Raw genomic sequence first — 144179 nt, forward strand, 5'->3', positions numbered from 1 at the left:
GAAGACATGGATTGCAACCATTTTTCGATATATTTTCCTGTTTTTGAACAGTCCCATAGAATATTTTCAGCTACCTGAAATTTTTACAAGTTTTTGCCAGAAAGAATAGTTTCAGATCGCCCTAGAGACCAAAATGACAATTTTGTACAATTAACCTGCTATTTCCGCCAATGAATAAGTGCTATTTGAAGGGTTTTGACAATCGACGGTCTCTAGAGAATTGAAAGACAGAAGACTACCCGAATTTCAATTTTGAATCTCGATGTTTTCAAGTTCACTTAATCACGGCCTTAAATGGACTTATCCCCATTTGAACATACAGTTGTTCGTCATAGAATGGCAGTGTTGTCTGTGGAAAAATGTCTAATTTAAGGTTTTACGTCGAAGGTCAACCTTTTCCAAAGTATCTGAAAGAAAATTGCAAACCTAAACTGGATGGAGAATTTCAGACAGGGGAATTTCTATACTTGGAAGTTTCTGATAGGGGAAACTATATATGTCTTGAACAGTCTTGGAAAGTATTAACAAAGTCAAATTGAATATCTGATGTATAATAATATTAATCAAACAGTTCGTAGTAACGAACTGTAGTAAGGAGCGACTCGGCTCAATAGTAACCAAAACTCTAAAAAACGGAATTTTGACACTTATAGATACATCAAAAGAACCGAATTTTTATGTTGATTTTAAATATATTAGTTTCATAAAATTTAGTCCTACTCGTCAAAAGTTAAGAACCTGAGAAAATTGGCCTTATTTTGGAAAATAGGTAAAAACACCCTTAAACGCCATAGTATATCAACAAAAATCACACCATTACATTCAGCGTATCAGATAACCCTACTGTAGAAGTTTCAAGCACCTATCTACAGAAATGTGGAATTGCGTATTTTTTGCCAGAAGTGAAAACGGACAGATATTACTCACTGTATGAAAGGAGCTGTTCCCTCCTAAACGCCCCGCTCTTTATACTAAAGTTTTTTTTATTGTTTTAAAAAGTATAATTGTGACAAAGGGTCAAAATTTAGCGTAAAGAGCGGGACGTTTAGGAGGGAACAGCCCCTTTCATATACGGAGTAACTTCTGCTCGTTTTAAATTTTAATGTCGCTCTTTATTTTCAATTGAAAAAACTTATTTTTTTAAATTAATTTTTGAAAGATCCATCAGTTCAAAATTTCACTTTAATTTTATTTTCATTTTCAAAGCTGTAAGAACTGGAAAGAAAATATTTATAATATAGTTTGTTTTCAGGGAAGCGCCAATGACACAGTAGGCTTTAGGTTTTTAAAGTTAAGGAAGGGGGCAGTATCAAACTCAAATCTTGTTTGTAGTATAACTGTATTTGTCTTGAACAGTTTTAGAAATAACTAATAAGTTAAACTAAATATTTGAAGTATAACGATATTAATTGCTGAAATTTTATTTTCCTTTTAATGTGATTTTAATGTTTATTTTCAATATTAAGTACAAAGAAAAATATTTGTAACATAATTCGTTTTCAGTAAAGCGCCAATGACGCAGTAGGTTTTAGACTTTTACAGTCAGAGAAAGAGGCAAAACCCAAACTCTTCTTTGTGGTGTTTTTTGTTCGTTTCAAGCTTGATTTGCACATTAGATTTACGTTTCACTTGTTTTAACATTTGTTTGTTCGTATTAATTAGTATCTTTTGTGTGTTTGTTTGCATTGATTCTTTATTTAATTTCTGTTTGTTTTGCGTTTAATTTATACTTCTATAGCAAAATATCTCTTTTCGTTTCAAGCTTGATTTGTATATTCAATTTAAGCCCTACTCGCTCTATGGTTTGTTTATTCATTTATGTTATTACTTGTTGTAATTTACATTATTTATATTACTATATTATTACAAAACCCCCCAGGGCCCGTGACAGGTGTAATAATTTATACCCTGGTGGCCAATATATTTTTTTTTATAGAAGGGATGCTAGGATAAACTTCAGAGAGGGCTCTGAAGAGGCATTTCAGAGAGGCATTTGATTGGAAATTAAAAGTTCTTGTTCACTTTTTCAGAGCCAAAAGCGATCGGAAGGCACCTTCCCGCCCCCACGCCTTTTTTCAACAGATGCATCAATTAAAAGTTTAAAGATATATATTTTGTTAAGAAAAGGTTAAAGGTCAGATAACAAAACTCCAATGTCAACAAAACCACCCAGGGCCCAGGGGTAAGCGTTGCTAGTTATGCCCCGGGGGCACATAAGGTTCTTATGGAAGGGATGCTCGTATAAACTTCAGAGAGGGTTCATTTGATCGGAACTTGAAATTTCTAGTTCAATTTTTAAGAGTCAAAAGTAATAAGAGGGCAGCTAGCCCCCCATGCCCTTTTTATACAAGTACATCCGATAAAAATTTTCAGGTAGCCATTTTGCTAACAATGGTTCAATGATTGAATAACAAAAACTCTAGAGTCAACACAACCCTCCAGGGTCCAGGGGAAGGCGTTGTAAGTTATGACCTTGGGGCAAATGTGGTTCTTACAGAAGGGATTTTCGTATAAACTTTAGAACTTGATTGAAAATTAAAAGTTCTAGTTAATAATTACAGGGTCAACAAAGATCAGATGCTTTTACGCTGACTGAGATGTAAATAGTACCCCTGAATTCCACTAGATTTTTGATTATTATATAAATGTTCCTCTGTTTCTTAAAGCCCAATTTCTTTAATCGTCTTTCAGCAATTTCTTTAACAATTTCTTTTATCGTTTTACAATTAAACAATTCTTTTTTCTTTAACAATTCTTTTTCTTTAACAATTCTTAACAATTCTTTAACAATTTCTTTAAAAAAAAATTATAAAAAAATTTAACAATTCTTAACAATTCTTTAACAATTTCTTTAAACATTTTTTTTTTAAATTTAAAAAAAATGTGAAAGAAAAAATTCTTTAACAATTTCTTTTTTCTTTTACAATTTCCTTAATCGTCTTTCAGCTGTAAACATTTCTACAAACTTATTTGGCACCACTTGGTTTGCCTCACAGATCCTGTGCCCTTCTTTTTCCGTCTCTACCCAATTCAAATTATACAATATTTTCTCGAATAATTGAGAACTACTAGTTTGTTTATTCATTTTTATTATTACTTGTTGAATGTTTTTTTGCTATGATTCTTTATTTAGTTTCTGTTCTTTTTGGGTTTCATTTATTCTTTAATAGTAATTTCTGGTCGTTTTGATTTGGATTTTAATAAGTATTTGTATCTGCTGATCTTAAATTTAAAATGGCCTTTATTTTTCTTTGGAAAACTTCGCTTTCGGAAAGTTTTTTCTTAAGTAATTTTTGTAGTTTTTGATTGCAAACGGTTTCAAGTTCTTAAAAATTCCTTTTTTCAAAATAAAATTTTTATTTCCAACAACAAATGTTCGTCAAAGTATCAAAACTAGTATCAAAGTAATTTAGGTTAGGTTAGAAATTAGTTAGGTTAAAAATTAGGTTAAAAAAATCAGTTAGGTTAAAAATTCCTTATTTCAAAATCAAACTTTTTTGTTTAACATTGGGGATTGGGGGTTCAACCCCGGAAGTCTAATTATTTGGCCTTTGAAATTTTTGAACAAAATGGAAATCTTAAAATTTTGACCGGATGCCCTTTGAAAATTTGGTCGGGTTCATTTGAGGGAAATATGTGTAAGAAAGCTTGGGGAGGGGGTAGTGGTGGCTGCCCTCTCATAACTTATGACTCTTAAAAGTAAACGAGATTACTAGTCAAATAGGTGTTTTTAGAAAATGAAGACTTTTTAGAATAGACTCAATAAAACATGAAAGCCTTATTGTCTTTATGACCTTTAGTTTTCTGTTGTCTAAACCTTGGTTTAGAAAAAAATTAATTTAAAAAACTGGAACAACTTTGCACAAGAGAAAACAATTTACAAGCAGTATATGGAGCTATCCTTCCAATTGCGTTGCGAATGGGAGGATATCAGGAGGTTGGATTTAATGCTAAGGGGTGGGCGTATTGGCTCTGCACAACCTTCCCGTGGCTGCCCTGTTTTCACTAATCTTGGCGCACAATTAAAAACAAAACAAAAAAACATTGAAATCTTATTGCCTTTATCACCTTTAGTTTTCTGTTGGCTAAAACTTGGTAACAGAAAACAAAAAAAAAAAACTAAAATAACTTTCCACAAGAGATAACCATTCACAATCAGTATACAGAGCTATCCTTCCATTTGCGCTGCAAATGGGAGGATATTTGGGGGTTGGGTTTAATGCTAGGGAGCGGGAAAGGCTGGTTGCCCACAGCTTTTCTGTGGTGGCCCTGTTTTCACTAATCTTAGTGCACAACTAAACAAACAATAAAACATCAAAACCTTATTCCGTTTATGACCTTTAGTTTTCTATCGTCTAAAACTTGGTAACAGAAAAATTTAATAAAAAAAACTTTACATAAGAGACATCCGCTCGCAAGCAGTAGACTATATAGAGCTATCCTCCAATTCGTGCTGTAAATTTGAGGATATGTGAGGCTCGGATCTAATGCTAGGGGTAGTGTCATTTGAGTCCCCTCCAAAGTTCTATGACCACCTCTTCCATAATAACCTTGATTTCTCCGCAGCATAAGTTACAGCCCTTCCTCTGGGCCCTGGGGGGTATGTTGACCCAAAGTTTTCGTTATCTGATTGTTGGACTATTTTAAAGAAACTAGCAATCTCAAAATTTTGATCGAATGTATTTGGAAAAAAGTGTGCGTGTGTGTGGGATGGGGAAGGGGGGAGCTAGATGCCCTACGGTACCTTTTGACTATATTACTAGAACTTTCAATTTAAAATCGAATGGAACACTTCTGATATTTATACGACCTCTCCTTACATAAAAACCTTATATGCCCCGGGGATAGCTTAAAACACTTGCCCCCGGGCTCTGAGAGTTTGTGTCAACTTTGGAGTTTTTATTATCTGATGGTGGAAATATTTTGGACAAAATGGCTATCTAAAAATTTTGTTCAGATGGGTTTGGGAAAAAAGTGTGGGGGCTAATTACCCTTCGATCTCTTTTCACTGTTTAAAAGCAAACTAGAACTTTCAATTTTCAATCAAATGAGTCCTCTGAATTTTCTACGAGCATCCCTTCTATTACATCGGTGGCATAATCTACACTTAATTATAATCATCAACAATAGTAAAATACTCACGTGACGACCAGCTGCCCAGTGTATACAAACATAATGGGTATATATTTAGCATTTTTCAATGTTGACTATCTCACAACCAAAAAGAAACCGACTCGCGATCAATGAAATGAATCTTCTAGGAGGAGGAGTAATTGAGTGATGTCACAAAACTTGTTTAGACAGGATCTTTTGACTTATTTCTTGTTGCCATGCAATATGTTCGTCTTAAACTATTTTCTAGGTAGTGCTCAAAAGTAAATATAAAATATCATTCGGTTTTGTTTCAGTTAATATGTCACTAAATTGAGTAAATGCATGTGGACCACGACGTAAAAGTCTCATGCAATAGACCAAAGATAGGGAATCATTTTTCCTTATCTCATTAAACATTCTTTGAGAAAATATTTTCCTTTGAAGAGATAACTCTTGAAAATCATCATGTAGAATCAAACAATTTTCCAAAGTGACTAGATTCCCTATGATTGTTTTTTTTTCTCAAATCCAAACATATTTAACATATTTGCTGCAAAGCATAAATGTGTTTCCAAGTTGAATTTGCCAATCATATTACATATCGTGCAAACATTTCGTCGTATTTTAGGATTAGCCGACATCCTCTTGTAATTTTTGACACTCTAGGTTTCATTTCACCATTGCCAACACTTTCAGTATCCAATAGAATATATATATCCATCACTAAACAATAATATCCTCGATGTTGCAACACTGAACTCTTTTTCAGTACTGAGGTGAGTGAGCCCTAGGATCTAACAAGTTACGTTCAAATATGACCTTCAAATCCCGTTGATGGACTATTAAAAGTTCACCAGAACCAAAACAAGTCACGTAAGACTACATCATTTCATCCGTAAATATTCGACCATGATCATTTGTTTTTTACAACTAGGGCTTCCCAACTTGACCAGTACACTTGAAGAAGTCATATTGCGGAACAACCAAAGACGGTGTTGGCATAAGTAAACAAAATTTATTATATTACAACTAAAGAAATCATTTGCATAAGTAAACATTCCGTATTACGTAACATTCAAAGAAATCATGATTTGTTGGGGGTGAATGTTTCTCCTGGCCCCCTGGGTTTTTAAACAATCAAAGGAAAAACAGTCTCTATTATATAACAGAAACAAGCATCTTTTACAAGACATTCCCTGTTACGGAATAGCCAAAGTAAGCATTTGCAGAAGTAAACAAACCCAATTACAAAACAACCTGCATCTTGAAGTAAAAAAACCCTAATACGTAACATACAGATGTACTATACCATTACAGATGCAATATAGTATTGAATAAGACCCAGGTGCACGAAATTACATCTTGAGGGGTTAGTAGTTCCAATGGTATACCCCTATGGAAGCGCTTGAAACCGAAAAGGGAATATTATGCTGCTCTTCACTACAAACAAGAGTTTGGATACTGGCCCTTGCCTTAAAAGTAAATTCTAAACCCCATTACGTCATTAGTGCTTCACTGAAAACGAATTGTTTTGCAAATATTTTCTTTCACAGTTACTACAGCATTGAAAATGAAAACTAAATTACAAGAAATAAAATCTTGAAGTAATGATCTTTCAACAATTAATAGCATTATATATCAAAAATTTAGCTTGATTTTATTTGTTATTTGTTATAAAGCTCCAATGACGCAGTAGGTTCTAGACGTTTGCAGTGAGAGAAGGAGGCAAAAGCCAAGTTCTTGTCTGTAAAGATTAATGTTCGTTTTAAGCTTGCTTTGTATATTTAATTTAAGTTTCACTCATTTCAAGATTTATTTAAAGATTTATGTTAGTAACTACTGTATGTTAAGTAACTTGTTTTGGGTTTCATTTATTCTTTAATAGTATTTTTGGTCGTTTTGAGTTTGAGTTATTGTATGTTTCTATTTCTTCTGATTAAGTCTAATATGGCCTTTACTTTTCTTTAGTATACTCCTTTTTCGGAAAGGTCTATTTTAATCAATACATATCAAAATAGGCCCCTGAATCGCTGCTATTTTGGTTATTACAAAAAATATTAAAACAATGATTATAAAAACTCATAATTAGGTTGAAACCAAATCTTTATTTTTTCAATGGATCTTGATAGCACTTTTAGAGGACAATTCATTTGTATATACCTAAAAAACTACTACTAGGAAGATCAATTTCCTAATTTGCACTTTTATAAGAAAAAACAGACCTCTTGGGCTCTTTTGGAATGGTCTAAATCATCAAAATTTGCAGAATCCTCCAAAACAAAACAGAAGAAAACAAGTGAAATGACAATTTTCGTCAAATTTTCGTGACACATTTTCGTTTTCTGACAGGGTTTGTCCCTTAGTTCTGGGATAATGCACAATGCTTATATTTATTTTACTCATAATCTGCATTATCGTCCCTCAAAAATGAAACTGAAATAAAAAATTGAATTGCCAATTTCTATTCGACAGGAGGTTAGTCCAGGGCCAGTACTGATAATCCAAGTTATCCCAAGATTCACTTGAAAAAAAATTCACAAGTTTGGACAAAATTGCTAGATAACCAATGTGCATAACATATATACAGAGTAGATTTTTTGAAATGATTGTATAATATTTACAGTTTTCACAAAATTCCAACCTCAGAACTGAAATCCTTATATTTTTCGAGAAAAGAGTGTCAGCCCTAGATAGAGTCTTTTGTCTATTGATAAGTCTTTACCACAAAATTTTACTGTGCTATTAGATATTCTCTTATCGAAGATCTCCAAGTTGAACAAAAGCCATGCCTTATGAAGAGAGGAAACACTCACAGTAGAATATAAGTTTCCTCGGAATTACGCTTTTGGAATTTAGAATTTTGTTGAATTTGGAATTTTGGAATTTTGAATTTTGTCCATCAAGCATCAACCCAAAATCAATCCAATCTTTCATCCCCTTATTTCTATGACTATCTACCTTGTTTTTGCCCTAGGAACGATGGTTGGATGATTGATAAATCTATCAACAAATGAAAAGACGTTATTTTATACAATCCTAAAAAGTGCTTCTGCCAGATTTGCCTCTCACTCACTTTGACTGTCTGTTTTGGCTTTTCTATAATTAGTTATGACTTGATATACACAACTAATTGATTTTAATTAAAAATCAACGGTTTTCACTCAAATAATGATAGGGGTTTGTCAGGTGATGAACATACTCTGCTCAGGTTTCTGTATCACTGCGCTCCTCTGTCTGTCTCTTCATCTCCACAAATTATAAGGGGATTTAAATTTCAAAAGAGACGTTTAAGAATATAGCAACGAAATTAAAAATAAAAAAGGTCTAGTAATATTTATTTAACAGCTAAAAAAAATCAAACTAAAACTTAAAACCCGGTTATGAGACCTTGACCTTGTAAGACAACCATTGCGATGTAGAACAGCCATAAAAAAGTGAACAGCAAAAAGGTTGGTAATTTCAGTAGCATTCTTCCGCCGAATTCTCCACCGAAGAATTTAGAACGCCTTATGATGAGTAGAACGACACAGAATATTGCCAATATACAATACAGGGTCACGGGAAATGCAAGGCTAAATAGGAAATAAAATCAAGTTAATTTCGAAACAGTAGTAGAGAGGGATTTCCAGTTATAAAAGTATATAACTTGCTAAAGCGCCCAAAATTTCAACTCGTGTAAGACTATGACAAACGTTATAGATTAGTTTGTTGTTGTTATATACTAACTTTTGACTCCCAAATCAATATTCTTATTTTTTATGTTTGGTTTTTTTGTTTCCAGTAAAGCGCTAGTTTTTTGTAATCCCAGAAACATAGGGTAATATCACCAGCTGATTTATTTGTACCAGTTTTGTCAAAATTAGTTAGATAGGCTGTGAGGTAATAATTTTGTTCATTTTAAGTTTCAACTTTGCTCTTTACTTCCTTCAGAAAAACTTTGTTTTTTTTTAAAATTAATCTGTGTCTGTTTTTATTTAAGTTTTAATATAAAAGCAACACAGCAATCATCAGCTTTTCCAGAAGGAGGCAGCCCCGTCATATACGGAACAATTATTTCTGTTCGTAATAAGTTTTAATGTTACTACTGACTTTCAGCTAAAAAACTTGTTGAAAAAAAACTATTTTCTGATCGTTTTTCAGGTAATTCTAAGAAAGATTTCTTACTAATCGTGTATATTTCTGGTATTTGGCCAAAACAGTTTATGTTTGAAGATAACGGCCCCTAGAGAACACGGTGGTGAACAGCTGCAAACGCCGCATATGACAAAATGTTCACACTACTTGGAGGGATTTCTGGCTCTTTTTCAAGATCACCATAATTTTTTTTTGCAATAACCTTAGAAGTAAAAGGTAAAGTAGACAGACTATTTATGAAACTTACTACGAGGGTTGGGAGGGGAGTATACATGAGGGGCTCATATAAACCTCAAGTTAAGGGTTTGGACCATAATTGTTACAATGGTGCTGTTTTACGCTTCCAAGTTTTTCCACTTAAGAAGTGGCACCAAAAGTGACGTTTTGTGTGCTATATGGCGCTTATGAATGGCAATTATGGAGGACCATAATTGTTACAATGGTGCTGTTTTACGCTTCCAAGTTTTTCCACTTAAGAAGTGGCACCAAAAGTGACGTTTTGTGTGCTATATGGCGCTTATGAATGGCAATTATGGAGGACCATAATTGTTACAATGGTGCTGTTTTACGCTTCCAAGTTTTTCCACTTAAGAAGTGGCACCAAAAGTGACGTTTTGTGTGCTATATGGCGCTTATGAATGGCAATTATGGAGGACCATAATTGTTACAATGGTGCTGTTTTACGCTTCCAAGTTTTTCCACTTAAGAAGTGGCACCAAAAGTGACGTTTTGTGTGCTATATGGCGCTTATGAATGGCAATTATGGAGGACCATAATTGTTACAATGGTGCTGTTTTACGCTTCCAAGTTTTTCCACTTAAGAAGTGGCACCAAAAGTGACGTTTTTTGTGCTATATGGCACTTATGGATGGCAATTATGGAGGACCATAATTGTTACAATGGTGCTGTTTTACGCTTCCAAGTTTTTCCACTTAAGAAGTGGCACCAAAAGTGACGTTTTGTGTGCTATATGGCGCTTATGAATGGCAATTATGGAGGACCATAATTGTTACAATGGTGCTGTTTTACGCTTCCAAGTTTTTCCACTTAAGAAGTGGCACCAAAAGTGACGTTTTGTGTGCTATATGGCGCTTATGAATGGCAATTATGGAGGACCATAATTGTTACAATGGTGCTGTTTTACGCTTCCAAGTTTTTCCACTTAAGAAGTGGCACCAAAAGTGACGTTTTTTGTGCTATATGGCACTTATGGATGGCAATTATGGAGGACCATAATTGTTACAATGGTGCTGTTTTACGCTTCCAAGTTTTTCCACTTAAGAAGTGGCACCAAAAGTGACGTTTTTATGGCACTTATGGATGGCAGAGTTGATAAAATAAGGTAGATACGAGTGATATGTAAAAAAGAACCATTAAAGACCTCTCTAAATAGCTCTCATAGCAAACTAGCCCCAGCTTTTCCACTTTAGACATGCCATAAAAAGTGCCATTTTTTTGCCGTCTGGCACTTGCAGACGGCAAAATTTGTAAAGAAGCATCTGGGTATGATAAATAGCTTTTAAATGATCTATTAAACATCTATACGATGTTTTGAAAATCCGCTAGGCCTAAAAAAAAACGGAAAAAAAAACAGGAAACAGATCAGTGGTACCCATGCGAAAAAGTGATTTTCCTTGTTGTTCAAGGAGGGGGAAAAGCCGAGTTTACTTTTAAAGTTTTATTCAAACTTTATTATACAAAATAGAATGCAGTATATAGAATCTTACAATCGTCACAAAAACAAACCTATGGGAAAGAGGAATAAAATTGCAATAAGTTAAAAGGACCACTGGAAATTACTACTGTCTACTGTCTACTGTCTACTACTACTGTCTACTGTCTACTGGAAAGGACTACTGTCTACTGGAAATTTAGCAGTTCAGTTAATTCTGTGGATCTGAGGTATTTTCGCCTATATTGGGCTATTGGCTTATATTGGTTATATTGACTTCTTAATTCAAGTATAAAAAGCCCAAATCTAATTTAAAATGTCCAAAGTGGTTTTTAAACTATTTAATCTTTAAAACCTCCCTCTTTTTCATTATAAACGGCATTATGTATTTAGATGTATAATGCTACAAATACGAGGAAGTATTAGTAGATAATCAAAATATCCGCGAGGGAGATGTTAGTTTGCACTTATATTTAGTTGAATCTGTTAAACGAGAAAAAAAAATCTTGGCAGCCACCCTTCTCTCTCCTCACCATTTTCGAAATACTGCGTCCACCACTGGAATGAACCATTGTTCTGCCTGTAACAATTGTTTAGTTTGAAACTATTAACGTTTCAAATCAAGCTAGTTCATTGATAGGATCAGTTAAACGCTGGCTTATGAATATTTGTTTAAGAAAACAGCTTTAGATCACCATGTGGCCTTTTCTTTATTTTTATTTCGCAAGATTAAGCTGATCTATATAAATTCTACATAATTAATTACAGAAAATGCTGTATTGTCATCAATTTGTGGCCAAAGATTAAACGTTTAATCTTAAACTGAATTTTCATATCTTAGCGTATTTAGCCTCCCAGGTAAGGTTTTGTTTAAAATCAACTGCTCTATGTGAGATAAGAGAATATCTAATTAAAAAAGACTATCATAAGCCTTAATACAGGCCAGATTTCATATTTGAACTCATTTCTAGTTCGAAAATACCTTAGAATACTTGATTACACAAAACATTTCTTGATTTAAAAGTCAAAGCAAATTTATTTGCTAATTTGTTTTACCTTTCTTACCTTCTCCTTTATATAGTATTGAAAATGGTATAGGATATGCCAGGTATATTTGGTAGTGTTATTTAAACTACCGTAGTTTCTGCATACTAGTCTAGCCTCATTTATTTATTGACCAATAAAAATCGTCTAAAATAAGAATTGGCAACGCTTAGAAAATTCTAAGTTGTGTCTTAAAGAACATCCAATTCTAAATAGAAGTATAAGTTTATGTCTGTCATGAATTTATACAATTCTTAAGGAACGCTGCACTGCCGGAGGCCTTAAGGCCATAAAACACCTTAAAAAGTCACCCTGTCTTGTTCGTTTTTAAGCTTTTTTTTAGTTTGTGTGGGCACACTATTTATAATTTGTTGAGTGGTCTCACCACAAATTGAAGAGCTTGGATAAGAGATCCGAATAAAAGATAAAAAACAGAAATTCCACATATACTTCCTAGGAAATTTCGGAAAAACTAATCTAAATTCCCCCGTTTTTGTGTCGAAGAATTTTAGATAAGAATATTTAATTTTAATAAAATTTGCATCATCAGAAAGTGGGAATTTTGTTTCTTCGATCAAATAGAGCAGTTTTTCAGGAAATCCAGTCTCTAAGAATTTTCAAGCACACCTACTCGTGACAGGCTAAGAATCAGTTCAAAAGAAATTATCATTTGAGTAATTTTGCCACTTTAAGGGTTTTCTGTTATGCCGTCCGCTTTGACTTATCAACTTGCCGAGACATGAGAGATAAAATTTCACTCTCTTTTCAGCAAAACGTCACAGTCAAGCCCCACATTTTTGATAGCTTTCTATATCAGCTACTCCCCTGGAAAAATTCTCTAATGGGCACTTTGCCTTTGAGATGGTCAGCCGACGCTGATGTTCTCGAGGTAATTTTTAAGGTATCGTATCACCTCACTATTTTTAATTCTTAAATCTGTGTTAAAATGCTAGTGTTCCCTCTCCTATTTTCTTCAAACTTACCTTCCAGGATTCACTAGAAATGGAACTCCATGATAGGAATGGTAAGAAGATCCAATAAGCCAAGCAGTACCAATTCCAAGAAAAACATTAATAGCATTTCCACCTGTAACGCTTGTAATCGAAGCATCTGCGTATGAATTCTGAACTGCAGCTATTTTACTTGCAAGCAACTCTGTTAAAAAAAAAGATGAAATCAGCCAAGGTAAAGCTAAATATTCTAAAGATAAAGAATCTACTTAGATAATAAAGCAAAAAAGGAGAAAATAATAGAGCCAGTAAACGAAAGAAAAAAGAGCAGGTGTCTTGGCAAAAACCCCCACTAAGCCGTCTTCAGTGGAATAAGCAGGTCTAAAAAGAGTAAAAAAAAAACAACAAAAAATTGAGACAAAGTGGAATCATTGATTTATATATATATATATATATATATATATATATATATATATATATATATATATATATATATATATATATATATATATATATATATATATATATATATATATATGTATATATAAATATATATATATATATGTATATATATATATGTATATATATATATATATATATATATATATATATATATATATATATATAAAAATATATATATATATATATATATATATATATATATATATATATGTATATATATATATATATATATATATATATATATATATATATATATATATATATATATATATATATATATATATATATATATATATATATATATATATATATATATATATAGATATATATATATATAAGTTAGCGATATATATATATCGTTACGCGCCATATAACTTAGGCGCCATTGTAGTTGTGTCCCTGTGTCCCACCTGTGAACATAGATATATATATATATATATATATATATATATATATATATATATATATATATATATATATATATATATATATATATATATAAGAAAAAAGGAAAAAACTGAAAAATAAAGGAGAAAAAGAAAATTAAAAACCGGGACGCAGGGAATACAAATGACGACCAGGACACTCAAAGAGAAATTACAGACTGGGACACTGGGACACAAATAACGACCGGGAGATATAAATAACGACCGGGAAATTCAAAGATAAATTACAGACCGGGACACAAATGACGACCGGGACACCGGGACACAGGGAATAAAATGACGACCGGGACACTCAAAGAGAAATTACAGACTGGGACACTGGGACATAAATGACGACCGGGATACTGGGAATATAAATGACGACCGGGACACAGGGACACAACTACAAGGGGGATGCTGGGGGCACAGGGGGATATATAAATGACGACGGGGACACAGGGAACGTTCGATTAGCAATCACCATCAACAAAGCTCAAGGGTAATCATTAGAATAATCAGGTATAGATCTGAATACGGATTGTTTTTCCCATGGACAATTTTATGTTGAATGTTCAAGAGTCGGTTAACCTGACAATCTTTATATAGGCACAGACAATAGGACATCAAAGAATGTTGTATATTCACAAGTTATACGTAGTTAAAAACATATACATATAGATCTATATATATAAAAATAAGTTGTCTGTCTGTGGATCGTGTGTCTGTCAGGTGACGTCATGTTTCTGTGTCGACTGAAGTCATGAAGTTAGTTGTCGTCATTTTTGCTATGACGGTGACGTCATTAAAGATATTTAAGACATATATGTTCACGTAGAAATCTATTAATGTTTAAGTTTAAAATGACTGATGAACTTACAATGGCAAAAGCCGATGAAGATGCTCAAAGAGTCTATGCCAAAAAACTTGCTGCTGATAGAGAAAGTCAGAAAAGAAAGCGTGCCGAGGAATCAAAAGAACAGCAAGGAAACAGGCTTGAGGCTGATAGAGAAAGAAAGAATAGAAAGCGTGCCGAGGAACTACCAGAGCAACGCGAAAGCAGACTTGCTGCTAAAAGAGAAAGTGAAAAAAGAAGGCGTGCCGAGGAATCACAAAAACAGCAAGAAATCAGGCTTGCTGCTGATAGAGAAAGTAAGAAAAGAAAGCGGCCCGTGTCTTCCGGCAAAAGTTGAAATCACTGATAAACTACATAGTAAAACTTGAAGTGTTTGGGTCAGTGCGATGCTGGATGTACTCAGTGGAATGGCAAAAACGAGGTTTGCCACACGCACATATACTAATCTGGCTACATAAAAAATAATTACTTCGAACGAAATTGATGATGTGATTTCCGCTGAAATACCTGATAAAAATGTCGATAAGGGGTTACATGATATTATTGTAAAAAATATGATACATGGACCTTGCGGTGCACTGAACGAAAATTCACCATGCATGGCCAAAGGAAGGTGCACAAAGCAATATCCTCGACTTTTAGTATCAAATACAATTACTGGCAATGATGGTTACCCACAATATAGAAGAAGATCTACTGAAGATGGCGGTAAAACAGCAATAATAAAGAAGCGTAACGGTACCACCATCGAAGTAGATAACCAGTGGGTTGTTCCATATTCCCCATTATTATCAAAAACATTTAATGCACACATAAACGTTGAATACTGTAACTCCGTAAAGGCAATCAAATACATATGTAAATACGTCAACAAAGGCAGTGACATGGCAGTTTTTGGCTTGCAGCCCGAAATCAAAGATTTCGACGAAATCGTACAATATCAGGCTGGAAGATACATAAGCAGTAATGAAGCTGTTTGGCGAATTCTTTCATTTCCGATACATGAACGTAGTCCAGCTGTTGTTCACTTAGCGGTAAAATTACAGAATGGTCAACGTGTTTATTTCACAGAAACCAACGTGCAACAAAGAGCCCTGAATCCACCGGATACAACATTAACAGCTTTTTTTTCGCTTTGCAAAAATGACTCTTTTGCAAAAAAACTGCTGTATACTGAAGTGCCTTCGTATTACACGTGGAATACTAAAAATAAAGTATTTGAACGTCGAAAACAGGGTAAGTCAGTCGAGGGCCAACCTACCATCTTCAAAGATACCACGATAGGAAGACTCTACACCGTTCACCCCAATCAACATGAATGCTTCTTTCTACGCCTGCTTTTGGTGAATGTACCCGGTCCGACATCCTTTGAGTATTTGAGGACTGTAAATGGTACTATACATGACACTTACCGTAGTGCATGCCAAGCTCTGAATTTATTGGAGAATGACCAACACTGGGATAACTGTATTAATGACGCGTGCGAAACGTCAACACCAAGTCAAATTCGTGCATTGTTTGGCATCATTTTAACAACTTGCTCTCCATCAGCTCCTACAGAGCTATGGGAAAAATAAAAGTCAAAAATGTCCGAAGATATACTCCATCGAAAACAGTTAGAGACGTCAGATATGACTTTTGATTTTACATCAGAAATTTATAACTACACTTTAGTTATTATAGAAGATTTGTGCGTACGTATGGCAAACAAACCTCTTCAGGATTTGGGAATGTCTTCACCTAACCGTATCGCTGCTGTTTCGACATGTGTAGAATTGGATCGTGAACAAAGTTACAGTACGAGTGATCTATTGTCGTATGTACAAAATAACATTTCCAAGTTAACGTCGGAACAAAAAGACATTTATGATACGATAATGCATTGTGTCGATAACAACGTTGGAGAAATTTTCTTTTTGGATGCGCCAGGAGGTACTGGTAAAACGTTTGTGATAAAACTGATTCTGGCATCAATTCGATCAAAAAATGATATAGCGTTGGCAATTGCGTCGTCCGGAATAGCCGCAACATTGCTGCCTGGTGGAAGAACTGCTCATTCCGCTTTGAAATTGCCTCTGAATTTGCATTCTACAGAAACTCCCACGTGAAATATTTCCAAATCATCTGGGATGGGTAAAGTATTGCAGCAATGCAAACTTATTATATATATATATATATAAACTTATATGTAATAAGTTTATATATAAGTTTATTTATATATATAATATAAACTATATATATATATATATATATATATATATATATATATACTAGCTGTTGGGGTGGCGCTTCGCGCCACCCCAACACCTAGTTGGTGGGGCACTTCGCGCCCCCCCCCAAGCCCCCCCACGCGCGTAAGTCGTTACGCGCCATATTAGTTACGCGCCATTGTAGTTGTGTCCCTGTGTCCCACCTATTGCAAATGCTAATCGAATTAGGAATTGCAATCTTTTAAATTGAAAAGGCAGATCCGTTGGAATCATGGGAATGCGAGGAATAAGAACAGCCTCACCCTCAAAAGGCCCTGTCAAGATTGTGGCCTCTATTAGGTTTTCCATTGTTTTTTTTACGGCAAGTCGCGTGCCATTGCAAAGCTTTGGTGGGTTGATATTTCTTAAAAGTATTATTGGTACACCTATTTTTAGTTGTAGCACGTGTGGTGGAAACCCTGAAAGATCTATGGAATTTAAAAATTCAGATGGATAATTAACCGCTTCATTTGGTTCCAAAACTGTGTCGACTGACTTGTAAAGGACTGCCTGGTCTCGAATCTTGGTCAAAACAATATTGTTGATTTCGTGGACGTCTATATTTTTGGGTGCGACAATCGCTCTTTCACTTAGCCATTTATTATTTTTATAATTTTTTAGAGTATTCGGAAATACTTTTTCAATCAATTCATTTTTGGACGTCACTAAATTACAGAAATCAGCAGGTAGTTGTATACGTCCTGAAATTGAGTCTACTGGGAGCTTTCCGTTTCCAATTGCCAGCAATTGATCTGAAAATGTTTGACCAGAGTCATCGTTTTGCAATCGGACACGCATATTTGTTGCTGTTTTTGTGATTCCTCGGCACGCCTTCTTTTTTCACTTTCTCTTTTAGCAGCAAGTCTGCTTTCGCGTTGCTCTGGTAGTTCCTCGGCACGCTTTCTGTTCTTTCTTTCTCTATCAGCCTCAAGCCTGTTTCCTTGCTGTTCTTTTGATTCCTCGGCACGCTTTCTTTTCTGACTTTCTCTATCAGCAGCAAGTTTTTTGGCATAGACTCTTTGAGCACCTTCATCGGCTTTTGCCATTGTAAGCTCATCAGTCATTTTAAACTTAAACATTAATAGGTTTCTTCGTGAACATATATGTCTTAAATATCTTTAATGACGTCACCGTCATAGCAAAAATGACGACAACTAACTTCATGACTTCAGTCGACACAGAAACATGACGTCACCTGACAGACCCACAGACAGTATTAATGCTAAAGCCAAGGTTCAAACCTGGAGCCTCTCGGACCTAGAACCTGAAACATAACGCTTTACCAACTCAGCTACTTCAGCTTGAATACATTCGTTTTGAGCAGCTTCCTCGGGTGTTGCCATTGTAGGTTCTTCAGTCATTTTACAATTAGAAATTTCTCTTTCATCGGTCTTCTTACAATTAAAAATTTGTCTTTGAACGATATTCTTAAATACCTGTGTCCTGGTCGTCATTTATATTCCCTGTGTCCCGGTCGTCATTTGTGTCTTGGTATCCCAGTCTGTCATTTCTCTTTGAGTGTCCCGGTCGTTATTTATATTCCCTCTGTCCCAGTCATCATTTATATTCCCTGTGTCCTGGTTGTTATTTGTGTCTTGGTATCCCAGTCTGTAATTTCTCTTTGAGTGTCCCGGTCGTTATTTATATTCCCTGTGTCCCGGTTGTCATTTGTGTCCCGGTCTGTAATTTCTCTTTGAGTGTTTTTTCTTTTTAGTATTTTTTAGTTTTTTACATTTTTTCTTTTTTCAGTTTTCTTTTTCTTCTTTATTTTTCAGCTTCACTATGAAATACATATCGCCAAACCTTTGTTTTTTTAACTAAAATCTGGTAGGCATTGATGACCTTATCCAAGTCAAAATCCCAAACCCAATCATCATCGATATCATTTTCAGTTTTGATATGTTTTGACTCTCGCTGTCCAGGTGGATCTTCATCTAACTGCGCGGTTTTGCGTTCTTTAGCCTCAAGCCTGTTTCCTTGCTGTTCTTTTGATTCCTCGGCAAGCTTTCTTTTCTGACTTTCTCTATCAGCAGCAAGTTTTTTGGCATAGACTCTTTGAGCATCTTCATCGGCTTTTGCCATTGTAAGTTCATCAGTCATTTTAAACTTAAACATTAATAGATTTCTACGTGAACATATATGTCTTAAATATCTTTAATGACGTCACCGTCATAGCGAAAATGACGACAACTAGCTTCATAACGTCAGTCGACACAGAAACATGACGTCACCTGACAGACAGACACACAGACAGACAACTTATTTTTATAGATATAGATATATATATATATATATATATATATATATATATATATATATATATATATATATATATATATATATATATATATATTATATATAAAAGAAAAAAAAAACAAAAGAAAGGAAAAACTAAAAAAAAAGAGTATAAAAAAACTAAAAAATTAAAGAACCAAAAAGAGAATTGACTAAAAAAAAAATAAAAAAATAAAGAAAAAAATTAAAGAAGTGAAAAAAGTGAAAAAACTAAAAAATTAAAAAAAAAAAAAAAATAATAAAAAAAAACTAAAAAAGAAAAAAATTAAAAAAGAAAAACTAAAAAAGAAAAACTAAAAAAGAAAATAAAATTAAAAGAAAGAAATGAAAAAGAAATTAAAAAAATTAGAAAACGAAAAAAATAATAAAAAAAACTAAAAAAGAAAAAAACTAAAAAAGAAAAATTAAAAAAACAAAATAAGAAAAAACTAAAAAAGAAAAAATTAAAAAAAGAAAAATTAAAAAAGAAAATAAAATAAAACAGAAAAAAACGAAAAAGAAAAACTAAAAAAAAGAAAAAACTAAAAAGTACTAAAAATTTTATAAGAGCTCTGAGACATGATATCCTTCCAAACATCAAATTTCATTAAGATCCGATCACTCCTTCGTAAGTTAAAAATACCCCATTTTTCAATTCTTTCAGAAGATCGAATCATGCTACAGGAATGCACTGCAGGACCGACGCAGGGACCTTAGTAGTCAAGAAGCATCGTTAATCCGATACAATTAACCCTCCCCCTAACTCCCCCAAAGAGAGCAGATCCGTCTCGGTTATGTCAATCACGTATCTAGGACTTGTGCTGATTTTTCCCACCCAATTCCTGCACAAGTTTGCGGGATGAATACCCACAAGTTTCATCCCAATCCCTCCATTCTAAGCATTTTTCGAGAAATTGGGTTCACCCCTCAATTCCCCCCAATGTCACCAGATCCAGTCGGAATTTAAAATAAGAGCTTTGAGACACGATATCCTTCCAAAATTCAAATTTCATTAAGATCCGATCACTCCTTCGTAAGTTAAAAATACCTCATTTTTCTAATTTTTCAGAATTAACCCTCCCCCCACTCCCCCAAATAGAGCGGATCCGTCCAAGTTATGTCAATCATGTATCTAGGACTTGTGCTTATTTTCATCCCGATCCCTCCACTCTAAGCGTTTTCCAAGATTTTAGGTTGCCCCCCTAAATTCCCTACCAATGTCACCGGATCCAGTAGGAATTTAAAATAATTGCACTGAGGCATGATATCCTTCCAAACTTCAAATTTAATTAAGATCCGATCACTCCTTCGTAAGTTAAAAATATCTCTTTTTTCTAATTTGTTCAGAATTAAGTTAAATTGAATACCTCAATTTTTCTAACTTTTCCAAATTAACCCTTTATAATATTTTTTTTGGAATAATAATTGTATAATAGGGGGGGGGGGACTTTTGGGATAAAACATCGCTGATAAGCTGTTTTTTTAAGCGGGGAGGGGGCAGAGAGGTTCATGGAGGTCCCATGTTGTTTGGAAAACCGAATCAAAAATAAGTTATTTTGGAGAGGGGGAGGTTGGGCCATGGAGGGAAAGCCAGGGGTCAGTTCCAATATTGTTGAAATAAAATATCGCTAATAATATTTTTGGGGGGTGGGGGTCTAGCCACGGAGGGAGGGCCAGGGGTTAGCTTCCACAATTTTTCATTGATCTTTTTTCGGGGGGAGGGATCTGGACATAGAGAGTCAAGGATGAGTTCCTAGAATTTTTTTAATAAAATAATGTCAATAAAATTTTTTGTGGTGGGAGATAGGGCCACAAAGGGATGGCCAGGGGTCAGCTCCCATGATTTGTTATTGGTAAGTTTCTTAAGGAGAAAGTAGGAGGATCGGGCTATGAAAGGACAGGGATAAGCTCCCATAAGCTTTGAACTAATGAATTATTAATAAGTTTTTTTTTAGTGAGGTTGATGGTCGGGCTTATCTGATCTTTGAACTATTTCAAAACCACCGCATAAAAACTTTGTAAGCCCCCAGGGAATAAGTTACCACACTTGCCGGAGTTGCGACCCCGGAGTTTTGTTGTCTGATTTTTGAACTTTTTTTTTTTAATGACTATCTCAAAAATTCAATCGGATAGACTTAGGGAAAAGAGAGCAGAGATAAGGGGCTAGTTGCGTTTCAGTCCATTTTGACTCTTAAAAAGAGAATAAGAACTGCCAATTCCTTCTCTTACTTGCCCCCGGGGCATATCTATCTATCTATATATATAAAAATAAGTTGCCTGTCTGTGGATCAGGTGACGTCATGTTTCTGTGTCGACTGACGTCATGAAGTTAGTCGTCGTCATTTTTATTATGACGGTGACGTCATTAAAGATATTTAAGACATACATGTTCACGTAGAAATCTATTAATGTTTAAGTTTACAATGACTGATGAACTTACAATGGCAAAAGCCGATGAAGATGCTCAAAGAGTCTATGCCAAAAAACTTGCTGCTGATAAAGAAAGTCAGAAAAGAAAGCGTGCCGAGGAACTACCGAAGCAACGCAAAAGCAGACTTGCTGCTAAAAGAGAAAGTGAAAAAAGAAGGCGTGCCGAGGAATCACAAGAACAGCAAGAAATCAGGCTTGCTGCTGATAGAGAAAGTAAGAAAAGAAAGCGTGCCGAGGAATCACAAGAACAGTAAGAAATCAGGCTTGCTGCTGATAGAGAAAGTAAGAAAAGAAAGCGTGCCGAGGAATCAGAGCAACCTGAAAGTTATCGCCTGGCATTCTAAAATTGAATCAGAACGTTTGCTATATATCCGCCTGAATCAGACCAAGCTCCTCTCTGAACAATACATTCATTTGCGAGATGCAGTTATAAATGACGGTAATACCAGAAACGTTGGAAGATTAACAATTTTACCTTCGTCATATGCTGGCAGTCCCCGTCATATGCATGAATATGCTCAAGATGATATTGCGTATGTTCGTCTCTATGGTCGTCCAGATTTATTTATTACGAGATACTGCAGCTTTTACTTCAAGGCCAATCGGCGGTTCATAGGCATGACATTACGGCCCGTGTCTTCCGGCAAAAGTTGAAATCACTGATAAACTACATAGTAAAACTTGAAGTGTTTGGGTCAGTGCGATGCTGGATGTACTCAGTGGAATGGCAAAAACGAGGTTTGCCACACGCACATATACTAATCTGGCTACATAAAAAAATTACTTCGAACGAAATTGATGATGTGATTTCCGCTGAAATACCTGATAAAAATGTCGATAAGGGGTTACATGATATTATTGTAAAAAATATGATACATGGACCTTGCGGTGCACTGAACGAAAATTCACCATGCATGGCCAAAGGAAGGTGCACAAAGCAATATCCTCGACTTTTAGTATCAAAGACAATTACTGGCAATGATGGTTACCCACAATATAGAAGAAGATCTACTGAAGATGGCGGTAAAACAGCAATAATAAAGAAGTTTAACGGTACCACCATCGAAGTAGATAACCAGTGGGTTGTTCCATATTCCCCATTATTGTCAAAAACATTTAATGCACACATAAACGTTGAATACTGTAACTCCGTAAAGGCAATCAAATACATATGTAAATACGTCAACAAAGGCAGTAACATGGCAGTTTTTGGCTTGCAGCCCGAAATCAAAGATTCCGACGAAATTGTACAATATCAGGCTGGAAGATACATAAGCAGTAATGAAGCTGTTTGGCGAATTCTTTCATTTCCGATACATGAACGTAGTCCAGCTGCTGTTCACTTAGCGGTACATTTACAGAATGGTCAATGTGTTTATTTCACGGAAACCAACGTGCAACAAAGAGCCCTGAATCCACCGGATACAACATTAACAGCTTTTTTTTCGCTTTGCAAAAATGATTCTTTTGCAAAAAAACTGCTGTATACTTAAGTGCCTTCGTATTACACCTGGAATACTAAAAAAAAAGTATTTGAACGTCGAAAACAGGGTAAGACAGTCGACGGCCAACCTACCATCTTCAAAGATACCACGATAGGAAGACTCTACACCGTTCACCCCAATAAACATGAATGCTTCTTTCTACGCCTGCTTTTGGTGAATGTACCCGGTCCGACATCCTTTGAGTATTTGAGAACTGTAAACGGTACTATACATGACACTTACCGTAGTGCATGCCAAGCTCTGAATTTATTGGAGAATGACCAACACTGGGATAACTGCATCAATGACGCGTGCGAAACGTCAACCCCAAGTCAAATTCGTGCATTGTTTGGGATCATTTTAACAACTTGCTCTCCATCAGCTCCTACAGAGTTATGGGAAAAATATAAGTCAAAAATGTCCGAAGATATACTCCATCGAAAACAGTTAGAGACGTCAGATATGAATTTTGATTTTACATCAGAAATTTATAACTACACATTAATTAATATAGAAGATTTGTGCGTACGTATGGCAAACAAACCTTTTCAGGATTTGGGAATGCCTTCACCTAACCGTATCGCTGCTGTTTCGACATGTGTAGAATTGGATCGTGAACAAAGTTACAGTACGAGTGATCTATTGTCGTATGTACAAAATAACATTTCCAAGTTAACGTCGGAACAAAAAGACATTTATGATACGATAATGCATTGTGTCGATAACAACGTTGGAGAAATTTTCTTTTTGGATGCGCCAGGAGGTACTGGTGAAACGTTTGTGATAAAACCGATTCTGGCATCAATTCGATCAAAAAATGATATAGTGTTGGCAATTGCGTCGTCCGGAATAGCCGCAACATTGCTGCCTGGTGGAAGAACTGCTCATTCCGCTTTGAAATTGGCTCTGAATTTGCATTCTACAGAAAATCCCACGTGCAATATTTCCAAATCATCTGGGATGGGTAAAGTATTGCAGCAATGCAAACTTATTATTTGGGATGAGTGCACAATGGCACACAAAAAATCGCTCGAGGCTCTGGATCAATGCTTGAAAGATTTGAGAGGCAAGTCGAAACCCTTTGGCAGCACATTAATATCGCTTGCGGGAGATTTCAGGCAAACATTACCTATAATACCTAGATCAACTCCTGCAGACGAAATGAATGCTTGCCTGAAAAATTCTAATTTATGGGCACACGTAAAAATATTAAAATTAACTACAAATATGCGTGTCCGATTGCAAAACGATGACTCTGGTCAAACATTTTCAGATCAATTGCTGGCAATTGGAAACGGAAAGCTCCCAGTAGACTCAATTTCAGGACGTATACAACTACCTGCTGATTTCTGTAATTTAGTGACGTCCAAAAATGAATTGATTGAAAAAGTATTTCCGAATATTCTAAAAAATTATAAAAATAATAAATGGCTAAGTGAAAGAGCGATTCTCGCACCCAAAAATATAGACGTCCACGAAATCAACAATATTGTTTTGACCAAGATTCGAGACCAGGCAGTCCTTTACAAGTCAGTCGACACAGTTTTGGAACCAAATGAAGCGGTTAATTATCCATCTGAATTTTTAAATTCCATAGATCTTTCAGGGTTTCCACCACACGTGCTACAACTAAAAATAGGCGTACCAATAATACTTTTAAGAAATATCAACCCACCAAAGCTTTGCAATGGCACGCGACTTGCCGTAAAAAAAACAATGGAAAACCTAATAGAGGCCACAATCTTGACAGGGCCTTTTGAGGGTGAGGCTGTTCTTATTCCTCGCATTCCCATGATTCCAACGGATCTGCCTTTTCAATTTAAAAGATTGCAATTCCCAATTCGATTAGCATTTGCAATCACCATTAACAAAGCTCATGGTCAATCATTAGAAAAATGTGGTATAGATCTTAATACTGATTGTTTTTCCCATGGACAATTGTACGTTGCATGTTCGAGGGTCGGTAAACCTGACAATCTATTTATATGTAGCGACAATTTGACAGCGAAGAATGTTGTATATTCGCAAGTTTTACGCAGTTAATTTGTATTGTATCTATCTATCTATCTATCTATATAAAAACGAGTTGTGTGTATGCATGTTTGTTTGTTTGTAAAAAGAGCGTTTGCATATGACGTCATTATTAGTACATAAGGCTTTGTATATGCACAGACAATGGGAAAGCCAAGAATGTTGTATATTCGCAAGTTTTACGTAGTTTGAAACACATATATAAATCTATCTATATTCACAGGTGGGACACAGGGACACAACTACAATGGCACGTAACTAATAATGCACGTAACGACTTACGCGCGCGGGGGGCTTGGGGGGGGCGCGAAGCACCCCACCAACTAGGTGTTGGGGTGGCGCGAAGCGCCACCCCAACAGCTAGTTTTATAATAATTGCCCCGGATTATTTGGGGTTATGCAAACCTCAGAGCTTTTGTTATATGATCTTTGGTATATTTTAAACAAAATGACAATCTCAAAATTCTTATCAGATGGATTTGGGGAAAAGGGCGTGAGGGGAGGATAGTTGACATCCGATCATTTTTGACTCTTAGAAATGGAACTAAAACTTTCAATTTCTAATCATTAGAGTTCCCTCCGAAGCTTATACGGCCACCTTTTCTATAAGAACTTTATGTGCCCCCGGGGCATGTTACAACCCTTCCCCTGGGCTCTGGGACTCGAAAAGTGCATCAAAATCTTCAGGATTCCAACCTCCATTTTCAGGAATTATATTTTCAATTTCTAGCTTTAACTTCTTTGTATCTATTCCTAGCTTCTTCTTTGGAATTTTTTCACAGAGATAAATAATATCGGAGAGTGAAATAATGCCGTCGCGATCAAAGTCAAAAACCTGAAAAACATAATTAGCTTCTTGGGATAAAATCGTACCATAAAGATCCTTAAATTCATTTAAGTCAAAGATATTATTCTTATCCTTATCAAATATGGACAATATATATCTCATAAGAGGAGTATCTTCAAGTTTTAGTCCTTTTATGACCTCTTCCATTGTTAATTTTCCTTCTTTTGACACATCCATTTGGTTAAACGCATCTTCCGATTCATCTGATTCTTGACTATCGTATAATTTATCTAAAGCCTTCTTTACCTCCTCTGTGTCCGAGTTTTTTGCAGTTTCTAAATTTTTTACATCCTCAATTTTAAATATATCAGGTAAAAAGCCTGAGTACTTCAGACAGTATTTATTCTTCTCAATAATTGCGTCATAATAGTGCTTTTTATGAAGCATCCCGTTAACAGCTATAACTGTCAGGCAATCTTGTACTACTTGTACAACTTTTTTTAGTAGATCCATTTAAATTAATTATGTAAGACTCCATTTACTTTGTCTACTAATAACGGCTACCAAATGGGATTACAAAAAGTAAACATGGTAGATAATTGTCTTAGGCTCTGCGGTTGTATAAAACAAGAGCATTAGTTACTAATTGAGAGTGAGTTATTTTTGAATCTAGGCATTTTTTTTTTTACGTGAAGTACAAATGAATATTTTTGAGTGTTTGATACACAACTGAATGCTTTGTATTCTTTTGGAGATGAATCTTGGGAAGCAAATAGCAAAGACTGTTTTTTAGCCTATAGTAAAAGAATAAAATAAAAATGTAGTATAAGAAGAGATATAAATCATCGGTTATATAATAGACACTCAGGAAGTGAAGTTCGATTAATGCTAATCAAATGAAACAAAATATGATGAATTTATAAAAGTTTAGAAAAAAAATTGGGCTATATACTTCCACATTAGGGGGGAGGGGGTAAAGCATAGCATATATTAAATCCATAAACTAACCATTGCTGAACGTAATATATGCAATGCTTTACCCCACCCCTAATGTGCAAATATATAGCCCAAAGTTGTTTGCATAAACCAAACCAAAACAAAATACAAACTAAATACTTAAACAATATATAGCTACAATTTATTTTGCAACCAAACCAAAGCTAATTGTGTGATATAAAGAAGCTGCTTGACCAGTTTCTTGTGTCATGCTCATTCACGATCAAAATTGTATAATGTCTATTATACAACCAACAAGTACGGAAAATAAACTCAATCGTGACTACAGAGGTAGCTGCAACCAAGTAAAAGCCGAAAACGTCCCATACTAACAAAACTAGTAGCCCCAAACTCCATAAGAATGGTGTCGAACAAAATAATAAGTACACCATCAGAAACGCCTCGCTAATAAAATCCAATATAAAAACTCACAAACCCTAGGCTTGAAAAGGAAAGTGGCTGGAACTACGGAATACCATATGAGTATGTGTTTTTCTTTTCTTTTTTTCCCACAGTTATCTGGTCACTAGAACATCCCATAGAGCTGTTTATTAAAAAATAGGTTCAATATCTAGCGCCTTATATAATTAACATAAAACGATATTTTCTAAAAAAAATCTTTTTTTTTTAAACTGAATTTTCGTGTAAAAGATGGTGAATGATATTATGGTCGATTTGTAAAAAAAGGTAAAAGATACGACCCCCATCCTTGGGTTGATAGCGTCATTATGTTACGTTTTCAAGCCAATGGGTATTCCTTGTTTCCAAGCCAAGAAATCTAAGTTTACTTTATGGGGTCTCGGCCACAACATTTCAATATTTTATTTTATATTTCGATCTAACATACTTTTTTAGAGTTTTGGGCTATTGTTTTTGTCTCTTACTACATTGCTGCTACTGCAGCAGCCCTGATAAAAAAAAAAAAAAATACAAAGAGAAAAAAGCCTATGGTTTTTTTTTGCTGGAATAGTAAAAGTATATCCTCAGAGATTCATGCAGTTAGGTAATATTAAATTTATTGTTATTAACTTGTAGACGCCGTTGTTTGGCGTATATAAGTTAGTAAAACTTTTTTGAAATGTATTAGAAAGTAAATTTAGATGTTTTGCTTTTATGACTCCAATAAATCAAATATTATTAACATTTTAAGGAATAAAGTCAACATGTGTATATTCAACTAACAATGCACATTCATTGTTATTTTTTCAGATGAGTGCAAATTATGCTCTGGCCTTGAAAGGGTATAGGGGTTGTGAGCCCTAATGATGGTAGTTTCTGCTCGTTTTGAGTTTGATTCGGTTATTTATTGTAATTTCAGTTCGTTTTGAGATTCATTTATTTATCGGTGCTGATTCGTGGCAGTTTTACGCAAGGAAGATTATTTGATTTCGGTTTTGCTCATTTTTGGTCAATTGAGTTCTTTAATTTTCTTTGAAAAACTTATTTTGCGGAAAAGGCTTTTTTTTTATTAATCCGGGTTGCAGCGGAAGCTAGCAACCTAATAATGGCATCGTGGTTGAAGAAATATCTGGAACCCACTAAAGAACAAACAGCGCTGCATACAAGTTAATCATAATAAAGTTAATATTACCTTACTGCCTGAATCTCTAAAGATATACTCTTACTATTCAGCAAAAAAAGCCATAGGTATTTTCTGTTTATATTTCTTTTTTTTTCAGGACTGCTGCAGCAGTGACAATCTAGTAAGAGACAAAGGCGATCCATAGTAGTAGTAGTAGTAGTAGAAGAAGAAGAAGAAGAAGAAGAAGAAGAAGAAGAAGTTTACTCAATACAATGCAATACAAAATACAATTCAAAATGGAAATACAATACACTTATTCCCCTTAAAAGGCTCCATGGCCAGGGATACTAGGGTGATTAAAAAAATACAATAGAAGCCATATATAGAAGTAACAAAAATAATAGCCCAAAACTCTAAAAAATGATGTTAGATAAAAACATAAAATACACTATTGGAAACACTGTGGCCGAAATCCTAACGGCATGCTTTACAAGAAGGACTATTATGACGCAATTATTGAGAAGAATAAAAACATATCAGTAATAAAAAATATCTGTAAAAACCCAGGCTTTTTACCTGATATATTCAATATTGAGGATGTAAACAACTTAGAAACATGAAAAAAACTCAGACACTAAAGAAGGCTTTAGATAAAATGCGCGATAGTCAAGAATCGGATGAAACTAAAGATGCATTTAAGCAATTAAATTTGTCAAAAGAAGGAAATTTAACAATGGAAGGGGTCATAAAGGAGACAAAACTTGAAGACACTCCTCTTTTGGGATTTGCATTGTCCATATTTGACAAGGATAAGAATAATATTTTTGATTTAAATGAATTTAAGGTTTTGTACGGTACAATTTTGTCCCGAGCTGCTTATTATGTTTACCAGGTATTCGGTTTTGATCGTGACGACATTATTTCATTTTTGGATACATTCCATCTTTGTGAAAAGATTCCAAAGAAGAAGGTAGGGATAGACATAAAGGAGAAGTTAAAGCTAGAAATTGGAGAAATAATTGCTTAAAAGGGAAGTTGTAATCCCAAAGATTTTGAGGTATTATTCGAGGAAAAGAAAAGGAGAACACAGTTTGGACACAAGGAGAACACAGGAGAAGATATAGAACCCATCTTGTTTGAAAATGTAAATAAAAATAAAGATGAAGACGTTGAAAGAAACTATACAAAAATAAAGAATAGAAATATGGTAGAGTTAGTCTTAGCTGAAGTAGCTTTACAATGACTATATGGTTTTTTATTTGAGCATTAAAACCACATTTGTAACCAACAACCTGAGAGTTCTAAAATACTAATTCTGAAGTGTTAAAACGTTTTGTCAAATGAATTTTCATTTTGTTCCTATTTTTCATTATTACTCCATTTTCTGTTTTTTTTTTAACAGATTTTCAAATAAATAAAATAGTTAAGCCGACTTCTAGCAAATAGTATCGGAAAGAAGAAACATGTTAGCGCTAGTCGTGGCTGGAGTAGGAGTACACTGATTTTTTCCTTCTCTGCTTCAACATTGAGCCAATATCTGCAACCGACCCCCTCCGAGCACTTGAGCATTGATGTTGATGTAGTTAAAATACCTTAAGGGAATATTAAACAACTAAATTGTCAATTTAGAATTCCAGAATGGAATATTAGCATTAAATTCCTAATCAACATCCTCAAAATCCCTAAATATCAGCTTGGGTAGAAATTCAATATCTTTAGAAATCAGCTTTGATTTTGGACAATGATTAGTTGTTAGCACATTTTACCCTTTCGGGTTGTTACTCAAGAATTCTGTTAGCTTTCAATAGCAGAGAGTTTGTTCATTCGCGAATTTAGTGGTTGCATGAGAGTTATAGCCTACACAGTGACTTGATTTTCAACAAATATAAAAGTTAGCTTTCAATAGTAGAGTAGAGAGTTTGTCCATTCGTGAATTTAGTGGTTGCATGAGAGTTATACACAGAAACTTGCTTTTCAACAGATATAAAAGGGTCAGCTATCCTAAATTTTCTAACATGGTAAGAATTACATGTAGGGAAAGTAGAAGATATGTACAAAAGGAAATAAAACTGTATTTAATTCCGACTTATCCATTTTAGTGAACACTTTCCAAAACAGCGCTGTGAATAAACAATACGGTTGAGCAACTGCGTTAACAAGATTTAAAAGAAGACTTTGGCTGATGCTTAGCGTATTTATTACAAAAGAAACCCCGCACTCGGTGTTTGGTGTGTGCTATAAGGATTTGCCGTTTGTGCTGTATTGACAAAACAATGGGGAGATCGAGGTAAGTAATGTGATAAATAGCTTAATCGTCCTCTTCCCGAGAGGAATATCTGTTGGCAGCGTGTGCTTCCTGTTGAAGAACGCAACTTGCTGCTTATCAGCATTGAATTCAATACTAAGTTACGCACACTCAGATTTTAGCGATTTAAAAACGTCGTTAATGCGCTGGATAGTACAGTTTAAGTTCAAAATGTTTCCTGCCTAACCTAAAACAACGCTTTGTGTAAAAACCATATTTATCCCAATGGTATAATTTACTATCCTTGTCCCGAGGCTTCAGGGGAGGGTAGTCATCCTAAAAGACATAATTTTCAGACCCTTCAACTACGTTGAACAAAATGACTTTATAAAGATTTTGATCCGAAGGATTTGGGGAAATGATGGGCGTAGGGTCACCCTCCGATAACTTTCGACTATTAAAAAGAGCACTAGCCCTCTCAATTTCCAATCAAATGAGTCCTTTTTGAAGTTTGTATGACAACACTTTCTTTAAAAACGCTATACGCACCCAGGGCATAACTTACAACCTTTGCCCTGAAGGCTGGGGGGGGGGTTAAATAAATAAATAATACATTTTGTGAACATGGTTCTTTACTTAGGCAACGCTATTGCGATACCTATGATATTACCTATATCTATTACCTATACCTGCGATATCAATACGATATTAATATGATGCGATATCAATATGATATTACCTGCGATATCTATTGTGTTGTTCAGGCTTTTTCTATAAAATACTTGTGGAAATCACTTAAGTAGATCGTTAATGCTTTGCTGTTCAAATTCAAATATACAGGGCCTACCTACAAGACCAATTTGGTTTTTTCACTCAGATTAAGAAGATGTTCACTTCGAAGCTTTACTCAGGAAACAGCATGTACTCGTGTTTGCATATAAACTTTCAAATAAATAAAAATAAGTTAAAACCAGCGGTAGACATGAAAACAATTACAATGGTATGAGGATATTATAAGGAAAAGGAAATTCTTACTGACGCTGTTAAAGGTTTTGGAGAAGATTTTTTTTTTCAAATTTTGTTTCCAAGTAGCTTTACCAGTTGACAACAGCTGTGCTATAACTTCAAAATAGCAAAATTGGTACTTGTATGATAAAGCGCCCTACCGCTCAAGTTGGCCATTCATTGAAGCTTTATAAAACTGGTTTGTTTTCGTTAGTTTCTTTCAGCTTAGTGTGAGACAAGACAAAGAGAAGTGACAGAATAAGTGGAAAATATATAATCTGAGGATATATTTGCCCGTTAGCGGAAGTGGGGGTAAAGTAAGAGGACATTGCGAAGTTAGAAAATAATTCTTACTTCATAATATGCAGAATAAATGTAACTAGCTATTAGGCATGCAAACTCGCTATACTTTACCTTCCCTCTCCCTAGTGTACAAATAAATAGCCCATATTTGTTTCTAAAGTATTTTATTTTTATCTTACTTTGGTATATTTTACTAGGACTGAGTGTCAGAGAAACATATTAGAAAAAAATTAGGTAGGGCGTTTATTATACAAATACCGCAAAATTTTATATTCTAGGAAAGAGCAATGGTAAATTCAATATTTTCCTAAACGGTTCAAAATTTTAGTTTCAGTTTATTAATAACGGTTTCAAGCAACAACCCTGTTATTGAAGTTCATAAACATTATTGAAGTTATAAACATTAGTTATGTTTGCTTTAAAAGAGTTTGATTGGTTTTCAATCATAATAAAATACTATTTCTTCTTAATCCCTGTTTTGGCTAAACCTAGTCAGTACATCTTGCAGTGAAGACATAATATATTGTATTTTTTTCAATATTTTATTCATATGATTTGCTCTTTGATTGATTTTACCTGGTTTCGGTAAGTTTTCAAAGAAAGTAAAGAGCTTCATTTAGCCATACTACTATTACTAACAGCTCACTGCGGCACCAACCCGCCTAAGGCCGAAACGGCTAGGCACGCTCCTCTTCCACACCAATCTATTTAAAGACTCCTTCTTTAGACCCTCCCAGGAAGTTCCCATTTCCTTTAAATTTTTCTTTATGGCATCCTCCCACCCCAGATGATGACAAACTGCTTTCCGCAGAACCTTTCCTAGCTATCTCAATATTTCTTTCATTATAGTCTTAAAAAGCAGGATTGAACCCCATTTTTCGTATAGCCTAATTTTTGAAATACGGTCAGTCATCCGCATATTCAGAAAAATCCGAACTTTGAAAAAAACAGCCTGAGCGTCGGCTCAATAGTAACCAAAACTCTAAAAAACTTTAGATGCATGCATTTTTATGCTGATTTTAAATGTATAAGCTTCATCAAGTTTAGTCCAGCCAATCCATAGTTACGAGCCTGACAAAATTTAGTTTATTTTAGAAAATAGGAAGAGACACCCCCTAAAAGTCATAGAATCTTAACAAAAATCACACCATTAGATTCAATGGTTCATAAAACCCTACTGTAGAAGTTTCAAACTCCTACAAACAAAATGTGGAATTTTGCAATTTTTACCAGAAGACCGATCACGGATGCGTGTTTATTTGTTGTTGTTTTCTTTTTCCAGGGGTGATCCTATCAACCAGTAGTCCCAGAATGTTGCGAGAGGGCTCATTCTAATGGAAATCAAAAGTTATAGTGCCCTTTTCATGTGGCCAAAGAAATTGGAGAGCACTTAGGCCCTTTCCATCGCTTTTTTTTTTCGCTGAGTAACCGGATCAAAATTTTGAAATAGCGATTTTGCTCAACATGGTCGATAAACCTAATAATTATGTCTTTCGGGTCGACTTAGTCCCCCACAGTGCTCAGTAGAGGGGTTTCAAGTTACAAACTTTGACCATTGTTTACATATAGTGATGGTTATTGGGAAGTGTACAGACGTTTTCAGGGGGCTTTTTTGGGTTGAGGGGGAGGATGGGTTGGGCAGAAGGGATTACGTGGGAGGATCTTTCCCTGAAGGAATTTATCACGAGGGAAGAGAATTTCCCTGAAAGGGGTGCGGTATTTTCTATCATTATTTAAAAACAATGAGAAAAAATGAAAGTGTCTTTAGCTGGAAGTAAGGAACAGCATTAGAACCTAAAACAAACAGAAATTCTTACGTATATAAGGGAGTTCGTCACTTCCACAATATCTCGCTCTTTACGCTAAAGTTTTTATAGTACTTTCAACTATCAGCCGAAATCAAAACATGGATTAACTCAAAACGTCCAGAAATTATATAAAAAAAACATTTTTTTTTAATTGAAAGTAAGGAGCGACATTAAAACTTAAAACGAACAGAAACTACCCCGTATATGAATGGGGCTGTTCCCTCTTCAACGCTCTGCTCTTTACGCTAAAGTTTTTACTGTTTTAAAAAGTAAAGCTGAGAGAAAGAATCAAACTTTAGCACAAAGAATGAGGCGTTAAAGAGGGAACAGCCCCTTTCATATACGGGCTATTTTCTGTTCGTTTTAAGTTTTAATGTTACTACTTACTGTCAGTTAAAAAAATTGTTTTTTTTTATATTTAATTTGATAAAAGGTTGAACTTACTTCACACTTTGTTTGCAATTTTTACTTTCTGTTACCCATTTTTGTAACGCTAAATATCTTCTAAATTAAAGAATGGTTGACCTATGGCCAAAATTATGGCCCGATTGAGCGTTTGTTTGGTTTTATTGAAAGCTATCAGCTTTTCAATTAGGACTTTGGTAAATATTTGCGACGGGTAAATAAAAACATGCATTTTACAACCAGTTATCAAAGGTCATTTAGTTCCATTTTCAAACTTAAGTAAAAGCATTTTATTGTGTCTGTATCATTCTGCTATATGTGTATGTTATAATTAAATCTCAACATGGTAGAAATGTTCTAACCTTGGACAGCGTCGAGTATATTTCCAATAATAGTTTGAATGGCTCCATCTTATGGAGAACTTAAACTATTTTATAATCAAAATATATGCTTTTGAGCACGTATTTAACAAATTTCTAGTCCAGACAGTAAGAAATTAAGTATCACTTTTGGATCTATTTAAGGGCCTTAAATTAGATTTTTAAGCAAAATGAGAAAGAGTATAAAAAAACATGAAGTATTGTGTTCACCTTGTCAATAAGCTAGTAAAGGAAGCATCTCCGAGGTTTTTTTCTAAAGAATTTCTAGTTTGGGAATTAGTCACTATCTTGAGTTTTAGCTGAGCTAGGTTAACAGAACTCTCAAGAATGCCTCAAGAGGCTCCTCCTGGACTGATACTTTGAAGCATCTGTATTCAGGCAACCTCATCTCCATTCAGGCGGCACTGACATTAGTTAAGATTTATCATACTTTTTGTTATAAAATTGAAACATTGCAAAGCAAATCTTAAGCTCTAATGAGACACAAGGAAAGCAATTAGAGCCTCATATATTTCCTCAATTCCAACTTACAAGATATTAAAGATGTACCTTAAATAACAATCACCAGGAAGATAATTGGGTGATGACCCAATTATTTAATGTTTTTACCGGTGGTGGTGTGTGTAAACTTTATTTCCTGTTTGAGTCTCAATTCAGCTTCCAGTCAACACGGGTCAAATCTTTGTTGACCCCAACTTTTAAAAAATCTGGAGCGGGTACCTGTACTGTCTTTTCTTTCAACCCGCTCCACAGTGGAAAAAGTCTCACACAAAATTTTTTTGCTGCTCTCTCTGAGACCAGAACAGATAGCGCTTATGACTGTGGCCTCTAGTACAGCTCATGAGAAGAATGGTAAAAAATTTTTCACTACCCTGGAGTTAAGCATCTTTTGAGGGGTTTTACATCACCCCTCTTCCATTGATACAAGGTAAAACTCAGAGGTAATAAGACGAAAAACATTTGTATATATTCGCTTCGGTCCTTATTTTCACTTTTCAACGAGAATCAGAAACAAGAATTGGCTGCGTTCGTCTTTTACTAGGTTGCAGCTGTCGCTGCAACGTCGATCTTACACACGAACGCTTTTTGTAAAAAATAGGCTTTATTTTACAAATAGTTGTTTTTACTTACAAAAGTGACTAGATGTGGTAATCTTCTTTAAAACGAACCACTAATCTCTCTATGATGTTCTGATAGCCCACTAGCCCGTGTGAAAAAATAAAAGAAAAAAAGAGAGACACATCAGTACTGCAAGAAACAAAAATAATTTTACTGGTAGCTCAAGGTGTAAGCCTTAAGACACTAGCTTCGTTGCCTGGTTAGCATTATTGTTCTTTCATAAGGCTCCAGACACAAATTCGGCTTAACCTAACTGCAAGTAGCTTTGTTAGAACTGAGAAAAAAAACCCAACTAACTATTGATAGTACAAACTCTTCCTAATCAAGTTGTTTTCATTAAAGTTCATTTTCTTATTCTATTTTATTCCGAAAATTGTGCGAAAGCACAGGATGTTTGGCCCCCAGTCCCCCATTGCACTTCATGGCTGAAGGGCCAAGAAACGGAGATCAGCACCGCTCGTAGGGACTGTAAAGTCCCTACCTTTTAGGTCTGGGGGCTTTTTAGGTCCTGATCCTTTTTAGGTCTGTTGCAAAGTAGAGTCCTATATAATATTAATTTAACTATCTAGAATATAGATAAATAAGTTGGGGGGGGGGGGAGGTAATTAAAGAACGAAGAAAAAAACATAATTCCGAGGAATTCATCAGAATTGCTAAAACCCCGCGCCAAATTAATCATACTAATGTCCAATCGCCAAAACTAACCAGTGGCTTCCAACGCCACAAGTATTTTGTGTGGTGATTCGTAAGCTACTTACCTGGGAAGCTGGTTCCTAAGGAAACAAGGCATATAGCTGTAATGCTGTCTTGAAGGCCAATGCAGCATCCAAAATGACGGGCAATGTCACCTATTATGGTAGTTATTACACCAACAGCTATGATGGAAACCAAGAAACAAAGGTAACCGCCATCTATTTCTGCAAGGAAAACAACTTGGTAGCTTTAGAAATACATCTAAAGATATCTGACTGATTCAGAAGGATTCGTTAGTATTTTAAAAGTACGTTGGTAGTTTTAATATCCCTTGTCTGGAAATCTGTGAATACAAAACCTCCACAATACATAATTTTTGTCATGCATTGTAATCTGGGTCAACCGAAAGAAGGACATTCTTGTTTTGGATTAACGTAAAAAAAAATCAACTAAAGAAACTTTTCAAAGAAACGAACAGAGCTACAATAAACCAAGTGACGGACAATCATTTAATAAATAGCTTTTCAGTCGTAAAAATAGCAAAAACCATCATCAATAAATAAATGGAATCCAAAATGAACAAAAAATTACAATAAATAACCGGGTCAAATTCAAAACGACCAGTAACTAAGTGGAGTAGGGATAAGGAATCCCGTGCTTTATGAGGACCAGAAAATAACTTTTACTTTACTGAAACCAATCCTTATGTCACGCTATGTGTTTTCATTTCTGATATTGAAAAATACACCAATATTATTAAGATTAATGAAAAAATAAATGAATGTGAACTCGCAGTTTAATATATAGATACTTGCAAACAACAGTTCAATATGTTGGAGCAAATCCTTTTTGTGACAGTGAAACAACAACGAAATTTCTGAATATTTCGATCACATATACAGTGACTATCTTCAGCAGATAAATTGTAAAATATCTCTGAAGACAGCCACTGTATGTGTGACCGACATATCCAGAGATACTTTGTTGTTTCTATGTCAAATAAAAGATTTGTCTCGCTTGAACTGTTATTTGTGCGTCATGCAAAGGCAGTGTTTTCTTCAAAAGTACCTATATAATATAGCCTACATACTGATATTTGTTTCTGAAAGTATTAATAAGCATAGATTTTGAAAATTAAAAAAAGGAACTAAATTTAACAATGAGATTTGTTTCAATTAAAGCGCAATTTTATGTTCTGGCACTTTAGGGGAAGTGCCAGGTCCTCTCAGTTTCTGCTTGTTTTGAGTTTAGCCTAGTTGTATTTTAATTATTCACTGATGATGGTTTATGCTTTTTTAGTTCTGAAAAATGATTTGACTGTGCTTTGGCTTATCTTTGGTTTAATGTAATTCGTTACTTTTTTAAGACTAGTGTTAGTTGTGGTAGCTATTTTGAATCTTTGGTTTAAACCATAATGACCCCATGAAAGGTTCAAGTTAGGAATGTTAATATTTCTCGTTTCACAGAATGAAATCCTGAGAAAACCTGGAGAAAACGGTTTTCTCCCTGGAAGAAGTCCTAGAGAAAACTAAGATGCTGTGAAAATAAATAAGAAAGAAAAGAACGTGCAGAATAAGTCATACAATTTTATTTTTTTAGAAATATGAGGGAGGGGTTCTGGAGTAATATTTTACAGTAGCCAACAGAATGTCTATAGTTCTTAAGCGTAAACCGACCTCTTATATCTGTACATACAAGAAAACATCACTCAAACAGTCCTAAGAAATTTCATTTTATTATGCATTATTAGCAGATAAATAAAAATTTTTATTAAAGATACCTAATACAATGAATAAAATGAATAAATACAATGATGGAAAACGCTCGGATTGGTCAGCAGTTCAGTTCTATTTTATTGATAAATTATCAAATAACCAAAAGAAAATACAAAAACTCTGATCTTTTTACTTTATCATAAATCATATTGGGATTAGGAAATTTAAGAAAAACTATAAGTTGGGAAATAGTTACTTCCAATGGTTGTTAAGAGGGAATTGTCTTTTTGTAGATAGTATCAAGCAGTTGGTTTAAAAGGATTTCAAGGTTGGAAAAGTTTTCAGTCACTTTAACTGACAGATCTTTTCGTTTACTTTCCTTGGTACTAGCTACGTTTTTCTTTAAAATAATAGGAATATAATAGAAATATGAAGAGGCCAATTTCACAAAATTAATATATAAATCCATGGCCTACCTTCAGGTGGTACAAAAGCAGCAAATATTTTCCAAGGAACATTGAGAATTCTCAGTACTGCTTTACCCATGTTCAGCTTTTCGTTTTCTTCTTTTAATATGAAAGAATCCTTGAACTGATTAAACCATAATTCAGTTCCGTATTTCAGGGAATGATTTGTCCTTTTCAAGATTGCGTCAACATGGTTCTTAAAAAAAATAAAACTCAATTACAAAGCAGTATTGGCATTTTTAATTAGTAAAAAAAGAACGATCAACTTGCAGTTAATTGATTTCTTTGAGACTAGGTTTCAATCAACAGCTTATCAATAAGAGGTTTACTGAATCCTGCCACACCCTCCACCAATAAATTCAAAAAATTAGTCATCGTTATTCTATTTTAAAAAGTGGTAGCAGTATTTTTTTGCCTACTCAAAATTTTGACCCCCCTCCTATCAAAGGCGGATCCAGGATTATTTTAGCGGGGGTGCAAAATATTTTACTCCGATGAACTTGCGAACAAAGAAATACCAGCAATTTAAAGAGAACTTCAACGATTATACGCCGTAGTTAGGTTGTGGAAATGGTCGTAAATGTAATCTAAAATCTGCTGAGGGTTTAAGTTCTAGTAAAACTGTTGAAATTAAAATGATGTAAAAATATTAATACAAAAAAAGTAAGTTATAGAAACCACCCCGCCATAAAAAATGAAAAGCTGCTTACCCTCTACGAAAAATATGATGTTTAATATGGCAACATGATATTACCCCAAAATCCACCACTACGTTACGGGGGCGTGTGCCCCCCATGCCCCCACCTGGATCCGGCACTACCTCCTATACAAAGCAGCATCAAGCTAAACTGTATGCCACATTTTACTGTTGTTTTCTCTTTTGGCAGAGAGGAAGTGTTGTCAGACGCAGTTAATTCGTATTTTAGTAGCAAAGAATACTGTCAGCAAGCTTTATTCAATGTTTATCAAAGTTAAGCTTTGTTAGTCTTGTTTAGTCTTGAACTAGCTCTCAAAGAGAATACACCTGTTTTAACTTTTGAATTGTTTGAACTTGATTCTTTAACCTTGAATTAATTCAGTGATTACAAAAGTTGTAGAATCTGACACTTTAAATTTTTGTGCACTCAGATTTATAAATTTGGATACGGTAGCCAAGTGTGATGTGTGGAGAAAATTGGATTGTATTTGTGGATGGCGTTCTGGATATCTGAGTACGATGGTTAAAAATCAGCAGGTCTCCGTGGTCCATCAGGCCACCGACAAATAAGATGATTGCCACTGCCATCCGTGGGCTTGCCCACATAAAGATGAGTTTCTTTTTGTCTCTGTCTGATGTTAATCAAATTCTAATTTTATTGATTTTTTATGTTTATTCTTGCTTTCATGGATTCGGCTAACATTAAAGTCGAAGATCTGTTCGTTGCCAAATTTACGGGTTATCTCCTATGGCCGGTTCAAATCCGAGCAGGAATGAAGACAAATACCAGAGACAGCGAATTGTTTTTTCTTTGCTATGGCAAAAACCACAACCGTCATGTTCTATCCGTCAAGGGTTTACTTAAATTTTATGGCAATGAGAAGAAAGCATTAACAAAGAAAATTAAGGGAGTTAATCATGGGTTTGCAGAGCTTAAGAATCATCCTGATGTCTACCAACAGTTTCTAAAACAAGGGAAAGATTCGGTAGCGAATAGCCTACCCTCAGGTCCCACTCCTAATCTCCGTATACTAGTAGTGGTTACAGAGAATGAACTTGGTTCTACAAAACAAAATCTAGTGGCTACAAAGAAATCGAGACAAAAATTAAAGAAAAGCTGAAAAAATCAACTTTGAAGAATGTAGCTAATTTTCATGCCAAGTTTCTAGTTGAAATAATTGTTTCAGACATCTATGATACAGTACGTTTCGAGTTTTGTCCTAAATTTGAACTGAATGGAAAATATCCAAAAACATGCATGAATATGTATGTTTTTAGATGTCGCCGAAAAATACGGGCCATGAAGCGCGTATTGTTCGTCAAAATGGGTCTAACTAATAGCAAACAGTTCGTGGTAACGAACTGTAGTAAGGAGCGACCCGGCTCAATAGTAACCTAAGACATAGTTCGTGTTCTGCGATTTAGAGTTGGGTCAAATAATTCTCAAAGACCAGATAAAGTTGCTCCTTTTTTTGTCCAGTTTCGATCAAAAGAATTTGCTCGCCATGTGTTCAAACAGTTCGTGTTAACGAACTGTAGTGAGGAGTGACACGGCGCAATAGTAACCGAAACTCTAAAAAACAGAATTTTGATACCAATAGTTGCATCAAAAGAACTGCATTTTAATGCTGATTTTAAGTATACAAGTTTCATCAAGTTTAGTCTTATCCATCAAAAGTTACGAGCCTGAGAAAATTTGCCTTATTTTAGAAAATAGAGGGGAACTCCCTCTAAAAGTAATAGAATCTTAACAAAAATCACACCATCAGATTCAACATATCAGAGATCCCTACTGTAGAAGATTAAAGCTCCTATCTAGAAATATGTGGAATCTTGTATATTCTGCCAGAAGACAAATCACAGATGCGTGTTCATTTGTTTGTTTGTTTTTTGTTGTTGTTTTTTTCAGGGGTGATTGTATCAATCCAGTGGTCCTAGAATATCACGAGAGGGATCATACTAGCGGAAACTAAAATTTCTAGTGCCCTTTTTAAGTATCCAAACAACAAGAGTGCACTTAGGCCCCCCTCCCAAGCCCATTTTTCCCAAAGTCACCGGATCAAAATTCTGAGATAGACATTGTATTCAATATAGTCAAAAAACGTAATAACTATATTTGTGGGGACAATTTACTCCCCCACAGTTCCCGTGAGAGGGGCAGCAAGTTGCAAACTTTGACCAGTGTTTACATATAGTAATGGTTATTGGGAAGTGTACAGACATTTTCAGGGGAAATTTTTTAGTTTTGGGGGGTTGAGGGGAGGAAGTTATGTGGGAGGATCTTTTTATGGAGGAATTTGTCATGAGGGAAGATAATTTCCATGAAGGGGGAGCAGGATTCTCTAGCATTATTTAAAAGAACTATGAAAAAATTAACATGAAAATGTTTTTTCAACTGAAAGTAAGGAGCAGCATTAAAACTCAAAACGAACAGAAATTATTACGCATATGAGGGGCTCACCTCTTCCTAATACATTGCTCTTTAAGCTAGAGTATTTTTAGTAATTACAACTATTTATTCTATGGCCTTTGTGACTCAGGGGTGATTCTTAAGGAATTGGGACAAAAGTTAAGCTTTAGTGTAAGAAACGAGGTACTGACGAGGGAGCAAACCCTCTCATATATCTAATACAAACATACAAATATATAAGTTCGTTACGTTAGTTAATTCGCAAGCTACATATATTTTTTACTAATAAAAATGTTCGTAAAAAATTAAAACTTCCAGTAGCCTTTTAAGTAAGCAAAAACTTCGAGGAGAACTAGGCATCCTCCAACGTTCCTCTTTTTTTCAAAATCGTCCGATCAAAACTAAGAGAAGGCCATTTAGCCCAAAAAATTTAATCAGCAATTATCGTTTTAATTATTTATGTGCAGAAAGCCAAAATCAAAGCACGCATTAATTCAAAAACGTTTAGAAATTAAATAAAAAAAACAAGCTTTTTTGACTGAAAGAACGGAGCCACATTAAAACTTAAAACGAGCAGAAATTACTTCGTATATGGAAGGGGCTGTTCCCTCTTCAACGCCCCGCTCTTTACGCTAAAGTTTGACTTTCTCTCAACTCTAATTTTTAAAACAATAAAAAACTTTTAAACCGACCAGATCCGGGGACATTAAAGGGAGCTGGAGGGGGAAGCCGGAATTCTCGGAAAACGTGAAAATCGAGGTACCTTAACAATGGGTGATAGGATCTCAATGAAACTTGATATATAGAAGAATCTTATGTCTCAGATGCTCCATTTTCAATTTGAATCGGATCCGGGGACATAGAGGGTTGGAGGGGGAAACAGAAATCTTGGAAACCGGAAATCTTGGAAAACGCTTTGAGTGGAGATATTGGGAAGAAACTTGACGGGAAGAATAAGCACAAGATATAGATACGAAATTGACATAATTGGTACGGATCCGTTCCCCTTGGGAGAGCTGGGAGTTATTAATTTGTAAAAATTAGAAATATCGAGGTATTTTTAACTTAAGAACGGGTGACCAGATCTTAATAAAATTTGATATTTGGAAGGAACTCATGTCTTGGTGCTCTTATTTCAAATCCCGATCAGATCTGTTGACATTGGGGGGAGCTGGAGGGGGAAACCAGAAATCTTGGAAAATGCTTATAAATGTCGTAGATACGTGACTGGCGTAACCGGACTGGGTCTGCTCTCTTTGAGGGAGTTAGGTGGTGGGGTTCAGTGCTTTGGCGAGTTTTGTGCTTCTGGACGTGCTAGAGCGATGGAAATTGGTAGGTGTGTCAGGGAGCTGTACAAATTGACTTGATAAAGTCGTTTTCACCGATTCAAATATCTGGGGGGCTGAAGGGAGAAGAAAATTTAGAAAAATTGAGGTGTTTGTTAACTTGTGAGTGGGTGATCGGATATTAATGAATTTTGATATTTAGAAGGACGTCGTGACTAAGAGCTCTTATTTCAAATCCCGACCAGCATTAAGCCTCTGATTTTCCTTTTCAAGCAAACTATAGATTCGACAAAAACAGACACAAACACACAGAGTTGGGCACACAAAGCTCACAAAGATAGGCAAAAACACGGCCAGACAAACAGGCGCGTTTAGAGAGGGAGCAAAACCCAGAGAGTCAGTCACACAAACACATAAAAACAGACAAAGAGACAGGTGAACGCACAGACAGACACACACAGGAACACAGCAAACATACAGTCACATACAGCAGCATAATGAGAGAGAGAGAGATATTAAAATACAGTCAGAAACGCAAACACACAAAGACAGAGGCAGAGACAGGCAAGCACCGAGTTTGATACACAGGCATGGTGTAAGAGAGAGAGAAGAGAGAGAGAGAGAGAGAGAGAGAGAGAGAGAGAGAGAGAGAGAGAGAGGGAGAGAGAGAGAGAGAGGGACGGAGAGGGAGAAAGAGAGAGGAGAGAGAGAGAGAGGAGAGAGAGAGAGAGAGAGAGGAGAGAGAGAGAGAGAGTGAGAGAGAGAGAGAGAGAGAGAGAGAGAGAGAGAGACAGAGAGAGAGAGAGAGAGAGAGAGAGAGGGAGGGAGAGGGAGAGAGGGAGAGACAGAGAGAGAGGGAGAGAGAGAGAGAGAGGGAGAGAGAGAGAGAGAGAGAGAGAGAGAGAGGAGAGAGAGAGAGAGAGAGAGAACTTGCAGCAGTCCAGATAGGCAAACAGTTTTAGGTAGAAAAAGGTCTTCTTTTAGATTAGAATTATATTAAATTAGAATGCCATTACTTCTTTTTTCTCTGTATTTAATTTATTTTGAAGTGTAAGTAAAATATTATAAATTAACTACGTGTTTTCTTTTGTAGGAGTATCCCATGGAGATGACCTTGTTTATCTATTCCAATTTACATCGATATTTAATGAAACAGAAGAACATATGACAGAGAGGGATGGAGAGACAAAACATACACAAACACACAACGTCAGACACAAAAAAAAAGAAAGACACAGAGACAGACAAAGACACAAGGAAGGTGATAGAGCCAAAAAACAAACACTAATGCACAGAGTCAGACAAACACAAATTCAGATACAAAAGAACAGTGAGAGAGAGAGAGAGAGTCCAAAACACCCACAAACACACAGAGACGGACAAAAACAAAGGCACGGTTAGAGAGAGAGAGAGAGAGAGAGAGAGAGAGAGAGAGAGAGAGAGAGAGAGAGAGAGAGAGAGAGAGAGAGAGAGAGAGACAAAAAACACACAAAAAATAAAGATTCAGACACACAATTGGTGACAAAGAGACTAACAAACGCACTCAGACACACAGGCACTATGTAAGGGAGACAAAAACACACTCAAACACACAGAATCCCACGGAAAATCACAGAAAGATAGACACAGGGACAGGCAAACACAAAGGCATGCTGAGAGAGAGAAACAAAACACACACAAAAATAAAGAGTCAGACACACAAAGACACAAAGACTGACAAAGAGACCGACAAACGCAGTCAGACACACAGGCAGCGTAAAAGAAAGACAAAAACACACACAAAGACAGGCACAAAGAAAGTTGAACATACACTTACTCACAGAGGCATGGTGACAGAAAGACAAAAACACAAGCAAACACACAGATTCAAACGCACAAGGACAGACACAGTAACAGGCAAACACAATGTCACACACACATGCATAGTGAGAGAGAGAGGCAATATGAGAGAGAGAGAGAAAGAGAAAGAGAGACACAAAAACACGCAGAGTTAGACAAAAAACGACTAAGTTGGACACAGAGACAGGCAAACACACAGTCAAATGTAGAGGCAAAATGAGAGAGAGAAAGAGAGAGAGAAAAGACACACTCACACACACAGAATCAGACACACAAACGCGCAAAAGCAGAAATAGAGACATGCACACACAGATTTATTCTAAAAACTGACAAAGGCAGAGATAAAGAAAAGCTTAAACACAGTCACTTACATGCACGTTGAGAGAGAGAGAGAGAGTGAGAGAGAGAGAGAGAGAGAGAGAGAGAGAGAGAGAGAGAGAAATAAAGAGAAATACACAGAGTCTGAAACAAAAACACTTCATTGAAACTAACCTAACCTAGCCTAATCTACCGTGTGTAGGTTATGTCGGTTAGGTTAACCTAACCTAGTAGCGTGTATTTAAAAGGATTAATCCACTAAACATATATATTTATGCAAGTTTTTATCTCTCTTTCACTCTGCCTGTGTGTCTGACTGTGTGTTTGCCTGTCTCTGTGTTTGTCTTTGTGCGTTTTCGTGTCTGAATTTTTGTGTTTGTGTGTTTTTGTTTCTCTCTCTTTCTTTCTCTCACCGTGCCTGCGTGTCTGAATCTGTGTTTGCCTGTCTCCGTGTCTGTCTTTCAATGTTTGTCTGTCTGACTGTGTGTTGCCTGTCTCTGTGTCTGTTTTTTTTTGTTTGGTGTCAGAATTTGTGTGTTTTTGTGTTTTTACCTCTCTCTCTAACCGTATTTGATCGTCTGATAGTGACTTTAACTGTCTCTGAGCCTGTCTTTGTGTGTTTCTGTATGTTTTGTCTCTCTCTCACTGTCCCTATGTGTCTGAATGTGTGTTTGCATGTCTTTGTGTCTATCTTTGCTTGTTTATGTGTCTGACTCTGTGTATTTGTGTATGTTTTTCTCAGTCTTTCACCTGCGCGTGTCTTACTATGCGTTTGCCTCTCTCTGTGTTCGTCTTTGAGTGTTTGGTTGTCTGAGTTCATATAATTTTCTCTTACTGTCCTTTATTTTTTGTATGTTTTTCTCACTCTCTCACCGTACCTTCGTGTGTCTTACTTTACATTTGCATGTCTCTGTGTCCGTCTTTGAGTGTTTGGTTGTCTAACTCTGTGCATTTTTTCTCTCACTGTCTCAACGTATCTGTGTGTCTGACTGTGTGTTTACCTGTCTCTATGTCAGTCTTTGTGTGTTTGTTCGTCTGACTTTGTTTTCTGTGCATGTTTTTGCTTCTCTTTCACTGCACCTATGTTTCTGACTGTGCGTTTTTCTGTCTCCATATCTGTCCTTCTATTTATGTTTGTCTGACTTTGTGTGTTTGTTTCTTCGTGTTTATGTGTTTTTGTTTCTTTTTCATCTTGTTTGTTTGTCTTATTGTATGTTTGCCTGTCTCTGTGTCTCTCTTTGTATGTCTGACTCTAAGTTTGTGTGTGGCTCTCTCTCTCTCTCTCTCTCTCTCTCTCTCTCTCTCTCTCTCTCTCTCTCTCTCTCTCTGTCTTTCTCTTTGTCTCACCGTACCTGTGTGTCTGAATATGTTTTTATATGTATATTTGTCTATCTTTGTGTGTTTTTGTGTGAGACGCTGTGTTGTATCTGAAAGTTCCTTTTCTTGTATGTCTGACTTTTGAATAAACCTTCTAAGGGTTGGAGTTTTATGCTTACCCTAGAAATAATGGAAACATACCAAAGAAATTTAATACAATATTTTGATTGAAATAGTGGCATGTGGAATATCATCATAAAAAAAATGAATGGTTTTAATCAATCTCATAAAATACTTCATCAGATTTTCTCCTGAGGTGTCAAATATTCCATTTTGGGTTCATACACAACTTTTAACAACCACCCCTTACATTTCATCATTGATGTTATCGGGTTCAGGGACTGTATCAGTTGGGACTGCGTTTATGTGTCTCTCTCTCAACGTGCCTGTAAGTGACTGTGTGTGCCTTATATGTCAGTTTTTAGAATAAAACTGCGTATGCCTGTCTCTATTTCTGCCTTTGCGCGTTTGTGTATCTGATTCGGTGTGTGTGAGTGTGTCTTTTTTCTCTCCCTTTCTCTCTCTCATTTTGCCTCTACATTTGACTGTGTGTTTGCCTGTCTCTGTGTCCAAACTTAGTGTATTTTTTGTCTAACTCTACGTGTTTTTTTTTTCTCTCTCTCTCTCTCTCTCTTTAACCGTGCCTTTGTTTTTGTCCGTCTCTGTGTGTTTGTGGGGGTTTTGGACTCTCTCTCTCTCACTGCTCTTTTGTATCTGACTGTGTGATTGCCTGTCTCTGTGTTTTTCTTTGTGTTTGTCTGACTCTGTGTATTAGTGTTTGTTTTTTGGCTCTGTCACCTTGCTTGTGTCTTTGTCTGTCTCTGTGTCTTTTTTTGTATGTTTTCGTGTCTGACGTTGTGTGTTTGCGTATGTTTTGTCTCTCCATCCCTCTCTATCCCCCCTCTCTCCTTCTCCTTCCCTCTCTTTCTCACACCATGCCTGTGTATCAAACTCGGTGTTTGCGTCTGTCTGCGTCTCTGCGTCTGTCTTTGTTTGTTTGCGTTTCTGACTGTATTTTAATATGTCTCTCTCTCATTATGCTGGTGTATGTGACTGTATGTTTGCTGTGTTCCTGTGTGTGTCTGACTGTGCGTTCACCTGTCTCTTTGTCTGTTTTTATGTGTTTGTGTGACTGACTCTCTGTGTTTTGCTCCCTCTCTAAACGCGCCTGTTTGTCTGGCCGTGTTTTTGCCTATCTTTGTGAGTTTTCTGTGCCCAACTCTGTGTGTTTGTGTTTGTTTTTGTCGAATCCATAGATTGCTTTAAAAGGAAAATCAGAGGCTTAATGCCGGTCGGGATTTAAAATAAGAGCTCTTAGTCACGACGTCCTTCTAAATATCAAAATTCATTAATATCCGATCACCCACTCGCAAGTTAAAAAACACCTCAATTTTTCTAAATTTCCCTTTCCCTTCAGCCCCCCAGATATTTGAATCGGTGAAAACGACTTTATCAAGTCAATTTGTACAGCTCCCTAACACACCTACCAATTTCCATCATCCTAGCACGTCCAAAAGCACCAAACTCGCCAAAGCACTGAGCCCCACCACCTAACTCCCCCAAAGAGAGCAGACCCAGTCCGGTTACGCCACTCACGTATCTACGACATTTATAAGCATTTTCCAAGATTTCTGGTTTCCCCCTCCAGCTCCCCCCAATGTCAACAGATCTGATCGGGATTTGAAATAAGAGCTCCGAGACATGAGTTCCTTCCAAATATCAAATTTTATTAAGATATGGTCACCCGTTCTTAAGTTAAAAATACCTCAATATTTATTATTTTTCCAAATTAACAACTCCCAGCTCCCCTGAGGAGAACGGATCCGTACCAATTATGTCAATCTCGTATCTTTATCTTGTGCTTATTCTTCCCGTCAAGTTTCATCCCAATTTCTCCACTCTAAGCGTTTTCCAAGATTTCCGGTTTCCAAGATTTATGTTTCCCCCTCCAACCCTCTATGTCCCCAGATCCGATTCAAATTGAAAATGCAGCAACTGAGATATAAGAATCTTCTATATATCAAGTTTCATTGAGATCCTATTACCCATTCTTAAGGTACCTGGATTTTCACGTTTTCCGAGAATTCCAGCTTACCCCTCCAAATCCCTTCAATGCCCCCTGATCTGGTCGGCTTAAAAGTTTTTACTGTGAAAGTATTTTCTGAATCATAACAACATAAATTACATATTGGTGCAGATGAGTAAGGCACTGTTTCAGGCTAAAAAATCTTGAACAAAATATTTCAAACAAAAAAAATCTTGGTAAAAGAAATTCTTGAAGGCAAAAGGAAAAATATAGAAGAAAAAGATATCTCAAAAACAACGCCTTGAAATAAATATTAATCTTGAAGAAAATATCTCAATGAAAAAATACGCCTTGGAGAAAAAAAAACCTTGAAAGAAAAATGAAATCTTGAAAAAAAACATCTCTTGAAATATTACGCAACATCCCACGTGTGCACCATCATAATGTAACACCAACACGTGCGACGTCGTTACCTAACATAACATTTGTGCCGTCATTACGTAACACCCACGTGTTCACCGTCGTCAGTTACAACTGAGAACTCCTCATGGGTGCTGAACTCTAACAACATATCAAGCGAGATTATGTCATTCTAAATAAACCTAACAAGTCGCACGAAATTACGTAGTCCTCAATACATTTAACAAGTAACACAAGAATGTGTCATCATCAATAAATTTAACAAGTCACATACTTCCTACTACGTAACAAACACCTGTACCTTGAAGAAAACAGCCCCCATTCCTTAACAAGCACCTTTATCTTGAGAAGTTCTAAAAAAAATTATTAGGAGCGGGAATCGAAGAAAGTAGTGTGTCATGGAAGAGGATATGGCTATATTGCTAGTATTGCGTGTCGGCATACCAAATGTTTTAGGTCGAGTTATTCTCTATTTTAAGTAGTAAGAGTTGTTTTCTAACTTCACACTGTCCAAATACTTTACCCCCCCCCTCTCTCCAGCCCTAATGTGCAAATATATTGCCCATTTTAAATATTTTCCATCTATTCTGTCAGTTCTCTTCATCTTGTTTCATTCTAAGATGAAAAAAAATGAATGAAAAAAAAAGGTTCTATCATACGTCAATGAATGAACAACTTGAACGATAGGGTGTTCACAAGTACCCATATTTATTTAAATAAAGACTCACCTTAAATTCTCTATTTTCTTTAATACGAATCTGCATTCTCGTTATTTCACCAAGCTGTGGCTTACCATCCAATCTATACTGCGTCTGAATTTTTGAGTTACTTAATTTGAAAAGACCATCTCCTGTAAATAATCTCGTTTTCATGTGAACTAAGGCGATAAAATTTGTTGGAGGAAAGACTTTCACTCCAAAGGATCTGTTAGATAAAAGTGACTCACAAAAAGAAACAAATAACAAGATAGCCAAAAGAACATATTCCCTTCTCTTCGTCTCCAGACAGTCCTTTCAACAACAGATGACTATTAAGAGATTATGAATTGTATATAATAGATAATGTTTGCGGATAAGAATTATTTTGGATTTTGTATCGATCCCTGAGGGATTCCAGAACCTGGATATGTGGTTTTATTATTACAAAGGCTTTTGCTTAGTTAAGTTATGGTGGACTAATTTAATTCAGGCATGTTAAGGGTGGGTTTTGTGGGGTACAGCTAAGCAGACGCGTCTATACTGGGGTTGTTTTTAAACAAAATGCCAAAAATCAAGGAATAACAAGGACGTTCAGTTTTACCTATTTTTACTTCCTTAATACCGTACCAAGTTTTGTAGCAATAGGAGTAGTAATATTGTAGCATTTTCAAACGGTTTGTGGTAACGAACTGTAATAATTAAGAAGTGATGCAGCTAAAGAGTAACCAAAATTCTAAGAAACGGTCTTGGTAAAAATAGGTACATCGAATTTACCAAATTTTGATGATTATTCAAAATATACAGAATTCATGAAGTTTAATGTTACACATCAGTACTTTCAGTACTTCCATACTTCGTAAGTACATCAGTACTTCCCAGTACTATTCAAAAAACTATCCGAAATTTAATTAAAAAAAAAACTTTTTTCAACTAAAAGTAAGGAGCAACATTAAAATTTTAAACGAACAGAAATCATTACGCATATGAGAGTTGTTGGCCCCTGTTCAATACCTCGCCATTTACGCTAAATTTTGACTTTTTGTTGCAGTTATTAAAATGACTCCTATATAATAAGCATTTTTAAAAGTTCTGAAATAAACTTTAGCGTAAAGAGTGAGGTACTGAGGAATAATAATTTCTTTCTTAGCACTGAAAATACTTAACATTTAGTTTCTTAGTGTTTGTAATAATTTCTGTTTGTTTTAAGTTTTAACGTTGCTCCTTACTTTCAGCTGAAAAACTTTTCTTTTATTTAATATTATAGCACACGAGCCTACATGTAGGGTTGTACCAGGGAAGAAGGGGATTACCACGCTCCATTAATTTCTTGCATTCAGATTTTCTTCCAAATATATGCATTTTGGTAAATTTAAATGTTATAAATTGTGCTTCATTTCTCTTCTTTTTTAGTATAAAATTGGGCATTAAATTGAAAATTTTCCCCGCATCACCTCTCCACATCCCACAATTTCAATGAAAAGTATGTTGGTATATCTCTACCTATGGGCCATGAAACTTACCCTTGAAGAATGTTTTTTTCAAATTTTCTAGAGGAAATTCTATTGAATAAAAACTGAGGAAATGAAGTCCCATTCTCACAACTCTGTAAAAGGATAATGAACAGTACTGAGGACAGTATTAGGACTATGCCTCTCTTCTACCCTTACAACGTGGGTATTGTTACGAATACGTGTGAGTAATCTTTAGGGTTCGAAGTTGCAAAAAAAAACTTGGTTTTTCCATAGTACAATTAATTTCATAAATGTTAATACAATATTATTTTAAAAGTTTTTCTTTGACGTGCAATCATAATATATGATAAACTTTCAAAACGCGCCTCATGAGACACAATTGTACGAATTTCTTTTGGATTAAGAAATCAATGACCGATTGGGCAGCTCTAGATGATCCTATTAAAGTTTCAGCCTTTATAAGTGGTGTAATAAATGGTACCAATCAAAAGGGGGCAGGGAGTATATTTGCTCTCCTCTGAGAGAAATTATCCAGCTTCTGAGTCTTGAAAAGCACCGTATTCGGAGTATATCTTCATAAAAGACTCCTTTTCTTTGCATTTTCATTGGAAAATTGAAAAAAATGACGAATTTCACCTCCTTCCTAAATTTCACTTCCCCCTAAATTATCGTATATTGAATACCAACTCGTGGTGCTTATGTTGATACCATGATTAGATTTTCCTGATTTGACTTTATATATGCCTAACAAGTCTTAGTTAGTCCTTAAGGACTAACATCAGAATTCACACCAATCCCTTCAAATAATCAAATTGTTTAGTCGTCTCTCATAATTTGGAACTAGCATTGAGCGGCCCATTTCGTTTAATGTATCACACTTCATTGTAGATTACGAAGAGCATATAGTTTATAGTATATAGAGTTTAAGAAAGGTAATAGGAAGTTACATGAAAACTACAGGTCTTTCTTAATGGAAAATTTGGGAAGCAAAATACTTTTTAAGGTTCTGGAATTTAGGCTAAGAGGTTGGTTAGATAAGGACAAAATACTTAGCCCGATGCAAGGGGGATTCAGATCGACACTCAGCACTGTTGACCATATTTTTACTTTGGATATGATGAGAAGGAAATACGCTAGAGGGAAAAATAAAAATAAGTTTTTTTTATCTGCAAGTAAGGAGCGACATTAAAACTTAAAACGAACAGAAATTATTCCGTAGATTGAAGGGGTTGTCACCTCCTCAACGCCCCGCTCTTTACGCTAAGGTTTGACTCTGTCACAACTCTACTTTTTAAAACATTAAAAAAAACTTTAGCGTAAAGAGCGAGGGCAAATTGCTTTGGATTTGCAAAGCAAATTGCTTTGTAAGGTTCTGGAATTTAAGCTAAGAGATTGGTTAGATAAGGAGAAAATACTTAGCCCGATGCAAGCGGGATCCAGATCGGCATTCAGTATTGTTGACCATATTTTTACTTTGGATATGCTGAGAAGGAAATACGCTAGAGGTAAAAATGGTCGGCTATTCATAGCCTTTTTAGACCTGAAAAGTGTGTTTGACTCTGTAAATAGAATGTTTTTAATTGAAATTCTGTTAGAAATAGGCTTGCTGTCTTGTTCTGTAGCAAGAATAGCAGATATGTATCGAAGGGGGAAATGTGTTGTAAAGGCTATGTGAAAATTTTCAAGGCTGGTTACGTCTCATGTGGGTGTGAATTAATGATGTACTTTATCTCCCAAGCTTTTCTCATTGTATGTTAATGATTTAGACAGTTTTATGAAAATTAATAGAGCCCCTTATGTATCTTTGGATTGGTTTAGGCTATCATGTATGTTATTCGCGGATGACATAGCTCTAGTGGCGGATAGTAGATACAATCTCCAGAAGCAATTAGATATAATAAAAATTATCTTGAAAAGGAGGATTTAGAGCTGAACACTAAGAAGTCAGTAATGTTAGTATTTAGAAGCAAAGGGGCTGTTGATTCTGAGGTTCATTTTAATTTTGGAGGAATGATGTTAGAGGTTAAAGAACAATTTTGTTTTATTTGGGTGTTAAGTTTAGTGCATTAAGGGGGATGTCTAGGCATGTTGAAGATTGTAATTTAAGAGGTAATAGGCTAATAAATATACTTTTGAGAAATAATTTAGGTTAGTTAGCTGAAATGAAGATCTAGAAAAGAGTTTTCCAGACAAAAGTAGCTTCTAGTCCTCATTGGGGTTCTAAGGTTTGGGGTTTTGCTGAAGCAGCTAAGCTAGAAGTAGTTCAGGTAAGATATTTTAAGAGAATCTTAGGTTTGAAGGATTCATTTAGTTCAGTGGTACTGAAAGGAGATTTAGGATTTTTTATCTTAAGGAGTGTTAGATTGGTTAGAATGGTGAAATTCAGGAGAAAATAATAGACTACCTAGATTTTGGATTCTTAAGGCAGCTTATTTGGAGAGCTTGCAGGACGGCAGCGTCATTTGTGGCCAAATCAGGTCAAGAAAATACTGGATCTTTGTGGCCTTTCGGAGTTGTGGAATGAAGGAAAAGGTCCAATATGTGGTAGCATGTGAGTATGGAAGCAAGTCCAGCTAACCCTAAATGACCAAGAAATCCAAGAGTGGCAAGCTCATAAGGACCAAGCTATGTCCTTGAGGTTTTACTCCCAAGCTAAGGACTGTTGTGGGGAGGAGGTTTATTTTAAATTTTGGGTTAATACAGAGGATTTGAAGAATTTGTTGTTGGTAAGAGGGGATAGTTTCGATCTAGGTGAGAGAAGGAAAATTTTGGAAAAGTTTTGGCTGGCGGCTTGGCCCTACTTTTGCCCTATGTGTGGATGTTTGAATGAAAACTTATTTCATTTTGTATCTGAGTGTGAAAAGCTGTCTGAATTGTGGAATGAATGTCTTGGACGAGTGTTTGGGAGTGAAACCTGGTTAATTGAGTGGATGGCTGAGAGGGACGCGTGTGCTATTAAACAGTTGTGTAAGTTTCTTCGTTTAGGGATTAAACATAGGGAATAATGTTTGAGGGGATAGCTTGTTACAGTTTCTATGATTGGTGCTTGCTGGTTCATATGTTGAACCTTGGCCTATTTCTCTTTTGTCTCTTGTTACTCTTTTTTTTTCCTAAAGTTGTATTTTGTTCCTGAACCTTAATTGTAAACTGTATTCTGGGATACTATGGCCCGCAGGCTTTTTGTAATAGATCTTATCTTATAAAAATGAGAAGTTCTTAGAGTTAAAAACAATTAATATTTTTTAACTTGAATTAAAAATTATTACTTTCATTGCATCATGAACCGATTGAACTTGAAAAATATTAAATTCAGCTTAATTTTAATACATCGCAATTTGGATTTCAGTTAAAGGTCAAAGCCTTATAACTCTATGGAAGTATTAAGTTTCTTTTGTTTTAAACTACTTTCCATTAATTACAAAATAATTAGGGCTATGTTAGTAAGAATAAAATAGATTAACTAAAAATTATCAAAGATTCATGCTGTGTCCCTTCGGTAAAAGTGGTTCTTTTATCTTTAGCCTAATTTAAAGCAAAAATAGAATAATATTTTTATTTAATATTTTTATTTAATATATTTACATGTTTGGTAGAACTTTATGATTTATCTGGCTAATACTAGATGGCATTGTTTTATCTTATAGGTTAACTTGATTTTAGTTTATTTAATTAATTCATTATTTCATTACTTCATTTGTAATTACTTTGTTTCATAACTAATTAATTACTTTTTCATTTGTAAAAAATTAAATAGATTTATTACTAATTAATTCTAAATTACGGTTTAATTAATTGAGCAATTGATTGATTACATTATTTACTAATTTATTTTAGTCTGATTCACTAGTTACCCACAATTCGGTATGTAGGGAAAAATCAAGAAAAAAACTTACGTTCTTGTTGATAGGGATCGCTTATGATGAAGTTCAAAAATACGTCCTTTTCATAGCTCCTTGTGGGCTTTACAAGTATGACAACAGTTTTCCTGGAATTAAATTAAACACTTACAAAATCATTATTTATTATCATTCATTATTTATTATTTTTATCAATCATTATCAATCATTATCAATTTTATCAATTATCATTACTATTTTATCAAATATTATCAATTATCATTATCAATCATTATCAATTATCAATCATTATCAATCAATCAATTATCAATCATTATCATATTATTATCAATCATTATTTATTATTTTTATCAATCATTATCAATCATTATCAATTTTATCAATTATAATTACTATTTTATCAAATATTATCAATTATCATTATCAATCATTATCAATTATCAATCATTATCAATCAATCAATTATCAATCATTATCATATTATTATCAATCATTATTTATTATTTTTACAAAATATTATTTATTATTTATTACAAATCTTCATTAGTAATCACCAGGGCCACATATTGCCATACACAGTATCAATTCGCTGTACTACCACAGAGCGAGTGGATTTATGGTTAATATCAAATGTACGTGGTATCAAGGCATTTTTCAGGGCTTTGAGGATTACCAGGTTTACACTTCGCTCGCAGAAACTTTTTTGTCTTGTAAAAAAGTAACCCTAATAAACATAAACAAAATGTTGATCCGTTCTGTAAGGTTTCTCTGTCCCCCCCCCCCAGAATCAAAAATCCTGGATACAATCTTTCATGACGATTAATTCATAAAGGGGTAAGAAACGGTATAACCTCCGTTACCAAAAACGGTAGCGGAGGTTGTCCTCGGAGCTTTTATAAGAGTGTGTCTAAAACAGTGGTGAAATCTCTATATTTCACGATTTTTAGGAATTTTAAGCTGATTAGAGTGGAGGAGGAGGATTTTTGTCTCTGTTGGAGTTCTTGAGAAGATAATCCATGCTTAATCATTAAAGTAAGATTTGAAATGAACAATTTAAATTCATGGGGGTGTATAGAGGGTGTTGGGGGTTAGGTACCATTAACTTTTAAAATAGAATCGAAGAAAAAAAATCAAACCCCCTAAAAAAAATCAACCCCCCTAAAAGCCAAGTAATCTTAATGAAAATGAATCCAAAGATTTAGCGTATCAAAAAACCCTACTACAAAGGTTTCAAGCTCCTATCTACAAAAATGTGGAATTTTGTATTTTAGCCAAAAGAAAGATTACGGATTGGTGTTTATTTGTTTTTTTTTTCCCGAGTGATCGTACTGAACCGATAATCCTTGAATATCGGGAGACGGTTTATTCAAGCTTTTTTTAAGTTACCAAAGAAATTTAAAGGAAATTTCTTCTGAGGAGACTTTCCACGGAGAGAATTCTCAATGGGGTTCGAAGTTTCCAGGGGTATTTTTCAGTGGAAACTTTACACTGGGGAAATTTGTCAGGATTCCTATAAAAAAATTGTCTTTATTTGTTTAACTTTCTCTTTGCTGCCTCAGTTTCCCATCTGCAGATATTAATGGTAATTGTCCGGGGGAAAGCTTCAATGGGATTGGAGTGTCTAAAGGATCTTTCGTGGAAAGGGAGTCATATTTCATGGCATTTTCTTAAAAAATGGTCCGAAATTGAGTAAAAAAGACAAGTTTTTTCATCCGAAAGTAAGAAGCAAAATTAAAACTCAAAACGAACAGAAATTATTACGTATAAGAGGGCGGTTGTCCCCTCCTCAGTATCTCGTTCTTTACGCTAAAGTTTGACTCTTTGTCCAAGTTCTTTAAGAACGACTCCTGAAATACGAGGGTTGGTGAATTAACACAATATGAAGCTTGTTCAAAAGTGCCAAAAAGCTTTAGCGTGAAAAGCGAGGTATCAAGGACAACCGTCCTCATATACGTAATAATTTATGTTCGTTTCAAGTTTTAATGTTGATCCTTACTTTCAACTGATTTTTTTTTTATGTAATTGTTTCGAAAGCCTGGTATCCCAGGCTTTCTTTTTTTTTTTTTTTATCCCAGGCCCTATTCTTGAAATAAGGAACAGATATGTAAGAATACAATCTTTATCTTAGCTTTTATTTATTTGAAACTTGTTTTATTTTTTATAAAAGTTTTTTTTTTTTTGGGAGGGGGGAATTAATAGCATGAAAGACTGTTATATTATCGTGACATCCTTTATCACCTTTCCCATAGATAATAAAAAAATAATTTGTTAAAGAAAGGTTAAAGACATAGTTTCTGTAAACGTCTTTACACTTTAAAGCGGGTCTGGAGATCCTCTAGGACCTGTATAAGCCATTACATTCTGGCTGTGATTCTCTACATATACTATAGAGAAAACCTCCTAAAAATTAATGATGATAAAAGTATCTGACATCAAAATAAGTAACTATTAAATATTATATTAAGCTTTTTAAAGAAAACGTATGGCAAAATAAACCAAGAAGTTTAAATTTATAGGTTTTTATTAAAACAAGGATGTGCTGTTTTGCGACGTAGAACAAATTTTGCAACAAAATGGCTCACTACAACGCTAAAAGAGGTCCTTATACATGATCTAGGAACAAGGGTGTATCATATGTCGTCTCAAAGCCAACCTTTGGTCGTATAGGTGTGTTCACATTAGAAATTGTAATTTTTGAGAACCCTATCGAACGTTCGGTACTTGTCTATTAAACAGAACACCTTTAATAAGTGAAAATAGTTTAATACTAATAAAATATACCAAAACATGATGATAATATATAACTTTAGAAACAAAATTATGGACACTATGACAAAGAATTACGGAAAGTCGGGCATACAAAGCGCTTTATATTAAATACCTAACTGAACATAACCCCGAACCCCTCTTATATCAAATAATTAATTAAAATATAACTATATCATAGTTTTCTCACTCAAAATAAACCAATCAAAACAGTTTCAAACTGGTCTTGTTTTTTGTTAGACACAGGGGCGTCATTTGCTATGGATCAAGGTGGGGGGTAGCTGATCCCTCCAGACCCAAGTCTCCCCCCCCAGAACTAGGTTTGCCCGCCCAGCTTAAATTTATTTTTTGTGTACAAAATTAAGATAAGACTGCATAATTCAAGCATCCAGAGAAACAGGTCAGTTTTCTTTAGTATATCTTTACATTTATGTTACTATAGGACTAAATTTCCAGTTTTCACTGTCATTTTTACTTGATTTTGGAAAATTGGATCCAACTTTTCCCCTTCCCCTCCATGATTTTGACGAAATTACGCCAATGGTTTAGATAGCACAAGTCCTGAGGATATTCTGTTTAATAGACAAATATCAAACATTCCTTAAGAAGGAACATTTTCTTTCTTGCTTTAACTGTGTCATTGATGTGTTGAATCTCCGAAGCAGATCATGATTGAATGGGGAGGGGTAATGTTGCAAGGACAGATTTAAGGAAAATTGAAACTTCTTGGGAGGGTGTAAGAGCGAGACCTTGAATAGATTGAGATGGAGGTGGAGCGTGTGCAGCTGTGTTGGCCTCAGACAGCTTGATGCAGCTGTTATAGCAGTAGTAGTAGTTGTGTTGAGTAAATCGCAAATTGTCGATGTGGAAGTGACGAAACCGAGCCAAAGAAACTGAGAAAAATTAGAGCCAAATTGATTATATGGCTGTGTTTAATATAACGTTGTAGTTGCTTGTTAAAGTGCACGTTTTTTTATACTCCATCATCTCTTTTATATTTGGAAACAGATTTTCAATTGAAATGATTTAAATTAAATTGAAAGGATAGAGAGTCGTGCCCTTTATTTTGAAAGCTATTTTGTAATAATTTAAATTTTTGACCCTGCTATTTACTCTGATTAAAAAAAAAAAATTTATAATTTAATCAAACGTAGAACGTAAACAATGCTTCCCATATTTATTAAAGCTTATATTTAAAATTGAATTAAATTAAGCCAAGGAGTATAGAGTCAGATATAATAGTATAGCATATATATATAATACAGTGCAGAAAATATAGTATATTATATTATAGTATATTACATATATTATATTATATATAGTATATTATATTAGTATATATTAGTGTTTTATAATATAGTAAATTATAGTGCAATTGTATATTATAGTGCACCTTAGCAAGCTATAGCATAATAGTCAAACTTACGCGAGTTCCCCTTCTTCAAAAACTATATCACCACTAATGTGTTCATAGTCAACTCCAGGAGTTGCCGTTCCTTCTTCGGTATAGTATGGTACAATAATCCTGTTTTTGGCTCCACCACAGCGCATTATTTTGACTTCAAATGACCCAATAGACTCATTTACAGTTTCTTCACGAGACGTCAGGCTAAAGATACCTAAAAATAACAAGAGTCAATAACGATAGAAAGGACTTGGTTTGGAAACCTGATGAAAACCAAGTGTACCTATCCCATATTCCTCAGGAGGAAGATCATAAGAATTTTCTCTCAGTAGGCGGTGTAATGATTTGGAAAAATGAATTTGAGACAAGGTCAGATCTCCCATGGAGACATTGGTCATATCTTTCCGTAAATAGACGGATTTTTGACGTAATTCCTTAAAATAGGTTTATTACGTTATATTAGGTTTGTTAGGTTAATTAGGGTTATGTTTATTTGTTCGTCAAAGAAAGGCAGTGTGGTCTTGGAACAAAATACCTAATTTGAGGTATTTCGTCAAAAATACGTTGTATACATGGGGAGATATGACCAATCAAATACAATAAATTCAAAAACACTCCTTTTACAATTAAAAGACGATTAAGTCGCCTTTATTAGAGATTCAACTTTCATTCGGGCAATATTAAAGATGAAAATTTACAACTCAAGACTTTGGATGAACCGAGTTATTGAACTCACTCAGACAAATCAGGTTAATTAACCTCAAGTTATTATTTTATTCTGTAAAATATGTTAGTTTTAATTTCAATGCTTTAGTATTTCTGCTGATGAAGATAGCTGTTTGTGTGGTCGAAATATCCAGATTTTTGTATCTCTTTTCACTGTCTAATAAATGAACTTATCCTAATTTAAACGTTTATTTTTCACTTGTATGTCAAGGGGTATTACCCCAAATACCTCCTTTAAAGAGCTGTATTTTGATAAAGAAAAATAAATAAAGAACTTTGTGCGTTTCAGTATAGAAAAGTTTGTTTTTTCACATATCCACAATAGAAATAATTCATTCAACAGGGACACAAGTTTTGATATCCCTACCCCTGCGCTGTGATTGATCAGGAAAGAATTTACGGAATTGAGGTATTGCAGTGATTATAGACAGTGAAGTGTTAAAGACAGTGACAAAGTGACAGTTGACAGTTAAAGACAGTTATAGACAGTGACAGTAATACCATAGACAGTGAAGTGTTAGATACCAAATACCATAGACAGTGAAGACAGTGACAGTGACAAAGTGACAGTGACAGTTAAAGACAGTGACAGTAATACCATAGACAGTGAAGTGTTAAAGTGTGTTTCTATTTTGTGTATATTGCAAGCCCGCATCAATGATCTGCAAATCCAATTTCAACGGAGACATGTTAACCTGTTTCGTACTGACAGTCTTCAGACTAGAAGCCTTCAGACTCCCCTGGTCAGCCTCCTTAGCAATCGCAACTTACTGTCCAATCCATATTGTTACAGACAGGTTTCGTAAAACTTTTATCCGCTTTATTCTGAAGCACCTTAATAATCATTCGTGATTGTCTCCTTATCAAAATTGACTCCTTCGTCTCTCTTCCTTTTGATGGTGTATCGCCACAAAATGTTCCCCTTCTCATCTATTGCTGTTTTTATTTTTGTCTATTTGTAATGTTTTGTAATTTAATCCCTTCAGCAATTATCAAGCTTTCTGATTCACCCTTTATCTTTGATGATTTTGCCTTTTTATTTTAAACCTTTTTAATTTTCACGTGTTGACTGTTTATTTGACTTAATGTAACGTGTTGAGTGCGTTAAGTTGACTTAAGATACTAATTTAAAATTTTGTTTTCTTTACTTTTACGTGACAAATAAAGCGAATTCGGCTCTTAGAGCTTGTGATAGCCTTTTGAAAATAAATATTATCTTATCTTACCTTGCAGAATCGGCACACTGATTTATTGGCAGAATCTGCCAAATTGAGATACTCATTCATCCAAGAAAATTCAAAACTAAGCTGCTTTGGCGCACAGCCAAAGCAGCAGTGTTACTGCTAGCTGAAATGCGCTTCTATAGTAGAAAATAAAATAAAAAAATTAAAGAAGCCTATAAAAAAAATCCACAGAAGAGGCAGTTTGGTGGTTGCTATAAGGAAAACAATTGTACAGCTGCGGATTTTGCTAGGAAATGTTAGATGGCGTTAATTTCATTTCTTACAGACCAATTTGAGTTTCATTACTTATTTTTCAGTTTTTTCACATTTTTTGGGGTTTAATTAGAAGTTTTGCTACGTGAAATTTTAAATCACATGTTCACACCAAAACTGTCGTGACAGTAAGCGGTAATAAAATGCAATCAGTAATAAGTAAAATGCAATTACTGGAAAAGGTATCCTGAAAGCTTATGAAAACTTCCTGCCGGTTCTAAATGAACAACTCTTATCAATGTCGAAGGCTACCAGTAAAAATAGTTCCATATAAAATTCAGTATTCGGGATATGTAATTCGGGATTTATTATAAAATTCGGGATATTTCCAGGGATAAAAAGGGGTGGGCAAATGCCCACCCCAGATTTTCCAGGGGGGCCCATGCTTCCACCACAAAGGGCCCTTTCCCGGCCACAATTATCCATTATGTCCAACATAATCCATTCTGTTCAAATGAACGCTTATTAGTCAAAGAGCGTCCCTCTCCTACATGGGTAACCCTAAAAAACATTGTACAGGAAAATCTTCCCACATTTTCAAAAGCTTGCCCCTCTTCCCAGGAGCAAATCTTCAACATTTTCATTGGGGGGGGGGGCAATATGGGCCTGTGTTATATAGTAATTTTTGCTACATTGTTGAGGGGTGACCAACCCCCTCCCGCAAACGACGTCCCTGCCTCAGAAACAAATTACGAACGTTTCAGCCCGCACAAGACAAAACTGGTTTGATTGCATCCTTATGCAAAATCTAACATTTATCTTACATAATTTTTGAGTAATCACATTCCGATATCGACTAATTCAGATCAAAGAATACACTGATTTATCTTGTTATCTGACGAAGATTTCTTAGCACGAGGTACCCTATGAGGTGCACATGATTGTCGTCACAACAATAACAAGTTTCAAAAGTTCCTTAAGGGATTAGGATAAATGGGTGAACCGCGCTTTTATAATGCTTTTACCTATATTTTTGATTGCTAAACGACCCTTGGGGTAATTACGCTATTTGCTATTAATCATTGTAAACTTTGAAAGTAGGTTAGATTCATAAAAAAAGTCTCATGTTCTGTCAAATGCCTCATGCCCACCCCAAGATTTGGCCCAAATGGCGCCTCTGCTTAAGATCAGTAAAACTTAAACTGAATATGCAAATCCAGCACGAAATGAACAAAAATCTCTACAAAGAAGAGTTTGGGTTTTGTCTCCTTCTTTCACTATAAGTCTAAGACCTACTGCGTCATTCTCAAAGTCCGTCATATCAAGGTACCAAAGTATTACGGTAAAGAAAGGATCAAATTTAACAAAGTATCAAAGTAAGCAAAGTAACAATAACCAACTAGTATAACTTACAGCCCTTGTACTGTAAATCAAAGTTACCACGTAAATCACTAAATCCAAGTATCAAAGTAAATAAAATATTAAAGAAATAATAAATAAGTTCCAAAGCTCAGAGCCTATTCCCCGGGACTTGGGGGGGGGGGGTGTCAACTCCGGAAGCATAGTTATTTGGCCTTTGAACTATTTTTAACAAAATGACTCTCTCCAAATTTTGACCGGATGCCCTTATGGAAAGTGGGGCGCGGTCTAGTTGGTCATTGATCCCTTTTGGCTCTTAAAAAAGAGCTAGAAGTTTTGACCTCCAATCTAATGAGCCCCCTCGAAAGTTAATACGACCACCCCTTCCAGAGAACATTATATTCTGATAATGTGCAGCTCACATAACAATCCTTTCCCCTGGGGCTAGGGAAGATTGCTCTACCAACTAAGTTATAGTAACTTGAATTTTGGACTATTTTGAAAAAAATGACTATTTCTAAATTTTGATAAGATGTATTTGGAGAAAAAAAGCACACGGGGGAAGGGCTACTTACTTTTTGATCACTTTTGATTCTTATGAAGTTACAACTTACATAAGTTACAATTCTTGTCCGGGTGCTATTGAGGATTTCTCAACCCCTAATTTAAAGTAGTCTAAATTTTGGACTATTTTAAACAAAATGGATATCTTAAAAAAATTTTATCAGATATATTTAGGGGAAAAGGCGTGGGAGGGTGGGGGGGAGGTAGATACCCTCTGATCACTTTTGATTACTCTTAAAATGTAACTAGAATTTTCAATTTCCAATCAAATAAGCCACCTCTGAAGTTTATATGACCACACCTTGCATAAAATCTTACATCCCCTCAGGGCATAGCTTACAACACTTGCCCTCGGGTTTGAGGGAATCTGTTATTCCTGGAGTTTCCGTTATTTTATCTTTCAACTATTTTGAACAAGATAGTTATCTCAAAATTTTGATTGGATGCATTTGGGGAAAAAATAGCCTTGGAGGGGCTAGTTGCCCTCCGATCACTTTTGACTCTTGAGAAGGGCACTAGAAATTCTGATTTAAAATCGAAAATGCCCCCTCTGAAGCCTCTACTACCATCCCTACCATAAAAGCCCTATATGCCCCCAGGGCACATTTTACAACACATATCCCCCGAATTCTGGGGGGGGGGTTCCCTCGAGTTTTTGTTATATTATATTTGGTCTATTTTGAACAAAATGGCTGTATAAAAAATTTGATTCGACGCATTTGGAAAGAAGAAGGTAAGAAAAGAAGGAAAAGAAGGTCTTAACTTAGAACGCCTGCCCCTGGGCCCTCAGGGGTTGTATCGACAACGTAGTGAACTGTTTTTGAATAAATTGAAATATCAAAATTTTTATCGGATGGGTTTGGAAAAAATGTGCGGGTATGGTACTAGTTACCCTCTAGTCTCTTTTAACTCTCAAAAACTGGACTATAACTTTCAATTTCCAATCCAATGATGCCTCTCAGAAATTTATACAAGCATTTCTTCCATAAGAACAGTATATGCTCCCAAGGTGTAACTTATAACGCCTGCTCCAAGGCCCTGGGGGTTTTTGTCGACTCCGGAGTTTTCGTTCTGTGATCTTTCAATTTTTTTTTAAATGGCTATCTCAAACTTCTCATCGGATGGGTTTGAGGAAAAAAGGGCGTAGAGGGGGGACTAGCTGCCCTCCCATGTCTTTTGACTCTTAAAAACTGAACTAGATTTTTCAATTTCCTGTCAAGTGAGCCCTCTCTGAAGTTTATACGAGCATCCCTTCCATAAGAACCATATATGCTCCCATGGCATAACTTAGAACGATTCCCTCTGGACCCTGGGGGGCTGTATCAACACTGGAGTTTTTGTTTATGAGCTTTTTAAAAAAAAATTGCTATCTCAAAATGTTTATTGGATACAATATTTTGATAAAAAAAAAAGGATTGAAGGGAGCTAGTTGCCCTCCGATAATTTTTGACTCTTAAAAACCTTACTAGAACTTCCGATTATCAAATGAATGAGCCCCTTCAAGAATTTATGCGGTGACCCCTTTCATATGAGTGCCTCTGGAAAAAAAAGAATTATAACAAACATTGGAGCCGTATGGACTTTACTATAGGCAACTCTATAGCATGGGCCCTGGGGGGAGGGGGGTGTCTACGCCGGAGTTTTTGTCATCTGATGTTTGAACTATTTTTAAAAATATGACTATCAAAATTTTTATCGGAAGGGTTTTGGGGGAAAAGAGCGGGAAAAGAGCGGAGAGGGGCTTAGTTGCCTCTGAATCTCCTTTGGCTCTTACAAGATAAACTAGAAAGTGCCTCTGGAAAAAATAAATAAATAATAAGAAATCCGTAGCGTATGGACTTTACTATAGGCAACGCTATAGCGTTGCCTTTGAAATGTGAACTAGAACTTTCAATTTCTAATCAAATCAGCCCTCTCTGAAGTCTATACAAGTATTTCTTCAACAAGTGCCATATATACCCTAAGGGCATAACTTAGAATGACTGCCCCGGGCCCTGTGGGGTTGTGTTGACACCAGAGTTTTTGTTATCTGACTGTTGAACAATTTTATCGGACAAGAGCTTTGGGTTTCCATTCAAATGAGCCCTTTCTGAAGTTTATACGAGCATTCCTTCCATAAGAACCATTAAAAACCATATTTGCCCCAAGGGAATAACTTACAACGCCTTCCTGCGGGCCCTGGGGCGGGGGTGTGTCGACCAACACCGGATTTTTCTATTATATGACCTTTGAACAATTTTCTTACAAAATGGCTATCTCAAAATTTTTATTGGATGTATTTGGGGGAGAAGGGTGTAGAGGGGGGAGTCCTTCTGATCACTTTTGACTCTTAAAATGGCACTAGAACTATCGATTTCAAATCAATTGAGCCCCCTATGAAGTTTATGCGCCGACCCCTTCCATAGGAAGTGCCTCTGGGGAAAAAAATAATAGTAATAATAAAACATTGGAGCCGTATGACCTATACTATTGGCAACGCTATAGTGTTGCCTCTCATTACTTTAGAAAGGTGTTTTTGCGCCATCTTCCTCTCTGTAAAATGTAGTAAGATACAAGTTGCCATCAAATACAAAAAAAAACTAATGGAAGAAAACGATGGGTTTGAGTCATAAATAGTTTCTATAAATGATTTAAATTGTTAGAAAATCAAACAGTTGAGGGGTAGGAGAGGGGGGGGGCTCTCTTTGAAATTTTTTGAATAAGAGGAAACAATGAACAAAAAGACAATGATGGTAGGTTGCAGTATATGAAAATTCTTTTGAATTGAGCTATTAGTAAGCCCCCCTTCTTTTTCCTACCAAACACTAAAAAGGCTTTACTATGCCCGACAATAGTGACAGTCTTCTTAAATAATTTTATCTGTATTTCTTTTAAGTATTTTTTTAAGATAGTTTTTATTATGACTATGCAAAATAATGCAAAGATCATACCTTTTATTTTAGTAGTAAAGCTGTTATCTTTGCTATGGGCGTTAATGTATCCAGCCAATAACTAGGATGAATGGTGTTTATGTTTTTTTAAGTAGAACTTTGACTGATCTAATTTCCGTGTAAAAACTTATTCGAAACCAGCAACAGCCGAATTTTCAATACTCTTAGAAAGAGCAATTTCATTATGCTATTGATTAATAGGCAGTAATTAAAAAAACGCGAAGAGTAATTAAAAAAAAAACAGAAATTGTTCACGTATAAGCGGAGCTCCTAAGCCCCCACAGCTTATGTTGAAGGTGAGCGCAGTACTCTCTCTATAAGAAAAGCTGTGAACCCCACAAACTACTTTTTTCCTTTATATTACGGTCCCCTTGGCCCAGGTACTTACAGCTTTTTCAAGCTATTCAGAAAGAAAGGCTTTTGGCCTTTTGTAGCCCGTTTTTTGGCCTAGTTTTTGGAACAGATAGTATTTTTCTCTATTTTCACTTCTGCATTGTGGTCCCCTTGAGCCTTGGGACTTAAGCATATAAGTTTAGAGTAAATCTAAAAATAGCTTTGAGGCCCTTTTTCAGGTCCCTTTTCTAGGGGGGAGGGACTTGCTTATGAACTATTTCTTGTGCATTATTTTCTCTTGCTTTCCCAAAGAGCTCCAGCTGCAAGCTTTGAATTGAATAGGCAAAAAAAGTGTTAGATTTCCCGCTTTCACTTAAAAAAGGTGTGCGTTTTTCAAGGCTCAGGAAATCACCCCGAAGAGTTTCGGGTGAATGGGATAGTCAGGATCATACGAGTTCAGCCTATTATTTTATCCTAAAATTCTCCGCAATAATAAAAAAGCTAGTGCCCCGTCAGCATCAATATTGTGCGCCTATTCCAAACATAACCCCCCAGCAAAAAGAAAGGTTGGGAGCACATCAACATATATTTAATATGAAGGACTCCCCCCCTAACTTGAAACATTTGGGCCAAAAATTGCACATCTTAGGCCTCAGGTAACCACCCCCTTCCCCAACCCAAGAAAGAGAATTCACCGACCTCCTTCATATTTGGTGTCAGACTATTCAATACTCTATAGCTGTCAGTATAATTGTATGAACAACCTATAACAACCATTAATTTTATTTGAATTCTGCATGTTTGGGGTAGGAGGGGTAGATCATCATTCAACGATTATGAATCTGAAACTGGGAGGTTGATTTCACAGCTATTCGATAGTTTTAAGTCGATTAAAAATATCAAATTTTTTTATTCGACATCAATTAGACAATTAGACTATGGGCGGACCAAGATTCATCTGTACAGAATAGACAAATGTAAGAAGTAAGCTGTCTGTTTTAACAATGGAAAAAATACTAGCATAAAGGAAAAGAAAATATATCAATTAGCTACTGTTGGCCCTTTGGCCTAATCCTTTGGCCTTGAAATACTCTCTGGATTCATTAAAATACTGTGCATTGTTTAAACTAACCACCTCAGTTTCAAATTAAATCATAAGTTGCGTATAACTTTGATATGGTTGTTATGGTTATTTACAACATAATTTTTTTTCCTACTTCACTTAAACACTGAACTTGGGAGGTGAGTTCACAGTTATTTGATAGTTATAAGTCGATTGAAAATATAAAAAAATTTCTAGTTTGCCTCTGAATATCAATATCAAGAAAATATCAAAAGGAAAATTTAATAACATGAGGAATTATTATTTTACAGTACAGAAAAAACAGAAACCAACACTTATATCGTTGTTTTTAATTAAAAAGGGCACTAAGACCTTAATTTTCTGTTATGTTCACCCCTCTCCCGATGTTGAACTATAATTTAAAAAAAAAAAAAACAGAACCCTTGCTACTTTGGAAAAAATGCAGGTTTTATTTTATTTTGTATTTATAGATGTTTGGAACCTCTCGTATGACTCACAGCCTGTTGCATTTTACTATATAATTTCACTTATGAGCAACCAATTTTTGTAGGAAATTTCGCTCTTTTTCTGAATTGATACAAATTTTCGTATCCTGGTAGCTTGAAAGGGCAACTTATAACTTATTAGCGCTAAAAAGGATTATTTTATAAGACATGATATACAAATAATTCATTTTAAGAGATCTGAAGAAAATGAAATTGTAAAAAAAAAGTCTAGTTAAAAAAGTCTTAAGCTACCTGAATGATCATCATCCAAGATTAAAACAGTTGCTACAGAGGGAGTGCCAAGACGAATGTTCTGCCTTATCAAATCAGGTTGATCTTCAGTGGGCATTTTAATGTCAGATGCTGAATGCCTTAATTGTGTCCTGGAAAAACTATTGGAAAATTGTGAGTCATCATTTCTCCTGTGATTTTGCAAAGGGGTCGTGGGAGCACTCGAGCCCCTCCTTTCCTTCTTGTGTTGACCAGAGTTTTTTAAGAGGTCAGGCTTAGATGTCTTTTTACAATCCACTACAATACCAACATCATCTTCAAATTCTTCGTTATCATATCCACACACTTCAGGTATAATAGACAATCTCTTTTTAAGGCAAGCCATGTAGCTATATTCAAAACTGATAGTACGGACGTTTTCAAGTTGCACATGAAAATATTTATCATCCTCAAATATATCGTCATCAATGATACGAAGGACGATTGGTTTTCTCTCTTCACCGTTGGAAAAGACCAAAGTGCCCTTTTTTGATTCGTAGTCAACACCAGCGGTTGCTGTACCATCGTCTGTGTGGAAGTCAACTAAAACAGTACATTCTGCAGACACTCCTTTGCAGAAAACAGTCACCTCAAATTCTCCAACATTTTCCATGATGGAGTAATGACCAACTTCAAAGCAGACTTGGATCCCTTGGTCTTCATTGTGAGCTTCTGTGCAGGAACTAACCCTCCCAAGGTCTTGAAGATCAGTCACCGATTCCTCTCGAAGCCTTTTAAAGAAGCTTGTTCTTGTGGTTAATTTTTTTGTAGCAAGTATACGCTTGAATACTTTGCTCTTAGTTCCACATCCAATGAGCTGCTTGCATGCCATTATCTCTAAACTGGGCATATCCAGGTGAGGATATTTTTTCCTCAGGTTACGGATGATACAGACATAAGTTTTACGAAATTCATTAAAGTCTTGCGTCTCTTCATCAGCAAAACTATTGTAAAAACTGTGGTCATTTGTCTCAGACTCAAAACTAGCTTCTGTTTGAACTATGACTCCCTCATTTCTACCGACTCTATAGCCCTTTTTTAAAAAGTCATGAATCAAAACGTATCTATCTGCAAAATAGGCACTTATAACAGTGGCTGGAAAAAACAAAAATGTTACAGTAGCTTCCCAAAGCTCAATTTCTCCATATGAATTTAAGCACAATATTACGTACATCCAAAAATAAGCGAAAATTGACCACATCGCAGTTACAAGAAAGACACTTACATGTTTTATTGTCCTATGCTCACTGGAAGGTACAATGAAAATGCATAAACCTATAATGAAGAACATATTGAAGGCGGCGGAGCCCAGAGTCGAACCTGGGCCAAGATCACCTGCTTCAAAATCATTTCCGATAATTTCAATACTGGATAAGAGAATCTCAGGGGCCGAACACCCTAATGTTAGCAGGGTTAAGTTAGCAACCGTTTCATTCCACACTCGAACAACTACCGTCTTTACTTCTTTCCCAGTCTTGACTTGAACTTCGCGCTTAACAGATGTGATCATCTGAATGGAAGACATGAACTTATCGCATATAATATCTAATCCAAGGAAAGAGTAAGCGAGACACAGGATATATACAACTGCTCTTACAGCAGTTTCACTGTTTGTCAAATCTTCTATTGGAAGCCAAAGGGGTATCAACACCCCTGACTTGCATTCTGATGTTGAGTTTGAATCTTTGCCACGCATAGTTTGACTGCAATAATTCAAAAGATGCTAGGTTACATATTTTAAACGGCAGTGGACAGTTCTTGTAATGACTACTGTTTATTTGTCTGTTAATGTTCGGTTTACTTTTAGCAAGGAAAGCATTAGGGCCTTCAAGGAGTCGCATAAAATTAAGGGAAGAGTGGAGTAAAGCAAAATATATATTTTTAAATCTAAGAAGGGCATTTCTTCTTCTTTTTAAATTTTTTAAATGAAAATACAAAAGAAAATTCAATAAAAATACCAAAAAGGGCATTTTTTCCAAAGGGAGATCTTTGGGACAGGTAAGTGTCTCCTTTCCCTAATTTATGTCAGTCCCTTCAAGATAAGGCAAGCAATTTTCATAGATATTATTAATTTGACTTTTAAAGAATTTGTGAACGTGAATAAGGGAGAGTGGAGGGCCTTCAAGGGCCTTCAATGAGTCGCATAAAATAAAGGGAAGAGTGGAGTAAAGCAAAATATATATTTTTAAATCTAAGAGGGGCATTTCTTCTTCTTTTTAAATTTTTTAAATGAAAATACAAAAGAAAATTCAATGAAAATACCAAAAAGGGCATTTTTTCCAAAGGGAGATCTTTGGGACAGGTAAGTGTCTCCTTTCCCTAATTGATGTCAGTCCCTTCAAGATAAGGCAAACAATTTTCATAGATATTATTAATTTGGCTTTTAAAGAATTTATGAACGTGAATAAGGGAGAGTGGAGGGAGAAAAATACGAAGCATCAGGGAAAAAAGTGTTTCAATGAAGGAATAAGATATTGCACCACCCTCTCTTAGGGAAAATAGGATGTAAGTTTCCTTTGAAAAGACTCACATAACACCTTTTGAATTAGAACTGTCTATTTTTATCACACTACTTAATCGGATATTAAAATAGCACTGAAAAAGTGGTATATAATTTATGACAAATTAAATGTTTATACACTAGAATTATTCCACGCCTAAAGTAGCGCAGTTGTCATGTGGTGTCCACGTATAGTTTTTTCATGCAAAGGCATTAATGAGTATAGTATTAGGAGCATTAATTAGAAGTAATTGAGAAATAGGTTTAAACGAAAAAATATAAAGCAAGTATTTCCGTCCATTTGCCTAAATTGAAAACATGAATAATTAAAACTTGGAATTGCTTGCAGGTGTACTATATCAATTGCATTTTTACATTTAGACCACGTTATAGGCCCCTAAAATGCGTTTATCCTAACCATAGCATACTTTTACGTAAAGGGGAAGGGTCATTAGTATGGCCTGAACCTCATTTTTTAAACACCAAAGCTTATGTATGTATATAAGCATGTATATATTTATATATAAGTACATATAAATATATGTAATATGTAAATTTATATATAAATACATATAAATCAAATGAGCACTTAAACAGATCTCCGTTATATTCCAGTGCGCCAATAGTGGCGAAGAAGAAAAAAAGACATATAAATACTACCCATCCAAAAAAGTGATTTCCCTTGTTGTTCAAGCCAGGGGGCAATAAGTATTTTGAATAAGGTTTTCAGCCATGGTGATTTCAATGATGCACCGTTTTCGATCCGACACCATTTTTAGGGTCTTCAGGCTACTTGCTAAGATTCCTATTTATTTATTCATCCAATAGCTTGTAAGCTAAAAGCTACTAAGCATTAAAGAACACATTATTTGTTTTCATAAAAGTACTATAAATCTGTATTCAAAATAAGATTTTACTATTAGCCTAAGACTAATTTATATAATGGTAACCATTCCTGAATTAGCTAAAAAAAAATTCGCACTTACCAGTTTTTTCAACTTTTTTTTGAAATTTTAGTTACAATAGGCCGAGGTTCGTTATTCACTAGGTTACGGCTACCACTGTTATCATGATGGCTAGTGCCGCTTTGCTTCCCTTGAAATAAAGTTTACTATGAGGCATTGCTGGTAACATCATTATCACCTGCACCAAGTTTCTTGGAAGTCTCAAGTCACTCGACAGAATAAAACTGCTACAACTTATATGGCTAAGATACACCAAACATATGGGAAGTACCCACCTTCCAAAGATGGTATTTGGAAGCTGTGTACATGGCTCTGCCAAAGAGGGCTCCCCTCCAAATGAGATGGAAAATAATTTTTCGTTGCCTACAATGCTTTATCTTGTTCATCTGGTAATAGATGGAAGCAGGGTTGCCACCTTTAGGGATTTGTCACTATGTCTAGTGATTTTTTATATTGCCTACATACAAAAATCACTAAATCAGCATATAAATCACTAGATTATTGAAGAAAATCAACAAATCAACTAGAAACAGTGTGCCAATCTTATGACCGCTTTTTTCCGTTTATGGGTTACCAAAGTTGACATTTTTCTTTTTGATTTTCTCCAATATCCACTCGATCCCAATGAGGGGACATTTGGGATACCAAAGAACAAGAGATACAATCATTCAGAGTTTTTGGTGGATAGGATTGAAAAAGGATATTTTAACTTTTTTAAGGAATGCGAAGATTGTCAATTAGTCACATACAAAAAGCCAAATGAAAAAGTTTCAATGAAAAAGTGCTCATTTTCGGTACACCTTTTGAGAGAATTTCAATAGACATTGTAGGTCCACTCCCAAAACCTAGCGCAGGAAACAGATTTATTTTAGTTATTAATGATCTGGCTACCAGCCGTCTTTTTCGGCCAACCGTCTAGGGCTAAGAGAAAAGCAGGTCGTCCTTCTTCTGAGGTGGGGGAATGTCAAAGATTTAAAGGAAATGGAACTTCCTGGGAGGATGTAAAAGGGGATGCTCTGAACAGATTGGAATGGAGGAGGAGCGTGCGTAGTTGTGTTGGATTCAGGCGGCTTGGTGTTGCAGTAAGTTGTTAGTAGTAGTAGTAGATCTGGCTCCAAGATACCCAGACGCTCTCCCAATGCGAACTGATAAATTACCGGAAATAGCGGAAGAATCAGCAAAGTATGTCTTACGTTATGGAATACCAAAGGAAATTTTAACAGATAATGGAACCAACTTTATATCGACATATATTCGAAAATTATACAAAATTCTCGGCATTAAAAAAGTATTGACTACTTCGTTATATCTTCAGACAAATAGAATGACAGAAAGATTTAACGGAACACTAATTAGGATATTGCGACATTTTGTAAGAGATGATGTAAATCGATGGGACAAAATGCTTCCTTACGTCCTGTTCACATATAGGGAAATCCTACACCCGATTAAAAGTTTTCTCACCATTTGAATTACTATACGCGACAAATCCTAGAGGGATATTGGTATTAAATATTTTGAAGGAATCATGGGGAAATGATGAAAAAAAATGAAGAAACCGTGATAACACATTTGATATCGCTACGAGAAAAATTAAATAAATACCTTGAGCTTGCCAAGCAAGCACAGGGAGAATAAGCGAAAAAAATAAAAACATGGAACGATAAATCAGCCCGCATGCGTGCGCGGAAGGGGATAAAGTCCTCATATTGCTTTTGGACGGCAATAATAAATTGGAAGTAAGATGGAAAGGACCATTTAAGGTAAAAAAATGACGTAAATTATGCGGTAGAATTAGATGCGGTAAGAAAAAAGGAAGAAGTTTACCATGTGAATTTACTGAGGAAATTCAATAAAGAGAATGAAAAGGGAAGCCACAAGCTTCGCAGAAGCACTGCCTCATGATTCCAACCTCAGCAAAACGACGAGGAGAGGCCCCCTTGGGTACAATAGACCCAGCGGTAACACATATAAATGCCTTTGAAAGAGTTTTGAAACAGATCTGAGCCAAGCTCAAAAATACCAATTAACTAAATTATTTACGGAATTTGTTGACGTATTAACGGACCGAATCAGAAAAAACAGTTGATGTGGCACATAAAATAACAGTAATGGAAAACAAACCAATAAAACAATACACTTACCGAATACCAAAAGCTAAAAGGCAAGAAATGAAAAAATAAGTAGACCGAATGCTTGATTCATTCTATTTATTTTCAAAAAAACTGCAAAAAAGAAAAGATTCAAAAAAACTGCTTTCACTGCACTGTTTGGGTTATACCATTTTAGGTATATGCCTTTTGGACTAAAAGGGGCGCCAGCACCCTTCCAAAAACTAGTAGATTATATCTTAAAGTCTGTACCATATACAAGAGCCATCCTGGATGACATTACAGTTTTTTCGAACTCATTCAATGAGCATACAACCCATATGAGACAAGTTTTGATTAGGCTCAGGGGAGTAAGATTGACCTTAAAGGTGGAAAAATATAAATTGCTAGTCACAAACAGAGTATCTCGGACACAAAATAGAGAACGGTATTATAACCCCACTAAGGGAAAAAACGGAAAAAAAAATTAGAAACACGGAGGTCTTAAATACAAAGAAAAAAGTTCGGTCATTTTCGGGACTGGCGGGATATTACAAAATTTATACCAAATTTCACAAAGATTGTTGAGCCTTTGACAAAGTTAAGAAAAAGGGTGTCTTAAACACCCTGAAATGGACCGAAATAGAACAAAATACATTTGATGCACTTAACGCTGTTTGTAGCGAAAGAATACTGAGAAATCCAGATTTTTTATTGCCAATTTGTGCTGCAAACTGATTGATTGGTTAAGTGAGAAGTTACATAATATATGCTATATCTTAATAACAATGAAAAATCAGGAATTCAACTTTTAGCGAAAAAGAGCATATGCAGTTATGCAGTTTTTGATAGTACAAATACAAATAGTTGTCAAAAATATTGGGGCCAAAATCTACAATACATAATAATATGTTCACCCTGATGTGAATGGTAAATCCAAAAAACTTCTTTTTGGATTTCGACATCTAAATCTAAATCGTGAGTGTGTCGTTGGGATGCTAGAACAAAGATCCAGATCGTTTACTTTAAAATTGTTGCCAATCGAGGCAAATATAATCATATTGCCCTTGGAAGGCTTTATTCTACTTTTTCAGATCATTTTGTTCTTTACCTTTCTGGGCTTTAATCATTTAATCCGCAAGGATCAGTTCTTGGTCCTATATTATTCTTGATATTTGTAAATGTTTGGTGAACCAAACTCTCTAAATAATTTTTGCTGGAATACATAATAGTATGTTCACCCTGATGTGAATGGTAAATCTAAAAACCTTCTTTTTAGATTCGACATCTAAGATGATATTGCCGATTCTGACTATCTATACCCGCTTAAGGAGCAGACACTTCTGCACATATGACTCAGAGGAAAACAAAATGGCACCGGAACCAGTTATTTCAAAAAGCGAACCATCAGTATTGAATTCAAAACTCCTGTCTCATAAAAAATGTGGCTTAATAAGAGTTAAGGGAGTAGTTTTCACTTCCATGCCTTTGATACTTTAAAGTGTTCTAAATAGATGGTCAGGATTGCGTTAAAATGTTAAGTATTTAGTATTCAACTTTTAACGAAAAAAGAACTCAATAAGGTACTAGCGGGTAATGAAAAAGTTCATTTTAATGTAGCTTTCAATACCTATTAAGCTATTTAAAATTCCTTGGTTTATTTCCATTACAACTATTCATTGGAAAATCACCTTTCCTCCTTACAGGAAAAATTCTCTCTTGGTTGTCTTGTGTATGTGCTGTGTCGTATTCATTACTTATCCGTACATTGTATTATAGCAAAACTTCTATAGTATTTGCAATATTTTTGAGCGTATGTTTCATACGTATTTACAACAGAGGTAGTACTTGAATTAGTCTTTTTTCTTTACTGGAAATTTAAAATTGTCACTCATCCACTCATACAGAAACAAATCGGAAAAAATAATTCAAAAAAATTAGAAAAAACAAGGTATTTGTAACTTACGAACGGGTGATTGGATCTTAGTGAAATTCGATATTTACAGGGATCTTGTGCTTCAGAGCTTTTATTTCAAATCTCGAACAGATTCGGTGACGTTGGGGGGAGTTATAGGGGGAAACCGGATATCTTGGAAAACGTGAAAATGGACAATTCAAAAGTGATGAAAAAGTGGTCAAAAGTGATGGACATTCAAAAGTATTTAATCTGCATTACACCTAGAGCACAATTATTTATGACACTTCGTACTAAGCTAATGATATCACTGGGTTGGAGTTGATTGCAACATGATGATAGTTGGACTTCAATTGAACCACTATTAGATTTGGTAAGCTCGGAAATACATGATAGATGAGAGACAGTGTCAATAGTGGGAGTTTCACCGTTGGAAGGGTTCTTAATTCACCTAATTCATCTGTCACAGAAATCTGGGGAAGGGACATTTAAACTGCACCATTTAAGCTGCAGACATAGGTTTTTAGCCTTTTCATTAAAGAAAATGACTTTTCAACACATACTGTAGAAGAGGGAATGAGACAGAAATGCGGAGTAATATATGAAGGCTGGAAAATATGCCTCGCTTATACTCAACCAGGCTCGGCACAGCCGTTTTTGGAAAAAGACAAGGAGCTATTTTCAGCCACTTATTCTGCCATAGTTGAAGCTCAGCCTTCATGGCGGATTCCAAGCTGATTAGATTTTATGCATATGACTTGATCAGTTCTTTAACGTCACGAATAGGCTCTTTTACAACAAAAGATAGCAGGATTCCGTTGAGGACTTTCAGAATAACTTGTGCTTCGTGAATCGAGTGATTGCGAGTTGTTGAACAAGTGGGATGAAAGAGTAACCCGATTATGAAAGTCTATGTGCTTTTCTGCCAGGATACCATGTGGGATGTTGATGACATTTCTCTTTCGTGGCATGGTAATGGTGATTTCCAGTTCTTAGCATATGTGCGTGACTTCCAAAAACGTCAGACCAAACTTCTCCTCCGCCTTATTTGGGTTGGTGAACGAATAGGATGAAGAGAAACCTGGAAGTAAAAGTCTATGTCCTTTTCTGCCGGGATATCATGTGGAATGTTGACATTGCTCTTTCGTGGCACGGCAATAGTGATTTCCAGTTCTTGGCACATGCACATGACTTCCAAAAACAGCTGAGCAAACTTCTCCTCCGCCTTATTTTGTGTATCTTGAAAAATTTACGTCACACTTTCGACACACCGAGTACACATAGGCATATCGATGTTTTCTGACTGCAGCAGCTTAGATAAATTCAGTGTGTACCCCAGAAAAAAATTCATCACAATAAGTCACTATATAGTCCGAGCTCAGGGTAGTCTTGAGCAGACTTCCGGCTTTTGACAACGCCACGGAATCCCCATTTGTCTCTATGTCTTCTAGGGCCTTACAGATCAGAACAACTAACTGCTCTGTATCGCATCGTGTCTTTCGACCCATAGAAATTTCACACATTCCTTTCAGATTGACTTCAGTGAAAGTTTTTTAGACAGCGTTTCGCTTGACACTGAAGTGAAGGAAATTGCTTCATGAATAACCATCATACAGTGCTTGATGTCAGGGATCTTGTTCAAGTCCGTCAATACCAAGTTTAATTAGTGAGTGATACAGTGAACATACTTGGTAAGTGGATATTTTTTTGTAGAGACAAAAGCCTGGGCTCCTGAAAAATGCCACCTCACATTTGCATCTCTATCATACCCTTGTTTCCTGCATAGTTTCATATCAAGACCAAGTTTCTCTATTCGAATTAGGATAAATTTACCTAGGCTTTTACCTCGCAAGTCTTCAACAACAGCAAACTTCCCTCAGCTGAAAAGTTTCGGTGTTCTAAATTGAAGCCCTAGAGCCATCTGTTCCTTGCTTAATATGTCGATTGTCTCGTCCGTCAGGATGGTCAAAAAATGAGACATTTAAACTTGATCAACAATCTTTGCACTAATAAGGTATCCATGAATATCAGATAGTTCGTTCTGAATTCCAGGACTGTACTAACACATTTTCTCAAACACATCTTTCATTTGATAGCGTAGCAAGGTCGTAAAATTTTCACCGCTTTTTACAGGGCTCTACAAAGGTCAATTTCCCCGAATTCTCGTTCCCACGCAGTGTAAACCCTTGCCGTCCACACAACAATATTGATTCTATGATGAGACAAAGCCGTTTTCTGTTTATTTCTATTTCATCTCTTTTTTGAGTATTCAAGACTTCCACTATAGAGGACTTTTGCCTGTTCACTGTTCCCAGAAAACTTTCTCCCCAAACAATAGCGTATTTATGGTAGGAATTTGAGTCATGTTTATAAAAGTCTCCCAGGGCGTTTTTCCAATTCACGTGAAGCTCCATTACAAGCTACCCTAATTTTTGGTGAGATTCATTTCCAGCTTGATCACAAGCAAACAAAGCACATTATTTGTAGAACACCTTTTTCACTGAAGAAAATACTAGCCAAGCGTACTTATTCATTCATCTAACTTGAAACTTTCTTGTTTTTGAGCCTGTGACATGAAAAAGGAAAGGATAGTTCTTGTTTGGTTTAAAGTGCCTTTTCAGTAAATTATACTTTGTTTCATTGGAAACCAAACCTCTTCTTTCGAAAAAGGTTGCAATGTCAAGCTCAACATTAACGTTTATTTCATCACGTTTGTCTGCTACTCCCTCAGCATTCGGTATTGATTTTGAGCTAAAGTGGAGGTTCAGTCTCAACAGTAATGTTCAGCTGATCATTATTGCCACTTTTTTCCGAGTCAGACTGTTATTTTTTCAACATTGACACATTTATCCTATCTTTATCAACGCTTGATTTTAAACTGTCAACTGAAAAAACCTGGGTTTAATTTCAAGACTAACCGCTTCATCCCCTAGAGGAGAACCTCCTGCGAATAGATGATATTTAAAAACTAACAGTTAGCTCGAAGATTGCTTGACAGAGGGTGAGAAGCTGGACAGGAAATGGATTAATACCATGCTGGTGACCCAATCCGTTAATTATAAGTCGAAAAATTGCCGAAAACGATTTAAACATTATGTCTAGATTGGTAATTGGCCGCCATCCTTTATTCTATGAGAAGTATAAGAAAGTTATGGGGGGAAAATTGTGAGATTTCAAGGGAGGCACCCCCCCAAAGTACGTGCCTACTCAAGAAGTACTGCCCTAAAAAATTTATAGTCTTAAAAAAACACCCCCCCCCCTCCAAAAAAATTCGCAGTTTTGAGGTATGATTAGACCTAGTACTAGTCAAGGGAGCAGTTTTACTTTCGTCGTTGATACTCTAAGGTGTTCTGGTTTAGTTGGTCAGGATTCACTTAGAATTTTAAACATAGTAAGTTTTGGAAGTTACTTTTAATATGTAAAATATGATACATAAGCTAGTAACCATAACAATTCGAGCCGATGACTAACCAATGAATTAACAATTTGGCCACATTAGGATAAGTTAACAATTAGATTATCTATAATAAATAATAGAGAATGTTTCTACCTGAAAAGAAGAATAGAGGAAATAAACAGAAAGATAAATTAGATAGATAAAACTAAACAAGGATAAAATCCCGACCAAATCCTTAAATCATATCCTTAACGTATTCCACATACTAAAACAAGAAAAAAAACATAAAAACAAACATAAGCAAGTTATTCAACAAAACTAAAACCACTAAATCACATTGTTTGCTAAACTAATCAGCTTTTCCATTCACAATTTTTAATGCTTCACCATCTTCATCATCAGAAAATTCTTGCTGTTCTTCTTCAAATATACGATGTCGCTTTGGAAGTGGACTAGAAAGAGGCAAATTAGAATACACAATGGGGTTGTTAGGAGGCCTCTGCTCTAACTAATTAATGAAACTAAATTAATAAATAGACTATAGTCAAATTACAGTCACCTGCTACATCTTCCTTGCGTTAAGACTTCTGCCATAAGTTAATATTTACTTCAAAGCTTTGACACTTTTTATGTTGGTAATGTATAAATAATATAAAGAAAATTTAGAAACGTCTCACAAATAAGTCGATATACTATTTCAATTTGATTTTCTATTTCCTACAATGACTTTTCCTAGACTAAGTGTAACCTAGGCAAAGTAAAGAACAGTGTTGAAAGGTCAAAGTTTGAGTCGTTCAGTCAGAGTTGATAGCGAACATGCTATTAAAGGGCGTCTTTATACTTGCTCCAACGACCTTTCATCGACTTAGAGTAATTTGGTCAACGTAGAGAGCAGAGCTCAAGGATCAAAAACGGAGTCGTGAAGTCAGAACTGGTAGTTGACGTTTTGTCAAAAGGCGTTTTTATATTTCCTGCAAAAACTCTAGATAGACTAAGTGAAACCCAGTCAAAGCAAAGAGCAGCGTTGAAGGGTCAAAGTTTGAATCGTTAATTCTAAGTTGATACTGAACCTACTTTTAAAGGGAGTCTTTATACTTCCTCCGAAAGCCTTTCGCCGACTTAAAAGTAATTTGGTCAACGTAAAGAGCAGAGCTGGTAGTTGACGTTTTGTCAAAAAGTATTTTTATATTTCCTCCAAAATCTCTTCATAGACTAAGTGTAAACTAGTTAAAGTAAAGATCGGTATTAAAGGGTCAAAGTTTGAGTCGTGAAGTCAGAATTTGTAATTTATGTTTTGCTAAAGTGTGTTTTTAAACCTCCTCCGAAAGTTTTCCATTAACTTAGTGTAACTTAATAAAAGTAGAGAGTATTGCTGAAGGGTCAAAGTTTGAGTTGATGAGTTTGACAGTGAACATGTTGTTAATGGGCGTGTTTATATTTCCTCCAAAAAAATTTCACTGACTTAGAGTAATTTGGTCAATATAGAGAGCAGAGCTAAAGGGTCAACAACGGAGACGTGAAGTCGGAGCTGGTAGTTGATGTTTTGTCAAAAAGGAGTCTTTATATTTCCTCCAAAATCTCTTCATAGACTAAGTGTACCCCAGACAAAGTAAAGAACAGTGTTGAAGGGGCAAAGTTTGAGTCGTGAAGTTAGAATTGGTAGTTAATGTTTTGTTTAAGGTTTTTAAACTTACACCAAAAATTTTCCATTGACTTAGTGTAACTTAGTAAAAGTAGAGATCAGTGCAGAAGGGTCGAAATTTGAGCCATGAAGTCGGAGTTGATAGTGATCACGCTGTTAAAGGGCGTATTTATGCTTTCTCCAAAGACTTTTCATCGACTTAGAGTAACTTCGTCAACGTGAAGGTCAGAGGTGAAGGATTATAAATGGAATCGTTAAGTCAGAGCTGGTAGTTAACATTTTGTTAAAAGGTGTTTTTCAAAAAGGTCAAAGTTTGAGTCGTGAGGTTAGAGTTGATAGCGGACATGCTGCTAGAAGGCGTCTTTATACTTCCTCCAAAAACATTTCAGCATTGAAGTGTCAGAGGTTGGCTCGTCAAGTAAGAACTGGTTGAGAACATTGTGTCAAAGGGCCTGGAATGAAGGCTATGAGAAACTAGGCCTCGGGTTTGGATAAACTAAAATCCACAATAATTTCGTGTAACACTTGTTTTTTTTTAGAACTTTTCTACCTTGACTATGAATTTGGTACTTTGAATTTCAGACAATGACACCAAAAATCGTTGATACACTTACTCCAATTTCTAGTTCTAACAATATTTTTGCTTTTGCTCTGACTAGTAACGACAGTGAATAGTACTATTACTAACTGTTAACACAATTACATTCCTTATGAGGTCTTTCCATGCAAATTGAGGATGTTTCGTTTTTTATTTGGCACAAGCTGGAACGCATTTCAAAACACCAAATCGGCAAATTATGAATGTTTGGAAAAATACAAAACATCCGTAGAGGAGTTCTGTGAGTTTTTATTTGTGGTGTAAGGGCCCTTCTATATTCCATGTCGTTAAATTAAGCAAAAAATAATTTAAAAGGAAGAGTTAATAGTAAAATGTTTTCCAATATATTTTGCAAAACATGTACTGATTTTCTGAAATAATTGTATCGTTATATTTTTTATTATATTTTTGTGTAGTTACTTTGAACACATTTTAATTTAGTTTTAACTTACTTTTAACATAATTAGTACTATTGCAACTTACAACTACTATTGTTGCTGACAAAAGTTTGCAACACTAGACCGACAGAGACCAACAAAGCTGTCCACAGTCTTTGTCCCCTTGTTCTAACTTTTTCTTTCCTTACAGGATATTTTAATCCTGTAGGCCATCAGAGGCCAACAAAGCTCCCCACACTCTTTCTCCACTTGCTCTAACTTTTTCTTTCCTTGCACGATATTTCAATCCAACTTATACACTGTTCACCTATCTCAACATACACTGTCCACCTGTCTCATTAGCATAATACATCATTCTCGCTCTTTTAGACCATTAGTCCAAGACCATTAGTCTTGAATTCAAGACACTAGTCTAATGAAATATTGATGAGGAATAAGCATAGTTTTCCTTACAACAAAGAACTGGCAGAGATAAGCAAGACAAGCTATGTTTATTTACTTCAAAAATCATAACTTCACAAGACTAGTGGTTTGAATTAGAGACTAATAATCCAAAAGAGCGAGACTGGTGTGTTCAATTATTAAGATGGCCGTGAGACTGGTAGACCGCGTTCGCCACTCAATTAACTCACCATTAATACATGAGTTAGCCGTCTTAACCTTTCTTACATTATGGCCCACAGAGTGAGTCAAGTCAAATTTTCCGTTCAGCTTAGTTGATATACAATTGTCCAAAAATATGTAAAACTATCCTTAGACTATTCCTTTAGAAAATACCCTGATATCTTCCTTAACATTTTAAAGTACTCACGTTCAGAACTGTGCAAACCGACTGCCATTAGCGTGTTTTCTAGTGCCCTAATTTTAGTTCTAATATATGTCTTCCTATCCTTGGGACTTTCTTATACTGGGAAAAACACCCTATGCCTTGGCAATTCCACTGTAACACTGAGGAAAAAAACATGTAAAACTAGAAGATACACTTGCTAATAAATTCCTTCTCAAGTTATAAATATAAAATAAATTTTCCTTTCCTTCAAAACTTTTAGGATATAACAACCCCCCACCCTATTATTTGAAGAATTTTCATGATTTTGTCTTTTTTAGGAATTTGGCCCACAGATTTAAATCCACAATAGATTAAAAAGGTCAAAAGCTAGCGATGTCTTAATAAAGAGTTATATACCTGTAATGTATTTTATTTTCAGTGACACCTTCAGAGGTGAGACGTTGTCATACAACATGGACGGGGCTGATGCACCCGAAACAGTAAGTTCTAGTGCACTTTTGTGGGCATAGATAGCGCTATACCCTTAAATTATATAGCAAAGCACTATTCATAGAAAAAATTTAGCAGAAACATCTATTGAAGAGTGCTTAGGGAGGAAATTAAGCTTGGAAATTCGATTTGGAGGAGAGATTAGAGAGGGGATGGGGATTAGGGAGGGACGGTATTAACTTTTGTCTCCAATCACCTAAGAAATTTGTCAAACAAGCCCCTATGGGTATCAGTTCGCTGCCAAGGGGTAAGGTAAATCAAAAGACACTACACGTATCTGTATTGTTACAATAAACTTCCTCTGCTTCACACTGAAGCAGAGGTAAATAAAAAGTACAGCTCATCTGTAATATCTCGGGAACGGCATGGAGAACCGATTTGAAAATATCAGAACACTGGCACGGGCGGGGGCAATGGGGTTTCACATTTCAGTGCGGGAGAGGGGTCAGAGAGGAGAGAGTTAAATGCGTAACGGCATCAGTCCGTCTGAAAGTTTTTTGCACTATAAGACCCAATGAGGCTTCGAATCTTGTCATGGTTAACTATTGAGGCAAATCAAATATAAAAACACAATTTCTGCAAAATATTCAGAGCAACTCGAGTGATCGAGTTAAAATAGTTAGGGAGTGATGGGGAGACCAAGTGAACCCCTAATTTTGACTTCAAAACAATTTGGGGGATAAAATTTGTTTATCGATGACCCTACTAAATATTTCGTGTGGAGCTTAGAATATATACAAGGACAAGTCACCAGTAAAATCACAAGACATTATAAATATGTTGATTCAGTCTGTCGAAACAATGTATCTTAAAACTAAAAGGTAATACAACTATTAACTTTCTTGTTAAAATAAGGTATTTACAGGAGAAAGCTTTAAAAAAGAGAATCCTTTTAAAAAAGGTAAAGTAAGCTTTTGTTGGGGGAAGCTAGGCAATTGCAAGTAAATTGAAGAACCACCCTTGACTTCCTTTGTCTACTTCTATTTCTATCTACTGCGATTCTCACTGTCGCTTATTGCATGCCTTTTGGTTTAGCTGTTCGGAAACATTTGTCATCTTATATAATTTGTTTGCCTCATAGATATCAAACAGACATCTATGATACCCGATCCAAATGGTATACAGATAGCAAGGGATGATACAATCACCCCCGGGAAAAAAATATGTAAGTTGGTCTTTAAACGTATATGAATGTGACGTCATTTATATAAAATATAATTTTCCAATAAATTAAATTTATTTATCTATTGCTATTTATATCAAGATTTCACTCGATTATTTTTTCAATTATGAATTGAAAACATAAAAATACGAAAAAACAAAACAAAATTTGTTACCTTTCCGTCTCGCTTCTGAAATCATCTTCATGGTTAGAGCCTCCCGGGCTTCCAGGGGGACTCAGTGCATTCTTTATCCTGTCTTTACCCTCATTCCAAATGCTACTCTAAAAAAAAAAAAAAGAGTGCCAATTGTCAACTGGAATCGCCTCTCTCTACACTCATTGCAAGTGCAATTCTAAATAAAGAATTGGGTAAAATTCTAGTTGATTGACTTCCTGCTATCTCAGAAAGGGGTTAGGCTAGGAAAATGAAACTTTCAAGGATTCGTCTACAGGCTAAAGTATGTCCCAAGAAGGTATTTTGAAGTACGTACCTCCACTCTTTCTCGCTCTAGAGGGCCCTGACCTTTGATGACCTTAAAAATATGTGTGTTATAAAAGTGAAACTTTGCAAAATAGATCTTCTGCTTGAATGAAGTACAACAAAATTATTTTCAGCTTCACAACTTTGCTCAATCCCAATTTATAAGGTTTTATAGATATGAAAATACATTTACTAAATTTCGAAAAAAAGCATTGATATGGCTCAAAATTCTACTCAAATTACATGAATTGCATTTTCAGAACTAAAGGCAGAGAAAAAGCAACTGGAAAAAAAAATAATTAAGCAACCCCAAAAAAAGTTGTTTGCACGTGTATATTTGATTAATCCTTCCACAGGACCATTGTAACTAAATCATTTCACCTAAATGCAAATTTACACGATTCTTCCCTTTTTCTTTCCATTAGTTTTAATACAAATAATCTATTCTTTTCTAATTTTGGTATCACTAGGCCTTGAAATTTTGATTAAAGAACGAATAAGACGGGACATGTTAAATATGACAACGGCAATGACTCATCTAATTAGAGAGATTTCCGAAATAGAGTCCTACCTCACTCATTGACGCTATTTTTTGTCAAGAATATGATGAATAGTATTTAAACGTCATTTCTTTCAAATAAACTCACTTTCCATTAGTTTTATAATAAATACAATACTTTTTTTCTTCTAATTCTAGTGCCACACCCGACATGTTAGATATGATAAGTATAAGAACTCATCTTGCAAGAGAGATTTCCAAAATAAATTCCTAACATACTATTAGACGTTATTTATTTCAGAAGCCTTCAATGATGAATGTGTTAAAATACTAAAGCATTATTTTTTAAAAATTAGGGTTTCTAGGCCATATTTAAGTTATCAAAAGGAAAGCACAGGTTATTTTTCTTGAAATAAAACAGTTTGCTAGATTTTCCTTTTTTAGGCTAATTAAGTGCTAAAAATAAGTTAAAGAGTTTGTTAGATTTTTCTTTTTTAAGCTAATTAAGTGCTAAAAAATAAGTAAAAATACAAACAGTTTCGGATATGTAAAAATCAACACGCTATTTACGTTTACTACGTTATTTAACGTAGTACGTTTAATACGTTTAATGCGTGGACTAATAATGCAATGAACAACTATATCAAATAGCCAATGGTCCCTTAGTCCTTGAAACAAGTCAATAGTTCCTTAACCCCTTAAAACCACAAACATTAAAATCGGAGACAAGCAAGAAAAGAAGCTTTTCAGATAAAGACAGACAGAGTCAGAACACAGGTAAACGTTGTGGTTGAAACAGAAAAACCAGAGCCAAGAAATAACCAATTGCGAGTAAAGTATAAATAGCAATAGCAAAACAAAATAGAGTTTATTGCCATTCGTAAGCCTTAACTATATCACTAGTTAATTATCGAATTTTGAATAGACCGGATTGGTTTGAGAGTAAGTGTCAATAATATACCTCATTCCTTCTCTCTGAGACTCATCGGATTATTCTCCTCCTAAAAATTAGTCTAGTAAGCCTTGCTAGCTACTGAGGCGCTACCTATAACTGCCAATAATCAATCAACTTCACTAAGTCTTGAAACTGATAGAAATAACGGTACTTGGGATGATATACACCCTACCTAATTTTCTTCTAAAATGTTCCCTCATGCTCAATCCTAATAAAATATACTAAAGTAAGATAAAAATATAATACTTTAGAAACAAATGGGGCTATTTATTTGCACATTATGGCAGAGGGGGGGGGAATAGAGTATAGCGGGTCTACATGCCTTATGTATTAGATACAATTATTCTGCGTATTATATAGTAAGAATTGTTTTTTAACTTCAAACTTTCCAAATACGTTACCCCACTTCCACAACCCTAGTGTGCAAACATATACCCCAAATAATGTATTTTGCATCTATTCTGTCACTTCTCTTTGTCTTGTCTCTCGCTAAGCTGAAAGAAATTAATGAAAAATAAAAAACGGTTCTTAATGCGTCAATGAATGAACAACTTGAGTAGTAGGGAGTTTATCGTACAAGTACCAAAAAAACTTAACAATAACCTTTACATAATGTAAAGCATTATTCTTAAAATCTTCCTATTGGGTCACAAGTAAAATCACAAAGATACACCAAACAAAAATTACCAGAGGCCTTACCAGTCGCCCTTCTCTTCCGAATAGTTGCAAAAAGTTTAGAATCAATTCTCTTGACCTATTTTCCCATTTTTCAACAATTCCATGTCTTCTTTCGTCTATCCGATCAATCACACTCTTTCCTTTCTCTTTCAGTTCTTTTACTTTCTCTTGAATTTCAAATTTCTTTGCCTAGAAAAAGACTATATTTCTTAGTACCCCCCAAAAAAATGATAATAATAAGGTGTGGTTCGATCAACATGTTATAATCTTTTTTTTCAAATATTAAAAAAAAAAACAAAAACAAATGAATAGCTGGGAGCCCTAAAGTTCTTTTTAGGTTGCATAGTAATTAACAGGCAGACGGACAGTCCTTCCCAATGGAGCTATATTTTTATTACTTTTTTCCTTTCTCTTTTTTTAAAGTTACTTTTTCCCTATTCTTACTTACTTTTCCCTGCTTACTTACTACTTATGCATTTACCACACAGAAAAAACCTTAAGCTTTTCTGTATATTATTTCATCATACAGATGATAATACGTCAAAGATACGAAAAAATGTAGACTTTTGGTGAAAATTGCATTACAATTTGATCCGATCATTTTCGACTCTTAAAAAGACACTAGAACGTTCAATTGCTAATCGAATGAGTCCCGTCCCAAGTCTCTAAGACCACCCCTTCTATACGAAGCGGCCAAAAAAAACTATATAAGCCACGTCACTAACTACTAAATGTAATAAGGAATTTGATTTTAACTTTTAATTAATAAGGGATTTTAATTAACAAGGAATATTGATTAATAAGGAATTTGATTGCTAGTACAAGAGACAGTCAGAAAATAAAATCAAGTTTGTTACCAGGGTTTGTCTGCGGGGAGGGGCAGACAAAATGATTTATACCACCATTGTTTTAGATCAAAGCCTAAATAACTCAGAATGGACTTCTAGTTGGATCAAGAGAGTTAAATAGCCGTATTCAGTAACGATTGTACAGCTTTGTTAAGAAGAAAGTATTCGTTCTACTAACTCATTTTCAGCAAATTTTGGCTCCCATAGAATCAATACAATAGTAGCATATCCAAAAAAACACGTTTTAAAAATGACAGAAATAAAAGAAAAAACTAATAAATATTATTCTAATTTAAACTCCTAATTTAAGATTACTAGAGGTTACAAATTCGTCACTTTCAACTGGGCAAAAAAAAAAACATTTAAAATTAATTCTAAGAAATAAATTTAATAAGGGCTTCCTTATGACCTTTTTCAGAATGATGTAAATATACGAAAATAAAACCGAACAACTATATCCCAAAACTTTAAATCGAATTTGGGGGCTAAATTTTTTGATAACCAGCAAGGACTTAGTTATTGCCCAAAATGTCCTTTTAAATTTTAGAAATATATAATTTTACATTTCATATTTTTATGCTTTTTTAATTAATATAGGAAATATGTAATTTTTATAACTTATTTCTTTGAAACCGGTTGTATTATTACTCCAAGTCTAGGTAACAACGAACCCCGTTGTAAGAGCCACGGTTAGAGGACTCTTGTGTGACTGACCAATTCCATAACTATAAGTGACGACTTTTTTCTTAATTGAATTACTCTTACCGTCATCCGTACTAAAAGACGAATCAATAGGCGCAATTACATTCAGTACACGACTACAAGCATTAAATTTTGTATAAATAGTGTTTGAGCTAATACCATTAAATATGAGTGTATCACTGAACAGGGGGGCAGAAAAAAAAACGAATTGACCGCGAATCGTCGGGGGTATTGAAATATTTGTGCAATCACCAGTTTTTTACATTTTAAGCAATTTCATAAAATTTAAAAAGAGCCTCAATAATTTTTTGAGCTCGTGTAACGGTAAAAACGGTAATGTAACAGACACTACATTTCTATATATATATATATATATATATATATATATATATATATATATATATATATATATATATATATATATATATATATATATATATATATATATATATATATATATATATATATATATATATATATATATATATATATATATATATATATATATATATATATATATATATATATATATATATATATATATATATATATATATATATATATATATATATATATATATATATATATATATATATATATATGAAGTATCCCATGATGAATTGTCATGACAAGAAATAATGACAAACATAACATCCATGGCAACCTTTTACGACAGATAATAATGAAGTAACCCCATCACACGTTATCATGAATGACAATAATCAAACTCATTAATATCTTCCACAAAAACAACAATATGATATTACAAAAAAAAAGAAAAAGAAAAAACATAAATTCATAGCATAAAACCACATAGGCTAAACTGGGTCTGCCCCCCCCCCCCCAACCTGAAAAATTTCTCCTTCCTGTAAATTGGTCATAAAACTGCAATTAAAAAATATTTCTTCCTAAAATAACGTCCCCCCCCCGAACAAAATCTCTTTTCATAGCCCCCACCTCACCGACAACAATTTCGTATCCCCCCTCCCCCGGCGAAATCTCATAACATAAAACAACATAAGTATAAAAACCAAATACACAAAAACTTTAAACATAAAACCATCAAAAAATAACAATCCATAAAATATAAAAAGGTAAAAAAAAACTTACATTCAAATAAGAAACGTTCATCTCTTCCCGAGGCATTCCTCGCTGTAAATTCCTACCAACGTATTCGTCATAATTTTTTACGATGCGTGCTATTAAATCGGAGGTAGATACACCCTCTGTCCTCTCAGTAGAAACAAACATTCCCATAGCTTTGATATGTGCATATACATCTTGTCCACTTCCAGTTGTGTATGGAAGCTCATCGTGAGCAACGAAGTCAATCTGCAAAGGTATGTAGCTAGAAATTTCCCAGGAGTTAAAATTGAAGCAAGATTATGACAAGACTCGAACGTTGTTCCATTGGAAATTTGTCTAGAAGTGTCAGTAGATTTTTTCAGGAACTGAAATTTATGCAAGATTGTGACAAGAGTCGAACTTCGTTCTGTTCAAAATAAGTCTAGAAATGTCACTTGAAAATTTATCGGGATTTAAAGTTGAAGTACATTCACGAGGACTAGGTCTCTGTTTTGGCATTATGCCGAAGTCCAAAAACAAGGGTCAACACAGTGGTGTTGACTAAATAAAGTGCGATACCTTTCTAATCTTTTATTTATGTTTCATCGCCAATTATTTGTTTACTATTTTTGTTCGATCGGACGTTGAAAGTTTTAGCATAGAAACTAAAAGTGATCGAAGGACAAACAGCTCTTCAAATGCTTTCTTTTCTCCAGGCAGGGTCGTTGGTCTCCGTGGCATCAAACCACAATTTTAGTATAGCCATTTCAAACACAACTGTCAAAAGCTCTAGAAAATATGCCTCTAGGGGGAAATGATCCATTCAAACATTGGGAAAGACCTCCAGGTTAAACAATTGGTATTGTTTCACATATGTTTTTGAATAAAAAGCATGTACCTTTGTATTGCAAAACCCAGAAACGAATTGCGAAAGCCATAAAGTTAAAGCCAAAAATTTAAGAAACTATTTACTTTTAATATTTTTATACTTTGTTTTTAATTCATTGTAACTTAAGTTTGGTTTATTTTCGAAAAATTGGGTACCTTTGCATTGCAACAGCCAGAAAGTTAAAACCAGAAAACCAGAAAGTTAAAAAAAGCTATAAAGTTAAAATTGCAAAAGCAAAAGCAAATTGCAATGCAAGAGCCAGAAAGTTAAGATTGAAATTTGTATGACTAGAGGTACAAAGTGAACCCTCCACACCATGTCGTCCAGCACTAAAGTTTTAGAGGAAAGATAGGTATGTTGTAGCTTGCTTAAATCAGGATTATGTAGGATTTTCAATTTCAATGTGAAAATGAGATGGCTCCAAGATGTGGGTTGACTCGGTGGAAAAACGAGTTAATTCATGACTAGATTCCAAAATGGGTCAAAATGATTCAATGTGATAACGACCTAGATCTTGATTTACTGCGAAAGCAAGTGAGGTCCAAATATGGGGTAAATAAGTTCCGTTTCGGTACAAAACGAACTAGTTCTTCAAGGGGCGCAATGAAGAGCCAAGTCCTCAGTATATAAACAACTCTGGTCCTAACTGGTGTACAAATGAACAAATTCCCCCAGGGGTGTACAGACAGAACAAGTCCTCGTGCACAAACAGGTCAATTTCTTGTTCGATTTACGAACAAAGTAAGTTCCAAATGTGTAAAAAGATGAGCAACGTCCTCACGGACAAACAAGTCGAGTCCTTATTCGGTGTACAAGTGAACTAAGTCTCCCACGGGTGCAAAGATGAGCCAAGACCTCAGTGCACAAACAAGTCGAGTACTTGTTCAGTTTACTAACAAACTAAATTTCAAAATGTACAAGGATGAGCCGAGTCCTCACGAACAAACAAGTCGAGTCCTTATTCGGTGTACAAACGAACTAAGTCTCCCAGGGGTGCAAAGATGAGCCAAGTCCTGAGTGCAGAAACAAGTCGAGTTCTAGTCCAGTTTACTAACATACTAAGTTCCGAAGGTTTACAAAGATGTGCAAAGTCCTCATGGACAAACATGACGAGTTCTTATTTGGTGTACAAACGAACTAAGTCTCCCATGGGTGCAAAGATGAGCCAAGTCCTCAGTGCAAAAACAAACCAAGTTCTTATTCGGTTTACTAACAAACTAAGTTCCAAAGGTGTACAAAGATGAGTCATGTTTTCACGGACAAACAATTCGAGTCCTTATTCGGTGTAAAAACGAACTAAGTCTCGTACGGATGCAAAGAAGAGCCAAGTCCTCATAGACAAACAAGTCCAGTCCTTATTCGGTGTAAAAACAAACTAAGTATCCCAAGGGTGCAAAGATGAGTCAATTCCTCAGTGCAAAAAAAGTAGAGTTCTTATTGAGTTTAATAACAAACTAAGTTGAGAAGGTTTACACAGATGAGCCAACTTTTCATGGACAAACAAATCGAGTCCTTATTCGGTAAAAAATAAACTAAGTCTCCCTCGGGCGCAAAGATAAGCCAAGTCCTCAGTGCACAAACAAGTTGAGTTCTTATTCACCTTTACAAAAACACAAATTTCCAAAGGTGTACAAAGATGGGCCAAGTCCTCACGAACAAAAAAAGTCGAGTCCTTAGTCGGTGTAAATCGAACTATGTCTCCCATGGATGCGAAGATGAGCCAACTCCTCAGTGCACGAACAAGTCGAGTTCTTATTCAGTTTACTAACAAACCAAGTTCCGAAGGTGTACAAAGGTGAGCCAAGTACTCAAGGATAAACAAGTCGAGTCCTTATTCGGTGAACAAGTGAACTAAGTCTTCCACGGGTACAAAGATGAGTCGAGTCTTCAGTGCACAAACAAGTCGAGTTCTTATTATGTTTACTAACAAACCAAGTTCCAAAAGTTGTAAAAAGATGAGCTAAGTCCTCAAGGATAAACAAGTAGAGTCCTTGTTCGATGTATAAACGAACTAAGTCTCCCATCGGTGCAAAGATGAGCCAAGTCATCTGTGCACAAACTTTGTGAGTCCTTATTCAGTCTACAAAAAAAAAAGTTCTGAAGGTGTACAGAGATGGGCCAAGTCCTCACAAACAGACTAGTCGAGTCCTTACTCGGTGTATAAACGAACTAAGTCTCCAACGGGTGCAAAGATGAGCCAAGTCCTCGGTGCACAAGCAAGTAGAGTTCTTATTGACTTTAATAATAAACTAAGTTTGGAAAGTTTACAAAAGTGAGCCAAGTCCTCATCGCCAAACAAGTTGAGTCCTTTATTCGGTGTAAAAACGAAATAAGTCTCCCAAGAGTGCAAAGATGAGTCAAGTCCTCAGTGCACAAACAAGTTGAGTTCTTACTCGATTTACAAACGCACTAAGTTCCAAAGGTGTAAAAAGATGAGCCAAGTCCTCAAGGATAAACAAGTTGAGTCCTTAATCGGTGAACAAACGAACTAAGTCTCCCACGGGTATAAAGATGAGCCAAGTCCTCAGTGCATTAGCAAGTCGAGCTCTTATTCAGTTTACTAACATACTAAGTTCCAAAGGTGTAAAAAGATGAGCCAAATTCTCAAGGATAAACAAGTCGAGTCCTTAATCGGGGAACAAACGAACTAAGTCTCCCACTGGAATAAAGATGAGCCAAGTCCTCAGTGCATTAGCAAGTCGAGTTCTTATTCAATTTACTAGCATACTAAGTTCCAAAGGTGTACAAAGATGAGCCAAGTCCTCATGGACGAAGTTTAGTCCTTATTCGGTGTACAAATAAACTAAGTCTCCCAGGGACGCAAAGATGTGCCAAGTCCTCAGTACATAAACAAGTCGATTCTTTATTCGGTATAAAAACGAACTAAGTTAAGACTGTGGAATTTCTTCGGCTCGTGGCAATAACTAGCTGACTGTTGAATCAGTGTAAAAATAAGCTAAGACCTCATTCGGTGTAAATAACAATATAGATTGGGTTAAGTTTTAGGACAATAGCTTGTATATGAGAAAACAAAGATATAACAACATTGATTGGTATCAGGAAATAGAGATTAAAATCAGTTTTAAGAAGAAACAGCTTATTTTAAGACCGTTTTAATGAAGATTTTATTATTATTTTTTAGAAAAAATCCGCATGTCCTTATTTATTTATTTATTTTTTTTTGCTCTGACTGATCAGCAACAAAATAAATCACGGATACCTTTTAGATTCGACTTTCATAGTGCGAGAGCATTACCCTAGCTAATTAGCCTTAACTATTAATTACTTATTTATTTACTTTACCGATTAATAGCCTTGATTGTTTATTTTTGAAGTATATGAATTAACTTTATTTAATAAAGATATATTTTCAATTGATTAAAAGTGTCTGCAAATAGATAAGGTATAATTAATTAATCAAAACCTTAATTAATGAACACAATTACTAAACCATTAATCACTAATTAGTAAAAACTATTAATGACCCTAACCAATACAATCAACTGAACCATTTACCTTGTGCTTTCTGAGGTATTCCTCGTCTAACGACCAGGGTGCATCTTTAACAATCTCATCAACATATCTACAGTGCCTCACTGCTTCATACCTCTCATCTTCATTCATTACTGTTAAGCCTTTTTTTGAATGCGTTAGGTCATCATTACAAACTAAAAAAAAAACACACAAAGAAAAAAGAGAAATTTTTAAAGCCTTGAGAGAGAAAACAATAGAAAAGTAAAAAACATAGAGAATAAGAGAGAAAAATTAAGTATATTTATTCGTTTAAAAACAATAATTAGCTCTATACCCGTAAATCAGCAGCAATGTATGCGGTTAACAAATTAAGCTAAAACTATATGTTTTTAATTACTTTTTTCAATTACTTTTAATTTTCTCTTTTCATTTATTTTTAACAACCTCATGAAGGCAAGAACAGTGACTCACTGCTTCAAACCTTTTATATTCAATTCATCACTATTAATCTTTTTTTTTGAATGTTACTATCATTATTACACACTGGAAAACAAAAAAACAAAAAAACAAAATTAAGGCCTTGAAAGGAAAAGCAGCATAAACGAAAAAATAGAATAAGGGGAAACGACAACCATATTTACTCGTTTAAAAATAGTAATTGATTCTATACCAGTAAATCAGCAGCTACACTCGTAATAATCTGCTGGTACTTCAATTATAGCTTTTTTAAAAATTACTCGACGATTTAAAATTTGTCTGACAGTCTGAGAATTTCGGTACATGTAAATATGTGATAACTTACATCTAGATGTATTTTAAAATAAGACTAAATTTATATCTTTTTAATTATAAGTGATTCTGCTAATTTTTGAATAATGGTCCAGTATTAATGATGTACCTGAAATGGTGTTTTCTTTTTCACTTCAGTAACCTAGCAAAATATATTCTTAAAGTTTCTCAACTGTTTAGGTCAATTTCTTTAAACTAATCTGGCAACCATGAAATATTCACTTCTTATTGCAAGATGCAATTGAGTTTAAGAGCAATTCAGGTGCTTTAAATCAAAAGAAACTATGTGATATTTATTGTCGAACTGAAAATTATCCAGAGAATACACAAAATGGAGCTAACTCTATGGAAAATACAAAATAGAGAGGGGGGCCAATTTTGATCAACGATCTTATATTTTGAAAAATATAACTAATTACTAGTAATTCAAGTAATATAACTAAATATATGTAATATAAGTAATATATATTTAATTCAATTAAATATAATCAATTCAATATATTTAATTCATCAAATTAAATATAAGTAATATAAGTAAAAATATAAGTCTTTTACTTCTTCCTATCGGGTCTAAACTCCAAGATCCGTTAATGCATGTCTTTTTGAAAAATAAAAATACTTACTTTTTCTATGAGAATTTTATAACTGATATTTTTCATATCTTTTAAAGAAGTCCCAAAGAGCATGGGTAATTTAAAACAGTGAAAACTAACACTAGTGTCGAGAAAAAAGGCCATTAACCGTTTAGTGTCTCTTGGCATTTTTCCAAGCTATGTAATCGTGATTCTTTCAGAAAAGAGATCAGGCAATTATTATCTAACTAATTTTACCGATTACACCAATCAAAATATTTTTTCCTAGCTATTACACGAAACAAAAATACCAAGAAATGTAAAACGCAAGATGACGTTAGTAATTTTTTTCGCCAGTTACCTCTCCTTTAACCTACTCATACTCTTTGGTAAGTCTTTGCTGAAGTAAGTCCTTGAGTTTATCCCCGACGCCAAACTGATCAACCCAAACATTATTATTTCATTAGATTTGAGAGGCAAAACGCTATATCATCTTCAACTTCAAATAATTAACTTACAAAAAATGTAAAAAAAAGAGAATTATTTCCAAAAATTCCCCTAAACAAGATTCAATACTAAAAAAAAAGAATAATATATTGACAATTCATTAATGTATAATTTGTTTGGAAACGAGTTTGACCAGTTTCCTGCACTGTGGAGGAGGATCAAATAATGAAATACAGCAAATCTTTAGATTACATTTTCAACTTTTACGAGAGGCGGGGGGGGGGGGTCCCTCTTTTGGCATAATGCTAGTAAAGTAAAATCAAGGGCAGCAATTTATATCCATTGTCACTATTTCTATTTGTTTCCACTGTGGAATAATTTATAGGGCTTATGGAATTTCTCAAGCCGAACTGGCCAGCCATAACAACAAACAACAAAGAGAGGAAAAACTCAACGAAAAAAAAAAACATCAAACGAGACGGCAGCCAGTAGAGAAAGTAGAGAAGTAGACTACTGGCCGCAGTCTTGTTTGATGTTTTTTTTCTTTTTTTTTAATGAGTTTTTTTCGCTCTTGGAGTGGTATTTAGGCAGTTCCTTTATAATTATCCGATACTTATATAAAAAAAACACATTGTTATTTAGAATTTTGCATCTATTAAAAAAAACAAGTGTTAAAGTAAACAGATATCTTTTTTTCTTTGACTGAGTGACACACTTTCTCTTTTTTCAATGATACCATGTGATAATTATGGTCTGACACAAGTATAAAGTTCAATTTCTTGTCCATTAGAATAATGATGTTAACTGGCATGAATTATACAAAAGGCGCTGTCTAACACATGAAATGAGGATCGTACGTTAGTGTCAACACTTCTAAATTTCAAAAAAAAATTAAGAAACTCGCTTTCAAAATAGACTAAAAATTAGAATTTTTTTTTTCTAGAATCTATGTTAAAAAGAGGGATATAAAACGGACTGTACTTTACATAACGCAAATATCAAATTGATACGAGTTATAAAGACACAAATAAAATAAAAAAATCAGTAAGTTGAGAAAAATCAGTTAAAAAGATCAAATTATCTAAAGCCATATCTATTAAATACGAATAAATCTAAGCTGGTATATTAAATTTGAATGAATTTTTAAGCTAGTACAGCTTTAAATTTTAAGCTGGATGCCAGCATCATTTTTGTGAAAATTTGTGTGACAATAGTAAACAAAACAAAAAAGTCGGTGAGTTGAAGGAAACAGTTAGAGACTGGATCGACGTAGCGATTTTCAAAAAAAGGCCATATTTACTTAAGACGAATAAATTTAAGCTGGTACATTAAATTTGAATTATTTTTTTAAGCTAGCACAGCTTTAAATTTTAAGCTGGGACGTTTTATGCCAGCATTATTTTTGTGGCAATTTGTATGTGTGACAAAAGTAAACAAAAGAAAAGTCGGCGAGTTGAGGGAAACAGTTAGAGACTGGACCAACGTAGCGATTTAGAAAAAAAACGGCCATATTTACTTAAGACGAATAAATTTAAGCTGGTACATTAAATTTGAATTATTTTTTTTAAGCTAGCGCAACTTCAAATTTTAAACTGGGACGTTTTATGCCAGCATTATTTTTTTTATAAATGTACCGAAAGTACCAAAATTTTAGATTGTACCAGAAAATGTCTAAATGTACTGTATTGCATTAGAATCTCTAAATCATACCAAAACGGTACAATTGTACCGTGTTGGCAGCGCTGTTACTCTCTAAACTTCCTTTAATTCTACACGTTATATTTGTGACGTTTTCCAATTATATCGTCCCCTATCTCTAGATAGAAAAACAGCCCCGCCTTTTTAAAAACCGACTAAGTAATGCTGAAGGACGAATGTACACTAGCGAGGAAAGCAATTTCTTTAAAGACAAGTGACCCCGCCCTTCTAAAATCTGATTGGTTCTTTTGTAAGAAACAAAAAGCCAGTACAAGAGCAAAAGGTTTCAAAGTCACAGCATTTTTTACAACTAATTTTTCTGTTTTGTATGCAACCGATAAAGCACATTTTGATTATTTGATTAAATGATTGAAGCTCGTTTTAATTTCAACTTATTCAGAACTAAAACACTGAAAACTCCAAGTTAAAGTTGATACTTTTTAAAAAATCTTAAATTAGCATAGACATGTTATATATGCAATTCTGAGCCCAAAAAATAAGGGAAGAGTCATGATAGCAGCTTGGTAACTATTTTATTAAATATACGTTGAAACCTCAATTCATTCCAGAAAGTTTAATTCACCTAGCTTAACTGCTTCAAAGATAGCAAGGAGCTCCTCAACTTCACCAGAGAGGATTTTCAGTGAAAATACCGAAAACAGGTATTTTTGGAATGTAGGAGGGGCCTATTGACAACACTTAGGAATTACTACAATCAATTTTCATCACGGGAAACCAGTGAAAACCTTTCTCTTTAAAAGAGAATGGTTTATAGTTTCACTGATCATCAATCAATTCCATTAAGCATATTATAGATATTCTAGTTCAAAAACATTTTAATAATATTGAAATATTATCTCTCGATAGCTCAGTTGGTAGAGCGGTGGACTATAAAGGTTTAATTGATATCCATGGGTCGTTTTTAGGACTAAACACTAAATTTAGGACTAAAACACTAAATTGGCATTAAAAATAAAAAGCTTTAGGGTTTTCAAACCACAAAACCGATTATTTAGAATAGTTATTCAATTCAATCTCCGTATCTTTACTAAACAGAATTTGAATGTTTGGTTCCAGTGTCCTTAAGTCGATCTCTCAGCAAAAATTACCAAGCTAACGACTTGTTATAAAGACAAAAAAAGCCGTTAAACATTATGCTATCAAGATAAGAATGCTTCCGGCGTTAGCTTTTCTAATGCCAAAATTAATTAGACAGATAACCCCGTATTTTTTTCCGATTTCTGGAAGAGAAAATACTAGACTGTCTTCCACGCGGGTTCCCTAAACACCGCTACCAAAGCTAATGAAAACTTGCTTCTGTGAATGTCACATTTCTCTGCTTTATGATTTCTGTCCCTTATGCTACTTTCACACTAGGACAACTTAAGACGTTATGGTATGTAAATTTAAAAAGCAATTTTGTTCATAATTTAGGCAGCGCTAAGTAGACCCAATTTCAACACAGAACTTTACATTAACCAAGATAAATTTAAGTTATGAAAAAGTCAAAATATTTCTAACAGAATGAAGTTTCTTGACGAATAATTAATAAATATGGAAAATAAATTAATGATCTTTTCCTGGATAGCCTAACACTTCATCAGACCTTGAATCTTCATTTTAATTCCACATTTTTAACTTTGAATAGTTTGTCTTCGATGATTGTGATGATTTAAACAATGATCTCAATGGTTTTGAAGGACTTGGATAGTGTGAAAGGACTTGTTTTAAGCGTAATAGCTTATACTTAACGTAACATAGCTTAACCACTTAACATAGAAAATTACGGACATAGCGAAACCTAACTTTAAGTAATTCAAAAGTGAGTAATAGATTATGCATACGACCGACTATTACGTCAGGTCAAGTTTGAAATGGGTTAACCTATCAGCAAATCAAAGTAATTTAACTGCTCCATTCTGCTTTCCAAAATTTATCCGAGATAAATCTTCATTCAAAGCAATAAAAATTTATCCGCGACTGAAAGATCAAATTTGCGATTAAATTTTATTCGCGTTATATTCTCCTTAAAATAACAAAAGATGAAGCTTTAAATTTCCTAATATTTGAAAGAAAATGTGAAGTTCCGCATCTATCTTTTTTAGGACTTTTTCGCGCAAGAGGAGGATTGTCTCCTCCTCAATCCCCTGCTCTTTGTGCTAGAGTTTTATATTTCTTAAAATTCTTTTTAGGATTTTCATACTAATTCAACGGCTCTTGTGTTTGAGCAGTCGTTCTTAAAGGATTGGGATAAAAAGTCCGACTTTAGCTTAAATAGCAGGGGCTGAGGAGGAAGCACCCCTCCCAGGAGCATAGCTCTATCATTTTTATGGGGGGAAAGAGGGGTCCACACCCGGAGAGTCAAGGGGCGTGGGCTAAATAATAGTTTTTATCCAAATTACTGGGGAGCAACTGCCTCCTCCCTAATGCATAGAATTGTTTATGATTGTTTTAAGTTTTAGTGTTACTCTTTACTTTCGCTTGGAAAAAAACAGTTTTTATTATCTTATTTTTGTCCGTTTCTAATAGTGTTCCCTTTTATCTATCTTTATACAATAAAGGCACTATCTTAATATATTCAAAATGCAAAAGCTTCGATATATTTTAAGCCCGCGAACGTTTACATGATGAGAAAATAGATATTAAACACTCTAATTAAAAAAAACAATATGTATAAAGGCAGGGGTGCCAATTAACAAAAATGTAGCAAGGAAGAGATTTTTTTTATCTTTTTTAATGACGATACAAAAAAAGGAGTTTTCAAAACTTTAGGAGGTAAAAATTATGACTTTCTCAATGAAATAAGAAAAAGTATTTGTCAAATCTAAAGCGATGCAAAACATAGGGGAAAAATACACCCCCTCACACACACAGACACCAATTAGTGCGTCTATTGAGGGCTAAACATAAAAAAAAGTAATATTCAAATGCATGTGCATTAAAAAGATTAAAGAAAGAAAAAAACGAAATGGGGAAATCCACCTGCATTTATTGTCCCACACTACCCGGTGCCTACTTACTTCCAACTATCAGGTACACATTGGGGAAAACATTTTTTGCTTGAAGAAGTTGTCTGGCGTGTCCTTGATGAAACAAATCATAGATGCCGTCAGCGTAAACACGAATTTTTCTTGTCGCTATAACAGTAAGAATAATTTAACTTTCAATACAATTTCACATATTCTCCAATCGCTTTATTTGTTCAGGATAATTATTTTATAGTTACAAAATAAATAAAAAACACATAAAAAAATAGTTTGCATACATTTTACTTTCTTTTGGCAAATCAGACAAATATTTAGGGGGGGGGGGTCAATTCTACGAATAAGACAGTTATTTCGAGGGGGCAAACCCCCCAAACTCCCCTGGATAAGGCCTTAATCACCGTGTTTTTCCAATGCCAACCCCTCCTCTCAAAAAGAAATTAACTGCTTCTGTGTACTATTGGCGCACTATTGACTACAACAAATTTACAACAACAAAGAACAGGGAAGTTACAATTTTCTATTCTGCAACAAAATTAAATAAAGCATAAGACCAGTGGCGCAATTTTGTCAAAATACTGGGGAGAGGGACAACATTGGAGTCAATTTTGTGAAAAAGACACTGAAAACTGAAAAAGGAGTCATATATTACCATAAAGGCAAAGATATACTAAAGAAAACTGACCTGTTTCTCTAGATACTTGAATTAGGCAGGCTTATCTTAACTTTGACAACATTTTTTGCTGAAACAAAATTTCAGCGGGTGTGGGGGCAAACTGAGGTCTGGGGGGAGGTGAATTGGATCTAGATGGGGCAGTTGATCACCCCCTGCCCATAGCAAATTAGCCCCTTCTTAAGGCAATACGATAAATTAAATGATCATTATCTCGTCCATTATAAACTTTTCAGTTTGTGTGGCCCAACTACTTAAAATTGATAGGGTGGTCTTATCATAGCTTGAAGAGCTTGGATAAGAGATCCGAATAAACAGTAGAAAAAATACTTTCCGAGAAGTCTTAGAAAAACCAAGACTTAGAAAAACTTCTCCTGTTTTGTGCCAGAGATAGAGATATTCAGTTTTAAGGGAACTTACATCACCAGAAAATGTGAATTTTGTTTTTTTCGATTAAATGGAGCAAAATTTTCTTTTCGGAGTTCAGGAAAGGGCATTACCTTCAAATTTCCAAACTGTCTAATAGAAATAGAATTACCATTTGAATAATTTGGTCGCTTTGGGAGTTCCCTGTGGTACCACCTACCTTGGTTGACATCCTCGCCGACAACACCAAATTAATATTTCACTATCTTTTCAGTCTTATTTCACTGTCAAACTCCAAAACTCTCGAAAGCTTTTGATGATAGCTTTTCCTCTGGGAGAATTCGCTAATGGAACTTTTCTCTTTGAGACGGTCAACCGACTCCGGGACTCCCAAAATCATTTTTAAGGTATCGCATTGCCGTAAAAAGAAGAAGCTGACATTTCTATTCGCATACTGTGGAATAGGAAAATTAAAAATACTTCTTCAAAAATGTACCAAGAGATCGAAATAATCACTCATAGATTAATTGTTCCCAGCTACTTAGACGGCTGAAATTTTAAAGGAATATACCTCTAATGATGGAGGAGAGACCCGAGGCTTCAAAAAAAGCATTTTAGACCAACATCAAAGTCTTACTACTCAAGGCCATATCCAGGATTTCTGTTTAGGGGGATTAGCATGCGTTTTTTTTTTTTGGGGGGGGGGGGGTAACAATTTTTTATAAGGCATGAAACTGTATTTTTATTACGGTTTTACGAGTTAGGCAAACATTTCAGGGGGGATTCAAACCTCCCCAACTCCACCCCTAAATATTGCCTTGGTATTACTTTTCCTCTCTTTTTTCAAGCTTTCCACCATCGTTACCCTAAAAAAATCGTGGTTTGAAATTCATCCAGTTTTCCCTATGTGAAGAACGATATCGGGCAAGGAAAAATGTCACCAGTGAAATTTGTGGAAAACTCAACGAAGTCGGACCCGACTATTTTTTAGTAAAAATGCATTTTTTTTTTCAATAACCAGGACCCCTACCTCTTTAAAAAAAAACTCTACCCCTACTATTAAAAAAACTGAACCTTATACAACCATGGGTGTCGTTCTATATTCTTATATAAACATTTAGTCCATACTTACTACCAACAATGAGATACGCATTTGGAAAAAGAGTTTTTGCTTGAAGAAACTCTTTAGCGTGTCCAAAATGGAATAAATCATATATTCCATCGGTGTAGATGCGAACTTTTCTGGGAGCTATAAGGAAAATTCCGATTTAAATTAACTTAAGATCATTAATTTAAATTAGAAAGGTAATTATTTTGCCATATTTAATCTTGACCATTAAAGAACATTTCAGTTCTCTGATTTCTTTATCCATGTTTGCTGTTACACGTTAAAACCATTAAACCGGTTAACCGTAAATGGTTAAAACCGTTATTCCTTTGACGCACCTTCGCAACCCAATAACACTATTGATTAAGCATATGTCAGAAAAATAATTCAAATGATTCCCCTCGTTTTTACCCAGCGTTGCTATCTCAAATTCTGAATCAGTAAAAAGAACGCAAAACCTAATTTGTTCTTTTGTACGAAATTTTAAACCAGTGAAAATAAAAAATTAAAATTATCACAATACCCCCCTCCTTATTAATAATTCGCCCCACTTTACTATTTAACGACTTTAGATTATTTAATTTGAATATTCAACTGACAGTTTAACGATTAGTTTATTAATTTACAATTAGTTTATTAATTTAATTACTTATTAGATAACTATACCAATTGATTAATAATTTAATTTAAATTTAATAATAATTAATAATTTAATAATAATAACAATATAAGTAGTCTTTAGTTTAAGCTGCCACTCAGTTGGTATCTTCAAAAAGTATGCTAGGGATTTTTCTTGCAAATGATTTTTTCCCGGTTCTCTGATGAGTTGATGGATTGGTTCATTACTTTATTTGTGAGTGGAATCATGTATTACTGCCTTGCCTAGCTTGGAGTTTTTTTTGGGAGGAGGGGGGGTATTGTTTGGCGATGTGAATTTGCGATCTTAAGAATGTTTGATGAATTAATTTGTTTTTAGTTATGTTTCTCCCCTGTTTTTTCCTGGCCATAGAGCCTTACGGGGGAGAATATGTTAAAGTATTTGTTATTTTTATGTGCAATTTATCGTTGATTTTGGTATTCGGTGATATATTTCTTGCTTTGTCTTTTTTCAATAAATTCAATTTAATGTAACTATAATTTAATTAATTAAATTTGTTAATAACAAATCCCTCTTTATAATAATAATTTTCGAAAATTCTCCCTCAGTTTTTGCCCGTTGATGCTCCTAAGTTTTGACCCAGTAAAAAGAACCTGAAATCTGATTGGTTCTTCTGTATGAAAATTTAAACCGGTAAAAATACAAAATGCTTTTAATCAGAACATTTTTTTTACAAATAAAATCTGGTTTTCTGTGATTTAACGTTAACGAAGATTTTTCCTGAAACCCCCACATCTAATTGTTTCCTTTTTAATTGCATGTCCTTTTAATTTGTCTTTCAGTTTTTAGGGGTTAAAAATACTAATTCACGCCAAGACTACCGATAAAAAATTGCTATTAATAAATTATATTTACATTATTTAATGAAAAACAAGATGAGCAGAAGGGTTAAAACAGTAATAACACCAACAACTGTATAAGAGAGTAGGAATGTTAGCTATATAGTATGAGCTGTTTAAGCAATACGTTTTTTCTCTTTAGAAGTCTACTCTAGAACTACGCTGCAAGTAAAAGAGTCAGCTCTTTTTATAGCAAAAAGCTCGCTTCCTAGGATTTACGTCACCTCCCTCCGCTCGCGTATATATAAAAAACAGGAGATAGTCAAAAGCCTGTGAGCATCAACCTCCGCTAGCTTTGCTCTAAGAACCTAAAAGGATGTCATTACATTCTTCAGATTTCCTTTTCCTAGCTTGAATAGTTTAGCTGTTTAAAGACACAGCCATAAGACACGTGTTTTTTATACACATAAATATGCTTTGTGACCTTCAAAGAAAAAAAAACACTAACCTAAAAAACTAAAAATTGACCAAAATGATAACAATACTGTTGAAAGAAAGATACAGCCTATGTTTGAAAAAAATTGAAGGAAAAAAATTAACAGTTTGGATTAGGAACATTCAACTTTCCTTTAACAAGGAACATAAAAAGATAAATCATAAGTTAACTGAAACTTATGTTTCAGGATAATGAATGAATGAACTGTATTACCCCTAAAAGTATAAAGAACACAAAGTACGGAGTATTATAAATAAACAAAAACAAACATAAACTGTCCTTTTTGTTTTTTAATTAGACTGGTCAAATAAAAGACATATATACTATTACGTTCATAAGTGACCATGGCTCCGGACCAATATGGTGGATATATAGATAAAATTAATATTCTGGGAGGGGGGGGGGCATGAAAAATGGGCTTATATGCCATATTTTTACTTTTTTCGGAAGTGATTTTCCGAAAAAAACTCAGAAAATCAATTTTCTGTATCCCTCATCCTCCCCCCATTGTGCAAAAATGATCACATTATAAAATGGATATAAATATTTCCTTTAAACAGCAGATAATAAGCATGCAAGAAAATCGAGAAGACCAATCTTTTGTAAATATACAACTTCAAGATAAAGAGAGTAACGAATAAAAATATCAAAAAAAAACTAAGCACAATAAATTAAATACAACTTAATAGATAGACGTTACAGCACTGACAACTTAATAGAGCAACACTCTATACTTAATAGAGCAACACTCTATACTTAATAGAGCAGCAACTTAATAGAGCAACACTCTATACTTAATAGAGCAGCAACTTAATAGAGCAACACTCTATACTTAATAAAGCAGCAACTTAATAGAGCAACACTCTATACTTAATAGAGCAGCAACTTAATAGAGCAACACTATACTTAATAGAGCAGCAACTTAATAGAGCAACACTCTATACTTAATAAAGCAGCAACTTAATAGAGCAACACTCTATACTTAATAGAGCAGCAACTTAATAGAGCGACCCTCGTCTTAGATAACATGTAGTTTATTATTGAGATTTGGGGGGTTATATTGTCACAACACCCTCTTAGACCCCTTTTACAGTTGCAATAGAATAACAGATATAATATTGCATACCTGAAAACACAATGCAGACGATATGCAAGATAGAGGTGGGGAGGGGGCTAAATACACAGGACCTAGACCAGTGTGATCGATAGAGGGGGAATAAATTTGGTGCACTCCTGGTAATTCTTCCTTATTCCCTATTATATCAGCTGTGTAGTTAACATGCTTGTAAATGAACGGTTTTTTTTTCTTATAGCCTATTAGATAGGAAAATTTCTGTGTTTTTATTTTGAAAAATAATATTTCAAGTATTTAATCTAGCGTTAAATGAGACGACCACTCTAATGAGTGCTAATGAGCACACTTATTCGGTATTCATGACAACTAGTTGACTTTCAATTGATGTTACAAATTAGCCAGTTTGTTTGGGAGCTAATATTGGACAAGAAAAAGAAAGAAAAAAAAACTTGCCTCTTCCAGACCTGGCTTCGTCGAGATTTATCCTTCTAGAATAATCACATTTATCTCTTTCTAGCTTTGCTTCATAACTATCACTGAATGCAGCAGGTGCGACCAAAGCCTATAAAAAAGATTACAGAATAAGGTATGTTTAAAAGACATTAAAATTTATATTGTAAGTTGAGAGTGCTAGGTACATTCACCCTAGAATCTCTCCCGCGGATATTTCCCCCTCCTACGGAGAATCTTCCTCCACGCAGAAAATCCCCCCAACAACGTGGAATATCCCCACCCAGACTTTAGGTTAAGCAGCAAAAGTTTGACAAATAAAAATAATGAAGAAAGAAGGAATTATATAGATATATATATATATATATATATATATATATATATATATATATATATATATATATATATATATATATATATATATATATATAATTATTCGAGGGGGGGGGGCAGTTGCCTCCCCCCAGTAATTTGGAGAAAAAATTATTTAATAACCCATGCCCCTATTCCGTTATGGAATCCTCTTGCCCTCCCCCATAAAAATTCTGGAGCTACGCCCTTGAATTTCAATAACATGAAGTCAGACTCTAAGTTAGAATCAAGAAAATGTAAAATGAACATAACTCCTTATTTCAAGTAATAAGCAAAATTAATCTCTTTAACCATAGTCTAACCCTGCTATGATAACTCAGTACCGAGTTTCCAAAAAAAAAGAAAAAAAATATAAACCCTATACGAACAATTAAAAAGAGCTTTTTCAGCTAAAAGTAAGGAGCGACATCAAAACCTAGAGAAAACAAAAATTATTCCGTATATGAGAGGCTGCTCCCTCCTCTACATCTTACTCGTTACTCAAAAGTTTTTTATATCATCCCTAATTCAACAACCATTGTACTTCAGCAGTCGTTCTTATTTAGGACAAAATTCAGGACACAGTTTGAAACATTCGTCAAATTTTTTTGGATGAATTGCAGTTTTGCTGAATAAATTCTCAATAGTATATCTACTACAAAATTTCGGGTCGACGGAGAGGGGTATAACGGTTCACATGGGTTGAAATTCCGCCTTACTTTTATTCTTCTACGTGGCTGAAGCAATAATACTATATTATATAATAATTATGTATATTACTGTTTTAGATCGCTGAAAACAAAGCTCCTGATAGGACTAGCCACACAAACAACACCCCCCTCAAGAAACTCCCATGGCAAAGCTATTGTTGCCCCACCTCGTCCTTTCCACTCTTTGCCGGTAAACATGTGAATACAATATTTTATGCTACATAGTAAGAGACTGTCGCAATATGAGGGGCACTATTACCCCTCCCTCCTGCGTCAATAAAAAAGGCGTAGATTAGAAATCCTCCCGAGAATCAAGAGGGATTCGAGGCCAATTTCTGACCCACTATCTATTTTTCCACGGGCAAATCTCCAGCAATTTATTGGGGCAAAATCAAGAGAGGTTCATATCCAGAAAGTAAAGGAGCATGGGTTGTATAATATTTTGTTCCCCAAAATTTTAGGGGGGTAATTATCCCCCTTACCTCCCCCGAACAACACCCCTACCTCCTTCATAATAGCTGATGCACAATCAAACGATTTTCTTCATTCACTTTGTTTGTCTTAATTTCCCTATGGCTGCTAAATTTTAGATTTGAAGAGAATTTTCAAGGGAGGAATTTGTCGTGGGGGAGGGGGTTCCAGGTGGAACTGTATGAATTTTAACAGCCCCAACAACAACGGAAAGGTAACTAACCACACTCCCTTCCCAAGAACCCTTCACTGATAGCCATAGAGAGCCGTAAAAGTTTCAGTGTAGATGGGTTACCGAAAAGTTACACAATACAATCCTCTTACTAGCTTAACAAAACACACACAAAAAAGTAACTGAGGTGTGTAGACATTAGAATGCGCAACTTTGAATGCGTCTGAGCTTCCTTTTTTGCTGGTAAGAATCTTATAAATGAAAACTGCATGAAGTTCAACTGCCCCAACACCAAAGGGACGGCGGTCACTCCCTTCCCCACGAATACTCCCCTGATAGCCAAAGAGAAAGATAAAAGTCTCAGTGTAGATGGTTACCGTATTGTCACACAGGATCATCCTGGTATAAGCTTAACATTAAGATACAAAGAGTAACTGTGGTTTCTTAACATAGTGTCAAAAGTTAAACACCACTCCGGAAACCGGATCCGAGCGTTATCTTATTATAATTCAACATATGTAATGAGCATTGCCTAAATTTATCGAGATATATGCCCATGAACTTACAAAATCTCAATCAAGACTTTTTTTTAATTATTAATGTTGTAACAATTTTTCTAATAAATAATATGTAGCTGAGTACGAAATATATTTCCTTGTTTTATTCCCAATTAATATTTTCTAAAGATGATTTAAATAATTATTATATAGAATTATCAGAGGAATATTTTTAATCACTACTACTACTACTACTACTACTACTACTACTAATAACTCACTGCAGCACCAAGCCGCCTGAGGCCAACACAGCTACGCACGCTCCTCCTCCAACCTAATCTATTTAAAGCCTTCCTCTTTACACCCTCCCAAGAAGTTCCCATTTCCTTTAAGGAGAACACACCCAAACAGGGTTGACTCTGTTTGGGTCAAACAGGGTCAAACTCATTTCGAGAAGTTTCGGCAAAACGCTGACTGAATTGGAACTGAAACTTATTTCATAAAACTAAAAAAAAAAAAAAAAAAAAAAAAAAAAAAAAAAAAAAAAAAAAAAAAAAAAAAAAAATGGAAAAAATGAACACCGCAGGTAATTGCTTGAAATTGTTGCACCCAATCCATCATAAGAGCCGAGTGGCGAAAACGATAAAGGTTAGAAATATTAATTTCAAGATTTTACTTAGTTAAAGATTTAAAATGTGTCGACTAGAATTCACTGGCAGATCCAGGGGACCTCCAAGATTTTTTCTGACACCCTCTTTCCCTGTTTTTTCTTTTTAACTCTTTTTTTACGGTAAATTTGTCAATTTGGTCAATTGTTGGCACCTTTGTCAATATTTGCCCTACCCCCAAGATTATGCTCATTGACAACCTTGTCACATTGCCCCCCCCCCCAAGATTTTGCTCTAGATCCACCCCTGCAAGAATTCATGAACTAACTGCCTTTTCACATATGGTATTTAACCGCTAATAAATAAGGACGAGTAGTGCTTGTCACAGACAAAACTTAAGTAATACAGACGATCAATTGAAATATTTTTGGGGTACCAACCAATTTGGTACGCGTCTATCCTCAGCTTCTCAGACTTCTAGCAAGCGAGAACGTCATCATATACAGCCTAAAAACACCAGGACATCCGACCCTTTTTCTAGGATGGGGCACATGTCATCTGTATCTTGAACTTTTTGTCTGTGCTGCTGATCCTACCCGGGATGACAAAGGAGCGTTCAGACCACAGCTTAGGTACCAATACAGTTATGAAAACTCAATTTATTTTTGGGACACAGTGCGCGGTAGCGATGCTGGCGGCTGGAGTCAGGAAACTGGCAGCACAGCTTAGATAATCAATATTGGTATCTAAGCTGTGTATGCAACAAAACAAAATTGCGTTCCCGCCTATGACGTTGTAGTACGATCTATGCGTCGGAGCGCGGGCTTGGAGGAGGCACCAAGTACAGAGCTCTGTATCAAAAGCTTCTCATGGGCAAGATAGTTTTCCTAACTGTATATTGATATCTAAGCTGTGGTTCAGACAACAATATAAATAACAGAAAGTGGCAGCAATGACGGGTTTACAGTAAAATATGATGGAGAAAAAAAATAACAGTAAGTGTGATTTTTGAATAGTTTTGAACTGAGAAACAGAACTTGTTAAAAAAAAATCCCCGTTAATAACAAAGGAAATCATCAATTGCATTTAAAGAGCTGGAGTTAAAATGAGTAAATTTAAAATGACTATCCGACCATGAGCTCATAGATGGTTTAGATTCCATCTCCTTACAACTGACCAGCATAAAGTAATCCCCTGGAACTACTTAAAATAGGGACCAAATAATACGTCTCTCTTTATATTCCCCGTCCACAGAAAATTATATGATAGTTGAAGGGTTTCGTGCAGTTGAATAGATTTCTTTCTGAAGCTTCGAATCGGAGCAACGTCATAGTTTCTACTCTTGATAAAAAGAGTCCAAAGATTTATGAATGTCAAGCGTTTTTCTGCGATTTTAACTCCACACTTGAACAACAGGAGCAGAAAATTTGAACGGTAAGAACAATGTTTGAAGAAGCATGTAGACTATTAACAATAATTTCTGGTGCACTCACTCTGACACATTTCACACCATTGTAAGCGAAAAACTAAGTTGCTCATTAAGTGCAAATTTTATTTGCGAACTTTTAGTAATTGCAATAATCTTTCTCAAAACTTCTGAAATTACCTTTAGAACACTATTTTTATTGCCGCTATTGTTATTACTGTTACAGAATGCTAACAATTCAAGCCAGATAGAACCCTCACAAGTCTCTAGTTTTTAATTGATGATAACTGGCTACAGTGAAAAGGAAGTATTTCCTCTATTTCAAAAAGAGTGGCTCAAAGCCTTTGGCTAAGGTCTTCGACCATGAAGAAGGGATTAGCTATCTCAGAATTTCCCTTTTCTGACACTGTGACCCTCTTTGGGCAAAAATTGATATTTTGTGGCTTATTGCTTCGTTTTTTAGAGAAACAAATATTCAAAAAATTAATTACCCATTTTAAGATAAGAATAACAATGACAGTAATAAAAATACATTGATAAATCTACTTTAGAACACAAAGTAAAAAGAACTGTTACAACTCTAGGAATATTAAGCCCCTATCAGCTGATCAAGAAAATGACCAATGAAGAGTGCTACACCAGAGCACACTCCTGTCATCAACTCTACAGCCCCCCCCCCATTATCAACTGAATTTTCTTTGGTGCCCATCCCCTCAATTGTTCCTGCTGGTCAGTAAAACAAAAAGAAGTCTGAGTCTTCTGAACTATGAAAGCCTGATAAGAGAAATTCTTGGACCTATTTAATGATGGAAATATAAAAAAAAGTTGGCACTGACCAAACAATAGCTGAGGATAAATTTCAGGAAATACAATACATGCTTGAAATTACAAAAAAAGAACTATCTGAAGATTATTAAGTCTGTTGCCCCCCCCCCCAGACTGCAAAAAATACCTTTCTTCGAAAACTTTTCACTGAAAATACCTTTTTGGTATATTAATAACAAATTTTTATTTTAAAAAAATTGCCAATGCAAGGTTTTCTAAAATACATTTCGTCCTCCTCCCTAAATTTTATTAGATTGACATGACTGATAGAAACAATATTCTGATGGTTTATAAAAGCCAGAATCAAAGACAGGAGAAGATGCTTATTTGCAACCATGTCCTTGTCATTCTTTTGTTTGATAATTTGTATGTATTTACCTTTAAATTTAATTAATAGGCACTATTTATTCATTTTATTGTGTTGTTTTATGTGTCTGTTACAGACATAAAACTTGGTCACATGTTGCATGTGACCAAGGATGGCCTTCTTTTTGGTGATCAGCATGGCTTCAGGAAATGCATGTCTATCAAAACATATCTAATACTAGCTTATGAATCTTTGAAAATGGCTTAGAACTGTATGCTTACGATTACAAACTCTTTGGTCCAGCAGCCTCAACAGAGAATTGCTCTTTTCTGCAAGATCTCAACAACCTCTGTCTATGGGCAACAGCCTGGACAATGGAGTTCAACCCATGCAAATGCAAACTCCAGCATTTTGGTCCAAACAATCCATGCCATAGTCATCGCATTGTTGACTCTACAGGTGACAAAATGCCCATTCAGAATGCCAAGGAAGACCATAATCTTGGGTAATAATTGATGATAAGCTTAAATTTTACAGTCACAGTTTTACAGATCTGAATTCTGTTGTCATTTGTGCCAGAAAGGAGATGCTGTGGTTGAAGCCTTGGATACGCCTGGTCAACATGAAGAACTCTTTGCATTCGCCGACGACACCACCCTGGGGGGTGCAGCACCTGATGAATCATCTCTTATCCTCAAGCTACAATTGATGGCAGAAAATATATATCGTTGGTTTGATGCAAATTTGTTAGCTTTGAATGTAAAAAAATCGTTTCTTCTTATATTAGGGATCCATATCCCGCCCAGCTGACCGGTTTATTCGATTCCTTGGGATACTTCTGGATGAAAATCTAACTTTCAAACGGCATACTGAGTCAATGAGATTAAAGGTTTCTCGAGGCCTTGGAATCATTCGAAAGCTGAAGCGAGTCTTTCCTTTCTATCCTTCGTCTATTATATTTCTGTCTTATTTACCCTTATTTATGCTACTGCTCGTCAGTGTGGATGTCAACATTTCCATCTGTACTTACACCTTTACATAATCTCCAACTGAAAGCAGCAAAAGTTCTTCAGTCTACAACCCATATTTCTGTTGAACTTCTGAAGATTAAAGATATTCATACATTACACCTCTCTTTCATTGCGTTTCAGTATTTCTGTGGAGACCTTCCATCAAGTTTTTCTGGGCTTTTTGAAATTGTTCGAAATGTCAGTCCTTATGAAACTAGAAACAAGGATGATGTGCTAGTGCCATCCACCCCTGCAGTGCACTCGGACTTTGGTCTGATAGTTGCTGTCGGACGTGCCTGGAATTCCATTCCTGTTGGGATTCGACAGTCCTGTACCATAGGATCCTTCAAGAAACGGTTGAAGAATTTTTTAATAAAAAAAAAATAAATTAAATTATAATATTGATCAGTTATTTATATTGTTTAGTTATCAAGATTTAATTTATTTATTTAATTATTTAGATTGAATTTATTTATTTAGATCTGGGTGGTGTGAGTGTTGGATCCTTGATGTATATACATTTTTTTTTTTTTTTTTTTGTAAGTAGGTGGTGCGGAGACCGGTTGTACTCGGGTGAGGATGGGTGAGTAGACTCTAAATATATTTTAAGTGTGAATGTAATTAATAGTTATTTATGTTTTGTTTTGTTGTTTTTTTCCCAAATAACGGGCCATTGAGCCCTTTGGGATATTTTTTGTTTATAAATGGATGGATATTGGTAATAAAAGGAACTTGAACTTGAACTGTAGGAACCAAGCAACTAAGACAAATAAGGTTCTTGATTTGATCAAGCATTCAGTGACAAGTTGCCAATCAAGAGTTATCAAAAAGCTTCAAACAGCCCTTGTTTGTCCCCATCTTGAATTTGGCACGTTGATTGCCGACCCACAGTTTAATTGTGACATGGGCAAACTTGAAAAGGTCCAGCATAGAGCAACCAAGCTGCCTTTTGTCAAACAGCAAATCTCCAAGCAACAACTAGAAAAGCTTGACCTGCCTAGCCTAACCTAATGTAGAGAGAAAGGAGATGTCATCCTTGCATCTAAGACTAGTAACACCATTAAACCCAATTTCACTCACAGTGAATACACCAGAACACAAGAAAACTTCAAAAAAGTACATCAAAAATCTAGCAGAAAGAATGAGAAATTCACTTTTTTCTCCAATCATGTTGTTCTATTGTGAAATTCACTCAACAAATCTATCATGTTGGCCAGATCAGTTGACAACTTCAAAATTGGTGTCAACAATGATTGAAGCAGCAAGTCATGGAAAGAGCAGTGGGACAAACCAGTATAATCCAGCCAGGTCTACGAGGTACCACCCACACCTTTTACCCTCAAACACATCTTGCCAGAAAAAAACATCTGGTGACACCTAACAATGAAACCAAACTGTCCTGTATATATGTAAATAGTGATGATCTACTCATGAACTGTGACATGAATATCAAGTCAATAGTAGGCTACCTGGTGACATCTACAGGTTCTTCAACCTTAATTGGTAGAAGATGTGATTTAAGGTAAATATTTACTTCATAATAGCCTATACAGGATGTTTCTATTAATAATATTATCATGTTTCTTTTCATTGTCTTCCATTTTTTAAAATTATAATGGTTTATCCACAACAACAATATGCTTTTTACCACAGTCTATTCCAGATTACTCAGGTGAAACTTCATTTCATTCTGTTGAGACTGAAAAAAGAACCTATGACATATGACTAGATTGATTGAAAAAAGGATAGTAGTACTGTATTTGTATTCTTACTATAAAGTTCTGAAAAAATACTTATTTACATCATTCCACAAGATGTACCTATGATCTCAATCCCTCACCCCACCAGTGGTTAGAATAAAATTTCTTAAGTCAAATAAAATTAAGGTGAAAAATGGACTATATAGCACCATAAAGGCAAAGGTATAATAAAGAAAACCAATCCATTTCTATGGATGCTTGAATTATGTTGGCCTATCTATTTGAAGATGCTAAATTTCAGTAGGGGGAGGGATTGGGAGACAGTTCCCATCCCCTGTCCCAAAGCAAATTACACCCTGCACTCCATCTGCTAATGGTCAAGCTTAGATCTCAAATTGTAGGCTATATAGGCTAAGCAATGAAGTTTCTTCTTCAAATTGACTGCTTCTTCATAGCAGTGTATATAAAATTTTATGCATATAGGGGGAGGGGTGGGAGAGTAGAGTTTATTGGTTTGCCTTAAGGATTGATGAGTATTTTGGTAGATTTGCAACAGTTTATATTATTGACCTGCAAATAAGGTGAATATATCACTGAATGCCTTTTTTATACTCTTTAAAAATAGTTGTTAGTCACAAATTCAATTTTGAGCCCTTTACAGACCTTAAAGATGATTCCCTTTTTCCTCACTTTCAATACAGCCAATATACTGCTTATAGCATCACTTTTGTTGAAACTGGTTTACCCATAAATTGAATTGATTGTGACAAGAGTGATAACAGAAACCATTTCAGAAATATATAATTTAGGCTTTATATTTGCAAATGAGGGGGGGGATAGAGTATAGTAGAGCTATAACTGAAATATCTTAAGTGTAATTATTCTGCATATAATGAAGTAAGAATTATTGTTTTAAATCCTTTTATACAGCCAAATAGAAGAGAAAAACATATTGTCTTTGAGGATCTGTAAAGCAGGAGTGTAATTTGCTATGTGACAGGGGGGACTTGATTTGACGAAATTTTCTCCAGCTCCCCCCCCCCAGGATTTTCACTAAATTACACCAATGCTGTAAAGGGCATAAAATTGAACTTCTGAGTAAAGCAATTATGAAATTTGGAAAATCGCAAAAATTTAGTATGTTTATTACATTAAATTGCAGCTTGGAGCAATCTAAGGATTTCTCCTTGAAGAGCTCCAAAGTTGACAATTTGAGTTGGATTCAGGATTCTTTATGGTCAGGTCACTATGATGGTCCATAGCTTCCAAGTTGAGTTTACACTTTCTGGAGGACCACTCAGCATCCAGTCTTTATTTGAAGGTGACCACAGATTTAGCAGTAACAGTTTATTCCAACTGTTGATGATTCTAGAGTAAAAGAATTGAGCACAGACTCTGGGTATTGTAGGCTGCTTAACAAGTTTCAACTCATGGACTCTAGTTTTTCAGTTAGGACCAACAGTGGGAAACAACCCTGGGAGTGTATTACCCCCCATTAACTTTAGAGGTTAAAATGGCATCATCTCTATTTCTATTGCATACAAATGTTGGTGGTTTCAGCTTTGCTAGTCTTGTAGGGTAGGAAAGTTCCCACATGCCAGATATCACTTACAAATGCTTGGCAGCTTCAGAAGAAAACATACCAAACAAATAAAGGTAGTATAATTAGATTCCTTCACTGGTGGCATGTCTCTGCACATCTTCCAACACTTTTATGTCTTTTTTTTAAATACTGGGAGGCTAGAGACATTCCAAATTCAAGCTTAGGATGCACAAATCTCTTATACAGAAGGCTGATGACTTAAGGGGAATGAGTGGGAAGAGTATACTTAATCAGGTTGAACTAGCACCAGCAACATACTTCTTAGCATGAGTGTTGAATTTTGATTCATTATCAACAGTGATTCCAAGATGTTGCTCAGTATTTACAGAGGAAAGTGGGGGATTTGATAGAAATAAGAGCAAAAAGGGTTCATTTTGAGCAACATGGTGCTTGACAACACTAAATTTCAGAAGCCAAGACTCAGCCCATTGACCAAGCAGTCCAAGTTGATTTGTAGAAGGGCACAATCTTAACAGCACAAGCCTGGTCCAATTAACTTTAGGTTGTCAGCATAGAGCATTAGTTTACTGCTGATAGAGGAAGGAGTGTCATTGATAAAGAAATTAAAAAGTGTAGAACCAAAAACACTTCCCTAGGGATCTCTACTCAAAGCATACTTAGACAAAGAAAGAATATAGCTACCAAAGTCATCAAATAACTGAACACATTGAGATTGCATATATAGAAAATCAAGGATCCAGATTAGGGACTTCTGTTCAAGCTTGACAGCACCTAATTTGATTCCAAGTTGCTTGTGACAAGTTCTAGTCTAGCTACTTGTTGCTGTCTTGCAAAGGGGTTAGGTTAGCTAATTGAAATTTTCTGAAATGAATCCAGGGCCAAAAACATACTCTGGAAAGATATTGCCAAGCTTCCATGTTTACCCTTTCCTGATTTCTAAGTCTTAGAAGTTTGCCTATTTCACAGGTTTTGAACTTGACCATTGAAATTTTAAAAAAACAACATCTTACTTTAAATTTTGGTTATCAATTTCTTTTTCTTTGGTTTTAGTTCAGAAAATGTGATTCCTGCTATAGGAGTGGGATTTAAAGCCACATCAATGTTTTTTTTCTAAAACAGCTTTCTTGTAATTTTTGTTCAAGGTTTCACTGCACAATGCAAAGATTTTTAAAGGTCATCAAAAGTCACTGCCCTCTAGAGGTTGAAAGGCTGGAGGTAGGTACTTCAAAACACCTTCCTGTGACATACTTTAGTTTATAGAACCATCCCTGAAAGTTTCATTTTCCAGTAAATTTTTTGCAGTTTATATAATTGACTTACCAATAAAGTGAACATACCACTTGATGCCTTTTTTATGATCTTTATAAATATAATAATCCCTTCTATTGCAAATTCCAATTTAAGCACTTTTGACCTAACCTTATTATAAATAATTTTGGCACTGAGAAATTGTAGGGTGAAATTTTAGTTAATTGACTTATTGCTATCTCAGAAAGGGTTTAGGTTAGGAAAATTAAACTTTCAGGGATGAATCTAAAGACTAAAGTATGTCCTGGGAAGGTATTTTGAAGCAACTACCTCCACTCTTAGTCCCTCTAGAGGGCCCTGACCTTTGATGACCTTTAAAAATATGTGTTATAAAAGTGAAACCTTGTAAAATAGATCTTCTGCTTAATTGAAGTACAATAAAATTGTTTTCAGCTTCAAAACTTTGCTCAATTCCATTTTATAAGGTTTTAAAGATATGAAAATACATTTCCTAAATTTTGAAATAAAAAAAACATTGATATGGCTCAAAATTCTACTCAAATAATAGGAATGACATTTTCAGAACTAAAGGCAGAAAAAAAGCAACAAGTAACTGAAAATTAAGGTAAAATGTTGTTTTGTCAAAATTTCAATAGGTACAGACCTGTTATGTAGGCAAATTTCAGGGCCCTCTAGAGGGAGAAGGAGTGGAGGTGGGTATGTTAAAAAACTTTACTAGGACATACTTTAACCTGTAGACCCATCCCTGAAAGTTTCATTTTTTCCTAACCTAAACCCTTTTCCAAGATAGCAAGAAGTCAATTAACTAGAATTTTACCAAATGTAGTATTATTTTATCGAAAAGAACCAATAAAACAGCACTGAGAAAACATAGTATCATTTTGTTGAAAATGACCAATAACTTGTACTTTAATTGAAAATTGGTCATTTTTAAGAGCTCAAAAAGTACAAGCTCAAAAATTTGCAGCAAAAGCAATTATAATATTTATAAAGAACATAAAAAAAAACATCAAATGGTATTTTCACTTTATTGGTAAGTCATTTATATGAATTAAGAAAAACTTACCCATGTTCCTAACCTAATCCCTTCCCAAGAGAGCATAAAGTTGCTAAATTAGAATTTTACCATCTTTTCTTCTGGACCAAGAAAATACATGGTAAAATTCTAGTTAATTGACTTCTTGCTATCTCAGAAAGGGTTTAGGTTAGGAAAATGAAACTTTCAGGGATGAATCTACAGACTAATGTATGTCCTTGGAAGGCATTTTGAAGAAACTACCTCCACTCCTTCTCCCTCTAGAGGGCCATGACCTTTGTTGACTTTTAAAAATATGTGTGTTATAAAAGTGAAACCTTGCAAAATAGATTTTCTGCTTAATTGAAGTACAACAAAATTGTTTTCTGCTTCATAACTGCTCAATTCCATTTTATAAGGTTTCAAAGATATGCAAATACATTTCCTAAATTTTGAAAAAAAAAGAGATTGATATGGCTCAAAATTCTACTCAAATAACAGGAATTGTATTTTCAGAACTAAGGGCAGAGAAAAAGCAACTACTAACTGAAAATTAAGGTAAAATGTTGTGTTGTCAAAATTTCTATAGGCCCTCTAGAGGGAGAAGGATTGGAGGTGGGTATGTTAAAAAACCTTACTAGGACATACTTTAACCTGTAGACCCATCCCTGTAAGTTTCATTTTCCTAGCCTAAACCCTTTCCGAGATAGCAAGAAGTCAATTAACTAGAATTTTACCAAATGCATTACTATTAGTTAATGGAGAAACACATTACTACAGCTAGGCCTGCATATGGGACTGTTGGGGGGGGGAAGTGCATTGCCAGAGAAGTGACCATAATAATTGGAAAAGGTATAAAACAAGATATCTAATCGCATTATTTATATTTGTTTAGCGTGTTTTCTTCAGAAGTGGGCAAGTACTAATTGTTTAGGCAACCTTTTTATTTTGTTATTAACATAGCCCACTTTTTTCAGAAGAGCTAGGCCTACTAGCTAACCCAATTTAGATAAGGTGATAAAAAATTATCCTAAGGTGTGTTCTTCTTGCACTGACCTGAATGATTTCTTTAAAAACAAAACCAGCAACAATATACAATAGGCTATTTACCCCCAAAACCAACCTGCCCTGAAAACCATTGCATTGACCACTTCTGAACTCTAATGATGGGAAGTTAGCTTAACAGTAAGAAGTGATTTCATCTTACATGGTCAATAGAACCATTAATTTCTGAATGTTTTCTTTTAGGACCCATACTTGTGTTTAGCTTGATAAGAAACCTCTTCTCGACTTTTCTTTCTCTTCTTCCAGAAGTGTCTGACTCTTCGTAGATTTCTCCATAGATAGGACTCGTGTTTGAAAGCTCCTCTTACTTACTTTATCTTGGATAAGTTCTTGGATTTTCTTTGGGTATTTCGTTTGGATAATCGGATTATATTTCATTTCACATACTTTATAGTTTGAGGTATGAATTTTAATCCCACTTGCTAGATCTCGCAATATTTAGCAAAATATCAGCTTTAATTAAAATCTGTGTTAAGGTTTATCAAGGAATCAACATCTATATACTTTATATCACATATTTGATGTTTTGAGGATTTAAATTGAACGTAAAGAGAGAAGGAAAAGAAGGAAAGGAGGAAGTAGAGAGGGAGAAAACGATAATGGAAAAAAGTGAGGCCGGGTAATTTGAGAAAGCATTTGAACATTATGATATGGAAGTCAGATTAATTTTGAATCCTGTTTTGAACTTTTTAAGCCGATCTCTAATTGATGGAGTTAAGCAAGAATTAGGCCAAAAGGCAGCTGTCGCTGATTTTTATCGCGATACTATCATCCAAGCAAAGAAAGTTGTGTATGCTGAACTAAGTGTTACAACCCGAATGGTGACTCACTCTAAAGACGAAGATAATATTCTTAACATGTATAAAACTTTAGTTGCTGCTGCCAAGAAAAACCGTAAAAATACCAAAATTTGTTATTCTTAGTCCATGTGAAGTCCCAACTATTGGAGAGGCTGTAAATACCACAGTTGTGTCTAAGGTCAAAGAGCTATCGCATAAACTGGATAGCGTTCTGGCAAACATGTCTCATCCTTCAGGTAGCCTCTCAAACCAGTCACTGGTCTTGTCCTAAAGGCATGACTCAATGCCCAAGCCCTCGTATGCTTTAATATTAAAAAAACACTCCAAAACTGCTAAAAGGCCTAACGGAGCTTATATACAGTCTTTGTCTTAGCTCTGGCAACAATATATCTGAGCTAAGTCGTGGCAAGAATAAATCAAACTTGCCGTCTCGTCTAAAGAAACCGCTAGTCTAGTTGATGAAAAGGTAAAGCGTTCTGACCCCACTCAAAATGTCATACTTAAAAAGCCTGCCTTTGTTGCTGTTGTTAAAGAAGTACCGGACGAACTAGTCGATTCGTCACTGAAGAAATTAATCCAAAAAATGCATCAAAACAGCTAAGTGTGCTGCGTCACGCACATTCAAAGGTATTTCAAATCACAAAAAGACTTATATTTGTTCCTTCAAGAATCATTAAAAATCGGTTATGAGTGATTTGCCACCTAGGAGTTTGTGTTTTTGCCTTTTCAATGCTGTAACTGTCATATGACTAGCCACCTTACTGCAAACTGCACAAACACTACCCTGTGCTCGAAATGCGGAGCTAGTGACTATAAGTTAAAATCTGAATCCCCGTGTAAGAAGAGTCATTTTTGTGTAAGCTGTAAAGCTCCAGGCCATACGTGCTAAAGAATTAATTGCCCTAAAAACTGCGAAACCGTGAGCCAATGACTTCTGTGGTAAGTTTCCTATCTTGGAATATAAATGGTTCTTTAGCAAATAACGCTACTTGCAAAATATAATGTTATGTGCTTACAAGAGCATTTTTTGACAAAGCATGGTACAAATCTAATGAGATTAAATGGTGCAACGTGTCACTGCGTCCCCGCAAAAAGATTTAATACCAGAGGAAGGCCCCCCGGAGGCTTAAGGATTTTATGTCGTTGCCACTTAAGTCTAGTCTATTTGGGACAATTGATCATTATTTAGCCAATAGAGTTGAGAGTTGTGTCTTTATTAATGTTTATTTACCAACAAATTACAACAATGATGAACATGAGCGTCTATTTGCCCTGTAATATGAAAAATTAGGATCCTGTTTAATAAATATAAAGTGTTTAGGGCTTCAATGTGAAATCGTAGGGGATTTTAATTGTTATTTAAGTGAAGTAGGCTCCAAACTATCTATGAAGACTAATTTGATTAAAGGCCTTTTTGGTGATTTTTTATGTTGTCGATAAAGAATCTGTTTTTACCTATATACACAAATCCTCTCATATACCGATCCTGGATCATGTTGCAGCTTTCTCAGATCTTGTTATTAACCATGTGAAAGTACTTTGTGAATTCCAGCTTTGAAACCATCTTCCAATAGCTTCTCCTTTCCAAATAGAAAAATTGGTTTCTCATCCCATCCATTGTAATATCCAAGTCTCTCAATTTGTTCGGGATGTGTCAAAATTTAATTCGGAATTATTTTTGCTTTTCTCAGATTCTATTCTCTACAAGATCTGTTTTCCCCTCCACCTTTTACATAAATCACTTTACTCTCCTGACATTGAATAACAACTATATTTGGATGTTTATTCTGCTGAAATTTATCATGCTCTTCGTTTTGCGGAAGATCAAGCAGTTCCTCTTCACAGAGTTCGTAAGGGTATTATTCCCGTTTGGTCTTAAAATCCTGAACTTGTTTCCTCTTGCCACCATGCAAAATTCTGGTTTTCGTTATGGAAAGACTGTGGTCGTCCGAAAACTGGTATCCTAAATCATCTGCATGTTCGTACAAAAATAATGTTTTCTAAAGCTCTCGCAATTCATAGGTAAAATCTCATGAATATTAATTCAGCTATGGCAAGGTTAGACCGGAATTATTTTTTCAGAATGGTTTCACAAACGCGGGTTGATGCTTCTTTTGCTTATGCTTCCAATATTTCAGATGATGCATGGTATTTGGACTATGAATCTGAATTTTCTTCACCGGATCCTGAGCTTGAGCAACTTTGCGGAGCAAAGCTCGAAGAAATATTGGCTGCTTCCTAACAGAACCCATTTTGTCGTTACTAATAAGTCCGTTGAAAAGCTATTTATCCAAAAGCAAAAATCATCTAGTGGTATTGATTATGTTAGTGCTATGCATCTAAAGCATGGTAGCTCTCTTCTTGTTCAGCACGTCACACTTTTAATGCAAATGATTTTTACTCAGTACAAGATTCACATTACATTTTGTATTGGTGATCTCACACCCATTTCTAAAAAAGGGAAGATAGAACCTCAATGTTCCTCTTTTCGACCAATTACTGTTGCGACATCTTTCTGTAAACTTTTTAAACTACTCTTTATAGACGATCTTGAAAAGACATTTTATCCCCCCCCCCACATCAGTTCGGGTTCAAACAAGGGACAGGATGTTCTGAAGAAGAAGAAGAAGAAGAGAAGAAGAAGTTTATTATTATTCAATACAATTTAATACAAAATAAAATTCAAAATGGAATTACAATGCACTTATTCCCCTACGAAAGGCTCCATGGCCTTCCGAGAGCACTTACAGTCGTGGCAAACGCTATAATTGATGCAGAATCAACGGGGGAATGTCTTGCTCTTGCTAGTCATGACGTCAAACGTGCCTTTGACTCGTTAATACGCCCCGTAATGCTTCTGAAAGCTGCCAAGCGAGAGCTATGCCCTGCAGTTATTCTCACACTTCGAGACATGTATTCTCGACTGCATATTCGACTAAAATTACCACCTGATAAGAATATGAATCCAGTTGCTCGAACAAAGCTTATTCCGGTTTTAAAGGGTTCATGCCAAGGGGCAGTTTCTTCACCTGGTCTATTTAATAACTGCTTCATTGGCACTCACGATCTATGTCTCTCCACGTTAATTTTATTGTCAAGAAATCTGTCACTAATTTTCTATGCTGATGATATTCTGAATTTGTCACACCCTACAACGAGTCAGTGAAGTTTTTTTTTCTATGCTTGAAGCAAAATACCTTAAGCTTGGTCTACATTTCAATTCTGTTAAGTCGGAAATAGTCCTTTTTAACTGGAAGAGTGATCTAATAAATTTAGTCAAACTTGGGAATTCTTTGGTTTAACCTGTCAATCACCTTGTCTATCTTGGTCTCCCTATAGGTTCATGTCCCATTGTCAGTGCATATAAATAGATTGTCAGGTTTACCGACCCTCGAACATGCAACGTAAAATTGTCCATGGGAAAAACAATTTGAATTAAGATCTATACTGCATTTTTCTGCATGATTGCCCTTGAGCTTTGTTGATGGTGATTGCAAATGCTAATCGAATTGGGAATTGCAATCTTTCAAATTGAAAAGGCAGATCCGTTGGAATCATGGAAATACGAGGAATAAGAACAGCCTCACCCTCAAAAGGCCCTGTCAAGATTGTTGCCTCTATTGCGTTTTCCATTATTATTTTTTTACGGCAAGTTGCGTGCCATTGCAAAGCTTTGGTGGGTTGATATTTTGTAACAATATTATTGGTACGCCTATTTTTAGTGGTAGCACGTGTGGTGGAAACCCTGGGAGATCCAGGGAATTTAAAAATTCAGATGGATAATTAACCGCCTCATTTGGTTCCAGAACTGTGTCGACTGAATTGTAAAGGACTGCCTGGTCTCGAATCTTGGTCAAAACAATATTGTTGATTTCGTTGACGTCTTTATTCTTGGCTGCCAGAATCGCTCGTTCTTTTAGCCATTTATGTTTTTTATAATTGGTTAGAATATTCGGAAATACTTTTTCAACAAATTCATTTTTGGACGTCACTAAATTACAGAATTCAGCAGGCAGTTGTATACGTCCTGAAATTGAGTCTTCTGGGAGCTTTCCGTTTCCAATTGCCAGCAATTGATCTGAAAATGTTTGACCAGATTCATCGTTTGGCAATCGGACACACATATTTTTTTGTTAATTTTAATGTCTTTACGTGTGACCATAAATTAGAATTTTTCAGGCAAGCATTCATTTCGTCTGCAGGGGTTGATCTAGGTATTATAGGTAATGTTTGCCTGAAATCTCCCGCAAGCAATATTAATGTGCAGCCAAAGAATTTCGAATTCCCTTGCAAATCTCTCAAGGATTGATCCAGAGCCTCGAGCAATTTTTTGTGTGCCATTGTACACTCGTCCCAAAAATAAGTTTGCATTGCTGCAATACTTTGCCCATCCCAGATGATTTGGAAATATTGCAAGTGGGAGTTTCCGCAGAATGAAAATTCAGAGGCAATTTCAAAGCGGAATGAGCAGTTTTTCCACCAGGCAGCAACGTTGCGGCTATTCCGGACGACGCAATTGCCAACGCTATGTCATTTTTTGATCGAATTGATGCCAGAATCAATTTTATCACCAATGTTTTACCAGTACCTCCTGACACATCCAAAAAAAGATTTATCCAACGTTGTTATCGACACAATGCATTATCTTATCATAAATGTCCTTTTGCTCAGACGTTAACTTAGAAATGTTATTTTGTACATACGACAATAGATCACTCGTGCAGTAACTTTGTTCACGATCCAATTCTACACATGTTGAAACAGCAGCTTTACGATTAGGTGAAGGCATTCCCAAACCCTGAAGAGGTTTGTTTGCCATACATACGCACAAATCTTAAATAATAACTAAAGTGTAGTTATAAATTTCTGAAATAAAATCAAAAGTGATATCTGACGTCTCTAGCCGTTTTCGATGGAGTATATCCTAGGCCATTTTCGATTTATATTTTTCCCATAACTCTGTAGGAGCTGAAGGAGAGCAAGTTGTTATTATGATTCCAAACAATGCACAAATTTGACTTGGAGTTGACGTTTCGCACGCGTCATTGATGCAGTTATCCCAGTGTTGGTCATTCTCCAACAAATTCAGAGCTTGGCATGCACTACGGTAGGTGTCATGTATAATACCGTTTACAGTTCTCAAATACTCAAAGGACGTTGGACCGGGTACATTCACCAAAAGCAGGCGAAGAAAGAAGCATTCATGTTGATTGGGATAAATGGTGTAAGGTATTCCTATCGTGGTATCTTTGAAGATGGTAAGTTGGCCGTCGACTGACTTACCCTGTTTTCGACGTTCATATACTTTATTTTTAGCATTCCACGTGTAATACGAAGGCACTTCAGTATACAGCAGTTCTTTTTTGCAAGAGAATCATTTTCAGATAATGAAAAGAAAGCAGTTAACGTTGTATCCGGTGGATTGTATCCAAAAAATGATAGGATATTGTTGGGCATCGTAGCATCGATGAGTTTCAGCAATTCTTACCAGTTGAGCGTTTCGCTTGTGAAGAATAGTATCTCGAGGTAAAAACTGATCACCGACCATAACGATTGCCACTTCGTCGATAGATGGAGTATTGTATCTACGCACATCTTCGCAAGTAGGCGTTTTGTCAGCGGAAATAACAATTTTATGCGTATCAGTAGGCATCAAATCGATGGCTGTTTTGAACAGACGCACTAAATTATTATTTTCGTGGAAAAGATGTTGCAATTGGGAAACGATAGTCCTTTCAACGTGGGGAGAAATTTCGCAACGTCCATTCAATTCAGAATTTCTATCGCTGATGAAGTACAGTTGTAAAAATTTATGATTCTCGCCTTAGAATGGTAGAAGGGACCCTGCTCTATGATAAATTTGCCCTTTTACTTTGAAAGTAGGCATAAATTGATCTTGATTTTCGATTTGGGCACCAAACGACGTCATTTGGAAACATGAGTTATATTTTCTGATGTTTGACGAAAAACGCTTAGATTCTGACGTAGTTCCAGTAAGCAAAGTCTTGTTGCTGTCTCTGGTGGTACAGCCAGTTGAGGAAGTTTAACTTTTCCTGAGGCGCAGCACATTCCCATTGTTTCACCATTAAATTTCAAGGCCTTGCAATAGGGACAAAGTTTAGACATAGTCCCGATTTGAACACATCTACTCAAGCTATAATCATCGACTGGGCTGTACCTGAATGCCAGGTGAAAATTTCCAGGTTGCTCCTGTGATTCCTCGGCACGCTTTCTTTTGGTGGTTTATCTTTGAAACGCAAGCCTGTTTTCACGCTGTTGTTATGATTCCTCGGCACGCTTTCTTTTCATACTTTCTCTATTAGCCGCAAGCCTGTTTTCACGCTGTTGTTGTGATTCCTCGGCACGCTTTCTTTCCATACTTTCTCTATTAGCCTGTGATTCCTCGGCACACTTTCTTTTCATACTTTCTCTATTAGCCGCAAGCCTTTTGGCATAGACTCTTTGAGTAGCTTCCTCGGCTGTTGCCATTGATGGTTCTTCTGTCATGTTAAAATCTATATTGAAAATTTCTCTTTGAAAGGCCTTCTTATATACTTATAATGACGTCATATACAAAGCCTTTGACGTCATAACAAACATGACGTGAGTCGACAAACAACTTCATGACGGCATAATGCTCAATCCTTATAATGACGTCAGTCGACAAACATGCATGACGTCAGTCAACACACAACACACAAACAACTTATTTTTATATATATAGATATAATCCGTCAGTGCGTCAATAATATCCTTCAAGCTCAGATTCAATCGGTGTTTGCTTTGTTATTACTACTACTACTACTACTACTAATAACTCACTGCACCACCAAGCCGCCTGAGGCGAACACTGCTATGCACACGCCTCCTCCAACCTAAACTATTCAAGGCCTCCCTCTTTACACCCTCCTAGGAAGTTCCTATTTCCTTTAAATCTTTATTTATGATATCCTCCCAACCCAGACAAGGACGACCTGCTTTCCGTGTAGCCCCAGACGGTTGGCCAAAAAGGACAATCTTTGGCAATCTGTTATCCCTCATCCGCAGAACGTGGCCTAGCCATCTCAACCTTCCTTTCATTATAGCCCTAGAAAGCGGAATTGAACCAAATTTTTCGTACAACCTACTGCTTTGTTATTGCTTAGTTAGTATTTGCTTAGTTAGAATATTCTTTTCTAACTATTACAACATTTAAAAAAATAATCAAATTTCAGTGAAACGAGACCTGGATTCACAAATAGCCCCACTAGGCCCTGCGGTTTCTACAATTGCTGAAGTTCTAGGGATTTCCCCGAAAATCTTGTAAAAACAGAACGGGAAAAATGCTTGTATAGAAATACCATAGCTTTAAATCCGGCCCTGAGTGAAACAAAATCTTGAACTGATGAGCTTTCTGCAATTGTTAAAATGACACGTCTAATATTCAGTTTAATTTTATTAGTTGTTTCCGAGACAATTCAAGACAAATATAACTTCACTATAAACAAGAATTGGATACTTCCCCGTTCCCTAACTGCGAAAGTATAAGGCCTACTCCGTCATTGGTGCTTCAGAGAAAACGAATTATATAAGAAATATTTTCTTTTCCAGTTATTACAGAAGTGAAAATGAAAAATAAAGTGACAATGGAGTAATTTCTTGACCAGATGATCTCTTAACAATTAATAGCATTAATATCAAACATTCATTTTCATTTTATTTGTACTATTCAAGACGCTTATAGTTTTCAGTAGAGCGCCAATTATGCAGTAGGCTTTTGACTTTTACAGTTAGAGAAGGAAGCAAAACCCAAACTCTAATTTTTAGTGATTTTTGTTCGTTTCACGCTTGATTTACATATTCAATTTAAGTTTAACTTGCTTTAAGATTTATTTATTCATTTATATTAGTACCTATTGTATGTTTGTTTGCTATGATTGTTTATTTGTTTTCTGTTCGTTTTTGTTTTACTTATACTTCAATAGCAACATTTTTTTTTGGTTTTGTTTTAAGCTTGATTTGCATATTCAGTTTAAACTTTACTCGTTTTACCATTTACTTATTAATTTATATTGGTACCTGTTTTATGTTTTTTCTATGATTATTTGTTTTATTTCTGTCGTTTCGGGTTTCGTTTATTCTTTATTAGTAATTTGTGGTCACTTGAGTTTGAGTTATTGTAGGTTTCTGTTTCTTCTGATCTTAGGTTTAACATGGACTTTACTTTTCTTTAAAAAAGTCTTTTGTCAGTAAGTTTTTTTTATTAATATAAAAAGTAACAAAATAGGTAGAAAATGCTCTCCATGTCAGAAGCGATCTGTCAAGGAATCCAGAAGGAGTCTTTGGATCTCTACTTATGGACGCTACATATAATTAAATAAAAAAAACTAGTTTTTTAACTGAAAGTAAGGAGCGACATTAAAACTTAAAACGAACAGAAATTACTCCGTATATGAAATGGGTTGTCCCCTCCGCAGTCCCACGCTCTTTACGCTAAAGTTTGACTCTTTGCCACAATTCTACTTTTTAAAACAACTAAAACTTTAGCGTAAAGAGCGTGGGACTGCGGAGGGGACAACCCATTTCATATACGGAGTAATTCCTGTTCGTTTTAAGTTTTAATGTCGCTCCTTACTTTCAGTTAAAAAACTAGTTTTTTTTATTTAATTTCTGAACGTTTTTGAATTAATGCATGTTTGATTTTGGCTCTCCGCACATAAATTATTGAAATGAAATTAGTATATTAATTTTTTTTTGGCTAAATGGCTTTCTCTTAGTTTTGATCAGACGATTTTGAGAAATAAGGGGTGGGGAAGGAGGCCTAGCTGCCCTCCAATTTTTCGGTTACTTAAAAAGGCTACTATAACTTTTAATATTCAATGAACGTTTTTATTAGTAAAAAATATACGTAACTTAAGAATTAACTTACGTAACAAACTTTTATATTCTTATATTTTTATTATGTGTACGAGGGGGTTTGTACCCTCGTTAATACCTCGCTCTTTACACTAAATCGTAAGTTTTGTTCCAATTCTTTAAGAATGACCCCTGAATCAAATAGGCCGTTGAATAAATAGTTGAAATCACTAAAAATATTTTAGCATAAAGAGCGAGGTATTTATCTCCTCCTAAATACCTCGCTCTTTATGCAAAAGTATTTTTAGAGCCCTTTATATGCGTAATAATCTCTGTTTGTTTTAAATTTCAATGCTATTCCTTACTTTCATTTGAAAAAACGTTTTCATGTTTATTTTTTCATTGTTTTTTTTTATAGTAATGCTAGAAAATCCTGCGCCCTTTTCATTGAATTTTTTTCAACCATGGCATATTTCTCCAAGGAAAGATCCTCCCACATAGCCCCCTCCCTCAACCCTACCCCCAAAACCAAAAAAATCCCCCTGAAAACGTCTGTACACTTCCCAATAACCATTATTATATGTAAACACTGGTTGAAGTTTGTAACTTGCAACCCCTCCCCCAGGGACTGTGGGGGAGTAAGTCATCCCCAAAAACATAGTTATTAAGATTTTCGACTATGTCAAACAAAATGGTTATCTCAAAATTTTGATCCGTTGACTTTGGGAAAAAAATGAGCGTGGGAGGGGGCCTCGATGCCCTCCAATTTTTTTGGTCACTTAAAAAGGGCACTAGAACTTTTCATTTCCGTTAGAATGAGCCCTCTTGCGACATTCTAGGACCACTTGGTCGATACGATGACTCCTGGGAAAAAAAAACAAAAACAAAAAAACAAAAAAACAAACAAATAAACACGCACCCGTGATTTGTCTTCTGGCAAAAAATGCAAAATTCCACATTTTTGTAGATAGGAGCTTGAAACTTCTACAGTAGGGTTCTCTGATACGCTGAATCTGATGGTGTCATTTTCGTTAAGATCCTACGACTTTTAGGGGGTGTTTCCCCCTATTTTCCTAAATAAGGCAAATTTTCTCAGGCTCGTAACTTTTGATGGCTAAGACTAAACTTGATGAAACTTATATATTTAAAATCAGCATTAAAATGCGATTCTTTTGATGTAGCTATTTATATCAAAATTCAATTTTTTAGAGTTTTGGTTACTATTGAGCCGGATCGCTCCTTACTACAGTTCGTTACCACGAACTGTTTGAAATTTGTTCGAACATGTTTTTGTTTGATGTGGCCAGAAAAATTTTTCTGCGTGGTATCCGATTTTTCCTCGCACATTTTACGATAGATACACTCTTCAAACCTAACGAGCTGATACCTAAATATCTGAATACAATAGCCTACCAACCTAGCAAAGATAGAGCTAGAGTATCTCTCACCAGTATGATGGAGTGTGTACATAAAACTAAAACACCCATCCAAATTTTTCATGTAAATACTAAAATTAATTAAGATATTTTAATAATTCAATATTCAAGGTTTGTTTACAGGAGGAGTCTTTGTATATAAAAGGAGTCTTTAACATATAAAAGAGGTCTTAGTTTACTGGACACAAGGAATATTAGCGATCAAGACCTTATTCAGCTGGGGGGGACTGGGTCTGACCCCCCCCCCCCCCAAAAAAAAAAAAACTATTTCGGGCTCGTAAAAACATAACGGAAATGCATTTAAATAACTTATAATGCATTAAAAAAAATCATAAACCTCCCTAAAAACTATATCCCCCCCATCAAAAGTCCTGGATATGCCCTTGTTAACCATGATTGGGAAAAAAAAAGGTTCATTTCTTCGAATATAAAGACTTCCAATACCAAACTGATGGAACAATATGATTCACTGTAATTTTTATGTTTTTTCGAGAGTCTTTCTTATTTAAATCTTACCTGAAAAACATTTCCACTAAAAGCCTAAATACCTATTTTTACTTTTATTTGAATTTATGAAATATGAGATAAATCCTATAGTTTTGAGCACAACTTTGCTTTGCATTAAATGGGGACAGTTTAAAAATATAACAGAGCAATCTCTACTACTTTAACAATATAGCAAGGTTTGTAACAATCTTTGACGCACCCACCTTTACTACTACTACTGCGGCTTCTAAGAACTCACTGCAACAATCTAACTGACGCCAACACAGCTACGCACGCTCCTCCTCCAGCCTAATTTATCCAAAGCCACCCTCTTTACACCCAACCAGAAAGTTCCCATTTCCATTAAATCTTTCTTCATGACATTATCCCAGCCCAATAGCAGACGACCTGATTTCAGTATAGCCTTAGACGGCTGGCAAAAAAGGACAATATTTGGCAATCTGTCATCCTTTATCCGTAGAACGTGCTCAATTCACCTCAACCTTTCTCTCAACATAGCCATAGAAAATGGGATTGAACCGCACTTTTCGCACAGCCAACTGTTTGAAACATGGTCAGTCAGTCGGATACCCAAAACAATCCGTGGGCCATTTCTCTGGAAAACATTTCACAAATTTTCCTCCATTTTTAGAAACACCTATGCTTGAGAAACCAACTTGACCACTGTCATCACAATAGCTTCTAGTATTCTAATCTTGGTTTAGACAGACCTACCTCACGACCATAAAAAGCTGGGTAATATATTGCGACTATGGATGACCAAGTCGTTTTTCGGCTCTGCCTGATTCGTCTTGTAATGAAAAGTTGGTAATTGAAGATAAGTCAAAAAGAATAAAATAAAAGGGAGCAAAAATGAGAACGGGTTTTAAAGTTGGATCCTTGGATCTTGGGACCCAACTTTATGGATCCAACGGGTTATGGATGCAACTATATCAAACAATGGTTTTTATAGTTGGATCTTGGCCAAGCGAATAGGTTTTTGATTTGGGTTGTTTGGTTTTTAAATCTTTTTAACTCTTTTAATTTTAACTTTATCTGCTGTTTTTTCCGCGTTTTTAGGTTTGTAGTTCTTCGAATCTGGGTTTTTGTTTCATTTTGATCTCCACGTTGTTGTTTTTTTTCGTCTTTTTGTTTTACCTTGTCTGTATCATTTGCATTATCACAGACAATCTCAACTTGATTCTTAAGGACTTTCTCTAATATTGCTGAAGAAGGAAAGCAGTTGTGCTCCCGAAATGTCTGTTTTGTTTCATCCAGAATTTTTGTTAGCCTTATAAAACCTTTTCCTACTTTTCTTCTCTTATATTTTTAATTCTTTGTGATGGGAGGCTAATGTGGCTTTCGAAATTATCAACATAAATCAATAACGGCTACAATTTATTAAGTCCATAAATGGTCTTGAATAAGAACTCTATCTTCTTCATAGATTTGGTCATATTCGAATATACTACCAAAACCTTCGTCAACTGCCACTGTAAATGTGCCTTCATAATTTTGCCTCGTCATGAATTCATTATCGATTGCTAGATATTCTTGAGTTTCTTCATTGAATGGTAACCATTTAGGAATATCTGGAAATATGGGAACACCGTCTGGAGTCGGGGTCCTATGAATAATATGAATAAATTATTTTTATTTAAAAAAATGATATTCATCAAAAATAAAATTTCAAAAGTATCCAAATTGAAACTTCTTCCCCTGTTTTTACAATAAAGATATTCCTGAGTAAAGTACCTTTAGAAGGTTTAGGGTGTGGCAGCCCTACTCCCGTTCGTTTTAATTGTTGTTCGTTTTGGGTTTGGCCTGATTATTTTTTTTAATTTCAGTTTGTCTAAGAATTCATTTCTTCATCTATATCAGAGTCTGTTATTTTTTAATTTGATACGATTACTGACTTTAATCTCTGTTTGTTTTTTGTTTCATTTATTCATTGATTTTATTTCTCTTGTTTTAAGTTTGAATTATTATATTAATTTCTTGTTCAGCTTAGGTTTCAATATGGCTCTTTACTTCTCTGTGGAATTTGCTTTTCAGGACACTTTTGTCAATCAATTGCTGTTTTTTTTTGCATTGACAGAGTTTTATTATTGGTTAACATTAGAAATGTTTCCAGTTTCTTTATCAGTTTTTCTGATTAAAATGTTGGATTGCAACTTAAATTTGAGCTAAAATTGCAATATTCAGTCAAAATTCTCCTTTAGCAGTAGTTTGTGCAATAAATTCCTAATAATAACTTTTATTTAGAGTTTTGAGTCAACGGGGAGTAGGATTATTATTAAGATAAACTGAAAATCTGCATAATACTTGGTCTTCTATGGAGCTGAAACAATTTGACCCCAACCCCCATTTGGGGCATCTTGATTAACTATTTTGTTAAAATGATCTCTTATGCCACACTTTGTTATACTTGTTTATTTATTTAGCAGATATTTGTAAAAGTCATTGATTGAAAGCAATCCTGTTTTGTTGTCTAAAAACAAGAAATAAAACTTCGGGAAATCATACAACTAGATTTATTTCCATATTCTTAACCCTTTTCCTACTTGAAGTATCCTGGCCCTTTAAAAACAATCCCATTACGGGACAAAAAGCCATTTTGATAACCTGACAACACATAGTGTCTTTTCATTTACTTCGCTGCTTAATCGTGCATAGATTATCTGCCCCGTAAAAGACCCATTGTATCGTTTGACTTACCACCACCCCTAATTTTTGCATACATTCAGTCTGAAGACTTAATGACACAAGTTTTGATCAGAAAAAATAGCCAATTCTTGCGTCCCTTCCTGAGTACCATGGCCCAGCTTGTAATGATATAAGTTTTGATCAGAAAAATAGCCAATTCTTGGGTCCCTTCCGGGTTATCCCCCAAGAACTGTATTTCCTGAAAACTCAGCTCCTCTTGGCCCAAGAACTTACAGATGCACGCTTCAAACTCATCAGACCCTTTGTTAGGGCAATTCTTCAGGAAAGCTAATATTGATTTTTTTGTTCTAAAGTCGCACCCTGCTAACATTAAAACGAGCAGAAGAGGTGTGGTGTAACTAGTTTAGGGTTGTGGGTGAGAGGGTTAGGGCTATGTGGTGTGGGTGTTTTTATAATTGGCTAAAAAAAACAACTGCAAAATGTATCTAAGACAACCAACGATTTTAGACAGGTTGATTTTCTGAGAAAACTTCATGAGATCTTTTTTCCCTATAAATACTAGCCAAAACTAACATATTAGCGTCGTTCGGCTGGTTTGCTGGTTTTGCTGGTTGGCAGAATTTACTGTAATTTGTCTGAACAAAGCTTACGTAACTAAAATTGAGCTTAATGCATCCTACCGAAGTAAAACCAAATGTGCAACTGATTATATATTGACTGCTTCTATAGCTTATATGAGCGATCAGAATACAAACTTGGAATACTTCACATGCTTAGCAGTACTTGCATGATATACCCCCTACCTAATGTTGTTCATATGCAGAAACAATTATTCTGCATATTATGTAGTGAGAATTGTTTTATAAGTTCGCATTTTCCAAACACTTTACCCCCCCTCCTAATATGCCAATATATAGCCCAAATTATATATTTTCTGTCTATTCTGTCACTTTTCTTTGTCTTGTCTCACGCTAAGCTGAGTGGAACTAACGAAAAATAAAGGTTCTATAATGTGTTAATCAATCAACAATTTGAGCGGTTGAAGGTTTATCATAGAAGTACCTGCTTAGCTATATGGAACCCAATGGCTTAACTACCTGCTTAGATACCAGATAATGTAGAAAAAGCGGCAAAACACATGAGCAGGTAGACAGCCCCCATGCACCTAACCAGGATGTATCAACAATAGCACCAGAGGAGCAGACTGGATTCCAGGTTCCAGGTAACAGTGCGTTCGAGCATCCCAAGATTGTTTATCCAACAAACCCGATTACTTATCCTTTGTGTTTCGCCAAACATAGGTGATGTCAAAGGTTAACACGATTACTACTTGAAACAGTCTGAATAACCAAGACCGTTAATGGTCGGAAGAGTTACACCTGCTACCCCTGGACAATGCAGTATTGCCGAGGATAAGTGACGTCATATGTAAACTAAAAATTCAATCTTTTCAAAAACGAGAGAAAAAAAAACGTGCCGAGAACAAAAGAAGACAGTTATTTTGAAATGTGACAACTTTCAGGGGCTTGTAAATAAGCTATGTGTGTAGTGGAATACGCAGGATTGATATTGTTTATCGCCTAGTTGCCTATAGCGTTTCAGTCACAACTTGGATACCAATACAGTTATGCAAACTAGATTTATTTTTGGGACACAGTGCGCGGTAGCGATACTAGTGGCTGGAGACAGGAAACTGGCAGTCTGAATCTAAAAGTCGGAGCAATTCACAGCTGAGATAACAATAGTTCAGAGCTATGGTGTTCCCGCCTATGGTGTTGTAGTGCAATGTACACGTTGGAGCACGGGCTTGGAGGAGACGTAAAGTTCAGAGCTCTGCACCAAAAGCTTCTCATGGGCAAGATACGATTTTTCATTACTGTTTTGGTATCTAAGCTCTGGTTTCGGTTGACGAGGTGGCGGATTAGTATTAGCTGTTATTTTTTTAAGAACTACCCCTAGGGAACTAGTAATAAGTGGATACGTCAGATATGGGATGCTCGAACGCACTTTAAGACAACTAAGCTCCAGTGGGTTGTCAACTGCTTTAAAAACAATAGGAAACCTTTGAAACAACCATGAAAGAAAAATTGCAAGAAATGAGTGAAAACAAATGTTATCCGTAATCTATATATACAAAAATAAGTTGTTTGTGTACTGACGTCATGTTTGTCGACTGTATATGACGTCATTCAGAAGAAACAGACAAGGAAGCTGCTCAAAGATAGCTCATGCCAAAAGGCTTGCGGCTAATAGAGAAAGTAAGAAAAGAAAGCGTGCCGAGGAATCACAACAACAGCGTGAAAACAGGCTTGCGTCTCAAAGAGAAATCACCAAAAGAAAGCGTGCCGAGGAATCAAAAGAGCAACCTGAAACAACCTGGACAGCGAGAGTCAAAAAGTATCAAAACTGAAAATGATAGCAATGATGATTGGGTTTGGGATTTTGACTTGGATAAGGTCATCAATGCCTACCAGATTTTAGTTAAAAAACAAAGGTTCGGTGATATGTATTTCATAGTGACGAAAGACAAGTCAAGGTAAAACAAACCAAACAACTTGAAAGTGATACATAAATTTTTTAAACTGTACTTCATCAGTGATAGAAATTCTGAATTGAATACACGTTGCGAAATTTCTCCCGACGTTGAAAGGACTATCGTTTCCCAATTGCAACATCTTTTCCACATAAATAATAATTTATTGCTTCTGTTCAAAACAGCAATCGAATTGATGCCTACTGATACGCAACTATCAACGAAGTGGCAATCGTTATAGCCGGTGATTTGTATATGACGTCAAAGGCATTGTATATGACGTCATTCTTAGTATATAAGAAGGAGTTTCAAAGAGAAGTTTTTATTAAACTCATCGATGCTACGATGCCCTACAATATCCTATCATTTTTTGGGATGGAGCCGACGGCTATCATTTTAATATTAAATTGATAAATCCAGCCACTAACAAAGAAATGGATAAGAAATGCAGCGCAATGAAATATTATGCCAATAGATTAATGATTCGTCATTTATTACTTTATATATAATCCATCTTGGGATTAGATACAGCAGCTTTTACATCCTGGACAATCGCCGGTTCATATACATGACATTACGGCCTGTGTCGTCCGGCAAAAGTTGCTCTCCTTCATCTCCTACAGAGTTATGGGAGAAATACCAATCGCAAATGGCCGAGAATATACTCCACCGAATACGGCTAGAAAGGTCAAATATGACCTTGGACTTTACAACAGAAATTTATAACTGCACTTTAGTTATGATTGAAGATTTGTGCTCATCTATTGCAAACAAACTTCTCAAGCATTTGGGAATGCCTTCAGCTAATCGTACTACTTCTATTTCTACATGTGTAGAATGGAATCGTGAACAAAGTTACAACACAATTGATCTATCGTCGTATGTTACAGACCGGGACACAAGGAATATAAATGACGACCGGAACACTCAAAGAGAAATTACAAACCGGGACACCGTGTCAGAAATGACAAGGGGGACACAGGGAATATAAATGACGACTGGGACACTCAAAGAGAAATTACAGACCGAGAAACCGGGACACAACTGACGACCGGGACACAGGGAATATAAATGGCGACCGGGACACAACTACAACGGGGACGCCGGAAGGGCACATGGGGGATACATAAATGACGACGGGGACACAGGGAATATTCGATTAGCAATTACCATCAACAAAGCTCAAGGGCAATCTTTAGAAAAATGCGGTATAGATCTGAATACGGATTGTTTTCCCATGGACAATTATATGTTGCATGTTCAAGAGTCGGTAAACCTGACAATCTATTTATATGCACAGACAATGGGACAGCGAAGAATATTGTATATTCGCAAGTTTTACGTAGTTTATATATATATATATATATATATATATATATATATATATATATATATATATATATATATATATATATATATATATATATATATATATATATACATACTAGCTGTTGGGGTGGCGCTTCGCGCCACCCCAACATATATATCTTCTATATATATAAAAATAAGTTGTCTGTGTGTGGATCTGTGGATGGATCAGGTGACGTCATGTTTGTTCGCATATGACGTCTGAATTATTTCACACTAATACAAAAGAAGAAAAAAACTAAAAAAGGTAAAAACTACAAAAAAAAACTAAAAAGAAAAAAAACTAAAAAAGCTAAAAAACTAAAAAAAAACTAAAAAAAGGTAAAAATCTAATAACTAAAAAAAACTGAAAAAAATAAAAAAAAGGCAAAAACTACAAAAAAAAAACTAATAAAAAAACTAAAAAAGCTAAAAAACTAAAAAAACTAAAAAAAACTAAAAAAGGTAAAAAACTAAAAAAACTAAAAACTAAAAAAGAAAAAAAACTAAAAAAAAAAGGAAAAAACTGAAAAATAAAAGAGACTTAAAAATAAAAATATTTATATAATATTTATCTTAAAATCGGTATAATCTTAAAAGAGACTTAAAATAAAATAAAAGACTTACGCGCACGGGGGGGCTTGGGGGGGGCGCGAACCCCCCCCACCAACTAGGTGTTGGGGTGGCGCTTTATGTATATATATATATATATATATATATATATATATATATATATATATGTATATATATATATATATATATATATATATATATATATATATATATATATATATATATATATATGTTTTTAACTACGTAAAACATTCTTTGCTGTCCCATTGTCTGTGCATATAAATAGATTGTCAGGTTTACTGACTCTTGATTATGCAACATATAATGGTCCATGGGAAAACAATCCGTATTCAGATCTATACCTCATGATTCTAATGATTGCCCTTGAGCTTTGTTGATGGTGATTGCTAATCGACCATTCCCTGTGTCGCCGTCGTCATTTATATATCCCCCTGTGCCCCCCGGCGTCCCCGTTGTAGTTGTGTCCCTGTGTCCCGGTCGTCATTTATATTCCCTGTGTCCCGGCCGTCATTTGTGTCCCGGTGTCGCAGTCTGTTATTTCTCTTTGAGTGTCCCGGGCGTCATTTATATTCCTTGTGTCCCGGTGTCCTGGTCGTCATTTGTGACTCGGTGTCCCGGTCTGTATATACATTCGTTTTTGAACTGGTCTTTTTTTAGTTTTTAGTTTTTTACCTTTTTTTTAGTTTTTTTAGTTATACCTTATGATTCTAATGATTGCCCTTGAGCTTTGTTGATGGTGATTGCTAATCGAACATTCCCTGTGCCCCCATCGTCATTTATATATCCCCCTGTGCCCCCCGGCGTCTCCTTTGTAATTGTGTCCCTGTGTCCCGGTCGTCATATATATTCCCTGTGTCCCGGTTGTCATTTGTGTCCCGGTGTCCCGGTCTGTATATACATTCGTTTTTGAAATGGTATATGATGAAATAATTTTTTTATTTTTCCCCTTTTTTTCTTTTTAATTTTTTTATTTTTATTTTTTTGGTTTTGTTTTTCTCCTTTATTTTTCATTTTTTTTTCATTTTTTTATTTTTTTTTATTTTTTAGTTTTTTTAGTTTTTTTAGCTTTTTTAGTTTTTTTATTAGTTTTTAGTTTTTTTTCTTTTTAGTTTTTTTGTAGTTTTTACCTTTTTTTATTTTTTTTATTTTTTTTTTACTTATGTCCTGGTCGTCATTTATACTCCCTGTGTCCCGGTCGTCATTTGTGTCCCGGTGTCCCGGTCTGTATATACATTCGTTTTTGAAATGGTATATGATGAAATAAATTTTTTATTTTTCCCCTTTTTTTTCTTTTTAGTTTTTTTATTTTTATTTTTTTAGTTTTGTTTTTTTCCTTTATTTTTCATTTTTTTCCTTTTTTATTTTTTTTTATTTTTTTAGTTTTTTTAGTTTTTTAGCTTTTTTAGTTTTTTTTATTAGTTTTTAGTTTTTTTGTTTTTAGTTTTTTTGTAGTTTTTACCTTTTTTTAGTTTTTTTATTTTTTTTTACTTATGTCCTGGTCGTCATTTATACTACCTGAGTCCCGGTCGTCATTTGTGTCCCGGTGCGTTATTGATGGTGATTGCAAATCGAACATTCCTTGTGTCCCGGTCGCTTTCACTTTGAGTGTCCCGGTCGTCATTTATATTCCCTACAAGCTGTTGGGGTGCCGCTTCGCGCCACCCCAACAGCTAGTTGGTGGGGCGCTTCGCCCCCCCCAAGCCCCCCCGTGCGCGTAAGTCGTTACGCGCCATATTAGTTACGCGCCATTGTAGTTGTGTCCCTGTGTCCCACCTGTGAATATAGATAGATTTATATATGTGTTTCAAACTACGTAAAAATTGCGAATATACAACATTCTTGGCTTTCCCATTGTCTGTGCATATACAAAGCCGTATGTACTAATAATGACGTCATATGCAAACGCTCTTTTTACAAACAAACAAACATGCATACACACAACTCGTTTTTATATAGATAGATAGATAGATAGATACAATACAAATTAACTGCGTAAAACTTGCGAATATACAACATTCTTCGCTGTCCCATTGTCGCTGCATATAAATAGATTGTCAGGTTTATCGACCCTCGAACATGCAACGTACAATTGTCCATGGGAAAAACAATCAGTATTAAGATCTATACCACATTTTTCTAATGATTGACCTTGAGCTTTGTTAATGGTGATTGCAAATGCTAATCGAATTGGGAATTGCAATCTTTTAAATTGAAAGGCAGATCCGTTGGAATCATGGGAATGTGAGGAATAAGAACAGCCTCACCCTCAAAAGGCCCTGTCAAGATTGTGGCCTCTATTAGGTTTTCCATTGTTTTTTTTACGGCAAGTCGAGTGCCATTGCAAAGCTTTGGTGGGTTTATATTTCTTAAAAGTATTATTGGTACGCCTATTTTTAGTTGTAGCACGTGTGGTGTAAACCCTGAAAGATCTATGGAATTTAAAAATTCAGATGGATAATTAACCGCTTCATTTTATTGTCAAAAGAATATTGTTGATTTCGTGGACGTCTATATTTTTGGGTGCGAGAATCGCTCTTTCACTTAGCCATTTATTATTTTTATAATTTTTTAGAATATTCGGAAATACTTTTTCAATCAATTCATTTTTGGACGTCACTAAATTACAGAAATCAGCAGGTAGTTGTATACGTCCTGGAATTGAGTCTACTGGGAGCTTTCTGTTTCCAATTGCCAGCAATTGATCTGAGAATGTTTGACCAGAGTCATCGTTTTGCAATCGGACACGCATATTTGTAGTTAATTTTAATATTTTTACGTATGCCCATAAATTAGAATTTTTCAGGCAAGCATTCATTTCGTCTGCAGGAGTTGATCTAGGTATTATAGGTAATGTTTGCCTGAAATCTCTCGCAAGCAATATTAATATGCTGCCAAAGGGTTTCGACTTCTCTCTCAAATCTTTCAAGCATTGATCCAGAGCCTCGAGCGATTTTTTGTGTGCCATTGTGAACTCATCCCAAATAATAAGTTTGCATTGCTGCAATACTTTACCCATCCCAGATGGTTTGGAAAAATTGCACGTGGGAGTTTCTGTAGAATGCAAATTCGGAGGCAATTTCAAAGTGGAATGAGCAGTTCTTCCACCAGGCAGCAATGTTGCAGCTATTCCGGACGACGCAATTGCTAACGCTATATCATGCCCTGAATCCACCGGATACAAAGTTAACCGCTTTCTTTTCGCTTTGCAAAAATGATTCTTTTACAAAAAACTGCTGTATACTGAAGTGCCTTCGTATTACACGTGGAATACTAAAAATAAAGTATTTGAACGTCGAAAACAGGGTAAGTCAGTCGACGGCCAACCTACCATCTTCAAAGATACCACGATAGGAAGACTCTACACCATTCACCCCAATCAACATGAATGCTTCCTTCTACGCCTGCTTTTGGTGAATGTGCCCGGTCCGACTTCCTTTGAGTATTTGAGAACTGTAAACGGTACTATACATGACACTTACCGTAGTGCATACCAAGCTCTGAATTTATTGGAGAATGACCAACACTGGGAAAACTGCATCAATGACGCGTGCGAAACATCAACCCCAAGTCAAATTCGTGCATTGTTTGGTATCATTTTAACAACTTGCTCTCCATCAGCTCCTACAGAGTTATGGGGAAAATATAAGTCAAAAATGTCCGAAGATATACTCCATCGAAAACAGTTAGAGACGTCAGATATGACTTTTGATTTTACATCAGAAATTTATAACTACACTTTAGTTAATTATAGAAGATTTGTGCGTACGTATGGCAAACAAACCTCTTCAGGATTTGGGAATGCCTTCACCTAACCGTATCGCTGCTGTTTCGACATGTGTAGAATTGGATCGTGAACAAAGTTACAGTACGAATGATCTATTGTCGTATGTACAAAATAACATTTCCAAGTTAACGTCGGAACAAAAAGACATTTATGATACGATAATGCATTGTGTCGATAACAACGTTGGAAAAATTTTCTTTTTGGATGCGCCAGGAGGTACTGGTAAAACGTTTGTGATAAAACTGATTCTGGCATCAGTTCGATCAAAAAATGATATAGCGTTGGCAATTGCGTCGTCCGGAATAGCCGCAACATTGGTTTGAGGGGGCGCTTCGCGCCCTCCCAAGCCCCCCGCGTGCGTAAGTCGTACCCATCCCAGATGATTTGGAAATATTGCACGTGGGAGTTTCTGTAGAATGCAAATTCAGAGGCAATTTCAAAGCGGAATGAGCAGTTCTTCCACCAGGCAGCAATGTTGCGGCTATTCCGGACGACGCAATTGCCAACGCTATATCATTTTTTGATCGAACTGATGCCAGAATCAGTTTTATCACAAACGTTTTACCAGTACCTCCTGGCGCATCCAAAAAGAACATTTCTCCAACGTTGTTATGGACACAATGCATTATCGTATCATAAATGTCTTTTTGTTCCGACGTTAACTTGGAAATGTTATTTTGTACATACGACATTAGATCACTCGTACTGTAACTTTGTTCACGATCCAATTCAACACATGTCGAAACATCAGCGATATGGTTAGGTGAAGGCATTCCCAAATCCTGAAGAGGTTTGTTTGCCATACGTACGCACAAATCTTCTATAATAACTAAAGTGTAGTTATAAATTTCTGATGTAAAATCAAAAGTCATATCTGACGTCTCTAACTGTTTTCGATGGAGTATATCTTCGGACATTTTTGACTTATATTTTCCCCATAACTCTGTAGGAGCTGATGGAGAGCAAGTTGTTAAAATGATACCAAACAATGCCCGAATTGGACTTGGGGTTGATGTTTCGCACGCGTCATTGATGCAGTTATCCCAGTGTTGGTCATTCTCCAATAAATTCAGAGCTTGGTATGCACTACGGTAAGTGTCATGTATAGTACCGTTTACAGTTCTCAAATACTCAAAGGAAGTCGGACCGGGCACATTCACCAAAAGCAGGCGTAGAAGGAAGCATTCATGTTGATTGGGGTGAATGGTGTAGAGTCTTCCTATCGTGGTATCTTTGAAGATGGTAGGTTGGCCGTCGACTGACTTACCCTGTTTTCGACGTTCAAATACTTTATTTTTAGTATTCCACGTGTAATACAAAGGCACTTCAGTATACAGCAGTTTTTTTGTAAAAGAATCATTTTTGCAAAGCGAAAAGAAAGCGGTTAACTTTGTATCCGGTGGATTCAGGGCTCTTTGTTGTACGTTGGTTTCCGAGAAATAAACACGTTGACCATTCTGTAAATGTACCGCTAAGTGAACAACAGCTGGACTACGTTCATGTATCGGAAATTAAAGAATTCGCCAAACAGCTTCATTACTGCTTATGTATCTTCCAGCCTGATATTGTACGATTTCGTCGATATCTTTGATTTCGGGCTGCAAGCCAAAAACTGCCATGTCACTGCCTTTGTTGACGTATTTACATATGTATTTGATCGCCTTTACGGAGTTACGGTATTCAACGTTTATGTGTGCATTAAATGTTTTTGATAATAATTGGGAATATGGAACAATCCACTGGTTATCTACTTCGATGGTGGTACCGTTACGCTTTAATTGTAGTAACATAAAACAGAAAACACAACATAATAAGTTTTGTGTCTGTTGCCATTGAAGGCTCTTCAGTCATTTTACAATTAAACATTTTTCCGTCCACGATCTTCTTACAATTAAGAATTTGTCTAAGAACAATTTTCTTAAAAACTTTTAATGACCTCATCGTCATAACGAACATGACGACAACTAACTTCATTACGACATGACGACATGATGACATGACGTAACTCGAAAGTTGTGTGTCTGTTGCCCTTGTAGGTTCTTCAGTCATTTTACGATTAAATATTTTTCCGTCCACGATCTTCTTACAATTAAAAATTTGTCTTTGAACGATTTTCTTGAATACTTTTAAGGGCGTCATCGTCATAACAAACATGACAACAACTAACTTCATGACAACATGACGACATGATGACATGACGTCACTCGACAGACAGACATAACCCACAAACACACAAACAGACTTATTATATATATATATATATATATATATATATATATATATATATATATATATATATATATATATATATATATATATATATATATATATATATATATATATATATATATATATATATATATATATATATATATATATATATTTATTTATATATTTAACTACGTAAAACTTGCGAATATACAACATTCTTTGCTGTCCTATTGTCTGTCCGTATAAATAGATTGTCAGGTTTACCAACTCTTGAACATGCAACATAATAATTGTCCATGGGAAAACAATCCGTATTCATATCTATACCGCATTTTTCTAACGATTGCCCTTGAGCTTTGTTGATGGTGATTGCCATTCGAACATTCCCTGTGACCCCATCGTCATTTATATATCTCCCTGTGCCCCCGGCGTTCCCGTTTTAGTTGTGTCCCTGTGTCCAGGTCGTCATTTATATTCCCTGTGTCCCGGTCGTCATTTGTGTCCCGGTATCCCGGTCTGTAATTTCTCTTTGAGTGTCCCGGTCGTCATTTATGTAGAT

General features: G+C 35.2%; 3 protein-coding genes across 11 annotated transcripts in view; all 3 read right to left on the reverse strand.

Moving 5' to 3' along the window:
* Positions 1 to 8420: 8420 nt before the first annotated feature.
* On the reverse strand, positions 8421 to 70881 carry LOC136037307 (sodium/calcium exchanger 1-like). The gene is made up of 9 exons (XM_065719958.1): positions 70836 to 70881; positions 68288 to 70008; positions 59140 to 59332; positions 54984 to 55075; positions 49649 to 49770; positions 38557 to 38743; positions 36431 to 36589; positions 12928 to 13099; positions 8421 to 8666 (listed from the first exon to the last, which is right to left on the reverse strand). Exons 2-9 carry the CDS (start codon positions 69999 to 70001, stop codon positions 8462 to 8464), a joined length of 2844 nt encoding a protein of 947 aa, XP_065576030.1. The 5' UTR covers positions 70002 to 70008; positions 70836 to 70881; the 3' UTR covers positions 8421 to 8461.
* Positions 70882 to 79167: 8286 nt separating this feature from the next.
* LOC136037308 (choline-phosphate cytidylyltransferase B-like) lies at positions 79168 to 119175 on the reverse strand. 8 transcript variants are annotated; one of them, XM_065719960.1, is made up of 9 exons: positions 119070 to 119175; positions 105941 to 106049; positions 102504 to 102620; positions 100369 to 100485; positions 93885 to 94036; positions 89525 to 89746; positions 86886 to 87053; positions 84427 to 84533; positions 79458 to 79624 (listed from the first exon to the last, which is right to left on the reverse strand). In XM_065719960.1, the coding sequence occupies exons 1-9, from the start codon at positions 119115 to 119117 to the stop codon at positions 79522 to 79524; spliced, it is 1143 nt and encodes a 380-aa protein (XP_065576032.1). In that variant the 5' UTR covers positions 119118 to 119175; the 3' UTR covers positions 79458 to 79521. The 8 variants fall into 8 exon arrangements, with proteins under 8 accessions (XP_065576037.1, XP_065576038.1, XP_065576032.1 ...); XM_065719959.1 differs by having other exon boundaries at positions 86874 to 87053; XM_065719962.1 differs by lacking the exon at positions 119070 to 119175 and adding an exon at positions 108019 to 108083 and having other exon boundaries at positions 86874 to 87053.
* Positions 119176 to 131846: 12671 nt separating this feature from the next.
* Positions 131847 to 144179, reverse strand: part of LOC136037309 (juvenile hormone esterase-like) — a 51504-nt gene continuing 39171 nt past the window's right edge. For both annotated transcript variants that reach the window (XM_065719968.1, XM_065719969.1), the window contains one exon: positions 131847 to 132111. In XM_065719968.1, coding sequence (XP_065576040.1) covers positions 131886 to 132111 — 226 coding nt within the window. In that variant the 3' untranslated portion in view covers positions 131847 to 131885. The remainder of the gene's footprint in view (positions 132112 to 144179) is intronic.

This window comes from Artemia franciscana, chromosome 16, assembly GCF_032884065.1.
Source record: "Artemia franciscana chromosome 16, ASM3288406v1, whole genome shotgun sequence".
NCBI classification, from domain to species: domain Eukaryota; kingdom Metazoa; phylum Arthropoda; class Branchiopoda; order Anostraca; family Artemiidae; genus Artemia; species Artemia franciscana.

Bases quoted from the DNA above. Each gene is read 5' to 3' on its own strand.
- LOC136037307 (XM_065719958.1), bottom strand. From the start codon at position 70,001: ATGCGTGGCAAAGATTCAAACTCAACATCAGAATGCAAGTCAGGGGTG. The intron at 49,771-54,983 runs GTAAGTTTTTTT...GATTATTTACAG, and splicing joins CGATCCCTATCAACAAGAAC to GAGATGGTCTTTTCAAATTA. The intron at 36,590-38,556 runs GTAGGCCATGGA...TTTTCCTTGCAG, and splicing joins TGCTTTTGTACCACCTGAAG to AAATAGATGGCGGTTACCTT.
- LOC136037308 (XM_065719959.1), bottom strand. From the start codon at position 119,117: ATGGGTCCTAAAAGAAAACATTCAGAAATTAATGGTTCTATTGACCAT. The intron at 102,621-105,940 runs GCAAGTTTTTTT...TTTTCCTTATAG, and splicing joins CGAAGCCAGGTCTGGAAGAG to CTCCCAGAAAAGTTCGCATC. The intron at 94,037-100,368 runs GTAAGTAGGCAC...TTTTTTTTTTAG, and splicing joins TGTGTACCTGATAGTTGGAA to TTTGTAATGATGACCTAACG.